The 144,179-nt window shown below is 42.7% G+C and overlaps 3 protein-coding genes across 4 annotated transcripts; 1 reads left to right on the top strand and 2 right to left on the bottom strand.

The window, feature by feature from the left end:
• Window positions 1-49,601: 49,601 nt before the first annotated feature.
• Window positions 49,602-89,318, bottom strand: LOC146989357 (lactadherin-like). Of its 2 annotated transcripts, none has more exons than XM_085804626.1 (10): window positions 89,066-89,318; window positions 80,387-80,512; window positions 78,673-78,804; window positions 67,250-67,363; window positions 66,500-66,681; window positions 64,325-64,480; window positions 63,218-63,362; window positions 62,057-62,241; window positions 61,180-61,335; window positions 49,602-50,556 (listed from the first exon to the last, which is right to left on the bottom strand). In XM_085804626.1, exons 1-10 carry the CDS (start codon window positions 89,163-89,165, stop codon window positions 50,413-50,415), a joined length of 1,440 nt encoding a protein of 479 aa, XP_085660752.1. In that variant the 5' UTR covers window positions 89,166-89,318; the 3' UTR covers window positions 49,602-50,412. The 2 variants fall into 2 exon arrangements, with proteins under 2 accessions (XP_085660752.1, XP_085660747.1); XM_085804621.1 differs by having other exon boundaries at window positions 62,057-62,259; window positions 89,066-89,317.
• A 6,018-nt stretch (window positions 89,319-95,336) lies between these two features.
• Window positions 95,337-125,507, top strand: LOC146989356 (monoacylglycerol lipase ABHD2). Its single transcript, XM_085804610.1, has 12 exons — window positions 95,337-95,526; window positions 97,139-97,197; window positions 98,866-98,906; window positions 99,975-100,190; window positions 112,162-112,337; window positions 115,880-116,047; window positions 116,887-117,070; window positions 118,856-118,948; window positions 119,812-119,913; window positions 121,865-121,934; window positions 122,026-122,110; window positions 125,283-125,507. Exons 4-12 carry the CDS (start codon window positions 99,982-99,984, stop codon window positions 125,486-125,488), a joined length of 1,293 nt encoding a protein of 430 aa, XP_085660736.1. The 5' UTR covers window positions 95,337-95,526; window positions 97,139-97,197; window positions 98,866-98,906; window positions 99,975-99,981; the 3' UTR covers window positions 125,489-125,507.
• A 4,080-nt stretch (window positions 125,508-129,587) lies between these two features.
• LOC146989355 (retinaldehyde-binding protein 1-like) lies at window positions 129,588-143,933 on the bottom strand. The gene is made up of 6 exons (XM_085773050.1): window positions 143,811-143,933; window positions 142,896-143,100; window positions 137,435-137,613; window positions 132,371-132,529; window positions 132,144-132,254; window positions 129,588-129,752 (listed from the first exon to the last, which is right to left on the bottom strand). The coding sequence occupies exons 1-6, from the start codon at window positions 143,922-143,924 to the stop codon at window positions 129,606-129,608; spliced, it is 915 nt and encodes a 304-aa protein (XP_085629176.1). The 5' UTR covers window positions 143,925-143,933; the 3' UTR covers window positions 129,588-129,605.
• Between the last annotated feature and the right edge of the window lie 246 nt (window positions 143,934-144,179).

Raw genomic sequence — 144,179 nt, 5'->3', positions numbered from 1 at the left:
CAGTAGAAATGCTAAAGGGAGAAGAAAACATTGAAATTCTGCATGTTTAAATGTAATGGTTAAATAGTTGAAATCTGTAGCTAACCTGACAGGAAGGACAACTGATGAACCAGCACTAACATAGCTGAAGCAATGGCTGAGAATATATTTAAAAGTAGAAGATGTGAGACTTTGTATGAAATGGCTGGAAATTACTTGAATTGTCAAAGAAGAGTTTGAAAAATTCCTGAATTAGGAAAAAAGTTAATGCCTACTGAAATACATTGTAAACTGACAGCAGAAGAACATTGTTGAAGAATATAGATGGAGCATTAGCTGAGGAGTAGAACATGTAAACAGCAGGTTTAATGGTGTGAAATGGTTGAGAAGAGCCTCAGTAGTTTAGGATACGTGTAAAACAATGTGTTCAACATGACCAAAATGGGGAAATGTGTATTTTCAGTTTAAATAGCTAAAGAACAAAATTAACAGCAACGAGTCCATTAACTACAACAGGAAGATAGAGAGGTACATACAAAACAGTCAGACAACTGTAGGAAAAGTGTGTGTGTGTGTGTGTGTGTGTGTGTGTGTGTGTGTGTGTGTGTGTGTGTGTGTGTGTGTGTGTGTGTGTGTGTGTGTGTGTGTGTGTGTGTGTGTGTGTGTGTGTGTGTGTGTGTGTGTGTGTGAGAGAGAGAGTGAGGAAGATATACAAAAGTGTGTGTGTGTGTGTGTGTGTGTGTGTGTGTGTGTGTGTGTGTGTGTGCGTGTGTGTGTGTGTGTGTGTGTGTGTGTGAGTGAGGAAGATATACAAAAAGTTCTGACCTGACAACTGTATGAAATGTGTGTGTGTTGGACGTGTGTGTCTGTTTGTGTATGGTTAGTGTGTGTCCATTTGTGTGTGTGTTTGTTGTGTGTGCATGTGTGTCTGTTTGTGTGTAATTGTGTAAATTGTGTAGGCTATGTGTTTGGTAAGTGGTTGTATGTTTGTTGGGTGTGTGTGTGTGTGTGTGTTTGTGTTTGTGTGTGTGTGTGTGGTAGTTAGTGTGTGTGTGTGTGTGTGTGTGTGTGTGTGTTGGACGTGTGTGTATGGTGAGTGTGTGTCCATTTGTGTGTGTGTGTGTGTGTGTGTGTGTCCATTTGTGTGTGTGTGTGTGTGTGTGTGTGTGTTGGATGTGTGTGTATGGTGTGTGTGTGTGTGTGTGTGTGTGTGTGTGTGTGTAGTAGTAGTTAGTGTGTGTCCATTTGTGTGTGTGTGTGTGTGTGTTGGATGTGTATGCATGGTGAGTGTGTGTCCATTTGTGTGTGTGTTTGTGTGTGTGTGTTGGATGTGTGTGTATGGTGAGTGTGTGTCCATTTGTGTGTGTGTGTCCATTTGTGTGTGTGTTGGATGTGTGTTTGTGTGTGTGTGTGGTAGTTAGTGTGTGTCCATTTGTGTGTGTGTGTGTGTGTGTGTGTGTGTGTATGACCGACAGACAGTCAAACAGAGAGAATGTGTGTGCGTTGCCATGGTGACGTTGCCATGGTGAGGTTACCATGGTGAGGTTGCCATGTTGAGGTTACCATGTAACTGTTGGCTGGTGGCTTTAAGGTATGGTGGCAGCTTTAACCATAGGCTTTAACTGCTCTGTGACACCCTCAAACAGATCTAATGTACGACAAATCTGTACTTAGTACGAGCAAAAGGTTTACATTTTCCGAACCATAAGGCCTTGCTGAACGCGTCCATGTCACTTTGGTGTTTCTAGAGTAAAAATTGTTGATTGGGTCGCAGGTTGGAAACTTTGGGACTTTTAGAAAATCAGCTCCTACTTTTGAATGGGAGTCAATGAGAGGAGAGAGGGAAATGGCTGCACTCAGAGGCTCCCAGTTTAAATTGTGTTCGTCTCTCTGGTTTTTTGAGCACATGAAGAGATCAAGGATGAGCTTGTCTACAAACATGCCCGAAATTATGTGTGTAGAGTGTAATCTGTGGCCGTGCTGACAGGATAGAGAGAAAAATGTGAGAGGATTTTTAGACCCTCTGTCACTCTACCAACTGCCAACGTCCGAACATTCCGTCCCATTGACTTTCATGTTAAATCTGAATTTTGTCAGAAATTTTAATGATTTTAAAACTATACATATATCTGAAACTGTTGAAGATATCAATAAGCTGAGATATAGCTGAATAGTTGAAAGGTTTGTGAACAGTTTAAAAGTTGAATGAAGTCTGTAGCTGAAAGTATGCTGAAGCTATTAGAGGCTGAATGAAGCAGAAGATTTGAAGAGTTTGAAGACGGTTTCAATGTATTTCCTATGAGAGAAAAATTGCACAAAAAGTTAAATATTTTAAAAAGTATAAATAGTATGAAAGAGAAAAGTCATAGCAATATTGTCCTGAGAAAGCTGCACGTTTTGATATATGAATTGTTGAAATAGCACAAAGTATGAAGGAGCAGAAAACTGCTGAAAAAGGGTGGAAGAAGTAAGAATAATAATAATAATAATAAGTATAAAGATTTGAATAACAATAGTGTGAATGCTTCCAGCATTCACACTAATAATAATAACTAGAAAAAGATAGCATTTCCTGCAGAAAATGCGTGTGAATGCTGAAAGCAGCTGAACGCTGTTGCTGAAGCAATGCTGAATGAGCTGAAGAAATTGTTGAATCAATGCTAAATTAGTTGACGAAACTGCTAAAGCAATATTGAAAAGACTAATGCTAGAGTAGAGTAGAGTAGAGAGTAGAAGAATACTTTATTCATCCCTTGGAGGGAAAAAGCTGAAACATATAACTTGTAGTGTGAGATGAATGCCTTTTTAAAGGTAAAAAGCAGTAGAAATGCTAAAGGTAGAAGAAAACATTGAAATTCTGCATGTTTAAATGTAATGGTTAAATAGTTGAAATCTGTAGCTAACCTGACAGGAAGGACAACTGATGAACCAGCACTAACATAGCTGAAGCAATGGCTGAGAATATATTTAAAAGTAGAAGATGTGAGACTTTGTATGAAATGGCTGGAAATTACTTGAATTGTCAAAGAAGAGTTTGAAAAATTCCTGAATTAGGAAAAAAGTTAATGCCTACTGAAATACATTGTAAACTGACAGCAGAAGAACATTGTTGAAGAATATAGATCGAGCATTAGCTGAGGAGTAGAACATGTAAACAGCGGATTTAATGGTGTGAAATGGTTGAGAAGAGCCTCAGTAGTTTAGGATACGTGTAAAACAATGTGTTCAACATGACCAAAATGGGGAAATGTGTATTTTCAGTTTAAATAGCTAAAGAACAAAATTAACAGCAACGAGTCCATTAACTACAACAGGAAGATAGAGAGGTACATACAAAACAGTCAGACAACTGTAGGAAAAGTGTGTGTGTGTGTGTGTGTGTGTGTGTGTGTGTGTGTGTGTGTGTGTGTGTGTGTGTGTGTGTGTGTGTGTGTGTGTGTGTGTGTGAGAGAGTGAGGAAGATATACAAAAGTGTGTGTGTGTGTGTGTGTGTGTGTGTGTGTGTGTGTGTGTGTGTGTGAGAGAGTGAGGAAGATATACAAAAGTGTGTGTGTGTGTGTGTGTGTGTGTGTGTGTGTGTGTGTGTGTGTGAGAGAGTGAGGAAGATATACAAAAGTGTGTGTGTGTGTGTGTGTGTGTGTGTGTGTGTGTGTGTGTGGGTGTGTGTGTGAGAGAGTGAGGAAGATATACAAAAGTGTGTGTGTGTGTGTGTGTGTGTGTGTGTGTGTGTGTGTGTGTGTGTGTGTGTGTGTGAGAGAGTGAGGAAGATATACAAAAGTGTGTGTGTGTGTGTGTGCGTGTGTGTGTGTGTGTGTGTGAGTGAGTGAGTGAGGAAGATATACAAAAAGTTCTGACCTGACAACTGTATGAAATGTGTGTGTGTTGGACGTGTGTGTCTGTTTGTGTGTGTGTTTGTTGTGTGTGCATGTGTGTCTGTTTGTGTGTAATTGTGTAAATTGTGTGTGTGTTTGGTAAGTGGTTGTATGTTTGTTGTGTGTGTGTGTGTGTGTGTGTGTGTTTGTGTGTGTGTGGTAGTTAGTGTGTGTCCATTTGTGTGTGTGTGTTTGTGTGTATGGTGAGTGTGTGTCCATTTGTGTGTGTGTGTGTGTGTCCATTCGTTGGATGTGTGTGTGTGTGTGTGTGTGTGTGTGTGTGTGTGTGTGTGTGTGTGTGTGTGTGTGTGTGTGGTAGTTAGTGTGTGTCCATTTGTGTGTGTGTGTGTGTGTGTATGACAGACAGACAGTCAGACAGAGAGAATGTGTGTGCGTTGCCATGGTGACGTTGCCATGGTGACGTTGCCATGGTGAGGTTACCATGGTGAGGTTGCCATGTTGAGGTTACCATGTAACTGTTGGCTGGTGGCTTTGTGGCATGGTGGCAGCTTTAACCATAGGCTTTAACTGCTCTGTGACACCCTCAAACAGATCTAATGTACGACAAATCTGTACTTAGTACGAGCAAAAGGTTTACATTTTCCGAACCATAAGACCTTGCTGAACGCGTCCGTGTCACTTTGGTGTTTCTAGAGTAAAAATTGTTGATTGTGTCGCAGGTTGGAAACTTTGGGACGTTTAGAAAATCAGCGCCTACTTTTGAATGGGAGTCAATGAGAGGAGAGAGGGAAATGGCTGCACTCAGAGGCTCCCAGTTTAAATTGTGTAAGTCTCTCTGGTTTTTTGAGCACATGAAGAGATCAAGGATGAGCTTGTCTACAAGCATGCCCGAAATTATGTGTGTAGAGTGTAATCTGTGGCCGTGCTGGCAGGATAGAGAGAAAAATGTGAGAGGATTTTTAGACCCTCTGTCACTCTGCCAACTGCCAACGTTCCGAACATTCCGTCCCATTGACTTTCATGTTAAATCTGAATTTTGTCAGAAATTTTAATGATTTTAAAACTATACATATATCTGAAACTGTTGAAGATATCAATAAGCTGAGATATAGCTGAATAGTTGAAAGGTTTGTGAACAGTTTAAAAGTTGAATGAAGTCTGTAGCTGAAAGTATGCTGAAGCTATTAGAGGCTGAATGAAGCAGAAGATTTGAAGAGTTTGAAGACTGTTTCAATTCATTTCCTATGAGAGAAAAATTGCAGAAAAAGTTAAATATTTTAAAAAGTATAAATAGTTGAAAAGAGAAAAGTCATAGCAACATTGTCCTGAGAAAGCTGCACGTTTTGATATATGAATTGTTGAAATAGCACAAAGTATGAAGGAGCAGAAAACTGCTGAAAAAGGGTGGAAGAAGTAAGAATAATAATAATAATAATAAGTATAAAGATTTGAATAACAATAGTGTGAATGCTTGCAGCATTCACACTAACTAGAAAAAGATAGCATTTCCTGCAGAAAATGCGTGTGAATGCTGAAAGCAGCTGAACGCTGTTGCTGAAGCAATGCTGAATGAGCTGAAGAAATTGTTGAATCAATGCTAAATTAGTTGACGAAACAGCTAAAGCAATGTTGAAAAGACTAATGCTAGAGTAGAGTAGAGTAGAGTAGAGAGTAGAGGAATACTTTATTCATCCCTAGGAGGGAAAAAGCTGAAACATATAACTTGTAGTGTGAGATGAATGCCTTTTTAAAGGTAAAAAGCAGTAGAAATGCTAAAGGGAGAAGAAAACATTGAAATTCTGCATGTTTAAATGTAATGGTTAAATAGTTGAAATCTGCAGCTAACCTGACAGGAAGGACAACTGATGAACCAGCACTAACATAGCTGAAGCAATGGCTGAGAATATATTTAAAAGTAGAAGATGTGAGACTTTGTATGAAATGGCTGGAAATTACTTGAATTGTCAAAGAAGAGTTTGAAAAATTCCTGAATTAGGAAAAAAGTTAATGCCTACTGAAATACATTGTAAACTGACAGCAGAAGAACATTGTTGAAGAATATAGATCGAGCATTAGCTGAGGAGTAGAACATGTAAACAGCGGGTTTAATGGTGTGAAATGGTTGAGAAGAGCCTCAGTAGTTTAGGATACGTGTAAAACAATGTGTTCAACATGACCAAAATGGGGAAATGTGTATTTTCAGTTTAAATAGCTAAAGAACAAAATTAACAGCAACGAGTCCATTAACTACAACAGGAAGATAGAGAGGTACAAAACAGTCAGACAACTGTAGGAAAAGAGTGTGTGTGTGTGTGTGTGTGTGTGTGTGTGTGTGTGTGTGTGTGTGTGTGTGTGTGTGTGTGTGTGTGTGTGTGTGTGTGTGTGTGGTAGTTAGTGTGTGTCCGTGTGTGTGTGGTAGTTAGTGTGTGTCCATTTGTGTGTTGGATTTGTGTGCATGGTGAGTGTGTGTGTCCATTTGTGTGTGTGTGTGTTGGATGTGTCTGTATGGTGAGTGTGTGTCCATTTTTGTGTATGTGTGTGTGTGTGTGTGTGTGTGTGTGTGGTAGTTAGTGTGTGTCCATCGGTGTGTGTGTGTGTGTGTGTGTGTGTGACACTGACAGACTGAGAGAGAATGTGTGTGATAGATATATGAATTGTTGAAATAGCACAAAGTATGAAGGAGGAGTTAGATCCTGAAAAAGAGCGGAAGAAGTAAGAATAATAATTAGATAGATAGATAGATAGATAGATAGATAGATAGATAGATAGATAGATAGATAGATAGATAGATAGATAGATAGATAGATAGATAGATAGATAGATAGATAGATAGATAGATATAGAGAGAAGGAGAGAGGGAGAGAGAGGGAGGGAGAGATGGAGGGAAGGATAGAGAGAGGGAGGAAGGGAGGGAGAGAGGGAAGCAGGGAGACAGAAGAGAGAGAGGGAAGGATAGAGAGAGGGAGGAAGGGAGGGAGAGAGGGAAGGAGGGAGAGAGGGAAGGAGGGAGACAGAAGAGAGAGAGGGAAGGATACAGAGAGGGAGGAAGGGAGGGAGAGAGGGAAGGAGGGAGACAGAAGAGAGAGAGGGAAGGATAGAGAGAGGGAGGAAGGGAGGGAGAGAGGGAAGGATAGAGAGAGGGAGGAAGGGAGGGAGAGAGGGAAGGAGGGAGACAGAAGAGAGAGAGGGAAGGATAGAGAGAGGGAGGAAGGGAGGGAGAGAGGGAAGGATAGAGAGAGGGAGGAAGGGAGGGATTATAATTATTATCATTTAGAAGTATATAGTATGAATAATATCATTTCAGACAGACAGACAGACCCAGAGAGAACAAGAGAGAGAGACAAATAGAGAGGGTGACACAGAGAGAGAGAAAGAGAGAGAGAGAGAGAGAGAGAGAGAGAGATAGATAGATAGATAGATAGATAGATAGATAGATAGATAGATAGATAGATAGATAGACAGACAGACAGACAGACAGACAGACAGACAGACAGACAGACAGACAGACAGACGGACAAAGAGAGAGAGACAGATAGAGAGGGTGACACACACCCACAGATAGATAGATAGATAGATAGATAGATAGATAGATAGATAGATAGATAGATAGATAGATAGATAGATAGATAGATAGATAGATAGATAGATAGATAGATAGATAGATAGATAGATATCTATCTATCTATCTATCTATCTATCTATCTATCTATCTATCTATTTATCTATGGAGAGAGAGAGACAGACAGACAGACAGACAGACCATGCCACAGCATGGTGGCAGCTTTAACCATAGGCTTTAACTGCTCTGTGACACCCTCAAACAGATCTAATGTACGACAAATCTGTACTTAGTACGAGCAAAAGGTTTACATTTTCCGAACCATAAGACCTTGCTGAACGCGTCCGTGTCACTTTGGTGTTTCTAGAGTCAAAATTGTTGATTGTGTCGCAGGTTGGAAACTTTGGGACGTTTAGAAAATCAGCGCCTACTTTTGAATGGGAGTCAATGAGAGGAGAGAGGGAAATGGCCGCACTCAGAGGCTCCCAGTTTAAATTGTGTTCGTCTCTCTGGTTTTTTGAGCACATGAAGAGATCAAGGATGAGCTTGTCTACAAACGTGGCCGAAATTATGTGTGTAGAGTGTAATCTGTGGCCGTGCTGACAGGATAGAGAGAAAAATGTGAGAGGATTTTTAGACCCTCTGTCACTCTACCAACTGCCAACGTCCGAACATTCCGTCCCATTGACTTTCATGTTAAATCTGAATTTTGTCAGAAATTTTAATGATTTTAAAACTATACATATATCTGAAACTGTTGAAGATATCAATAAGCTGAGATATAGCTGAATAGTTGAAAGGTTTGTGAACAGTTTAAAAGTTGAATGAAGTCTGTAGCTGAAAGTATGCTGAAGCTATTAGAGGCTGAATGAAGCAGAAGATTTGAAGAGTTTGAAGACTGTTTCAATGTATTTCCTATGAGAGAAAAATTGCACAAAAAGTTAAATATTTTAAAAAGTATAAATAGTATGAAAGAGAAAAGTCATAGCAATATTGTCCTGAGAAAGCTGCACGTTTTGATATATGAATTGTTGAAATAGCACAAAGTATGAAGGAGCAGAAAACTGCTGAAAAAGGGTGGAAGAAGTAAGAATAATAATAATAATAATAAGTATAAAGATTTGAATAACAATAGTGTGAATGCTTCCAGCATTCACACTAATAAGTATAAAGATTTGAATAACAATAGTGTGAATGCTTGCAGCATTCACACTAATAACTAGAAAAAGATAGCATTTCCTGCAGAAAATGCGTGTGAATGCTGAAAGCAGCTGAACGCTGTTGCTGAAGCAATGCTGAATGAGCTGAAGAAATTGTTGAATCAATGCTAAATTAGTTGACGAAACTGCTAAAGCAATGTTGAAAAGACTAATGCTAGAGTAGAGTAGAGTAGAGTAGAGAGTAGAGGAATACTTTATTCATCCCTAGGAGGGAAAAAGCTGAAACATATAACTTGTAGTGTGAGATGAATGCCTTTTTAAAGGTAAAAAGCCGTAGAAATGCTAAAGGGAGAAGAAAACATTGAAATTCTGCATGTTTAAATGTAATGGTTAAATAGTTGAAATCTGCAGCTAACCTGACAGGAAGGACAACTGATGAACCAGCACTAACATAGCCGAAGCAATGGCTGAGAATATATTTAAAAGTAGAAGATGTGAGACTTTGTATGAAATGGCTGGAAATTACTTGAATTGTCAAAGAAGAGTTTGAAAAATTCCTGAATTAGGAAAAAAGTTAATGCCTACTGAAATACATTGTAAACTGACAGCAGAAGAACATTGTTGAAGAATATAGATCGAGCATTAGCTGAGGAGTAGAACATGTAAACAGCGGGTTTAATGGTGTGAAATGGTTGAGAAGAGCCTCAGTAGTTTAGGATACGTGTAAAACAATGTGTTCAACATGACCAAAATGGGGAAATGTGTATTTTCAGTTTAAATAGCTAAAGAACAAAATTAACAGCAACGAGTCCATTAACTACAACAGGAAGATAGAGAGGTACATACAAAACAGTCAGACAACTGTAGGAAAAGTGTGTGTGTGTGTGTGGTGTGTGTGTGTTGGATGTGTGTGTGTGACACTGACAGACTGAGAGAGAATGTGTGTGAATATATGAATTGTTGAAATAGCACAAAGTATGAAGGAGGAGTTAGATCCTGAAAAAGAGCGGAAGAAGTATAATTAGATAGATAGATAGATAGATAGATAGATAGATAGATAGATAGATAGATAGATAGATAGATAGATAGATAGATAGATAGATAGATAGATAGATGGACAAAGAGAGAGAGAGAGACAGATAGAGAGGGTGACAGAGGGAGAAAGAGAGACAGAGTGAAACACACACACAGGTAGATAGATAGACAGACAGATAGATAAATAGACAAACAGACAGATAGATAGATATAGAGAGAAGGAGAGAGGGAGGGAGGGAGAAGAGAGAGAGAGAAGGAGAGGGAAGGATAGAGAGAGGGAGGGAAGGATAGAGGGAGGGAGACAGAAGAGAGAGAGGGAAGGAAAGAGAGAGGGAAGAAGGGAGGGAGAGAGGGAAGGATAGAGAGAGGGAGGAAGGGAGGGAGAGAGGGAAGGAGGGAGACAGAAGAGAGAGAGGGAAGGATAGAGAGAGGGAGGAAGGGAAGGAGAGAGGGAAGGATAGAGAGAGGGAGGAAGGGAGGGAGAGAGGGAAGGAGGGAGAAAGAAGAGAGAGAGGGAAGGACAGCGAGAGGGAGGAAGGGAGGGAGAGAGGGAAGGATAGAGAGAGGGAGGAAGGGAGGGATTATAATTATTATTATTTAGAAATATATAGTATTGAATAATATCATTTCAGACAGACCCAGAGAGAACAAGAGAGAGAGACAAATAGAGAGGGTGACACAGAGAGAGAGAAAGAGAGAGAGATAGATAGACAGACAGACAGACAGATAGACAGACAGACAGACAGACAGACAGACGGACAAAGAGATAGATAGATAGATAGATAGATAGATAGATAGATAGATAGATAGATAGATAGATAGATAGATAGATAGATAGATAGATAGATAGATAGATAGATAGATAGATAGAGAGAGAGAGAGAGAGAGAGAGAGAGACAGACAGACAGACAGACAGACAGACCATGCCACAGCATGGTGGCAGCTTTAACCATAGGCTTTAACTGCTCTGTGACACCCTCAAACAGATCTAATGTACAACAAATCTGTACTTAGTACGAGCAAAAGGTTTACATTTTCCGAACCATAAGACCTTGCTGAACGCGTCCGTGTCACTTTGGTGTTTCTAGAGTAAAAATTGTTGATTGGGTCGCAGGTTGGAAACTTTGGGACGTTTAGAAAATCAGCGCCTACTTTTGAATGGGAGTCAATGAGAGGAAGAGAGGGAAATGGCTGCACTCGGAGGCTCCCAGTTTAAATTGTGTTCGTCTCTCTGGTTTTTTGAGCACATGAAGAGATCAAGGATGAGCTTGTCTACAACCGTTGCCGAAATTATGTGTGTAGAGTGTAATCTGTGGCCGTGCTGACAGGATAGAGAGAAAAATGTGAGAGGATTTTTAGACCCTCTGTCACTCTACCAACTGCCAACGTCCGAACATTCCGTCCCATTGACTTTCATGTTAAATCTGAATTTTGTCAGAAATTTTAATGATTTTAAAACTATACATATATCTGAAACTGTTGAAGATATCAATAAGCTGAGATATAGCTGAATAGTTGAAAGGTTTGTGAACAGTTTAAAAGTTGAATGAAGTCTGTAGCTGAAAGTATGCTGAAGCTATTAGAGGCTGAATGAAGCAGAAGATTTGAAGAGTTTGAAGACTGTTTCAATGTATTTCCTATGAGAGAAAAATTGCACAAAAAGTTAAATATTTTAAAAAGTATAAATAGTATGAAAGAGAAAAGTCATAGCAATATTGTCCTGAGAAAGCTGCACGTTTTGATATATGAATTGTTGAAATAGCACAAAGTATGAAGGAGCAGAAAACTGCTGAAAAAGGGTGGAAGAAGTAAGAATAATAATAACTAGAAAAAGATAGCATTTCCTGCAGAAAATGCGTGTGAATGCTGAAAGCAGCTGAACGCTGTTGCAGAAGCAATGCTGAATGAGCTGAAGAAATTGTTGAATCAATGCTAAATTAGTTGACGAAACTGCTAAAGCAATGTTGAAAAGACTAATGCTAGAGTAGAGTAGAGTAGAGTAGAGTAGAGAGTAGAGGAATACTTTATTCATCCCTAGGAGGGAAAAAGCTGAAACATATAACTTGTAGTGTGAGATGAATGCTTTTTTAAAGGTAAAAAGCAGTAGAAATGCTAAAGGGAGAAGAAAACATTGAAATTCTGCATGTTTAAATGTAATGGTTAAATAGTTGAAATCTGCAGCTAACCTGACAGGAAGGACAACTGATGAACCAGCACTAACATAGCCGAAGCAATGGCTGAGAATATATTTAAAAGTAGAAGATGTGAGACTTTGTATAAAATGGCTGGAAATTACTTGAATTGTCAAAGAAGAGTTTGAAAAATTCCTGAATTAGGAAAAAAGTTAATGCCTACTGAAATACATTGTAAACTGACAGCAGAAGAACATTGTTGAAGAATATAGATCGAGCATTAGCTGAGGAGTAGAACATGTAAACAGCGGGTTTAATGGTGTGAAATGGTTGAGAAGAGCCTCAGTAGTTTAGGATACGTGTAAAACAATGTGTTCAACATGACCAAAATGGGGAAATGTGTATTTTCAGTTTAAATAGCTAAAGAACAAAATTAACAGCAACAAGTCCATCAACTACAACAGGAAGATAGAGAGGTACATACAAAACAGTCAGACAACTGTAGGAAAAGTGTGTGCGGTTAGTGTGTCCATTTGTGTGTGTGTTTGTTGTGTGTGCATGTGTGTCTGTTTGTGTGTAATTGTGTAAATTGTGTATGTGTTTGGTAAGTGGTTGTATGTTTGTTGGGTGTGTGTGTGTGTGTGTGTGTGTGTGTGTGTGTGTGTGTGCGCGTGTGTGTGTGGTAGTTAGTGTGTGTCCGTGTGTGTGTGTGTGTATGGTGAGTGTGTGTCCATTTGTGTGTGAGTGTGTGTCCATGTGTGTGTGTGTGTGTGTGTGTGTGTGTGTGTGTGTGTGTGTGGTAGTTAGTGTGTGTCCATTTGTGTGTGTGTGTGTGTGTGTGTGTGGTAGTTAGTGTGTGTCCATTTGTGTGTGTGTGTGTGTGTGTGTGTGTGTTGGATGTGTGTGTATGGTGAGTGTGTGTCCATTTGTGTGTGTGTGTGTGTGTGTGTGGTAGTTAGTGTGTGTCCATTTGTGTGTGTGGTGTGTGTGTGTGTGTGTGTGTGTGTGTGTGTGTGTGTGTGTGTGTGTGTGTGTGTGTGTGTGTGTGTGTGTGTGTGACACTGACAGACTGAGAGAGAATGTGTGTGAATATATGAATTGTTGAAATAGCACAAAGTATGAAGGAGGAGTTAGATCCTGAAAAAGAGCGGAAGAAGTAAGAATAATAATTAGATAGATAGATAGATAGATAGATAGATAGATAGATAGATAGATAGATAGATAGATAGATAGATAGATAGATAGATAGATAGACAAAGAGAGAGAGAGAGAGAGAGAGAGAGAGGGTGACAGAGGGAGAAGGAGAGACAGAGAGTGAAACACACACACACACACACACACACACACACACACACACAGGTAGATAGATAGACAGACAGATAGATAAATAGACAGACAGACAGATAGATCTAGAGAGAAGGAGAGAGGGAGAGAGAGGGAGGGAGGGAGAAGGGAGAGAGAGAAGGAGAGGGAAGGATAGAGAGAGGGAGGAAGGGAAGGAGAGAGGGAAGGATAGAGAGAGAGAGGAAGGGAGGGAGAGAGGGAGGGAAGGATAGAGAGAGGGAGGAAGGGAGGGAGAGAGGGAAGGAGGGAGACAGAAGAGAGAGAGGGAAGGATAGAGAGAGGGAGGAAGGGAGGGATTATAATTATTATTATTTAGAAGTATATAGTATTGAATAATATCATTTCAGACAGACAGACCCAGAGAGAACAAAAGAGAGAGACAAATAGAGAGGGTGACACAGAGAGAGAGAAAGAGAGAGATAGACAGACAGACAGACAGACAGACAGACAGACAGACAGACAGACAGACAGACAGACAGACAGACAGACAGACAGACAGACAGACAGACAGACAGACAGACAGACAGACAGATAGATAGATAGATAGATAGATAGATAGATAGATAGATAGATAGATAGATAGATATCTATCTATCTATCTATCTATCTATCTATGGAGAGAGAGAGACAGACAGACAGACAGACAGACAGACAGACCATGCCACAGCATGGTGGCAGCTTTAACCATAGGCTTTAACTGCTCTGTGACACCCTCAAACAGATCTAATGTACGACAAATCTGTACTTAGTACGAGCAAAAGGTTTACATTTTCCGAACCATAAGACCTTGCTGAACGCATCCGTGTCACTTTGGTGTTTCTAGAGTCAAAATTGTTGATTGTGTCGCAGGTTGGAAACTTTGGGACGTTTAGAAAATCAGCGCCTACTTTTGAATGGGAGTCAATGAGAGGAGAGAGGGAAATGGCTGCACTCAGAGGCTCCCAGTTTAAATTGTGTTCGTCTCTCTGGTTTTTTGAGCACATGAAGAGATCAAGGATGAGCTTGTCTACAAACGTGGCCGAAATTATGTGTGTAGAGTGTAATCTGTGGCCGTGCTGACAGGATAGAGAGAAAAATGTGAGAGGATTTTTAGACCCTCTGTCACTCTACCAACTGCCAACGTCCGAACATTCCGTCCCATTGACTTTCATGTTAAATCTGAATTTTGTCAGAAATTTTAATGATTTTAAAACTATACATATATCTGAAACTGTTGAAGATATCAATAAGCTGAGATATAGCTGAATAGTTGAAAGGTTTGTGAACAGTTTAAAAGTTGAATGAAGTCTGTAGCTGAAAGTATGCTGAAGCTATTAGAGGCTGAATGAAGCAGAAGATTTGAAGAGTTTGAAGACTGTTTCAATGTATTTCCTATGAGAGAAAAATTGCACAAAAAGTTAAATATTTTAAAAAGTATAAATAGTATGAAAGAGAAAAGTCATAGCAATATTGTCCTGAGAAAGCTGCACGTTTTGATATATGAATTGTTGAAATAGCACAAAGTATGAAGGAGCAGAAAACTGCTGAAAAAGGGTGGAAGAAGTAAGAATAATAATAATAATAATAAGTATAAAGATTTGAATAACAATAGTGTGAATGCTTCCAGCATTCACACTAATAACTAGAAAAAGATAGCATTTCCTGCAGAAAATGCGTGTGAATGCTGAAAGCAGCTGAACGCTGTTGCTGAAGCAATGCTGAATGAGCTGAAGAAATTGTTGAATCAATGCTAAATTAGTTGACGAAACTGCTAAAGCAATGTTGAAAAGACTAATGCTAGAGTAGAGTAGAGTAGAGTAGAGTAGAGTAGAGTAGAGTAGAGAGTAGATGAATAATTTATTCATCCCTAGGAGGGAAAAAGCTGAAACATGTAACTTGTAGTGTGAGATGAATGCCTTTTTAAAGCTAAAAAGCAGTAGAAATGCTAAAGGGAGAAGAAAACATTGAAATTCTGCATGTTTAAATGTAATGGTTAAATAGTTGAAATCTGCAGCTAACCTGACAGGAAGGACAACTGATGAACCAGCACTAACATAGCTGAAGCAATGGCTGAGAATATATTTAAAAGTAGAAGATGTGAGACTTTGTATGAAATGGCTGGAAATTACTTGAATTGTCAAAGAAGAGTTTGAAAAATTTCTGAATTAGGAAAAAAGTTAATGCCTACTGAAATACATTGTAAACTGACAGCAGAAGAACATTGTTGAAGAATATAGATCATTAGCATTAGCTGAGGAGTAGAACATGTAAACAGCGGGTTTAATGGTGTGAAATGGTTGAGAAGAGCCTCAGTAGTTTAGGATACGTGTAAAACAATGTGTTCAACATGACCAAAATGGGGAAATGTGTATTTTCAGTTTAAATAGCTAAAGAACAAAATTAACAGCAACGAGTCCATTAACTACAACAGGAAGATAGAGAGGTACATACAAAACAGTCAGACAACTGTAGGAAAAGTGTGTGTGTGTGTGTGTGTGTGTGTGTGTGTGTGTGTGTGAGAGAGAGTGAGGAAGATATACAAAAGTGTGTGTGTGTGTGTGTGTGTGTGTGTGTGTGTGTGTGTGTGTGTGTGTGTGTGTGTGTGTGTGTGTGTGTGTGTGTGTGAGTGAGGAAGATATACAAAAAGTTCTGACCTGACAACTGTATGAAATGTGTGTGTGTTGGACGTGTGTGTCTGTTTGTGTATGGTTAGTGTGTGTCCATTTGTGTGTGTGTTTGTTGTGTGTGCATGTGTGTCTGTTTGTGTGTAATTGTGTAAATTGTGTATGTGTTTGGTAAGTGGTTGTATGTTTGTTGGGTGTGTGTGTGTGTGTGTGTGTGTGTGTGTGTGTGTGGTAGTTAGTGTGTGTCCAATTGTGTGTGTGTGTGTGTGTGTTGGATGTGTGTGTCCATTTGTGTGTGTGTGTGTTGGATGTGTGTGTATGGTGAGTGTGTGTCCATTTGTGTGTGTGTGTGTGTGTGTGTGTGTGTAGTAGTAGTTAGTGTGTGTCCATTTGTGTGTGTGTGTTGGATGTGTATGCATGGTGAGTGTGTGTCCATTTGTGTGTGTGTGTGTGTGTGTGTGTGTGTGTGTGTTGGATGTGTGTGTATGGTGAGTGTGTGTCCATTTGTGTGTGTGTGTGTCCATTTGTGTGTGTGTGTGTGTTGGATGTGTGTGTGTGTGTGGTAGTTAGTGTGTGTCCATTTGTGTGTGTGTGTGTGTGTGTGTGTGTGTGTGTGTGTGTGTATGACCGACAGACAGTCAAACAGAGAGAATGTGTGCGTTGCCATGGTGACGTTGCCATGGTGAGGTTACCATGGTGAGGTTGCCATGTTGAGGTTACCATGTAACTGGTGGCTGGTGGCTTTAAGGTATGGTGGCAGCTTTAACCATAGGCTTTAACTGCTCTGTGACACCCTCAAACAGATCTAATGTACGACAAATCTGTACTTAGTACGAGCAAAAGGTTTACATTTTCCGAACCATAAGACCTTGCTGAACGCGTCCATGTCACTTTGGTGTTTCTAGAGTAAAAATTGTTGATTGGGTCGCAGGTTGGAAACTTTGGGACGTTTAGAAAATCAGCGCCAACTTTTGAATGGGAGTCAATGAGAGGAGAGAGGGAAATGGCTGCACTCGGAGGCTCCCAGTTTAAATTGTGTTTGTCTCTCTGGTTTTTTGAGCACATGAAGAGATCGAGGATGAGCTTGTCTACAAGCATGCCCGAAATTATGTGTGTAGAGTGTAATCTGTGGCCGTGCTGACAGGATAGAGAGAAAAATGTGAGAGGATTTTTAGACCCTCTGTCACTCTACCAACTGCCAACGTCCGAACATTCCGTCCCATTGACTTTCATGTTAAATCTGAATTTTGTCAGAAATTTTAATGATTTTAAAACTATACATATATCTGAAACTGTTGAAGATATCAATAAGCTGAGATATAGCTGAATAGTTGAAAGGTTTGTGAACAGTTTAAAAGTTGAATGAAGTCTGTAGCTGAAAGTATGCTGAAGCTATTAGAGGCTGAATGAAGCAGAAGATTTGAAGAGTTTGAAGACTGTTTCAATTCATTTCCTATGAGAGAAAAATTGCACAAAAAGTTAAATATTTTAAAAAGTATAAATAGTATGAAAGAGAAAAATAATAGCATAAATGTCCTGAAAAAGCTGCACGTTTTGATATATGAATTGTTGAAATAGCACAAAGTATGAAGAAGGAGTTAAACGCAGAAAAAGGGAAGAAGAAGTAAGAATAATAATAACTAGAAAAAGAAAGCATTTCCTGCAGAAAATGCGTGTGAATGCTGTAAGCAGCTGAACGCTATTGCTGAAGCAATGCTGAATAAGCTGAAGAAATCATTGAAACAAAGTTGAATTAGCTGAAGAACTGTTGAAAAAGTCTAACGTTGAAGCTGAAATATATAACTTGAAGATTAATGCCTTTTTAAGGACAAAAAGCAGTAGAAATGTAAAAAAAAAAAAAAAAAAGGAGAAGAAAATGTTAAAATCCTGCATGTTGAAGATGTTTAACAGTTGAAGAGTTGAAATCTGCAGCTAGCCACAGCAAGGAAAACTGATGAACCAGCAGTAACATAGCTGAAGCAACAAGTGAGAATAGATTAAAAAGAAGGAACATGTAAGCAGGAAGCTGATTGACATGACGTGATGGAAAAAATCCTGAATTGTTTAGGTTTAAGTGTAATAAATGTGTGTTTAGTCTAAAAGCAGTAGAAATGTTGAAAAGGCAGAGGAATGTGTTGGAAAATCCTGCATTATTAAGTCTAACAGTTGAGGAGTCTGCAGTCAGCTGCAAAAAGCACTGCTACAGAAAACAGATAAACAAGTGCTAACATGGCTAAAGTAATAAGTGAAAATAGATTAACAAATGGAACCTGTAAGAAGGAGGTTTATTTTGTATGAAATGATTGGAAATTATTTAAATTGTTGAAGATTAGCATAAAGAAATTGAAAAGCTGAAGTCTACTCAAATATATTTAAACATGACAGCATGAATACATTGTTGGACTATTACTAATATAGATTAAACAATATCTAGGTGGTTGGAAATTATTTGAATTGTTGAAGATTGTGGTGAAAGAAAAATTAACATTTTAAGTACACTCAAATTACTCTAATAAAAATTATATGTGTGTTGGATATGTGTGTATGGTCAGTGTGTGTCCGTGTGTGTGTGTGTGTGTGTGTGTGTGTGTGTGTGTGTGTGTGTGTGTGTGTGTGTGTGTGTGTGTGTGTGTGTGTGTGTGTGTGTGTGTGTGTGTGTGTGTGTGTGTGTGTGTGTTGGATATGTGTGTATGGTCAGTGTGTGTCCGTGTGTGTGTGTGTGTGTGTGTGTGTGTTGGATATGTGTGTATGGTCAGTGTGTGTCCATTTGTGTGTGTGACCGACAGACAGTCAAATAGAGAGAATGTGTGTGCGTTGCCATGGTGACGTTGCCATGGTGAGGTTACCATGGTGAGGTTGCCATGTTGAGGTTACCATGTAACTGTTGGCTGGTGGCTTTAAGGTATGGTGGCAGCTTTAACCATAGGCTTTAACTGCTCTGTGACACCCTCAAACAGATCTAATGTACGACAAATCTGTACTTAGTACGAGCAAAAGGTTTACATTTTCCGAACCATAAGACCTTGCTGAACGCGTCCGTGTCACTTTGGTGTTTCTAGAGTAAAAATTGTTGATTGGGTCGCAGGTTGGAAACTTTGGGACGTTTAGAAAATCAGCGCCTACTTTTGAATGGGAGTCAATGGGAGGAGAGAGGAAACTGGCTGCACTCGGAGGCTCCCAGTTTAAATTGTGTTCGTCTCTCTGGTTTTTTGAGCACATGAAGAGATCAAGGATGAGCTTGTCTACAAGCATGCCCGAAATTATGTGTGTAGAGTGTAATCTGTGGCCGTGCTGGCAGGATAGAGAGAAAAATGTGAGAGGATTTTTAGACCCTCTGTCACTCTACCAACTGCCAACGTCCGAACATTCCGTCCCATTGACTTTCATGTTAAATCTGAATTTTGTCAGAAATTTTAATGATTTTAAAACTATACATATATCTGAAACTGTTGAAGATATCAATAAGCTGAGATATAGCTGAATAGTTGAAAGGTTTGTGAACAGTTTAAAAGTTGAATGAAGTCTGTAGCTGAAAGTATGCTGAAGCTATTAGAGGCTGAATGAAGCAGAAGATTTGAAGAGTTTGACGACTGTTTCAATGTATTCCTATGGGAAAAAAATTGCAGAAAAAGTTAAATATTTTAAAAAGTATAAATAGTATGAAAGAGAAAAATAATAGCATAAATGTCCTGAAAAAGCTGCACGTTTTGATATATGAATTGTTGAAATAGCACAAAGTATGAAGAAGTAGTTAAACACAGAAAAAGGGAAGAAGACTCAGAATAATAATAATAATAACTAGAAAAAGATAGCATTTCCTGCAGAAAATGCGTGTGAATGCTGAAAGCAGCTGAACGCTGTTGCTGAAGCAATGCTGAATGAGCTGAAGAAATTGTTGAATCAATGCTAAATTAGTTGACGAAACTGCTAAAGCAATGTTGAAAAGACTAATGCTAGAGTAGAGTAGAGTAGAGTAGAGTAGAGTAGAGTAGAGTAGAGTAGAGTAGAGAGTAGAGGAATACTTTATTCATCCCTAGGAGGGAAAAAGCTGAAACATGTAACTTGTAGTGTGAGATGAATGCCTTTTTAAAGGTAAAAAGCAGTAGAAATGCTAAAGGGAGAAGAAAACATTGAAATTCTGCATGTTTAAATGTAATGGTTAAATAGTTGAAATCTGCAGCTAACCTGACAGGAAGGACAACTGATGAACCAGCACTAACATAGCCGAAGCAATGGCTGAGAATATATTTAAAAGTAGAAGATGTGAGACTTTGTATAAAATGGCTGGAAATTACTTGAATTGTCAAAGAAGAGTTTGAAAAATTCCTGAATTAGGAAAAAAGTTAATGCCTACTGAAATACATTGTAAACTGACAGCAGAAGAACATTGTTGAAGAATATAGATGGAGCATTAGCTGAGGAGTAGAACATGTAAACAGCGGGTTTAATGGTGTGAAATGGTTGAGAAGAGCCTCAGTAGTTTAGGATACGTGTAAAACAATGTGTTCAACATGAACAAAATGGGGAAATGTGTATTTTCAGTTTAAATAGCTAAAGAACAAAATTAACAGCAACAAGTCCATCAACTACAACAGGAAGATAGAGAGGTACATACAAAACAGTCAGACAACTGTAGGAAAAGTGTGTGTGTGTGTGTGTGTGTGTGTGTGTGTGTGTGTGTGTGTGTGTGTGTGTGTGTGTGTGTGTGTGTGTGTGTGTGTGAGAGAGAGTGAGGAAGATATACAAAAGTGTGTGTGTGTGTGTGAGTGAGGAAGATATACAAAAAGTTCTGACCTGACAACTGTATGAAATGTGTGTGTGTTGGACGTGTGTGTCTGTTTGTGTATGGTTAGTGTGTGTCCATTTGTGTGTGTTTGTTGTGTGTGCATGTGTCTGTTTGTGTGTAATTGTGTAAATTGTGTATGTGTTTGGTAAGTGGTTGTATGTTTGTTGGGTGTGTGCGTGTGTGTGTGTGTGTGTGTGTGTGGTAGTTAGTGTGTGTCCATTTGTGTGTGTGTGTGTGTGTGTGTTGGATGTGTGTGTATGGTGAGTGTGTGTGTGTGTTTGTGTGTGTGTGTGTGGTAGTTAGTGTGTGTCCATTTGTGTGTGTGTGTGTGTGTGTGTTGGATGTGTGTGTATGGTGAGTGTGTGTCCATTTGTGTGCGTGTGTGTTGGATGTGTGTGTATGGTGTGTGTGTGTGTGTGTGTGTGTGTGTGTGTGTAGTAGTTAGTGTGTGTCCATTTGTGTGTGTGTGTTGGATGTGTATGCATGGTGAGTGTGTGTCCATTTGTGTGTGTGTGTGTGTGTGCGTCTGTGTTGGATGTGTGTGTATGGTGAGTGTGTGTCCATTTGTGTGTGTGTGTGTGTGTCCATTTGTGTGTGTGTGTGTGTGTGTGGTAGTTAGTGTGTGTCCATTTGTGTGTGTGTGTGTGTATGACCGACAGACAGTCAGACAGAGAGAATGTGTGTGCGTTGCCATGGTGACGTTGCCATGGTGAGGTTACCATGGTGAGGTTGCCATGTTGAGGTTACCATGTAACTGTTGGCTGGTGGCTTTAAGGCATGGTGGCAGCTTTAACCATAGGCTTTAACTGCTCTGTGACACCCTCAAACAGATCTAATGTACGACAAATCTGTACTTAGTACGAGCAAAAGGTTTACATTTTCCGAACCATAAGGCCTTGCTGAACGCGTCCGTGTCACTTTGGTGTTTCTAGAGTAAAAATTGTTGATTGTGTCGCAGGTTGGAAACTTTGGGACGTTTAGAAAATCAGCGCCTACTTTTGAATGGGAGTCAATGAGAGGAAGGGAGGGAAGTGGCTGCACTCGGAGGCTCCCAGTTCAAATTGTGTTCGTCTCTCTGGTTTTTTGAGCACATGAAGAGATCAAGGATGAGCTTGTCTACAAGCATGCCCGAAATTATGTGTGTAGAGTGTAATCTGTGGCCGTACTGACAGGATAGAGAGAAAAATGTGAGAGGATTTTTAGACCCTCTGTCACTCTGCCAACTGCCAACGTCCGAACATTCCGTCCCATTGACTTTCATGTTAAATCTGAATTTTGTCAGAAATTTTAATGATTTTAAAACTATACATATATCTGAAACTGTTGAAGATATCAATAAGCTGAGATATAGCTGAATAGTTGAAAGGTTTGTGAACAGTTTAAAAGTTGAATGAAGTCTGTAGCTGAAAGTATGCTGAAGCTATTAGAGGCTGAATGAAGCAGAAGATTTGAAGAGTTTGAAGACTGTTTCAATTCATTTCCTATGGGAGAAAAATTGCACAAAAAGTTAAATATTTTAAAAAGTATAAATAGTATGAAAGAGAAAAGACATAGCATAAATGTCCTGAAAAAGCTGCACGTTTTGATATATGAATTGTTGAAATAGCACAAAGTATGAAGAAGGAGTTAAACGCAGAAAAAGGGAAGAAGAAGTAAGAATAATAATAAGTATAAAGATTTGAATAACAATAGTGTGAATGCTTCCAGCATTCACACTAATAATAATAAGTTTAAAGAAACAAAATGGCCGAACAGAATAACAATACTGTGAATGCTTCCAGCATTCACACTAATAATAAGTATAAAGATTTGAATAACAATAGTGTGAATGCTTCCAGCATTCACACTAATAATAAGTATAAAGATTTGAATAACAATAGTGTGAATGCTTGCAGCATTCACACTAATAATAATAAGTATAAAGATTTGAATAACAATAGTGTGAATGCTTGCAGCATTCACACTAATAAACTCAAATTCAGCAATCAGTTTCTCAACAGTCCTCAGAACTTCTAATCTCCATGATCAGTTCTGGTAACGCTGTGGCAAGCGTGTGGCACGTTGTGAGCGCCTCAAAGTCACTGTAGCTGGGTCAGGTGGTTCAGGGAGCCTGGGCAGCTCAGATGCTGGGGTCTCAGGTACCAGGAGCTCCGTTCCTGAACAAGCCTCTGCCTGCCCAGCCAACTCGACGGCCTCCTCCTCAGGTGCTGACTCCGGAGTGTCTGGAGAGAAGCGAGGTCGAAGCTGATCCCCATGACGTCTGTACATGTGGTCAGTTTTTTCACCTAGCACCTTGTATGAGACAGGGCCAGTCTGCTGCTTTACTACTCCTGGAATCCACCTTGGACTTTCTCCTGCAGTATTGCGCAGATAAACCTGTTCATCCACGTCAAACTGCCTCTCTGCAGCTTTGTTGTCGTGTCGTTCCTTCTGTCGATACTGCTTCCTTCTCACCGTTTCTGTGATGCTTGGTTTCAGGAAGTCCAATCTGGTTCGCACGTGTCTCTTTAAAAACAAGTCAGCTGGTGACTCGCCAGTCGTGCTGTTAGGAGTTGTGCGATACCGAAGCAGGAAGTGTGAGATTTTATCATCAATGCTCAGGTCTTCCTTTGCCAGCTTTTTCATGCCTGCCTTGAAGGTTGCAACACACCTCTCAGCTAGGCCGTTGGTAGCTGGGTGTCTCGGAGCACCAGTAGTGTGGAGGATTCCATTTCTCTTCATGAACTGCTGGAACTCGTCTGATGTGAAGGTTGTTGCATTGTCAGTGACTATTTGTTCCGGAACTCCATATGACGCAAACAGCCTCTTTAGCCTGGTAATGGTCGCTGCAGAAGTTATTTGTGTCATTTTGTAAACTTCCAACCATTTTGAGTATGCGTCGACCACGATCATGAACATGTTACCCATGAACGGGCCCGCAAAGTCAATGTGAAGTCTTTTCCAAACACCCCCAGGGAACTCCCATGGGTGTAGTGGGACCTGGCGTGGCATGTGTTGATCCAGCTGACAAGTCTCACACTCTTTGCAGACTTTTTCGATGTCGATGTCGATTTTAGGCCACCAGACATATTGCCATGCGACTGTCTTCATCTTCACGATGCCTGGGTGACCGGCATGGATCTCTTTTAGCACTGCTGATCTCAGTTTTGCAGGTGCAATCACTCTTGTCCCCCACAGGACGCATCCCTGCTCCACAGACAATTCATCTTTCTTTTTGTGAAACACTTTCAGTTCCTCTGGTATTTCCTTCGGCCATCCTTCCATGATGTACCTGTGCAGCTTTGAAAGCTCCGGGTCGTTTCTTGTTGACTTGGCGATCCGTCTTGCACTCAGTGGTGCCCCCTCTAGGTGCACCAGTGCATCAATGTATGCGGACACTGTCTCTGTTCCTGCATCCTTGGTCTCAGGCAGTGGAACACGTGATAATCCATCTGCGTTGGCATGCTTTTCAGACTGACGGTACAGTATGTGGTAATCATATGCAGATAATATGATGGCCCACCTCTGGATACGTGCTGCCGCCATTGTTGGAAGTCCCTTATGCTCTCCGAACAGTGTTAGCAGAGGTCTGTGGTCTGTAATTAGGTTAAACTGCCGTCCCCACAGGTATTGGTGGAACTTTTTCACACCAAACACCAAGCTCAGAGCCTCCTTCTCGATTTGTGAATATTTCTTCTCTGCTGGGGAGAGAGACCGTGAAGCATAGGCCACCGGATGCTCTTTTCCATCTGGCGTTGTGTGCTGAATTACCGCTCCGATCCCATAAGCAGAAGCATCACATGCGAGAGTTAGCGGCAGGTGAGGATCGTAGTGCATTAACACTTTGTCACTTGTCAAAAGTTGTTTACACTTGTTGAAGGAATCTTGTTCAGCTTTGCTCCATCTCCAGGTGGTTTCATCTTTTAGCAGGCTGTAGAGCGGTGCAAGCACTGTGCTCTGCTGCGGCACAAAACGTCCATAATAGTTTACCAGCCCCAGGAAAGCTCTTAACTCTTTGACGCTTGTGGGTGCTGGTGCATCATGTATGGCTCTCACCTTGTCTTGGGACGGGTACACACCTTTTTCATCCAGCACATGACCCAGATATTCAATCTGAGTCTTGCCGAACTCACACTTGGACTCTTTCACCCTCAACCCGTTCTCCTGGAGACGCTGTAGGACTCTGTCCAAGTTCATGAGGTGCTCTGCTTCGTCTCTGCCCATTATAAGGAGGTCATCCAGATAAACCACCACGTTGAGGTCCTTCATCAGGTTCTCCATAATTCTCTGGAAGATACTGACAGCAGAGTTTACACCAAAGCAGAGGCGGTTGTAAACAAACAGTCCTTTGTGAGTGTTTACAGTTGTATATTTCTTGGAGTCTTCATCAAGTAGTACCTGTTGATATGCTGAAGCCAGGTCTATTTTTGAGAACAACTTCCCACCACTAAGTGTTGCCAGCACCTCCTCAATGCGTGGTAGGGGGTATATCTCGGTGTTTGTAGCCTGGTTCACAGTAACCTTGTAGTCACCGCATAAACGGAGTGTGGTGTCCCGCTTGGTTACCGGGACTACTGGGGCAGCCCACTCACTGTGCTTTACAGGGGAGATGATGCCATCTTTCTCCAGCCTTTCCAATTCTTTTTCCACTTTTTCTTTCATTGCAAAAGGCAGGGGGCGTGCTTTGTGGAATTTTGGGGTTGCCTCAGGCTTGACAGAGATTGTTGCCTTGATGTCCTTTAATGTCCCGAGCTCATCTCTGAAAACTTCACTGTATTTTGCAATCACCTCAGGAATAGACTTGGGCGGCTGTGTATGTCCACTGACAGTTTTAATCATTCTCCAATTGAGTTTTATTTGTTCAAGCCAGTTTCTCCCACACAGTGAAGGACCCTTCCCTTTTACAACTATCAGTGGCAAGTCAGCAGTCTGATCTTCATATGTCACTTTAGCCATGAACTGTCCTCTCACTGGGATGGGCTGACCTGTGTAGGTTTTTAGCTTGACACTCGCGCCCTCTAGCGGTATGTGTGAGAATGATCTTTCGTACACAGTCTCTGAGATAATGCTGACAGCGGCTCCCGTGTCTATTTCCATCAGTACATGAACCGCATTTACTTCAAAGTCAATGCTGAATGGCCACCTGTCTGTGTCACCTGCACAAAGCACTGGGAACATATCCACTTCTGCCCCTTCTGCATGGACATAGCCTGTGGTGACTTTTTGTGTGCGCCTCTTCTGCGCTCCTCTCTTCTCATGCGTGGGACCGCCGGCCCTACACGCTTTTTGGATATGCCCCACTTTATTACACTTATGGCATCTACTGTCCTTAAAGTAGCAGTCACTGGCGCTATGATTTTTGCCTTTGCATCTATAGCACTCTTTTTGTGCTGAAGGTGAGTGTCTCTGTTTCCCGTTTACCTTGTTAACAGAAACGGTAGCGCCGTCTCCCTTCCTCAGCTGCTGCACATCTCGTTGAGCTGTTTCCATGTTCATTGCGAGTTCCAGGGCTTTTGCAAAAGTAAGTCCGTCCTCTGAGAGCAATTTCCGCTGGCACGCTTCATTATTAATCCCGCTGACGAAACCGTCTCGTAGGGATTCATCCAACCGGTCTCCAAAGTCACATTTTGCGGCTAACTGTTGTAGCTCCGCCGCGAACTGAGAAGCCGACTCATTACTTTTCTGGACACACCTACGAAACCTGAAGCGCTCCGCGATGACCAACGGTTTAGGCTCGTAATATCCCCGCAGAACGGCCACAATCTGCTGAAAACTTTTATCCTTTGGCTTTTCTGGCTGGACCAGATTGCGCAAAAGTCCGTAGGCAGAAGCCCCCATTGTGCTCAACAGAGTCGCCACTTGTTTGTCGTCTGCAACATCGTGTGCTTCGAAAAAGAGCTCCATGCGCTCCACGTAGGCAGACCATGGCTCAATTTCAGGCTTGAACTCGTCCGGTCTTGCAAAGGTCGCCATTTACCTCGTCCAGTTTATCTCGTCGCCAATTATGTGGTGTATTCCAATAACGAGGCAGCTGCACACGTTCACTAACTTTACTAGCAGTTCGGGGCAAACAGTACAACACAGGTAGCACATGTGTATTCACAGAACCCTTACTGAGCATGCGCAGACAACTACTCAAAGTACGGCAAGCCTACCAGGTCAATCAGTAACAGCGAATACGGCATTGCTGTAATATATCACACATACTGTACTATACATTTTACTCTGTGTCTAAACCATGAATTAGGATTTATCTTCACTTGCTCCCGTCCAATCACTAGTACCCAGGGGAAAAAATCTCAGTTTTTTGGAAAACAGGGAGCATTGTAAAAGGTTTGACAGCAGAAATGATCTGTAGGAACTTGAAGGATTAAAACCTGGGTGGACAACCTGGTCAACTAGCTGCTGGAAAGCTACAGGGGACAAAACCCCTTTCTGGGGTAGTTTGGCTGGAGAAATTGTTGTGGTATTTTTCATCATAGATGACATGAAAGTTTGTAATAGGTTAATGCTGAAAGACAATATTATGCTACTATTAAAAAAGACATATACTCATTATGTATCTATTAGTTTAAGATTTAATGTTGATCATCTTAAATGATCACAAATGATTATATAATGTTTTGTTCTGTATATCTAATTGAAAGGAGTATGTTTTGTGACTTAAAGATCAGCCAACTGTTTATGTGCAGCCAGAGAGAGAGAGGGGTAGATCAGAGGTCAACTAGCAAGCAGGTTCACATTATTATGCAGGGTCTGTGAAGGCGGTTGCCATCGCCTTTTCCACGTCTCCCATCTGATAGAGTTATGGCAGTGGGGATGGGGACGAGGGGAATTGGGACCCTCAGAGAACAGTCTGGTGAATCGACTTGGGAATAGACCTAGGCCTATATAAGCCTTCAACTTTTGGTAAGGAGTCAGTCACTTAACTACTCCTAGATGTATGTCTTGGGGTGTGCTTTGCATGCAGCCTGATACTTTGTTACTTTTCTTTTCAAACTTTGTATCTGTAAGTGGCTCGGGTTGAACTTTGTTTGCTTTCTGGTTAAAGGAAATAAAAGACAACTCTATGTCGGATCCATCCTTTCCAGCGAGTTATTTTGAGTCCAGAATTTATTTTTGGGGTGAGATGTAAGATTAGTTATTTAGCCCATTTTTCTGATCTTCATCATTTTGGCGAGCTAGAGCCAGGAGTTTGCTGAGAGAAGAAGACAACTGAGAGTTTGATCACGCGTTCTTCAAAGTCATTAAAAAGGTAAGAGCAAAGTTAATTTGATTATAATTGGTAAATAATTAATGCGTGGTCTGCTCTCAGGTGGTTTCAAATCTCACTCTCAAAAGAACCTTAGAATCATTAAGTGAAGCTGTTAAGGCTGGATCCGAATTCTGACTTTTCTAACCTTCACCTTTACTTTTTCTTTCTTTCTCTCTATAAATCTGACATCCTTTCAGATTGTGTAAACAAGTGACGCGTGCAGTTGCAGGAAGCGATTATTGTCGAGGGGACAAGCTTTGCAGCACGCAATCGCAGGAAGCGATGAGTAAGTGAGTGTAAGCGCACAGTCGCAGGTAGCGACCGGTTTAGGAAAAATATAGTCAAATTTAATAAGTGTAGTGCGCGTCGCGTGTGGCGACTTCTTTTGTCGTGTGGACAAAAAAAAAAAAAATCCATTAGAGGTATAATGGTCCGGTGATGCGTGTGACGATACACCTGCTCGAGTGAAGAGCCACTGGTAATATTCCGTCGAGGTAGACGTGTGAGAAAGTGAATGCATGATCATTGTATATACGCAGAGGCCTACGATTAATCGTGTATTATTCCATATTAATCTATCATATAATCTGAATGTGTGCAGTACTGATTAAGTGTTTGTGAACTGTTGTAAATGAAATGTGAATGAAGGAGAGAGGGAGTGAGAAGCTACAGCGGAGCCTGTGTGTGTGTGGAGCTGCAGCAGAGAGTGTGTGTGTGTGGGGCTTTGTGTGGGAGAAGAGATGAAAAGGGAGAGTGAGTGAGTTTGACAGAATCTGTTTGAAAAGGAGAAATATTGGGTTATAATGTGTTACATGTGAATTTGTATGTCAGTTAGGAATTTAGCCGAGTGTGAGGAGTTGTGTTTTAATAAGTAGATAGGAGAGAGGAGGATTTAGTTGAAATTTTTCAAGGATTAAGAGGATCGCTGAGTGTTGAAAGTTGTTAACTTGGCAATAAATCAGTAAAGATAAAAACTTTGGATGATGTTGGTTTGAGAGGGGTGCCTATAAACTAAGTGTGGTTTAGGTGCTGGAGTGAATGTGGTTCATGGGTGAATGAGTGGAAAATAAATCATTGGGTAATAGAGCTGACGAATTTGTGAAGTAAGTGATAAAAATAAAAGTTAAAAAGCAATATATAAACTAATTGAATAGTAAGTGACCAGTATTAACTTCTAATAAAGTGAATGCGAGTAAGGAATACATAAGGTTAACAATAATTGAAACTTGAGAAAATTAGTTGTAAAATTTGAAATGCAAATATGCATAACAATAAAATTGCATTTGAATGAAGATTTGATTTGAATTACTTAATAGCAATTAATAAAAATAGCATCCTCAACGGATGGATGAAACTAATCAAACTGATGAAACCTTGATCACCCTTAACGAAGGTGAAATTGAAACTCAAGGAATCAGGACTCACTTTTGGTTAGAGAACGTGTATAGAAATAAAAAGAGGGCTATATGTTGGCAAAGTGAGCATTTAATAAGCCAGAGGTTGTGGCATTTGACAACGTTTAAAAGCTTGGATCGGGCACAAGAGGATTATCCGTTTATACCGTGGGAAGACACATTAAAAGGTATTTGGAATTCTAAAAACTTGTCCTATATATTAGATCAACTTTGTAGGAGCCCCAGATCTAGAGCTAGTGTGTCTTTAACCCCGTTTCTGGCTATTCCAGAGGGGCTGACTGTTGCAGGGAAGAACAGTGGAACAGCAGATCCACGGCTGACTATATCAATTATCCCTCGACAGGTCAAGTGGGAGACAGGACAGTTTGGGATCCTTAATAAAGAAAACGCTCCTGAAGAACATAATTCAATAAATGAATTAGACTTTGAACTTACTGACAAACAAAGAATAAAATACGGTATCACAGTTGGGCGAATTAATGCTTTAATAAGTATTATAAAAACAGACGAATTAAAAACTAAACAACAGATAGAGACTACAACTAACTTGGACTTAACATCTGAGGCACCAGAAAGCATGGGTAATAAACCGGTGAAGGAAAACAGGATGCAATCACCAGTAGAGATGGTGATAAATCAGCATCCAGATCATGCATCTCAAATACAAAGCTGTATGAAAACGTGGCATAAAAGAATTACTGGGACTTTACAATGGCCGCTTGGGGGAACTTTCAATATTGCTTGTTGCAACGAAGTGGAAGCTAACATTAAACATTATAAATCTTTGGATAAAAGTAAAAAGGGGAAAAATGGAAAGCATGTTTGGAGTTGCAATTAGGAATAGGAAATGAACCTGAACTGCCACTTCACTGTACATTGCTGTATGACAGGGAACAGGAATATTTAGATTATGAAGCATGCTGGAAAGCTTTGATGAATAATAAAGTTTATTATTTCTCCAGCAGGGTTATCTACCAGGGGCCTCAGGGTGTAGCTGCAGTCATAAACCTTCCAACAGAGCTGCATCCCTGGTTTCAGGTTTCATGTTCCTTGCCTCACGCGGCACTGTGGGTGAGAGGGGAGTTTCAGTCATATCAATTAGGAGAAATGGTAAAAGCTGCATCACAAATTACTGATTGGGAGTCAACGGGAAAGGAAAATGTATATATTTCCCCTGACAAAACATATCAGAAAATAATAATAGATGTTAATGACAATGGGATCACACAGAGAGTAATAGTGCATGAGGTTGCATGTAAACAATTAACACTCTCTTTAGAACATGAGCACATGTTGAGTCAAGTTCCACAAACATTATGGTCAAAACACAAGACTGATGTGGGATTAGTAAAGTCAGCTGAACCAGTACGAGTACCACTTAGGAAAAATGTTATGTTGCCATATAAAAGACAATATCCACTCAAGCAACAGGCAATTGAAGGCATCAGGCCCATTATAGCAGGTCTGGTGGAAGCAGGAGTGTTGATTAAAACTAAAAGTCCCTGCAACACGCCGATCTTCCCCATAAAGAAACCACATTCAAACGATTATCGATTAGTACATGATCTTAGAGCTATTAATGCCATAGTGGAGGCTGAGGCGCCTGTCGTTCCTGATCCACACACCCTGCTCTCCAACGTGCCTGCGGACTCCAAGTACTACACAGTCATTGATTTATGTTCTGCTTTTTTCAGTGTGCCTGTGCATCCAGACTCTCAGTATCTTTTTGCCTTTACATTTGAGAATAATCAGTACACATATCAAAGGTTACCACAGGGCTATAAACATAGCCCAACAAAATTTAATTTAGTCTTAAGGGATGATTTGAATCATCTTGATATCACCAGTACTTTGATACAATATGTGGATGACATTCTGATATGCAGCCCAACGAAGGAGCAGTGTGAGAGGGATTCCCTGGCTGTTCTGACTGCGCTTGCAAAACAGGGTCATAAGGTCAGCAAAGAGAAACTCCAGTTCTGCTGTCAGGAGGTGGAGTATCTTAGCAGGAGATTGTGTGGAGATAAGAGGCTCATAGCCCCCTCACAACTCCAAGTGATAATTAAATCACCAAAACCACGGACAGTTTCACAGATGTTAACGTTTTTGGGAATGTGTGGTTACAGCAGACCATGGATCTGTGAATATGCTCTTAAAGCAGCTCCACTGCGTGCAATTATTCATACTGCAGGACAAAAAGACAGTGGTGCTCAATTACAATGGACTGATGAGGCCGAAGCGGCATTTGAAGCTTTAAAGAGAGATTTACAGACTGCTCCAGCACTGGGACATCCAGATTATTCTAAACCTTTTCATTTGTATGTTGCTGAGAGAAATGGATACGCTTGTGCAGTATTGATGCAGGATGCAGGTTCGGTGAAACAACCCTTGGCTTATTATAGCACAAAGATGGATACTGTTGAAGCAGGACTGCCCCCATGTTATCAGGGATTGGCAGCAGCTGCATTTGCTTTTCAAAAAGCTTCAACTTTGACTATGGGACACCCGGTGATATTATATACAACGCATCAGTTGCATGCCCTGCTCACGAGTCCCAGATTTGTCTTAACGCAGGCCAGGAAGACTGGTTATGAAGTTATCTTGTCAGCACCAGAATTAACGATCCAGCGCTGCAAGACAGCCAACCCTGCAGCTCGCATAACTTTACCTGAGGAGGGCTCTCCTCATGATTGTGTAGAGATAACTGACACATTTTTGAAACCTAGGAATGATCTGTATAATGAACCAATTGAGGCTGAACTAACTTTATTTGTGGATGGATCATGTTTCAGAGATGTCAGGGGTAACCACGCAGGTTATGCTGTTGTGGAACTCAAACATGATGGTACGTTCGAAAAACAACAAGCAATTAAAGTACCACAACCCTGTTCAGCACAGTTGGCAGAACTTAAAGCGCTGACTGCTGCGTGTAAGTTCAGTGAAAACAAACGTGTCAACATATATACAGACTCACAATATGCTTATGGAGTGTGTCATGTGCATGGTAGTATTTGGAAGCAAAGAGGTTTTGTCCGAGCAGATGGATCACCTGTTATGCATGCTGAGGCTATTGCTGATCTTCTGATGGCGATGCAGCTCCCTTTAGCGGTTGCTATTATAAAATGTGCTGCCCACCAGAAGGCAAACTCATTGATTGCTAAGGGTAACAACTTAGCAGATGAAATGGCTAAACAAGCAGCAGCTAGTGAAACTATAGGTCCCATGCTGATGGTTGAAGATGATCCACCTCTAGCTGATGTGGCGTCTTTAATACTTGCTCAAGACAGGGCTGGTCCATATGAGCAGTCTGTCTGGAAGAATCGAGGTGCAGTTAAAACCGCCTCTGGTCCTGAAGAGGGACTATGGAGAAGTATTCATGGACATTTTGTAATACCAAGTGCATTGTTAAAGGTAGCTATTCGTGATGCGCATGGCCCTGACCATTGCGCAAGGGGGGAGGTGATAAAAAGAATACAAAATGTCTGGTGGTCACCTTTCTTAGCGAGTACTGTGGAAAGAGTGTTGCATGAATGTGATGTGTGTGCGCGTCATAATATTAGAAAAAGTTTTTCAGCGCCAATTTCACACATGCCACCGCCGGATGGTCCTTTTCGGCATTTAGTAATGGACCATATTGATATGACAGAACGGATAAGAGGATATAGATACATCCTAGTGGTGATAGACAGATTCAGCCGATGGGTAGAAGCTGTCCCCACTAAAGGACCAGATCAAAAATCGACTGCGAAATTTTTATGTCGCGACATCTTCCCGCGGTTCGGCGTGCCAGATTTTCTTTCATCGGATAACGGTCCAGCGTTTGTGGCTAATACCATTAGAACAGCGTGTAAAATGTTGGGAATAAATCAAAAGTTTGGCTGTGTCTATCATCCCCAATCACAGGGAATTGTGGAAAAAGCTAACGGAGTGTTAAAATCTAAGTTAGCAAAGATCATTGCTAACAGCCAGTATAGGTTGAACTGGGTAGATGCTTTACCTTTGGCACTAATGGGAATGCGAATGCAAACTAACCGAATGACACATCTAACACCGCATGAAATGCTTACTGGAAGACCAATGCTGGTCCCCTTCTTCAGGGGCCCGTATAAAGGTCCACCACTTGAACAATGTGAAAGAGAATTGACATGTTATTTACAGCAGCTGACTCAAATATACAAGGTTATATCTCAACAGGTCAAAGGAGCAGTGGAGAACAGAGAAGCTGTCATTCCAGAACCGCTCAAGAGTATTGAACCAGGAGACTGGGTCTACCTGAGGGTGTTTAAACGCAAGTGGAATCAACCAAGAAGGGAAGGCCCTTACAAAGTCATTATAGTAACACCTACTGCTTTGAAAGTAGAAGGTAAGACTCTCTGGTATCATTTGAACCACTGCTGCAAAGCAGAGAGACCACCTGGAGCCACAAGTGATCCACAGGAACCAGAAGGGGACGGCCACGCCTCCCCGCAGGGACAGATCCAATCGCAGGGGAATCTAAGGGACGGCCACGCCTCCCTGCAGGACCAGACGCAGCCCGAAGAAATAGTGAAAGAAAGACGTTCTAAGAGACTGGTGTAGCCGGGACGGGTCTGCAGGGTCCCGACTACGCTGTTCGTGTGTAGTACTCTGCGTTCATTCAGTGACCAGGGGACACGGGGCTGATTCTCACATCAATTTTATTCCTGCATGACGGTGACATGAGACACAATGTGAGTGCAATGGTCATCTCCTCTCCACATAACTCCTCTCCCAGTGAGGGACAGCGCAGACTGGGGAGAAAGGAAGCTACGTACCGTCATGTCCTCAAACTTTCAAAATAAAAGCTCAGATTTGTAAAAATAAAAGAAATACAAAAATAAACCCACAAAAACTTGAATTATATTGCTGATAATCCATATTTAAAGTGAAAATAAACTGAAACACATCATGTGATGGATTTTGGTGAAATTAATAATAATAAAATAAAATAAAAAATACCAAAATATGTTGTTTCCTTTTTCTATCTGTTACATTCACCCCTCCTTAATTTCTCCAAAATCCTGAACATATGGAGAGTATTGTATTCAATAATCGAAAATGATGAAAGGGATACAATGTTCAAAATTCACTCAAACCAAGATGTCCCCTGGAATCTAAGTCCTTAAACCAGCATATAAAGCTACTTATATAATAAGTTCAGAAAGAACAGAAGTTGATCAGGCTACTGCATCTCCTAGTTAATATGATGCCTTGTACATCACATAAAATCTTGGTACACAATCCCACATATGAGAACATTTCCCACATCAAATCAAAAGAATACATTTACTGGAAAATACCACAACAAAAACAGGCTATGCCTCTATTGTTCCACTTTAAAACAAAGTCATCAAAGACTGGGACTTTCTTCTGAACCCATGTATACCCCTTGGTAGTGGTTTCTGCACCATATTCTCTATCAGTCTATTAACTGCTTTAACGACCCTGCCTGTACGTGTTCTGACAACATGTCTCTCAGGCCCTGAATCTTGTGTAGGTGCCTGACTATCATTCACTGTTGTGGGCATGATGTCACAAGGTCTTATCTCACTCATGTCAGGAAGACTGGTTAAAGGGTCATTCTGCTCATTGGTTAAAGGGGACTTGGGAATCACACTGGAACCAGGTGAATCTCTTGGAGGTGAGACTTCCTCTCTTTGTCCTATGCTTCCACTGCCTGCAGGGTCAGCTTCAGAACTTCCAAGTGACATCCGATCAGAGTCTCTGATTGGGGAACACGTTGTCTCATCCTCCTCTTCTGACTCTCTGTCCTCTCCCGATGACTCACAGTCAGCATCAGATGACATGCACACCCATGAGCAAGTCCGGTCCCCTGGATTTTCCTCCGCCAGATCACTCAAGGTATCAAGTGGCTGAGGCCGAAACTCACTGATCTCGTCTGAGGTGCCTGGATCTGGTTCCGCACTGGTTTGTTCAGGGATTGGTAAAAAGCTCACATCCAAAATCAGATTCCGATGTACCACCTTGGTCTTCCCACTCTCATCCTGAACTTTGTAGATGTGGGTTTGGGGATTACGATCTATAACTGAATAGATTGTGGGTTCCCACTTGTCCGCCAACTTCCTTTTTCCTCTCTCTGCTTTGTTGGCGAGCAGAACTCTGTCCCCAACATTCAGACAGGTGCCTCGAATCTTTTTGTTGTAGCCATCGGCTTGATGTTGCTGCTCTTTCCTTGTATGCTGTTGAGCGATATTAGCAGCTTCATGCAGGCTTGCCATCAGTTTGCTGGCGTAGGTGTTGTAGTCAACCACACTGGCATCCTTCAAGACCTGCTTGAAAACCATGTCCACCGGGAGTCTAGGGACTCGACCGAACATCAAGTAGAATGGGGCGTATCCAGTTGTTTCATGCATGGTGGCATTGTAGGCAAAAGTCAGTGTCTGTATCTGTTGTGCCCAGTGTTGCTTAGCTGCCAGGGGTAAGGAGCGTAACATACTGCCAAGCGTCCTATTGAATCTTTCAGTCTGCCCGTTTCCCATTGGATGGTATGCGGTCGTGTGTGACTTTGCTACCCCTGCGAGACTGAGGAGTTCTGAGATGAGTTTGCTTTCGAAATTGGCTCCCTGATCTGAATGTATCCGCTCTGGAAAACCATATATGCAAAATACATTGTCCCACAGCTTCTTCGCAACCTGTTTCGCCGTCTGGTTTACACAGGGGAAAGCATGAGCCAGCTTTGTAAAGTGGTCTGTTATGACCAAGACATCCACTGACCTCTGTTTGTTATCTTCAGCACTCCAAAAATCGATACACACCAACTCCATGGGTGCAGTGGTGCAGATGCTCTCCAGGGGAGCCCGGGCAGCTGGTTCAGGGCTTTTTGCTAGGATACATCGTTGGCAGCATTTCACATAGTCTTTAATGTCTCTTTCCATCTGCGGCCAGAAAAACCGCTGCCTGGCAAGGTGCAGGGTCCTGGCCTGTCCCTGATGTCCTGCGAGGTCATGCACACCAGAGAGAGCCTTGACTTTCAGGGCAGCCGGTAAGACAAACTGGTACCTTGTATGTCTAGTAGAGGGCTCTTTAAATGTTCTATAGAGAACTCCATCTTGAACTTTCAGACGATGCCACTGTTTACAGAGGGCTCGTGCTCTAGAGGCTAATCTGTTTCTCTCCCTCCTAGATGGCAGATTTCCCCGTTCCACCAATAGCAGGACGTCCTGGATGTCTGAGTCTGACTCCTGACTACGCCGAAGCTCCTCAAGAGACAGAGCTGGGAGTGTGTCTTGTTGTGAGGGCGCCATCTGAGGAAGAAACTTGAGAAACTGTACTGCTCGAGACTCCGCAGCCACTTCCCACTCAGTGTGAGCTTCACAGATGGACTTAACATCAGAAGAGCCCTGACCTCCAGCTCGATTACAACCAGGAACACGCGTGGTCACAGAGCCTGACTCATTTATCTGAAGACATTGAACCTTGCACCGAAAAACATCCTGTACTCCTTCCTCCTTTGTCCCCTCAGCCTCCGCCAAAAGATCCTTGTACGGCTCACTCATCAACCTTTGACTCACTGACCTGGTGAAGGGGTCCCTACTCAAGGCGTCCGCCACAATGTTTTTTGTTCCAGGGATATGTTTGATGTCAAATGTGTATGGAGATAGTTTTGCAACCCATCGCTGTTCGCATGCGTCGAGTTTCGGCTTGGTCATTATGTAAGTCAATGGATTATTATCAGTCCATACTGTAAAAGACTGACCCTTTAACCAATGACTAAATTTTTCGCAAACACTCCACTTGAGCGCTAAAAACTCCAAACGATGAGCAGGATACCTCTTTTGTGAGCCAGTGAGAGTCTTGCTTGCAAAGGCGATTGGACGAGCCTTGGCTTCACCCTCTGAGAGCTGAGACAAAACTGCCCCGAGGCCGTCGAGAGAAGCGTCGATGGACAGGATCAGCGGTTTGGAGAAGTCCGGGTGAGTGAGGACCGCGCAGTTCAACAGCTTCTCCTTGAGGCTGAGGAAGGAAGAATCACAGTCAGCAGTCCAGTCTGTAGGTTTGAGTTTTCTGAAGACCCCTGGCTTCTGGTTGGATTTTCCAACCCTCCCTCTCCGCTTTTGACCAGCTGTGAGGGCAAACAAAGGTTTTGCGATTGAGGAGCAGTTCGGTATAAAGTGTTGATAGTAAAATATCATACCAAGGAATGACTTTACTCTCCGAACTGAAGGCGTGCAGCCATCATCTTCCATCAAGTCTTTCTTTGTCATTTTGACAATCACTTCCACTTTTCCTGGGTCAACAGCAACCCCATCACCATCGATAATGTGACCGAGGAACTTCACAGACTGTCGCAGCAGGTGACACTTTTTTGGGCTTAACTTCAGATTATATTCTCTTAGCCTCTGAAAAACAACCTCCAGCCTATTGAGGGCTTCCTGCTCTGATGGGGCAAAGACCAGGAGGTCATCTAAATAGCATAACAGGCTGCTAAAGTTAAGGTCACCAAAAATGCTAAGCATCATTCTCATAAAGGATGCGGGACTATTACAAAGGCCCTGTGGCATTCTGTTATATTCATGTAAGCCCAGTGGTGTTGTGAAGGCGGTATATTTTTTGTCTTCTTCATACATGGGCAGGTTATAAAACCCTGATGTTAAATCCATGGTACTAAAAACAGAGTTCCCACCGAGGGCAGCCAAACAGTCCGCCTGATGAGGCAGAGGGTGAGCGTCTTTAATGGTCCTCGCATTCAGCCATCGGAAGTCTGTGCATATCCTGAGGTCACCATTCTTTTTCCAAACCATCACGAGGGGGGAAGCGAATTCACTCACCGACTTCCGAATGATTCCCTGCTCCTCCATCTCGGTGAGCACCTGGCGCAGTTTTTGATAGTGAGCTGGAGGGACTCTGCGATATGGGAGGCGGAAGGGACGGTCGTCTGTGAGCCGAATCCTATGCACGAAGCCTTTGGCTTCTCCACAGTCAAGGTGGTGTTTTGAGAACACATCCTGATATTTTTCCAGCATTTCTACCAGCTGATTCTTGGTAGAGGGGCTCACCTGGCAACCATCAATGTCGACGTCTCCCAAGCCAAGGTCTTTCAGTCTCTGTTTCAGGTCAGTGTTATGAACAGTGTTTTGTCGGTCATGTGTTTTCTTGTCTGTGTCGCTCTCTTTCTGACAGGAGCCCTGAAGCAGTGTGAAGTCTTCGGCGGCGATGCAGGGAGAGACATCTGCCAGCTTGCAGTTTCTTTTTAGGGTGAGAGGCTTTTCAGTGACATTGGTCACTCTCATCGGAGTCCAGCCATCTCCCCACAAAGGTGTGACCACTCTACCAACCATGATGCCTCGGGGGACACACCTGGACGAAGTGGGCTCCACCACCACCGTGCTTCCAGGTGACATCGGGACATTACTGGGTAACCTGCCCCATAATAGGTACTCCTGCTGGGGTTGTAGTGTCACCGCCTGAGTCAGCTTAACTGTGCCCACCTTGTCTGGTACATCCACCCCTCTCCATCTCGTGAGGCTGGCCATCATCTCCAGAAACTGCTCACACTCCTGAGACTCCTGTGCACTGCATGAGATAAGTTTCCAGTAATTATCATCATTCTTCAACTGATGGACAACATACTTCAACATATTGGTGCCTATGATGATCTCATCTTTCTGACCAGCAACCACCAGGACTGGAACCGTGCACTTTACACCATACAATCCCAGCTCCATCTCATACATGCACTTGGGGCTCACCTGTACTCCTCCACAGCCGACCAGGATAATGCGCTGCGTCTGTTCTTTTTGTTGTGTCAGAATTTTCTCTGATAAGAGTCTCTGTTCTGCTGTCTCATTTATTGTGCAGGCCATGGACCCAGAGTCGAGTAGTCCTTGCAGCTGAGCAGAACCATTGACTGTCACTGGAGCATGAAATAATTCACCAAATGGTTCAACGTTATGGATGTTTTGGATAACTACTGTGCAATCTTCTGGCATTGCTTTGCACACATTTGCATACACCTCTTTTAAATCTTCTCCAGCTTCGAGGGTTGTCTCTTTAATGCTCACACGCCCCCTCTTCAAATGTGAGCCATCTAGTTTAAAGATGCTGCACGTTGTTCTTCTCTAGACTGAGACTGGATGGGATGGGGCGGGGCATTATGTCTCGACCTACGTTGTTGACAGTCTCTCCTCCAGTGACCTGGTCGGAAACAGCTCATGCACAGGTTCTCCTGCCTGCAGTGCATCGTGGTGGAGTGGTCAGTGGCCTGGCAGACTTTACATTTACTCCGTTGGAAAACGTTTGCTTGCTCTCTGTTTGGTGCTGCAGCTACTACTGCCTGAGCTTTCTGCTCCAAAACACGATCTAGCAGGCTGATGAGTGAGTGGATGCAAGCGTTCTCAACCGGAGGAGTGGATGATGGCCCTGTCATGTTCTGTTCACAGGTAAGCTCCCTCACATTGTCAGTAGCTACATCTTCCAGCGTTGAAATCTGAACATGAGCACCAACCTGCCGGTGTTGTGGCGGGCGGCATGTTTTACCTTGATTTTTTGTCTTGGCCTCTCTCTGATGTTCGATGAGGTGCTCCTGTACCTCATGCGATGTCCACTTCTCTGCTGTTCTACATTTCAGGACACTGGAGAGTGCAGGGTCAGGACAATGTTTCACAAACATCATTGTAACTTCATGAGCAGGGGTCTCAATGTACCTTCCTTGCCTCTTTAAACACTCATCAGCCACATCCACTGCTTTATTCAGGCGGATCCAATAGTCCATTGGATTCTCTCCAGCCAGAGGTAAGGTGTTGTAAAAATCTGCTAAGGGCATCGAAGAATATGTTACCTCACTGAAATGTTGTTTAAGAATGTCAAAAACAAGCTTGGGGTCCTCAGCAGGCTTTAAGGATGGGATGCTGCGTAGAGTGACCTTGACAATATCCCTAGCTTTTCCCATCAGTCTTGACATTATTTCCTGGGAATGTTCCTGGGGCGGAATACCCCTTTTCTTCAGGTAAACATCCATTACTTCTTCCCATTCATGTACTGTGTGTTTGTCGGTTCCATCACCTCTGAAGTGTGGAGGCTCTTTAACATCTGCCTGCATCACAAACTTCACCCCTGTCATATTTAACTCAGAATGACCCTCTCCTCTGTTTGCACTAGGTGTGGGAATACTTTTGTCATTGTGACTGTCTGTAGTCTTTTGTATCTGGTTTGCAATGCTCTCACCAATTTCGTGAGCTAACTGAGTTATGAGGCTCCCAATGTCTGGAGAACTAATGCCTTCATCAGACCTGTGTTGCATGGGGGAAAATGTACTCGTGTGCATATGAGTGGAGGATGATGTACGGGGGCGTACTGCACTAGCCCCTCTCCCTATGCCTGAAGAACTAGTGGCTGGGTTGAGCACATGTTTTGGAGTAATGCTATCATGATACACTTGAGTGGAAGATAAAGCTGGGTGACCTACTGTACCCTTAGTTGGAGTTGAATCTCCCAGAAACATGCCCCTCCCAAAACTCATTGCAACAGCACCCTCATCAAAGCTAAGTACCTTCTTTATATTCCCACCATCAGCCATATTAGCCAAATGTATTCGACTTTCATTCACTGATATCAAAAACAGGTAAGTAACACTTAGCATGTACACAAACAAAACAAACAAAAAAAATTCACAAAGTCAAGTTATGGAGATGAAAATATCATTAACCCTCAGTATCTCAAAAGAGGAAAAAAAAAATTCCCACTTTTTTTCTTTCTATTTTTTTTTTTTTTAAGTGTCAAAACCCCTGGAATGTCCCTTTACTTGTTACAACAACCACCGGTGATCACTCTGGCGATGATCCGTGGAGAAGATATCCGGGTCACGGCACCAATGTAGCCGGGACGGGTCTGCAGGGTCCCGACTACGCTGTTCGTGTGTAGTACTCTGCGTTCATTCAGTGACCGGGGACACGGGGCTGGTTCTCACATTCAACTTTATTCCTGCATGACGGTGACATGAGACACAATGTGAGTGCAATGGTCATCTCCTCTCCACATAACTCCTCTCCCAGTGAGGGACAGCGCAGACTGGGGAGAAAGGAAGCTACGTACCGTCATGTCCTCAAACTTTCAAAATAAAAGCTCAGATTTGTAAAAATAAAAGAAATACAAAAATAAACCCACAAAAACTTGAATTATATTGCTGATAATCCATATTTAAAGTGAAAATAAACTGAAACACATCATGTGATGGATTTTGGTGAAATTAATAATAATAAAATAAAATAAAAAATACCAAAATATGTTGTTTCCTTTTTCTATCTGTTACACTGGCACTGAAGCAAAATGCAGGAGGAACAAAGACCCTCTGACAATAATGTTAAACTAGAACAAATTAAAGCAGAAAGCCGAGAAAGACCAAAACAGGCTACTATAACTACATTAAAACAGACACAAAGCGTGATTATATGGAGGAAAAGAACAGCTGGAAGAAAGCCAAAACATAAATACATTTTATGTAGAGGAGGTGCAGTAGTAGCACTTCTCATATTGATTTACTATATAATAATCTCTAGTCATGTTGAAATTAAAACTGGACAACTAACAGCTGATTGTGCACTGGCAGCAGGATTGTTGGCTATTAAACATGAACAAATACCAGCAAATGAAGAAGTTAACCTTACCTATGTGAGAAGCTGTATGTATAATTTAACAGTGGTAAGGATATTTGGACGCTCGATTGTTGAAACCCTGCCAGTTGCAAAAAGATGCCAAATTGACGCAGTAATAAACATGAGGATGAGCTGTGACAATGATCAATGCACTGATCAATTAATGCAAAAATCAATAATGAAACAAGAAACAGCCAAATTAATGACGCTTAAATATGGCCTACGTGAACGACGCGAGACACCAAAAGTAACCTGGACAAAATTAGGAGGGGGAACAAACATGTTCTACCAGTGGATGAAATTTTCAGCTCAGCAAGTAAGTAGTAAAGACTGTATTGCATGTTATAATGCAAATAGGCCATCAAAAATTCTGCCGCTTCCAGGAGCTGATTCAACATTCTGTCAGGAAAAGATGACGTGCTTTGGTTATTGTACAATGAAATTAGCAAGCGGAACTCAGAAAGGGTGGTCTAATGACACTTATATCTGCCCTAGGATATTACCCCATGATTTGGAAATATTAATTCCTCCAAATGCCCTAATAGCTAATACCATGGTCCATCCATTTTGTATTGCGAGAGGAAAACCACTGGTCAGAGCGCTGAGAGGAACTGTTATTAAAGATCAAAGAGTTCAGTGCTCCGATGTACGCTTTAACAGTACAAGGACGAAATATAAACAATCCACACTTATTCATTATTGTAACACAACAGAGAAATCAAGTATGCAATGTAAACAAATACAAGAGGACGGTGGCATATGGTATTTGATTCAAAATAATACTCATGTGAATTCTATGGATCTGCCTTCACTGGCAAATGGTACAACACCTTTGGCTGATATCTTTTGGATATGTGAAGGTAGTGACAAGTTAACTATTACATTATCGCCTGATTGGACTGGTATATGTGCCCCAGTCATGGTGACAAGCCAATTAACAGTGTTGAAACCATCTGTTAATTCAGCTGAAAGAAGTAAAAGAAGTCAGTTTGAAAAGTGGACTAAAGATGAAAAAGTTTACATATCATGGAAACAAGAACCTGAGGGAATGCCTGAAAATGAAGCGGCTATTAGTACAGCATGGATTCGATCTGGTAAGGGAATAGGATGGATACCGATGGTGGGAACAATAGTGAATTCACAGTATATAGCCAGAAACAGTAAGTGGGTAAATTATTTATGGTACAACCAGCAGAGATTTATCAATTGGTCCATAGCCACTGCAGAAGTAACACAGAAACAGTTACATGCTACTTCATTAATGGCCATACAAAATAGATTTGTCATAGATACAATTACAGCGCCCGACCAAGGTGTTTGCAGCTATATTGGGGAAGACTGCTGCACCACAATACCTTTACACACAGGAGAGAATGGTAATTTAACCCGCATGTTGAACATAATGAAAAGCTTCAGAAATGAACATGTTGCAAATTCAAACTGGAATACAAAACCTGACATCTTAGAAAAGATTTGGGGAGCGTTGGACAAATTGTCCTGGAAAAAGATTCTGCATGTAGTGGGAATGGTAATTGGCACACTGATATTAATGATTATTATCGTACTTTGTTGTGTATTCCCCATGATTAAAATATTGATAAAAAGAGCTACTGGAGTTATAGCTGGACAATATTCATTGAGAATTGATGAAGAAATTGACCTTGATGTTGTGGAAACTATGCAAATGATTGACGGAGATCAAAATAGTGAAGAAATAGGCTTACAACTACTAGACGAATAAAATGGGACGGAAAAGGGGAAGAAACAAATCAAAATTAGAGAAAGTATACCACGAATGTTTGCAACCTATCTTGAACCAATTGCCCCTAGGAACAATTTTAGCGAAAGAATCAAAGACCTTTATACAATATAGCCGTCAGTCAGTACACTCCGCAACATTTCCATTTATACCAAAACCTTACGAAGTTTGTTTGGAAAAACTAAAATATGAAAATTGGAGAAGAGTTACTTATCAGTTAAATCGAGATCTTACTGTACGTGTTGATGGGCTCGCTTTAACATACAGATATGATGTGATTAATCTGGAGAAGAAATATTGTATGCCATTGTTCACTAAAGGTAGAATAGAAATTGTGTCAGTGCATTATCAGAACTCACTGTTATTCAGCACTCATGAAATCGTGTCAAGATATGGAACAGAAGCTTTTGAGATGTTAATAAAGCCATATAAGATTAGATCTACACTTTATGAGGGATCTTTTATAGTAGCAATAGGAATGAAGGCATTAGAAGAACAGAAGAACTATCAGAATGATTCTGAAAGCTGGAAAGATGAACTAATCAATCTTTATTTGTTGTCCATATAGATTAACATGGCTGACCAAAGTGGAAGTGCCAGGCAGGGAAGTAACGAGGGTGGACAGAACCAGCCCTCCCTGCCTAGCCACTGGCCAAATACTTCACCTTATTTCAATCCAAACCAGAGAATTCAGAGCCAACCAACTAACCAACCAGGTGGCCAAGATCGACACCTCCCACCAAATGCGATGATCACGAGTCCATTCCCGGTGCCAGGATATGCAGAGAATTGGAGTCAACTAGGATACCCGTTTTACAACATCAATGGAGGAGGACCTACGCTGATGCAACGAGAGATGGGGTTTGCCCAATCTCAGATGTCACAACACCCATCCGTAGTCAGTGAAGAGCAAGGAGTGCCCTCTACTGGCCGCAGTTATGGGTTGCTTGGATTTCCACAAGTGCCTGGATGGATGTTTGGGGATCCATCAAGAATGAGTCAATTGATGACACAAGAAACCCAAAAACGAGATGCGGCAACACAGTGTCCGGAGTATTGGGGTTTTGACCTTCGACCAACTACATCACGTGGGGAAATGGCGACACGGTCGGTGTTTACAGGGATGTTGATACCTTCTCCTGTCACCACTTCCAGTGTTGGATTAAACCCTGCTTCCAGGCAGGGAAGTCTGAATGAGCTGATGTCATCCAACCTTCAAGGCCTTGTCGCACCCGTTTCCAGCAGTGGAGGAACGGGTCAGGCATGGGCTTCACAGTCAACACCACATAATACGAGCAGGCGCTTTGAGGGTGGAGAAGGGGTGACTGACGTACTGGCCCCGTATTCGCCCAATACGACATCACTACTGGGTGACATTGCATCAGTGATGGAGTCATCTGATTGGGATAAAGGGGGTGAAGGTACATCACATGGCATCGACGTCCAAGGAAGGGTCTCTCAGAGTAAAGGAACCCCTCGTATGGGAGTAACCATACCAGCTAGGGCTGAGCCTTCCATCCTGCTTGTACAAAGAGTAGGAAGGGGTCAGGATCCTCAGCCTCCTAGTAATCAAGGATGTGTAAAGGAGGCTTATCTGAAGAAGGCACCTTGGGCCAGAGCTCGCCTTGAAGAAGAAACAGATGAGCAAAGATTCGAGAGAATGGAGTGTGCTGATTTTAGGGAAGCAGTCAAGACCCTTTCACCTGTGTGCAGAGCGTACATACGTGCAGAGAGGGAGAGGATTATGAAGTTTAAATACAGAGAGAGAGTGAAATGGGGTTTAGGGAAAGAAGAGGTTGAGGGTAGACATCGTGTCGACAAGATTCTTGAATGCTACTACTGTGGCATACTTCATTTTGTCTGAATCATGTAGACAGTTCAAGGTTTGAAGGATGAATAAGTGAAGGAAACATTGCATGCTTTTATATATCTATCTTTTACACGAGAGCACAATTTCATTTTCTTGTCACTTGAGCACTCTTTTTATTATATTTTGTGTTAAAGGGATTATAATCTTGTAACTAAGTTTTGAGAGCCTTGAGGAGAAACATGTAATTGTCATCATTTATCATGTTTTGAAGATTCTCGTATTGTGTGTATTTTATTTTTGGTTTGGTTTTGATGTCTGATGTATTACTTTTATGGACTCTGTCATTATTTTGATTTATGTTGGACTTCCTTCTGTCCCGATTTAGTTAAGGGTGGAATCCATGACTACATGTAGGTTGACATGTTGAATTCATCAATTGGGATTGTTTGTGACTTGGCCAGTCACACAGGGGGGAATGTTGTGGTATTTTTCATCATAGATGACATGAAAGTTTGTAATAGGTTAATGCTGAAAGACAATATTATGCTACTATTAAAAAAGACATATACTCATTATGTATCTATTAGTTTAAGATTTAATGTTGATCATCTTAAATGATCACAAATGATTATATAATGTTTTGTTCTGTATATCTAATTGAAAGGAGTATGTTTTGTGACTTAAAGATCAGCCAACTGTTTATGTGCAGCCAGAGAGAGAGAGGGGTAGATCAGAGGTCAACTAGCAAGCAGGTTCACATTATTATGCAGGGTCTGTGAAGGCGGTTGCCATCGCCTTTTCCACGTCTCCCATCTGATAGAGTTATGGCAGTGGGGATGGGGACGAGGGGAATTGGGACCCTCAGAGAACAGTCTGGTGAATCGACTTGAGAATAGACCTAGGCCTATATAAGCCTTCAACTTTTGGTAAGGAGTCAGTCACTTAACTACTCCTAGATGTATGTCTTGGGGTGTGCTTTGCATGCAGCCTGATACTTTGTTACTTTTCTTTTCAAACTTTGTATCTGTAAGTGGCTCGGGTTGAACTTTGTTTGCTTTCTGGTTAAAGGAAATAAAAGACAACTCTATGTCGGATCCATCCTTTCCAGCGAGTTATTTTGAGTCCAGAATTTATTTTTGGGGTGAGATGTAAGATTAGTTATTTAGCCCATTTTTCTGATCTTCATCAAAATGATGTAAATACAAATATTTAGGTATGGATGTTTAGAACGCTATGTAAATTGATAATTCTTACCTTTCTATTGTTTTTACTTACCTGCCCAGGGACTATGGATGGAAAGTAGCTAGTGAGATAAATCCGGTACAAGGCATCTCTTCTCATCTCGAGACTAATGTTATTTTGTACATTGTCCCTGATACAAATAAACTTATTAAACTAAAACTAAACTAGGTACTACAATGGCATAAATAGTCATACAACTAGCATAACATTTGGCAGAGAGTATCTTGACACATAGGGGGAGGCAGGAAAAAAAGATTCTGGGGTTTGTTGCAACTGGATTTTAAGATATCACCCTCAACATCCCAAAAAAGACCAAAAAAAAGTACTGTTCGCCTGACAAATTCTCATGAAAATTATTATTTTTCAGCACTTTATGTAGAATATCTATGCTTAACATGTATATAGAAAACTTCCTTAAGAAGCTTAACGTAACTTTTTCTTAGGGAGCTATGAGGGTTAATTCATAAGCTTCCATTTGAGTCCAAGATAGTCTTTCTATCTCCAAAGCCCCACTTGCTGTGGCCAACGGTCTTCTCTATCTATCTGTTCACTTTGGGGAGACCAGAAATAGAATGGTTTCTGATCATGCCAGTTAACATGGAGTTTTTCACAGTAGGTGTTGCATTGTTTGGAGACAGCCTGTAGCTTTCCAGTAGCTAGTAGAAAGGCTATCTTGGACTCAAATGGCATTACTAGGCAGATTTCAAAAAATGTCAAAATATCCAAAATTCTGTTATCAAGACTAAACTCTGATAATCCACAAATTACATCGTGACAGCGAGTAAATGTTGGTGATTTGTTTTTAACAGTGTTTTGCTTCAGAAGAGAAAATATGATGTTTACAAATGCCACTCTTCAAACTTCAACTTTATACTTTACTTATCTACTTCAACTTTTACCACTCTTACATTGACTCCAGTTGATCACATGAGAGCAGAACTTAAAATGTTTTCAGAAATTCAGTTTTTGAAATAAAATTCTGATATTTGCCAAACTTCATCAACCATGAATCCAGAATTCTGTCAATTTCTTTGGAGGAAGATTGAAAATGTATTTATCAAGAATTGGATTTTACATGTTTACAGTTAAACGTTTTCATGGACTGTCGGCTAAATTTTTCAAATATCAATAATCCGAGTGGTAACTTAGTGGAGGACGGTCTGAAGATGCAGTTGCAGCAAGTTTGGTGTCAACTGAGCAAAAATTGTGGGAGAAGAAAAGTTTGTGTGAGTGATGGACTGTCACTTCATAATTTGTAATGAGTTTAAATGTAGAAAAGTTTCTAAAGTATTGGGGCGACATCTTGGTTTGCAAAGTTGCAAAAATGTAGCTCGTATGGTTGGTCTGGTAGGAATCTTAAAAGTTCACAGCTTTCTAACAGCTTTCTAACAGCTTTCTAACAGAACTTTCTAACAGCTTTCTAACAGAACTTTCTAACAGCTTTCTAACAGAACTTTCTAACAGCTTTCTAACAGCTTTCTAACAGAACTTTCTAACAGCTTTCTAACAGAACTTTCTAACAGAACTTTCTAACAGCTTTCTAACAGAACTTTCTAACAGAACTTTCTAACAGCTTTCTAACAGAACTTTCTAACAGCTTTCTAACAGAACTTTCTAACAGCTTTCTAACAGAACTTTCTAACAGCTTTCTAACAGCTTTCTAACAGAACTTTCTAACAGCTTTCTAACAGAACTTTCTAACAGCTTTCTAACAGAACTTTCTAACAGCTTTCTAACAGAACTTTCTAACAGCTTTCTAACAGCTTTCTAACAGCTTTCGAACAGAACTTTGTAACAGCTTTCTAACAGAACTTTCTAACAGAACTTTCTAACAGCTTTCTAACAGAGCTTTCTAACAGCTTTCTAACAGAACTTTCTAACAGCTTTCTAACAGAACTTTGTAATAGCTTTCTAACAGAACTTTGTAACAGCTTTCTAACAGAACTTTCTAACAGCTTTCTAACAGCTTTCTAACAGAACTTTCTAACAGCTTTCTAACAGCTTTCTAACAGAACTTTCTAACAGAGCTTTCTAACAGAACTTTCTAACAGCTTTCTAACAGAACTTTCTAACAGCTTTCTAACAGAACTTTCTAACAGTTTTCTAACAGAACTTTCTAACAGAACTTTCTAACAGTTTTCTAACAGAGCTTTCTAACAGAACTTTCTAACAGAACTTTCTAACAGCTTTCTAACAGTTTTCTAACAGTTTTCTAACAGAACTTTCTAACAGCTTTCTAACAGCTTTCTAACAGTTTTCTAACAGAACTTTCTAACAGAACTTTCTAACAGCTTTCTAACAGTTTTCTAACAGAACTTTCTAACAGCTTTCTAACAGTTTTCTAACAGAACTTTCTAACAGCTTTCTAACAGCTTTCTAACAGTTTTCTAACAGAACTTTCTAACAGCTTTCTAACAGTTTTCTAACAGAACTTTCTAACAGCTTTCTAACAGCTTTCTAACAGTTTTCTAACAGAACTTTCTAACAGCTTTCTAACAGCTTTCTAACAGAACTTTCTAACAGCTTTCTAACAGAACTTTCTAACAGCTTTCTAACAGAACTTTCTAACAGTTTTCTAACAGAACTTTCTAACAGCTTTCTAACAGTTTTCTAACAGAACTTTCTAACAGCTTTCTAACAGAACTTTCTAACAGTTTTCTAACAGAACTAACAGAACTTTCTAACAGCTTTCTAACAGAACTTTCTAACAGCTTTCTAACAGTTTTCTAACAGAACTTTCTAACAGCTTTCTAACAGTTTTCTAACAGAACTTTCTAACAGCTTTCTAACAGAACTTTCTAACAGTTTTCTAACAGAACTAACAGAACTTTCTAACAGCTTTCTAACAGTTTTCTAACAGAACTTTCTAACAGCTTTCTAACAGTTTTCTAACAGAACTTTCTAACAGCTTTCTAACAGCTTTCTAACAGAACTTTCTAACAGCTTTCTAACAGAACTTTCTAACAGCTTTCTAACAGAACTTTCTAACAGAACTTTCTAACAGCTTTCTAACAGAACTTTCTAACAGGCGTCTTCCTTTCTGGACGTTGCCCGACCTCCCAGTGACAATAAACACACAGATTTCTTTCCACATTTAATACATGATCTCAGTACAAGAACAACAATGATTAAAAAATGTAAAACAATGTTTATTTTCTACACATTTCACACGTGTTGTAAAAAGAATTAAATTATATGTAAGAATGAAGCAGAAAAACCTGTTAAATGGGTAAAAAACAGACATCACATGAAAAAAAAAAGCCCCACGGTTTGTTTTTCTCTCACTTGATCGACACCATTTGTTCAGATGTGAAAATCTTAATTTTCCTCTCTTGTACATATCCTCTCTTCCGGTATATTGCACGATTTATTGCACTGGTCCTGCGTCACTAGACTTGTTTGTGCTTGAGTAACAAAACAGCAGCTGAATAGAGATGTAGTGAGTTGTGTCCTCTGTTTAAACTATAAAGACGAGCACAGTTCTTCCCTAATGTGGTGCTGCAGACGTAGAAAGCAGAGGAACAAGACCATCAACCAATCAATCAACCAACCAACCAACCAACCAACCAACCAACCAACCAACCAACCAACCAACCAATCAATCAATCAATCAACCAACCAACCAATCAATCAATCAACCAATTTAGATCAGAAAGAACAAACAATACAGGCCAAGAACGAACTTGTGCAAATTCTGTCTAGACTAAAACTAAAAGCATGGATATCTAACAGAGGACTCTCCATCAGCTCTGACATGTCCAACAACGGTATTAACATCAAAACGTCTCTAGTCCCAAAGTGCTACGAGTGTTAAGTCCAAACTATTCAGCAACACGACCTCCAGATGAACCAGACTGTCTGAAGCTCTGTCCTCGGAGGAGAAGCAGAGTTTCTAGTCGTCGCAGCCGAGCAGCTCCATGCGCAGCGCCACGCGCTCATGCCACTCCCACGGGACGACGCGGACGAAGCGGGCGTAGAACGGCGGCTCAAACAGATTCTTCTTGTGGGTGTTGTTGTCCACGTTTCCCTGGAAAAGCTGAGCACAAGAGTTGTAGTTGTGGTTAATTGGTCAGAATAACATGCAGTGGTTTTATTGATACCAACTGATTCAATCCAGTGCTTCAGTTTTATATCGTTACTTTATATAAATAAACTTAAAATATAAAAAGAACAATGCGTCAAAATGTATTTCTGTAATTTCCACTACTCCTTTATTTAACTTTTAAAGGGACAGTTCAACATTTAGTCAGGTTCTCCTCTCACCATAACCCCTATAGTCACAGCAGTAGGTTCACCACCTTTAATTATCGGTGCATGTTGTTTTGAGATGGGCGGGGCAGAGACGTGAGCTGCTCAGTGAACACAATGGAGGTGAACGGTGCAAAAACTCATCAAATACACAATCCAACAACTCCACAACGCTCTGGTGGACAAGTTGTGAGCTGCACATTCACCACGCCATGAGATAATAACACAACGTTACCACACAGAGTTGTTTTAGAGGGAAATGCAGCCGGAACTACATTCCAGACACGGCTGCTGCTGGGCGGAGGGATTTCAGAAGAGAAAGTAGTTCAGAGTATTTGCTTCATGTGTCGTAATCAGTGGCGTGCACAGACTTTTTGAAGGGCAGGGGCGAAAAGGAAAAAAAAGGGCACATAATAGCGCGTCCTCGCCACTGAAGAGGGCACTTTAGCACGCGTCTTGGCTTCCCTGAGGGCACTTTAACACGTGTTTTAGCTCCCAAGAGGCCACTTTAGCACATGTTTTGGCTCCTAGATGTGGCTCCTAGAGGGCACTTTCAGGGCTGCCAAGTTTCAGAAAATGACAAGAGTGAGACTGTAGCGACATGGTGCGTTTGGGCGGCGACCACAGGTCGGCGGCGAAAAAATTTTGGCCTTTTTTAACATCAATTTGGCCTGTTTTAATATCGATACCTTAAGACTAAAAAAACGTCGATGTGGCCTGTTTTAACACGTGTTTTGGCTCCCAAGAGGGCACTTTAACATGTGTTTTGGCTCCTAGAGGGCACTTTAGTACACGTTTTGGCTACCATGAGGGCACTTTAGCACACGTTTTGGCTCCTAGAGGGCACTTAAGCATGCGTTTTGGCTCCCAAGAGGGCACTTAAGCACGCGTTTCAGCTCCTAGAGGGCACTTTAGCACACGTTTTGGCCCCCATGAGGACACTTTAGCACGTGTTTTGGCTTCCAAGAGGGCACTTTAACGCGCGTTTTGGCTCCCAGGGGGTACTTTAGCACGCGTTTTTCAACAATTGGGCCACGAGGGGGGGCGACCGCCCCCCCTGCCCCCCCCCCTGTGCACGCCACTGGTCGTAATGTTACATAATGTTACATAATGTTACGTTATTATCTCATAGCGTGGTTCAGAGCCTCAGGCAGCGTCATTATGTGGAGCAGCTGCCGCTTTTACAGGTTGTTTCTGGTTTGGTTCCGGCTGCTGCAGCTGAAGGACGAAGTCTGGAAGTCTGGATGTCTGGAAGTCTGGATGTCTGGAAGTCTGGATGTCTAGAAGTCTGGATGTCTGGAAGTCTAGAAGTCTGGATGTTTGGAAGTCTGGATGTCTAGAAGTCTGGATGTCTGGAAGTCTGGATGTCTAGAAGTCTGGATGTCTGGAAGTCTAGAAGTCTGGATGTTTGGAAGTCTGGATGTCTAGAAGTCTGGATGTCTGGAAGTCTGGGTGTCTGGATGTTTGGAAGTCTGGATGTCTGGATGTCTGGAAGTCTGGATGTCTGGAAGTCTGGATGTCTAGAAGTCTGGATGTCTAGAAGTCTGGAAGTCTAGAAGTCTGGAAGTCTGGAAGTCTGGATGTCTGGATGTCTGGATGTCTGGATGTCTAGAAGTCTGGAAGTCTAGAAGTCTGGATGTCTAGAAGTCTGGATGTCTGGAAGTCTGGGTGTCTGGATGTTTGGAAGTCTGGATGTCTGGATGTCTGGAAGACTGGATGTCTGGAAGTCTGGATGTCTAGAAGTCTGGATGTCTGGAAGTCTAGAAGTCTGGATGTCTAGAAGTCTGGATGTCTGGAAGTCTGGGTGTCTGGATGTTTGGAAGTCTGGATGTCTAGAAGTCTGGATGTCTGGAAGTCTGGATGTCTAGAAGTCTGGATGTCTGGAAGTCTGGGTGTCTGGATGTTTGGATGTCTAGAAGTCTGGATGTCTAGAAGTCTGGAAGTCTAGAAGTCTGGAAGTCTGGAAGTCTGGATGTCTGGATGTCTGGATGTCTGGATGTCTAGAAGTCTGGAAGTCTAGATGTCTGGATGTCTGGATGTCTAGAAGTCTGGAAGTCTAGAAGTCTGGATGTCTAGAAGTCTGGATGTCTGGAAGTCTAGAAGTCTGGATGTTTGGAAGTCTGGATGTCTAGAAGTCTGGATGTCTGGAAGTCTGGGTGTCTGGATGTTTGGAAGTCTGGATGTCTGGATGTCTGGATGTCTGGATGTCTGGAAGTCTGGGTGTCTGGATGTTTGGAAGTCTAGAAGTCTGGATGTTTGGAAGTCTGGATGTCTAGAAGTCTGGATGTCTGAATGTCTGGATGTCTGGATGTCTAGAAGTCTGGATGTCTGGAAGTCTAGAAGTCTGGATGTCTGGATGTCTGGATGTCTGGATGTCTGGATGTCTAGATGTCTGGAAGTCTGGATGTCTGGATGTCTGGATGTCTGGATGTCTGGATGTCTGGATGTCTGGATGTCTAGATGTCTGGAAGTCTGGATGTCTGGATGTCTAGATGTCTGGATGTCTGGATGTCTGGATGTCTGGATGTCTGGATGTCTAGAAGTCTGGATGTCTGGAAGTCTAGAAGTCTGGATGTCTGGATGTCTGGATGTCTGGATGTCTGGATGTCTAGATGTCTGGATGTCTGGATGTCTGGATGTCTGGATGTCTGGATGTCTGGATGTCTAGATGTCTGGAAGTCTGGATGTCTGGAAGTCTGGATGTCTAGATGTCTGGAAGTCTGGATGTCTGAATGTCTGGATGTCTGGATGTCTGGAAGTCTAGAAGTCTGGATGTCTGGAAGTCTAGATGTCTGGATGTCTGGATGTCTGGATGTCTGGATGTCTGGATGTCTAGATGTCTGGAAGTCTGGATGTCTGGAAGTCTGGATGTCTAGATGTCTGGAAGTCTGGATGTCTGAATGTCTGGATGTCTGGATGTCTGGAAGTCTAGAAGTCTGGATGTCTGGAAGTCTAGATGTCTGGATGTCTGGATGTCTGGATGTCTGGATGTCTGGATGTCTGGAAGTCTGGATGTCTAGAAGTCTGGATGTCTGGAAGTCTAGAAGTCTGGATGTTTGGAAGTCTGGATGTCTGGATGTCTAGAAGTCTGGATGTCTGGATGTCTGGATGTCTGGATGTCTGGATGTCTAGAAGTCTGGATGTCTGGAAGTCTAGAAGTCTGGATGTTTGGAAGTCTGGATGTCTAGAAGTCTGGATGTCTGGATGTCTGGATGTCTGGATGTCTAGAAGTCTGGATGTCTGGATGTCTGGGTGTCTGGATGTCTGGATGTCTGGAAGTCTAGAAGTCTGGATGTCTGGAAGTCTAGATGTCTGGATGTCTGGGTGTCTGGATGTCTGGAAGTCTAGAAGTCTGGATGTCTGGATGTCTGGATGTCTGGATGTCTGGATGTCTGGAAGTCTGGATGTCTAGAAGTCTAGAAGTCTGGATGTCTGGATGTCTGGATGTCTGGATGTCTGGATGTCTGGATGTCTGGAAGTCTGGATGTCTGGAAGTCTGGATGTCTGGAAGTCTAGAAGTCTGGATGTCTGGATGTCTGGATGTCTGGATGTCTGGAAGTCTGGATGTCTGGATGTCTGAATGTCTGGATGTCTAGAAGTCTGGATGTTTGGAAGTCTGGATGTCTAGAAGTCTGGATGTCTGGAAGTCTGGGTGTCTGGATGTTTGGAAGTCTGGATGTCTGGATGTCTGGATGTCTGGAAGTCTGGGTGTCTGGATGTTTGGAAGTCTAGAAGTCTGGATGTTTGGAAGTCTGGATGTCTAGAAGTCTGGATGTCTGAATGTCTGGATGTCTGGATGTCTAGAAGTCTGGATGTCTGGAAGTCTAGAAGTCTGGATGTCTGGATGTCTGGATGTCTGGATGTCTGGATGTCTGGATGTCTGGATGTCTAGATGTCTGGATGTCTGGATGTCTGGATGTCTGGATGTCTGGATGTCTGGATGTCTAGATGTCTGGAAGTCTGGATGTCTGGAAGTCTGGATGTCTAGATGTCTGGAAGTCTGGATGTCTGAATGTCTGGATGTCTGGATGTCTGGAAGTCTAGAAGTCTGGATGTCTGGAAGTCTAGATGTCTGGATGTCTGGATGTCTGGATGTCTGGATGTCTGGATGTCTAGATGTCTGGAAGTCTGGATGTCTGGAAGTCTGGATGTCTAGATGTCTGGAAGTCTGGATGTCTGAATGTCTGGATGTCTGGATGTCTGGAAGTCTAGAAGTCTGGATGTCTGGAAGTCTAGATGTCTGGATGTCTGGATGTCTGGATGTCTGGATGTCTGGATGTCTGGAAGTCTGGATGTCTAGAAGTCTGGATGTCTGGAAGTCTAGAAGTCTGGATGTTTGGAAGTCTGGATGTCTGGATGTCTAGAAGTCTGGATGTCTGGATGTCTGGATGTCTGGATGTCTGGATGTCTAGAAGTCTGGATGTCTGGAAGTCTAGAAGTCTGGATGTTTGGAAGTCTGGATGTCTAGAAGTCTGGATGTCTGGATGTCTGGATGTCTGGATGTCTAGAAGTCTGGATGTCTGGATGTCTGGGTGTCTGGATGTCTGGATGTCTGGAAGTCTAGAAGTCTGGATGTCTGGAAGTCTAGATGTCTGGATGTCTGGGTGTCTGGATGTCTGGAAGTCTAGAAGTCTGGATGTCTGGATGTCTGGATGTCTGGATGTCTGGATGTCTGGAAGTCTGGATGTCTAGAAGTCTAGAAGTCTGGATGTCTGGATGTCTGGATGTCTGGATGTCTGGAAGTCTGGATGTCTGGATGTCTGAATGTCTGGATGTCTGGATGTCTGAATGTCTGGATGTCTGGATGTCTGGATGTCTGGAAGTCTAGAAGTCTGGATGTCTGGAAGTCTAGAAGTCTGGATGTTTGGAAGTCTGGATGTCTAGAAGTCTGGATGTTTGGAAGTCTGGATGTCTAGAAGTCTGGATGTCTGGATGTCTGGATGTCTAGAAGTCTGGATGTCTGGATGTCTGGATGTCTGGATGTCTGGAAGTCTGGAAGTCTGGATGTCTGGATGTCTGAATGTCTAGAAGTCTGGATGTCTGGATGTCTAGAAGTCTGGATGTCTGGATGTCTGGATGTCTGGATGTCTGGATGTCTGGAAGTCTAGAAGTCTGGATGTCTGGATGTCTGGATGTCTGGATGTCTGGATGTCTGGAAGTCTGGATGTCTGGATGTCTGAATGTCTGGATGTCTGGATGTCTGGATGTCTGGATGTCTGGAAGTCTAGAAGTCTGGATGTCTGGATGTCTGGATGTCTGGATGTCTGGAAGTCTAGAAGTCTGGATGTCTGGATGTCTGGATGTCTGGATGTCTGGATGTCTGGATGTCTGGAAGTCTGGATGTCTGGATGTCTGGATGTCTGGATGTCTGGATGTCTGGATGTCTGGATGTCTGGATGTCTGGAAGTCTGGATGTCTGGATGTCTGGATGTCTGGATGTCTGGAAGTCTAGAAGTCTGGATGTCTGGATGTCTGGATGTCTGGATGTCTGGATGTCTGGATGTCTGGGTGTCTAGAAGTCTGGATGTCTGGATGTCTGGATGTCTGGATGTCTGGATGTCTGGATGTCTGGATGTCTGGATGTCTGGAAGTCTGGATGTCTGGATGTCTGGATGTCTGGATGTCTGGAAGTCTGGATGTCTGGATGTCTGGATGTCTGGAAGTCTGGATGTCTGGATGTCTGGATGTCTGGAAGTCTAGAAGTCTGGATGTCTAGATGTCTGGATGTCTAGAAGTCTGGATGTCTAGATGTCTGGAAGTCTAGAAGTCTGGATGTCTGGAAGTCTGGATGTCTGGATGTCTGAGTGTCTGGATGTCTGGATGTCTGGATGTCTGGATGTCTGAATGTCTGAGTGTCTGGATGTCTGGATGTCTGGATGTCTGGATGTCTGGAAGTCTGGATGTCTGGATGTCTGGATGTCTGGATGTCTGGATGTCTGGATGTCTGGAAGTCTGGATGTCTGGATGTCTGGATGTCTGGATGTCTGGATGTCTGGATGTCTGGATGTCTGGAAGTCTAGAAGTCTGGATGTCTGGATGTCTGGATGTCTGGATGTCTGGATGTCTGGATGTCTGAATGTCTGAGTGTCTGGATGTCTGGATGTCTGGATGTCTGGATGTCTGGATGTCTGGATGTCTGGATGTCTGGAAGTCTAGAAGTCTGGATGTCTGGATGTCTGGATGTCTGGATGTCTGGATGTCTGGATGTTTGGAAGTCTGGATGTCTAGAAGTCTGGATGTCTGGATGTCTGGATGTCTGGATGTCTAGAAGTCTGGGTGTCTAGAAGTCTGGATGTCTGGGTGTCTGGATGTCTGGATGTCTAGAAGTCTGGATGTCTGGATGTCTGGATGTCTAGAAGTCTGGATGTCTGGATGTCTGGATGTCTGGATGTCTGGATGTCTGGATGTCTGGATGTCTGGAAGTCTAGAAGTCTGGATGTCTGGATGTCTGGATGTCTGGATGTCTGGATGTCTGGATGTTTGGAAGTCTGGATGTCTAGAAGTCTGGATGTCTGGATGTCTGGATGTCTGGATGTCTGGATGTCTGGATGTCTGGGTGTCTAGAAGTCTGGATGTCTGGATGTCTGGATGTCTGGATGTCTGGAAGTCTGGATGTCTGGATGTCTGGGTGTCTGGGTGTCTGGGTGTCTAGAAGTCTGGATGTCTGGATGTCTGGATGTCTAGAAGTCTGGGTGTCTAGAAGTCTGGATGTCTGGATGTCTGGATGTCTGGATGTCTAGAAGTCTGGATGTCTGGATGTCTGGATGTCTAGAAGTCTGGATGTCTGGATGTCTGGATGTCTAGAAGTCTGGGTGTCTAGAAGTCTGGATGTCTGGATGTCTGGATGTCTGGATGTCTGGATGTCTGGAAGTCTGGATGTCTGGATGTCTGGGTGTCTGGGTGTCTGGGTGTCTAGAAGTCTGGATGTCTGGATGTCTGGATGTCTGGATGTCTGGAAGTCTAGAAGTCTGGATGTCTGGATGTCTGGATGTCTGGGTGTCTGGGTGTCTGGATGTCTGGATGTCTGGGTGTCTGGATGTCTGGGTGTCTGGATGTCTGGAAGTCTAGAAGTCTGGATGTCTGGATGTCTGGATGTCTAGAAGTCTGGATGTCTGGATGTCTGGATGTCTAGAAGTCTGGATGTCTGGATGTCTAGAAGTCTGGATGTCTGAATGTCTGGATGTCTGGATGTCTGGATGTCTGGATGTCTGGATGTCTGGAAGTCTAGAAGTCTGGATGTCTGGATGTCTAGAAGTCTGGATGTCTGGATGTCTGAATGTCTGGATGTCTGGATGTCTGGATGTCTGGAAGTCTAGAAGTCTGGATGTTTGGAAGTCTGGATGTCTAGAAGTCTGGATGTCTGGATGTCTAGAAGTCTGGATGTCTGGATGTCTGGATGTCTGGGTGTCTGGATGTCTGGATGTCTGGAAGTCTGGATGTCTAGAAGTCTGGATGTCTGGATGTCTGGGTGTCTGGATGTCTGGAAGTCTAGAAGTCTGGATGTCTGGATGTCTGGATGTCTAGAAGTCTGGATGTCTGGATGTCTGGATGTCTAGAAGTCTGGATGTCTGGATGTCTAGAAGTCTGGATGTCTGAATGTCTGGATGTCTGGATGTCTGGATGTCTGGATGTCTGGATGTCTGGAAGTCTAGAAGTCTGGATGTCTGGATGTCTAGAAGTCTGGATGTCTGAATGTCTGGATGTCTGGATGTCTGAATGTCTGGATGTCTGGATGTCTGGATGTCTGGATGTCTGGATGTCTGGAAGTCTGGAAGTCTGGATGTCTGGATGTCTGGATGTCTGGATGTCTGGATGTCTGAATGTCTGGATGTCTGGATGTCTGGATGTCTGGATGTCTGGATGTCTGGATGTCTGGATGTCTGAATGTCTGAATGTCTGGATGTCTGGATGTCTGGATGTCTGGATGTCTGGATGTCTGGATGTCTGGATGTCTGGATGTCTGGATGTCTGGAAGTCTGGAAGTCTGGATGTCTGGATGTCTGGAAGTCTGGATGTCTGAATGTCTGGATGTCTGGATGTCTGGATGTCTGGATGTCTGGATGTCTGGATGTCTGAATGTCTGAATGTCTGGATGTCTGGAAGTCTGGATGTCTGGATGTCTGGATGTCTGGATGTCTGGATGTCTAGAAGTCTGGATGTCTGAATGTCTGGATGTCTGGATGTCTGGATGTCTGGATGTCTGGATGTCTGGATGTCTGGATGTCTAGAAGTCTGGATGTCTGGATGTCTGGATGTCTAGAAGTCTGAATGTCTGATTGTCTGAATGTCTGGATGTCTAGAAGTCTGGATGTCTGGATGTCTGGATGTCTAGAAGTCTGAATGTCTGAATGTCTGAATGTCTGGATGTCTAGAAGTCTGGATGTCTGGATGTCTGGATGTCTAGAAGTCTGGATGTCTGGATGTCTGGATGTCTGGATGTCTGGATGTCTGGATGTCTGGATGTCTGGAAGTCTAGAAGTCTGGATGTCTGGATGTCTGGATGTCTAGAAGTCTGGATGTCTGGATGTCTAGAAGTCTGGATGTCTAGAAGTCTGGATGTCTAGAAGTCTGGATGTCTGGATGTCTGGATGTCTGGATGTCTGGATGTCTGGGTGTCTGGATGTCTGGGTGTCTGGATGTCTGGATGTCTGGATGTCTGGATGTCTGGAAGTCTAGAAGTCTGGATGTCTGGATGTCTGGATGTCTAGAAGTCTGGATGTCTGGATGTCTGGATGTCTGGATGTCTAGAAGTCTGGATGTCTGGATGTCTGGATGTCTGGATGTCTAGAAGTCTGGATGTCTGGATGTCTAGAAGTCTGGATGTCTGGATGTCTGGGTGTCTGGATGTCTGGATGTCTGGATGTCTGGATGTCTGGGTGTCTGGATGTCTGGATGTCTGGATGTCTGGATGTCTGGATGTCTGGAAGTCTAGAAGTCTGGATGTCTGGATGTCTGGATGTCTAGAAGTCTAGAAGTCTGGATGTCTGGATGTCTGGAAGTCTGGATGTCTGGATGTCTGGATGTCTAGAAGTCTGGATGTCTGAATGTCTGGATGTCTGGATGTCTGAATGTCTGGGTGTCTGGATGTCTAGAAGTCTGGATGTCTGGATGTCTGGAAGTCTAGAAGTCTGGAAGTCTGGATGTCTGGATGTCTGGATGTCTGGATGTCTGGATGTCTAGAAGTCTGGATGTCTGAATGTCTGGATGTCTGGATGTCTGAATGTCTGGGTGTCTGGATGTCTAGAAGTCTGGATGTCTGGATGTCTGGAAGTCTAGAAGTCTGGATGTCTGGATGTCTGGATGTCTGGAAGTCTAGAAGTCTGGATGTCTGAATGTCTGGATGTCTGGAAGTCTGGATGTCTGGATGTCTGGAAGTCTAGAAGTCTGGATGTCTGGATGTCTGGAAGTCTAGAAGTCTGGAAGTCTGGATGTCTGGATGTCTGGATGTCTAGAAGTCTGGATGTCTGAATGTCTGGATGTCTGGATGTCTGAATGTCTGGGTGTCTGGATGTCTAGATGTCTGGATGTCTGGATGTTTGGAAGTCTAGAAGTCTGGATGTCTGGGTGTCTGGATGTCTGGATGTCTGGATGTCTGGATGTCTGGATGTCTGGATGTCTGAGTGTCTGGATGTCTAGATGTCTAGATGTCTGGATGTCTGGAAGTCTGGGTGTCTGGATGTTTGGAAGTCTGGATGTCTAGAAGTCTAGATGTCTGGAAGTCTGGATGTCTGGATGTCTGGAAGTCTGGATGTCTAGAAGTCTAGATTTCTGGATGTCTAGAAGTCTGGATGTCTAGAAGTCTAGATGTCTGGAAGTCTAGAAGTCTGGATGTTTGGAAGTCTGGGTGTCTGGATGTTTGGAAGTCTGGATGTCTAGAAGTCTAGATGTCTGGAAGTCTAGATGTCTGGATGTCTGGAAGTCTGGATGTCTAGAAGTCTAGATGTCTGGATGTCTAGAAGTCTGGATGTCTAGAAGTCTAGATGTCTGGAAGTCTAGATGTCTGGATGTTTGGAAGTCTGGGTGTCTGGATGTTTGGAAGTCTGGATGTCTAGAAGTCTAGATGTCTGGAAGTCTAGAAGTCTGGATGTCTAGAAGTCTAGATGTCTGGATGTCTAGAAGTCTGGATGTCTAGAAGTCTAGATGTCTGGAAGTCTAGAAGTCTGGATGTTTGGAAGTCTGGGTGTCTGGATGTCTGGAAGTCTGGATGTCTGGATGTCTGGATGTCTGAATCTGGAAGTCTAGATGTCTGGATGTCTAGAAGTCTGGATGTCTAGAAGTCTAGATGTCTGGAAGTCTAGAAGTCTGGATGTCTGGATGTCTGGATGTCTGGATGTCTGGATGTCTGGATGTCTGAATGTCTGAATGTCTGGATGTCTGGATGTCTGGATGTCTGGATGTCTGAATGTCTGACCTTATCGTTGCCGCTGTCCTCGTCCTTCACCGCGCTCCACGACTCTTCATCGTTACTGTAGAAGACTTTAAACACCGACACAAACTGCACCACCCCGAAGTCCTTCGCCCCCTGAGTGACGATGCCCGTGAGGCGTTTTGTCTTCTCCAGGTCGACCTGGACAAGGAGCAGAGTTCATATGTGATACTCAGGTTTACTCACTGAAAATGCATAAATACTTCAGTACAGCCAGTACAACAAAACTATCTAACTAAAGTAAATGTCAATGGTTCTCAAAGTGGGAGTGTTGACAGGGTTCAAGGGGGTCCACTACTTTTTCTGGATATTTTACCACTTTTTACTAGAATTTTTAAATCTTTTTTTTTTTTTAGAAATTTTACACCGTTTTGCATTATTGTTTTCCCCTTTTTGAGAGAGAAATTGTACCACATTTTTCTACAATTTTTTGTGAAATCTTACCACTTTTCCGCTTTTTCTAGAATTATTTTGAGAAATTTTACCAGTTTTTTCTCAACTTTTTAAAAAACTTTTTACTTTTTCTTTTTTTTTTTTTTTAACACTTTTTTCTAAAAAATCTGAAACTTTTTTTTTTGACTTTTTGTTTGTGTATTTCTGGTGTTTTGTCCAATGGGGGTCCGTGGTCTAATTTGTGTCAGTTTTGGGTCCTTGATATAAAACAGTTAGAGAAGCAGCGTCTATGTGATACAAGTATGAACAGTTTACCACCTAGAAAGCAGAATAACATTAGACTACACCACTGGTTGCTAGGTAACAGTAGTTTACCCACTACAAAGCATTAGACTACACCACTGAGCTGCAGTGCAGATCGTCTGCAGCCGTCAGGACGTTTCTCCGGTGTGGATGAAGTCCGGCTCACCTGGATCCACTCGGAGCGGTTGTTGTGGGCCGGCGACCAGGCGTTGGTCTTGCCCTGCTTGTCCAGTCGGGCGAACTGCGGATGCCACGTGAACGTGTCGATGCCCCATGTGCGGAAGGAGCTGGAGGCCGAGAGCTGTCCGTCGGAGACGAGGCGAGACTTCATCCCCAGAGGCTCCGAGCAACCTGCCGTGTTCGAATAAACTGTGATTGGAAGCAGATGGAAAGACCGAGGGAGGAAGGAAGGAAGGGAAAGCAGCAGAAGTGGAAAGAGCCAGAAAGAAAAGAGGAAAGTAACAAAATGAGAATACGCCCAAAGAAAAGACAAGAGTCAACCTCACCCTTCATTTTAACCCGATTAGGAGGATTCCCACAGCGTCAACGGTTAACGCAGATTTCAGTTGCAAGAATACACGGTGCCAAACAGATGAATGTAGCGGTGTTAGAAAAGGGAAGAGAAATGATCAAAACACTTTTGGTTCCACAGTCAAGATAATATTATCATGGAGAATTGAGGATATGTAGCCTACATGTACACGATTACCCTTCTTACCTCTACATGTACACGATTACCCTTCTTACCTCTACATGTACACGATTACCCTTCTTACCTCTACATGTACACGATTACCCTTCTTACCTCTACATGTACACGATTACCCTTCTTACCTCTACATGTACACGATTACCCTTCTTACCTCTACAGGTAAGAAGGGTAATCATGTACATGTAGAGTCTACATGTACATGATTACCCTTCTTACCTCTACATGTACATGATTACCCTTCTTACCTCTACATGTACATGATTACCCTTCTTACCTCTATGACCTCGACCCTCAAAGCTTTCCCTTGCTGCTCTCTGTTTGTTGGTTTTTATCTTTATTATTTTGTGTCCCTGTCGTGTTCTGTATGAGTGGTTGTTGGCTGTTGTTTTGCTGTGTGTATGTTTATAATAATGATTTGTATGCACTGTTTGGTGGCTTTTGCACCAAAGCAAATGAAGTAATAAATGAAGAAATAAAAAGTTGATCACAAAAAAAAACAAAAAAACAGTTAAAACCGTTTAAAACCGTTTCACCGCCAGCGGAGACCAGGTGGAAGAAACAGAGAAGCTGAGAAGAACGAGCAGAGCAGCTGTTGTTGTGTTTCCATGTGTTTACCGTTGAGTTCACATCCCACCAGCTCCATGCGCAGCGTGCACGCTCTGCGACAAACCACTGGCACGATGCGGACGAACTGCGCCACGATGGGGGGGTCGAACAGGTTGGTCTTGGTGCCGTCGTTGTCCACGTTGCCGACAAAAACCTACAAGATAAACCGGAGCTGAGTGAAGTCCAGTTTCCTTCCTGTTCCTGAGTCTCAGATGGAGGTTTTAAAGGGTAGTTTCCGTTTTTTACAATCTGGACCTTATTTCTATCCTAAACTCCGATCATTTCCTCCCCCAGATAACTTTGGTGTCATTCCAAGTGGTTGTGATGAAATGAGCTCCAGCCGAGAGGCGCGTATATCCGTATAATGGAGTCTACAGGGTCTAAATAACACATTATCTGCAGAGAAACTCCTTCATTTCACCAATATTTAGTTGTGATAGGCTAGTGCTATTCCCCTCTGAGTCCGGGGTTAGCTGTTATCAACATCCGGGGTCTGTAGGTTGACCTACTGACCTCTGACCTGGATGATGTCATCTCTGTAGGTTGACCTACTGACCTCTGACCTGGATGATGTCATCTCTGTAGGTTGACCTACTGACCTCTCACCTGGATGATGTCATCACTAAAGCTCCGGCTAGTTGAGATAAAAATAAAGCCGAATGCCGAAGCAGAATGATTATTATCAGAATGAGCCGGGCAGCGCTCAGAGATGACACACTGCAAAACTCTTTCCACGAATATTTGTCCTTTTTCTTGTAAAAATTTCATCCCCCCAAAATGAACTTGTTTTTAGATCATTTTCACTTGTTTCAAACAAATTTTCACTTGAAATAAGTAGAAAAATCTGCCAGTGAAAGCAAGTTTTTTGTGTTTGTAATAAGGAAGAAAAACTTGCTCCATTATCAGATTTGTTTACTTATTTCAAGCGAAAATCTGCTTCAAGAAGTAAAAAGTGTCTAAGTGTCTAGAAATGACATTTTGACTAGAAATAAGACAAATATTCATTCATTCATTCATTCATATTGGTAAGATATTTGAGTTTTTGCAGTGCATCATAGAAATAAGGTCCAGGTTGTAAAAAAAAACGGTAATGATCCTTTAAGTGTCTTGTCTCACCTTGTCCCGTCGCTGGCCGTCCAGCCGGTACGTCGTGTACGTGTTTCCATCGAAGCTGCTCGCCACCTTGAAGGCCTTGATGAACTCGGCGGCGCCCAGTCGACTGGCGCCCTGAGTGATGATGCCCGTCAGACGCATCTTCTTCTGCATGTTGATCTGGAGTCAGATCAGAGACATCATTTATGATTTAAATTCATGAATTTTTTGTACCTTATCTCTATTGTCTCTATTTGTTACTGAATCACTTTGCACTTTATCTCTTTTTTCTATGTTTATTTGTTAGCCATAGAAATGTGTCTTGTTGTAATGTGTTATAGGGGTGGAACTTATGTACGAGCCAACCGGCTTCGTTAAATGTGTGCTAAATAAATGAACTCTAAAAACTCATAATTATTATTATTAAAACCACCTCAAGGTTTTTATTTATTTATTTATTTCAGACATGTTAGTTGAATCAGACTTCATCAGTTCTACAATACCACATTACCGTTCAGAATACATTCATTTCATCACAGTTTCTCTTTCTTAGCTTAGTGATACAACAGCAGAGCAGCCAGTCCAGAATAACCTTAAACCTCTTTCTCTGGGTTTATAATTGTCTAGAATAGAGTTTCCTATTTCTTTTTTAAAAGCCCACAACAAGTTTCTTGATGTTTTAACCTCCTCATCTAGTTTGTTCCTCTGTTTGACACCAGAGATAGAAAAGGGTTTTAACGTAGTTCTCACTCTCCTCTGTCTAAAGAACATGTTTCCTCTCAGGTTGTCTCACTTCTCTGTCTATGAACAAACCTTGAAAGTTATGCAGAAGGTCCCTTTACATAATCTGCAGAGTTTTGTAGTTGGTTAAAGCCCAGAGAGCTTAGAGCTTTTAACTGGATAGGATAAAGTCTGTGGTTTCTGCTGATGTTTCTCTGTTCCCTACAACAGCAGATGAGCTCATCAGTGTGAAGATGTTTCTAATAAGTCGTCTAACTCTAGACCTGTGGAAGGCACGGTCGGGTCGGACCACTGACCAAACCACACCAATAGAGACATTACGCTGATAAGAAAAAAGAAAAGAAGCAAGTCCCGTCTTCTTTCCAACGTTTCCAAAACAAATCTACTCAGACGTCTTCATTCCACCGCTTTCGTCCACAGGGGGGCGCCAGAATCAACACTAAATTAAACGTCTGTACAGGGGTTTTAAGTTGTGTAGTTTGAGGATTTTTGCGTTGATGAACTGGTGTGTGTGTCTGTACTGGTGCGTGACACGTCTGCACAGTGTTTTCAGCTTTCCATAGTACAGACGGACTCACTCTGGTTCTGCAACTGTTTTATGTCTCCAACTGAACACAACGTCGATAATTACTCCTCAGACGTTGTTCTCTCTAACTCTTTAAAGGGATAGTTCACCCAAAATTCAAATTCCCTAACTCATTATCTACTACTCCCCCTCATGTGGACTAAGGGCTGGGAGAAGTTTCAGAGTCCTCCGTGGCTTCTCTGAGTTACAGGGGGTCTCGGCGTAGCAGTGCATGTCCATATGACGGTTGCAAATGGATACCAACTGTCTTCGTAACAAAAAGACACACCAAAAAACATCCAGATACCTCCATGCTGCTCGTATGTAATGTCCCTCTGGTATTGAAGCCCCGACATGAGAAATTGTTCCGCCGGTCACAGGAAGAGCAGTGAACTGAGACACTGGAAGCTTCCGCTACAAACAAGCTTGAAATATAGACTTATTACATTTTTTTCGGGACAGTTTCTCATTTCGGGGCTTCAATACCAGAGGGACATTACATACGAGCAGCATGGAGGTATCTGGATGTTTTTTGGTGTGTCTTTTTGTTACAAAGACAGTTGGTATCCATTAGCAACCGTCATATGGACATGCACTGCTACGCCGAGACCCCCTGTAACTCAGAGAAGCCACGGAGGACTCTGAAACTTCTCCCAGCCCTTAGTCCACATGAGGGGGGGAGATAATGAGGGAACTATCCCTTTAAACCATCTGTTGTGTGTTTGACCTGTATCCAGGGGTTCTTGTCGTGTTGTCGTGTTGTGTGTCTGTTGTGTACCTGTATCCAGGGGTTCTTGTCGTGTTGTGTGTCTGTTGTTGTGTGTCTGACCTGTATCCAGGGGTTCTTGTCGTGTTGTGTTGTCGTGTTGTTGTGTTGTGTGTCTGTTGTGTACCTGTATCCAGGGGTTCTTGTCGTGTTGTGCGGCCGTCCAGGCGTTGACGATGCCCTGGTTGTTGAGTCGAGCCAGCTCGGGGCCCCAGCGCTGCAGACCCAGAACGCCGTAGTGAACCGACGAGGCCGAGACCTGGGACTCCACGATGGCCCCGCCCTCCATGCCCAGCAGAGAGGTGCATCCTGGGAGGGCGTTACCATGGAGATTAACATCATTAACTACACCAACTACCCAGCAGAGAGGTGCATCCTGGGAGATAAACCTCATGTAAAAAGCAGCTTGTTTTCAGACACTTTTTACTTCTTTCAAGCAGATTTTCACTTGAAATAAGTAGAAAAATCTGATAGTGGAGCAAGTTTTTCTTCCTCATTACAAGGACAAAAACTTGCTTTCACTGGCAGATTTTTCTACTTATTTCAAGTGAAAATTAGTTTGAAACAAGTGAAAATGATCTAAAAACAAGTTCATTTTTAGGTGATGAGTCTTATTCTAAGTGAAAAGAGATTAGTTTCTACTAGAAATGAGACATTTTGACAAGAAATAAGACAAATATTCTTGGAAAGATGTAGAGTTTTTGCAGTGCAGTGTGAATGTGTGTTCTCTGATTGTCTCTAGAAGGAGAACGGATGCTGAGCAGATGCTAACGGGGATGTTACAGTAATAGATGAAGAGGGTTGTGAGAACAGCAGACAGCTCCACATGCATTAAAATAAAAGTAAAGTGAATAGAGAGTGAGTGGAGTGAACGTACGTAGCTGACACTGCTTCCCCACGTACGGCGAGCTGCACTCACAGCTGTAGTCTCCGTCCAGGTCTCTGCAGGCCGCTCCGTTCCTGCACGGCTGGCTGGCGCAGTCGTTCACATCTGGAAAACAAACGGCCTGGTTTTATTCACAGTAAGAGCTTCTGGTGGGACAGATGAGCTGCACATCTGGTGGGACAGATGTGCAGCTCATCTGGTGGGACAGATGTGCAGCTCATCTGCTCTCTAGCCCCAACAGAGAGAACAGCTGCAGCTCAGACAGGATGAAGACCAACCAGCCGGTGACAAGTCTCTTCTCTGAAATCTCTCTGAGCAAACGGCTTAAAGACCGTTTCATTCTGTGATTAGGGTGAATGGATTAATGCTGCTGTCACCAGGTTATTATGGTTCACTAAGAGTAAGACTACAACTACAACTACAACTACAACTACAACTACAACTAAAACTAAAACAGTGGAAAATAAGTGTAAAAACAGACCGAGGCCCATTTCTCACTGTGTTTCAGTCAATAAATGTTTGGGTGTTAGTTGTTTTTTGTCTTAGATAGATAGATAGATAGATAGATAGATAGATAGATAGATAGATAGATAGATAGATAGATAGATAGATAGATAGATAGATAGATAGATAGATAGATAGATAGATAGATAGATACTCGTATAAAAACACTAAGAAACAAACAGACTCTGTCTTTGTAACAAAGCTGGTGTAACTCTCTCTGTCTCCACCTGGTGGCGCCGTCACACAGCCTGTTGATGCAGCAGAGAGACGAGAAACAACTCAGCAGCATCTTAAGCCTTGGTTATACTTTCGCCTGGCTCCGTTGGCAGTTGGCGCGCGCACCTCGGCAGAGCGCACAGGCGTTTATACTTGCCGCATTCACCGTTGCAATATTCGTAGCAAAGACAGGGGGCGGTAGATAAAAAAATACAATAGGAAGTAGCAGAAGCAACTAAAAACAGAGAAGAAGTAAGCAGGATTTCTCCTATAGCTCTACTATTTACCTTAATTAAAAAGCTCCGGTGTAATTGTGATAGTTAACTACATGATTTGAAAACCAACCGTCCTTGCAACATCAGTGTAGTAGTTATATAACGTTATCGATCGCTCCATGTATTGATTTTTCGCCGGCTTGTTGTAAACAGATGCACATGGAGGAGAGGAGGGACCGGATTTGCATAGTTCCTCGAGTTCTGGGTCATTTGATGGTGTTTATAACTTAATTACGAGTTGTACAAATGCTAGAGCGTACCAGCTCAGCCAGTCTTCCCTCAAATTCATCCATTTTGAACCGAGCGACACTCGCGCGGCGCGCGCCAAGTTTCAAAATCCTGGAGGTGCGCGACAGCGCGACGCGCCAGCGCGCGACGCCGTCGCGAGGTGCGCGTTTACGTCATTTGTGGCGCGCGAGCCTCGCGCACTCGCGACTGCGTCGAGCATAAACCAGGCTTAACTCTCTCACTCCCCTCAGACAGATGTTTATTCTCTCACTCCCCTCAGACAGATGTTTATTCTCTCTCTCCCCTCAGACAGATGTTTATTCTCTCTCTCCCCTCAGACAGATGTCTCAGTGTTTTCACAGAGAGAAGAATTCAAACTGAAACAACCAAACAACTCACAGTCCAAACTCGTTCCTATTGGCTGTTGCTCCAACGCTCCAGCTGACCAATCAACAGCAACTCAATCTAGAAGACTAAAATCTTTGTAACTGTTCATTATTACAGTAAATATTAAAGGGATAGTTCAACATTTTTGTAAATTCTCCTCTCACCATAATCCCTATAGTATAGTCATAGCAGTAGGTTCATCACCTTTAATCATCACAATCCAACAACTCCACAACGCTCTGGTGGACAAGTTGTGAGCTGCACATTCACCAGGCTATGAGATAATAACACAACGTTACCACACAGAGTTGTTGTAGAGGGAAATACAGAGACTGTTGATGAAAAACTGTCCCTGAAGGCAACGTGCATCAGTGGTTTAGCATGAATTTCCCTCTACAACAACTCTGTGTGGTAACGTTGTGTTATTATCTCATAGCGTGGTGAATGTGCAGCTCACAACTTGTCCACCAGAGCGTTGTGGAGTTGTTGGATTGTGTATTTGATGAGTTTTTGTACCGTTCACCTCCATTGTGTTCACTGAGCAGCTCACGTCTCTGCCCCGCCCATCTCACAACAACATGCACCGATAATTAAAGGAGATGAACCTACTGCTGTGACTATAGGGGTTATGGTGAGAGGAGAACCTGACTAAATGTTGGACTTTAAAAGTTAAATAAATGGAGTAGTGGAAATTACAGAAATACATTTTGAGGCATTGTTCTAATTATATTGTAAGATTATTTATATAAAGTAACGATATAAAACTGAAGCACTGGACTGAATCAGTTGGTATCAATAAAACTAATACATGTGATGAATGAGAAGTAGTTTTTTATTTAGTCCAGTTCCAGTCTCTCTCAGCGTCAGAAACAGACTTTGTTGACGTAACGCCACGTGGCCACATGGCTCAGTTTAACTCAGTTTAACTCAGTTTAATTCAGTTTAATTCAGTTTAACTCAGTTTAATTCAGTTTAATTCAGTTTAACTCAGTTTAATTCAGTTTAATTCAGTTTAACTCAGTTTAATTCAGTTTAACTCAGTTTAATTCAGTTTAACTCAGTTTAATTCAGTTTAACTCAGTTTAACTCAGTTTAACTCTTATTCCCGTTAACACTAAGAGGATTTCTGCTGTGATCCAACCACATGTAGCTCTGTTGACACATGAACCAGCGTCTGGTGCTCTGGTCCTGTTGCCCTCTTCAAACACCATCAGGGCTAAATACTGTATGTCTAATATATATGATATATATCTATGTGTCTAATATATATGATTTATAAAACGGAAAGGTGAAATCCAGCAATCTGATTGAATTGACATGTTGAAGGTGAACTTTGACCTCCAGAGGGTTAACAATGGTAGAGGGGACTGAGCAGTGACAGAGCTACTTGGAGCTAACGTCTGGACAGCTGGGAACAGCTTTTTATTCTGGTTGAAGAAAACTACATGTCCTCTTTCATATTGTCATTATTGGTAACCGTTTTATAAAAGCAATATATCACTCCAGTCTGTGGTCTCTGCTCATTCTACCACTCTAAGGGGGAACAACTACAACTAGCATTAGCCTTTAGCCCCTTAGAGTGGTAGAATGAGACTAGACCACTGTTAGCTTAGCATTAGCCTTTAGCCCCTTAGAGTGGTAGAATGAGACTAGACCACTGTTAGCTTAGCATTAGCCTTTAGCCCCTTAGAGTGGTAGAATGAGACTAGACCACTGTTAGCTTAGCATTAGCCTTTAGCCCCTTAGAGTGGTAGAATGAGACTAGACCACTGTTAGCTTAGCATTAGCCTTTAGCCCCTTAGAGTGGTAGAATGAGACTAGACCACTGTTAGCTTAGCATTAGCCTTTAGCCCCTTAGAGTGGTAGAATGAGACTAGACCACTGTTAGCTTAGCATTAGCCTTTAGCCCCTTAGAGTGGTAGAATGAGCAGAGACCACTGTTAGCTTAGCATTAGCCTTTAGCCCCTTAGAGTGGTAGAATGAGACTAGACCACTGTTAGCTTAGCATTAGCCTTTAGCCCCTTAGAGTGGTAGAATGAGACTAGACCACTGTTAGCTTAGCATTAGCCTTTAGCCCCTTAGAGTGGTAGAATGAGCAGAGACCACTGTTAGCTTAGCATTAGCCTTTAGCCCCTTAGAGTGGTAGAATGAGCAGAGACCACTGTTAGCTTAGCATTAGCCTTTAGCCCCTTAGAGTGGTAGAATGAGACTAGACCACTGTTAGCTTAGCATTAGCCTTTAGCCCTTAGAGTGGTAGAATGAGCAGAGACCACTGTTAGCTTAGCATTAGCCTTTAGCCCCTTAGAGTGGTAGAATGAGACTAGACCACTGTTAGCTTAGCATTAGCCTTTAGCCCCTTAGAGTGGTAGAATGAGACTAGACCACTGTTAGCTTAGCATTAGCCTTTAGCCCCTTAGAGTGGTAGAATGAGACTAGACCACTGTTAGCTTAGCATTAGCCTTTAGCCCCTTAGAGTGGTAGAATGAGACTAGACCACTGTTAGCTTAGCATTAGCCTTTAGCCCCTTAGAGTGGTAGAATGAGACTAGACCACTGTTAGCTTAGCATTAGCCTTTAGCCCCTTAGAGTGGTAGAATGAGCAGAGACCACTGTTAGCTTAGCATTAGCCTTTAGCCCCTTAGAGTGGTAGAATGAGACTAGACCACTGTTAGCTTAGCATTAGCCTTTAGCCCCTTAGAGTGGTAGAATGAGACTAGACCACTGTTAGCTTAGCATTAGCCTTTAGCCCCTTAGAGTGGTAGAATGAGCAGAGACCACTGTTAGCTTAGCATTAGCCTTTAGCCCCTTAGAGTGGTAGAATGAGCAGAGACCACTGTTAGCTTAGCATTAGCCTTTAGCCCCTTAGAGTGGTAGAATGAGACTAGACCACTGTTAGCTTAGCATTAGCCTTTAGCCCCTTAGAGTGGTAGAATGAGACTAGACCACTGTTAGCTTAGCATTAGCCTTTAGCCCCTTAGAGTGGTAGAATGAGACTAGACCACTGTTAGCTTAGCATTAGCCTTTAGCCCCTTAGAGTGGTAGAATGAGACTAGACCACTGTTAGCTTAGCATTAGCCTTTAGCCCCTTAGAGTGGTAGAATGAGACTAGACCACTGTTAGCTTAGCATTAGCCTTTAGCCCCTTAGAGTGGTAGAATGAGACTAGACCACTGTTAGCTTAGCATTAGCCTTTAGCCCCTTAGAGTGGTAGAATGAGACTAGACCACTGTTAGCTTAGCATTAGCCTTTAGGCCCTTAGAGTGGTAGAATGAGACTAGACCACTGTTAGCTTAGCATTAGCCTTTAGCCCCTTAGAGTGGTAGAATGAGACTAGACCACTGTTAGCTTAGCATTAGCCTTTAGCCCCTTAGAGTGGTAGAATGAGCAGAGACCACTGTTAGCTTAGCATTAGCCTTTAGCCCCTTAGAGTGGTAGAATGAGCAGAGACCACTGTTAGCTTAGCATTAGCCTTTAGCCCCTTAGAGTGGTAGAATGAGCAGAGACCACTGTTAGCTTAGCATTAGCCTTTAGCCCCTTAGAGTGGTAGAATGAGCAGAGACCACTGTTAGCTTAGCATTAGCCTTTAGCCCCTTAGAGTGGTAGAATGAGCAGAGACCACTGTTAGCTTAGCATTAGCCTTTAGCCCCTTAGAGTGGTAGAATGAGCAGAGACCACTGTTAGCTTAGCATTAGCCTTTAGCCCCTTAGAGTGGTAGAATGAGACTAGACCACTGTTAGCTTAGCATTAGCCTTTAGCCCCTTAGAGTGGTAGAATGAGACTAGACCACTGTTAGCTTAGCATTAGCCTTTAGCCCCTTAGAGTGGTAGAATGAGCAGAGACCACTGTTAGCTTAGCATTAGCCTTTAGCCCCTTAGAGTGGTAGAATGAGACTAGACCACTGTTAGCTTAGCATTAGCCTTTAGCCCCTTAGAGTGGTAGAATGAGACTAGACCACTGTTAGCTTAGCATTAGCCTTTAGCCCCTTAGAGTGGTAGAATGAGACTAGACCACTGTTAGCTTAGCATTAGCCTTTAGCCCCTTAGAGTGGTAGAATGAGACTAGACCACTGTTAGCTTAGCATTAGCCTTTAGCCCCTTAGAGTGGTAGAATGAGCAGAGACCACTGTTAGCTTAGCATTAGCCTTTAGCCCCTTAGAGTGGTAGAATGAGCAGAGACCACTGTTAGCTTAGCATTAGCCTTTAGCCCCTTAGAGTGGTAGAATGAGCAGAGACCACTGTTAGCTTAGCATTAGCCTTTAGCCCCTTAGAGTGGTAGAATGAGCAGAGACCACTGTTAGCTTAGCATTAGCCTTTAGCCCCTTAGAGTGGTAGAATGAGCAGAGACCACTGTTAGCTTAGCATTAGCCTTTAGCCCCTTAGAGTGGTAGAATGAGCAGAGACCACTGTTAGCTTAGCATTAGCCTTTAGCCCCTTAGAGTGGTAGAATGAGACTAGACCACTGTTAGCTTAGCATTAGCCTTTAGCCCCTTAGAGTGGTAGAATGAGCAGAGACCACTGTTAGCTTAGCATTAGCCTTTAGCCCCTTAGAGTGGTAGAATGAGCAGAGACCACTGTTAGCTTAGCATTAGCCTTTAGCCCCTTAGAGTGGTAGAATGAGCATAGACCACTGTTAGCTTAGCATTAGCCTTTAGCCCCTTAGAGTGGTAGAATGAGACTAGACCACTGTTAGCTTAGCATTAGCCTTTAGCCCCTTAGAGTGGTAGAATGAGCAGAGACCACTGTTAGCTTAGCATTAGCCTTTAGCCCCTTAGAGTGGTAGAATGAGCATGGACCACTGTTAGCTTAGCATTAGCCTTTAGCCCCTTAGAGTGGTAGAATGAGCAGGGACCACTGTTAGCTTAGCATTAGGGATGAGCGAGTACAGCATTATCTGTTTCTGTATCTGTATCTGTTAACCATATGAATTATCTGTATCTGTATCTGTACTCGGAGTGGGCGGGGCCTAAACCGGAAGTGGGCGGGGTTTAACCCAGAAGTGGGTCGGGTTGTCTTGAAATGGGCGAGGCTTTAACCGGTATGTTATTTTAAGCATGCAATTGATATGGGTTGATCAGAAATTGTTATATTTATTACTGATTAGAAAACTGTTTACAGGACAGCATCAGCATTGAGCTTCAGATCAATGGTTTTGATCATGATAGCAAACAAACTATTCATTTACACAACAAGTTTTGCAACAATGAATACAACACATGTGGTTGCAATTATTAAGTAAAATGTAATGAACAAGAGTTTTCATACTCAACATAACTTTCTTTTTTTTACTTTAATTTTTTTTTTAATGATCAGTGTGATTTTTAACTTTATTTTATTTCCACACCAGGTGTGTGTGTGTGTGTGTGAGTAAGAGAGAGACAGAGACAGCTGAATGTCAGCTACTCTGTGTATCACTCATTATTCTGTATCACTGATCATGAGAGAGAGAGGAGGGGGGAGAGAGAGAGGGAGAGGAGAGAAAGAGAGAGAGTGTGTGTGTGTGTGTGTGTGTGTGTGTAGCTTAATTTGTAATAGGCCTATTATTTATACCACTACTATTTTTTTTAAGAAATAGGCTACAGCAAGAAAGTGTCAGACACTCAGTGCGTGAACTGGTTAGAGCCAGCTGACGGTTTAAAAAAAAAAAAAAACTCCGACGAACGGCGGAGGGAGGGAGAGCATGTGTGGAAAAAAAAAAAAAAATCTCCGACAGGCAGAGACGCAACGCGAGTCGGCACCACGTCCGAACGAACCCACGTTTACCAGAACTCTACTGGTTCATAAGTAAGTGACTGAGGCCTAATAACAAAGCTAAAGCTGAACGTTAAGGGTAAAGACCGGCGAACCTGAGTAATTGAGGGAGAGACAGAGAGAGACAGAGCTGTCAGCTGTTCTGTGTGTGAGTGATCAGAGCGGGACACAGCAACACACCTGCATGTGTGTAGGGGAGGGGCTGTAGCCTATCACAGAACGCAGACACAGTCAGCTACCCAATGAGGATTTTCATTCAATCTTTTTTTTTTTTTCCGAGCACAGATATTGACTCGTATTACTCGTATAATACTCGTACTCGGCAAAAGTGCTTTATCCGTACCGGATACTCGTTTTAGCCGAGTATCCGGCTCAACTCTACTTAGCATTAGCCTTTAGCCCCTTAGAGTGGTAGAATGAGCAGAGACCACTGTTAGCTTAGCATTAGCCTTTAGCCCCTTAGAGTGGTAGAATGAGACTAGACCACTGTTAGCTTAGCATTAGCCTTTAGCCCCTTAGAGTGGTAGAATGAGCATAGACCACTGTTAGCTTAGCATTAGCCTTTAGCCCCTTAGAGTGGTAGAATGAGACTAGACCACTGTTAGCTTAGCATTAGCCTTTAGCCCCTTAGAGTGGTAGAATGAGCAGGGACCACTGTTAGCTTAGCATTAGCCTTTAGCCCCTTAGAGTGGTAGAATGAGCATAGACCACTGTTAGCTTAGCATTAGCCTTTAGCCCCTTAGAGTGGTAGAATGAGCATAGACCACGGCCTGTTGTTGTGATATATTGCTTAAACATATCTATGTGTCTAATATAGATGAGGCTGCAGCTCCACACCAGACCATGTGACATGAGTGGGAGTGGACGACGTCTTAACTAACTCTTCAGACTGCAGCTGCTGATTCACACAAGATGAAGAATTGTTATAATTTAAAACTTTAACTCTATAACTCCGTCTTCCTCGTCAGTGTGTTTTCCTGTCACACACACACCACAGCTCAGTCTCACACCAGAGGAGTTCAATGACGACATGATTATTATACTACATAACGCTCTATTCACTCACTTCTCATTAACTTTATATACTTCTACTCACAACTAGGACTGAAACTGACGACTATTTTCATTATTTATTGATTATAAACAAATAATCCATTAGTTGTTTGGTCAATAAAATGTCTAAAAACATCGTTCAGTGTTTCTCAAACCACCAGACGACATCGTCCTCAAATGTCTTGTTTTGTCCACAAACCAAAGAGAGACTCAGTTTATTGTCATAAAGGAACAAAGAAACCAGAAATATTCACATTGAAGAAGCTGCAATCAGAGAATCTGGACTCAAACTGATTATTAGATTATCAGAATAGTTGAAATAGTTCACACAAGCTTCTGTAGGCTATTTGTGTAGTCTGGTGGTGTAGTTGTGTAGTCTGGTGGTGTAGTTCAGCCTGAAGACAAACAGACTGAGAGTTGGATGTGTGAAGGCGTCTGAATGCTAAAGAGCCTCGGCCATAAAGAGCATAAAGAGTCTTTAGAGGTCAGAGCCAATCAGAAGCCAGAGAGGTAACGTGTCTTTAGAGCTGAATGAGCCTTTAGAGGTCAGAGCCAATCAGAAGCCAGAGAGGTAACGTGTCTTAGAGCTGAATGAGCCTTTAGAGGTCAGAGCCAATCAGAAGCCAGAGAGGTAACGTGTCTTAGAGCTGAATGAGTCTTTAGAGGTAAGAGCCAATCAGAAGCCAGAGAGGTAACGTGTCTTTAGAGCTGAATGAGCCTTTAGAGGTAAGAGCCAATCAGAAGCCAGAGAGGTAACGTGTCTTTAGAGCTGAATGAGCCTTTAGAGGTAAGAGCCAATCAGAAGCCAGAGAGGTAACGTGTCTTAGAGCTGAATGAGCCTTTAGAGGTAAGAGCCAATCAGAAGCCAGAGAGGTAACGTGTCTTAGAGCTGAATGAGTCTTTAGAGGTAAGAGCCAATCAGAAGCCAGAGAGGTAACGTGTCTTAGAGCTGAATGAGTCTTTAGAGGTAAGAGCCAATCAGAAGCCAGAGAGGTAACGTGTCTTAGAGCTGAATGAGTCTTTAGAGGTCAGAGCCAATCAGAAGCCAGAGAGGTAACGTGTCTTAGAGCTGAATGAGTCTTTAGAGGTAAGAGCCAATCAGAAGCCAGAGAGGTAACGTGTCTTAGAGCTGAATGGGCCTTTAGAGGTAAGAGCCAATCAGAAGGCAGAGAGGTAACGTGTCTTTAGAGCTGAATGAGTCTTTAGAGGTAAGAGCCAATCAGAAGGCAGAGAGGTAACGTGTCTTTAGAGCTGAATGAGCCTTTAGAGGTCAGAGCCAATCAGAAGCCAGAGAGGTAACGTGTCTTAGAGCTGAATGGGCCTTTAGAGGTAAGAGCCAATCAGAAGGCAGAGAGGTAACGTGTCTTTAGAGCTGAATGAGTCTTTAGAGGTAAGAGCCAATCAGAAGGCAGAGAGGTAACGTGTCTTTAGAGCTGAATGAGCCTTTAGAGGTCAGAGCCAATCAGAAGCCAGAGAGGTAACGTGTCTTAGAGCTGAATGAGTCTTTAGAGGTAAGAGCCAATCAGAAGCCAGAGAGGTAACGTGTCTTAGAGCTGAATGAGTCTTTAGAGGTAAGAGCCAATCAGAAGCCAGAGAGGTAACGTGTCTTAGAGCTGAATGAGTCTTTAGAGGTAAGAGCCAATCAGAAGCCAGAGAGGTAACGTGTCTTAGAGCTGAATGAGTCTTCTCTCTGAGCTGCTGAGCTGCTCCACAGGCTCAGAGTCTTTGTGTTACTTTACTGTTACTCTGAGTTGTTGTGTGTTTTAATGATGATCAATGTTTCATATCAACACTAATAATAATATACATGTGACCCGATCCATCAAAATGAGTCACAGTGACCCAAATTTCAAAGTTGAGATGTTGGTATCAATGGAAAGATTAGAAAATAAGCTTTAAAATGATACTAGTCAGAGTCATAGCTACATTTGATGGTTTTCTAGATGTGGCCATTTGAATTACGATCTCCTACTCTCTCTCTCCGTTCTAAAACCTGAGAAAACTGCAGTTAAAGTTTTTGCCAGTGACTCTGACGTCTGTTCCTGTACCACGTGATTACACACAACCTATCAGAAGGCAGAGCTAAGGGCCAATCAGAAGCCAGAGCTAAGGGCCAATCAGAAGGCAGTAACCTACTGATGCTGCAGTGCGGTAGGGCCAATCAGCAGCCAGAGCTAAGGGCCAATCAGAAGCCAGTAACCTACTGATGCTGCAGTGCGGTAGAGCCAATCAGAAGGCAGAGCTAAGAGCCAATCAGAAGGCAGTAACCTACTGATGCTGCAGTGCGGTAGAGCCAATCAGAAGGCAGAGCTAAGGGCCAATCAGAAGCCAGAGCTAAGGGCCAATCAGAAGGCAGTAACCTACTGATGCTGCAGTGCGGTAGGGCCAATCAGAAGGCAGAGCTAAGGGCCAATCAGAAGGCAGTAACCTACTGATGCTGCAGTGCGGTAGGGCCAATCAGAAGGCAGAGCTAAGGGCCAATCAGAAGCCAGTAACCTACTGATGCTGCAGTGCGGTAGAGCCAATCAGAAGGCAGTAACCTACTGATGCTGCAGTGCGGTAGAGCCAATCAGAAGGCAGAGCTAAGAGCCAATCAGAAGGCAGAGCTAAGGGCCAATCAGCAGCCAGAGCTAAGGGCCAATCAGAAGGCAGTAACCTACTGATGCTGCAGTGCGGTAGAGCCAATCAGAAGGCAGAGCTAAGGGCCAATCAGAAGGCAGTAACCTACTGATGCTGCAGTGCAGTAGAGCCAATCAGAAGGCAGAGAGCTAAGAGCCAATCAGAAGGCAGTAACCTACTGATGCTGCAGTGCGGTAGAGCCAATCAGAAGGCAGTAACCTACTGATGCTGCAGTGCAGTAGAGCCAATCAGCAGCCAGAGAGCTAAGGGCCAATCAGAAGGCAGTAACCTACTGATGCTGCAGTGCGGTAGAGCCAATCAGAAGGCAGAGCTAAGGGCCAATCAGCAGCCAGAGAGCTAAGAGCCAATCAGAAGCCAGTAACCTACTGATGCTGCAGTGCGGTCCCTCGTAGCTCGGCTGACATCGGCAGACGAACTCGCTGAACACGTCTCCTCTTCTGGTCTGAGTGATGACATCACACTCGCCGTCGTTCTGACACGGGTTGGGGCTGCACGGACCTGGACACACACACACACACACACACACACACACACACACACACACACACACGTTTCATTAAAGGGATACGCCAACATTTTTTATCTTTCCGTGCCTCCACCTAAAGTCGCTAATTAGCTTAGCTCAAACACTGGAAGTGTATGGGTAGTGTTAGCCTGCCACCAGCTAAAGTCGCTAATTAGCTTAGCTCAAACACTGGAAGTGTATGGGTAGTGTTAGCCTGCCACCAGCTAAAGTTGCTAATTAGCTTAGCTCAAACACTGGAAGTGTATGGGTAGTGTTAGCCTGCCACCAGCTAAAGTCGCTAATTAGCTTAGCTCAAACACTGGAAGTGTATGGGTAGTGTTAGCCTGCCACCAGCTAAAGTCGCTAATTAGCTTAGCTCAAACACTGGAAGTGTATGGGTAGTGTTAGCCTGCCACCAGCTAAAGTCGCTAATTAGCTTAGCTCAAACACTGGAAGTGTATAGGTAGTGTTAGCCTGCCTCCTACCTAAAGTCGCTAATTAGCTTAGCTCAAACACTGGAAGTGTATAGGTAGTGTTAGCCTGCCTCCAACCTAAAGTCGCTAATTAGCTTAGCTCAAACACTGGAAGTGTATGGGTAGTGTTAGCCTGCCACCAGCTAAAGTCGCTAATTAGCTTAGCTCAAACACTGGAAGTGTATGGGTAGTGTTAGCCTGCCACCAGCTAAAGTCGCTAATTAGCTTAGCTCAAACACTGGAAGTGTATAGGTAGCGTTAGCCTGCCTCCTACCTAAAGTTGCTAATTAGCTTAGCTCAAACACTGGAAGTGTATAGGTAGTGTTAGCCTGCCTCCAACCTAAAGTCGCTAATTAGCTTAGCTCAAACACTGGAAGTGTATTGTTAGCCTGCCTCCAGCTAAAGTCGCTAATTAGCTTAGCTCAAACACTGGAAGTGTATGGGTAGTGTTAGCCTGCCACCAGCTAAAGTCGCTAATTAGCTTAGCTCAAACACTGGAAGTGTATAGGTAGCGTTAGCCTGCCTCCTACCTAAAGTCGCTAATTAGCTTAGCTCAAACACTGGAAGTGTATAGGTAGCGTTAGCCTGCCTCCAACCTAAAGTCGCTAATTAGCTTAGCTCAAACACTGGAAGTGTATAGGTAGCGTTAGCCTGCCTCCACCTAAAGTTGCTAATTAGCTTAGCTCAAACGCTGGAAGTGAATAGGTAGCGTTAGCCTGCCTCCACCTAAAGTCGCTAATTAGCTTAGCTCAAACACTGGAAGTGTATGGGTAGTGTTAGCCTGCCTCCACCTAAAGTCGCTAATTAGCTTAGCTCAAACGCTGGAAGTGTATGGGTAGTGTTAGCCTGCCTCCACCTAAAGTCGCTAATTAGCTTAGCTCAAACGCTGGAAGTGTATGGGTAGTGTTAGCGGCTCTATCTCCCTTGTTACTGCACGCACAGTGGAAAGGATGGTGTCTATCTGCTGGTCATGGACTCGGGAGTGAGGCAAGACACGAAACAAAACCACACATGAGCTCAGACTGTGTGTTTAAAGGGTTAGGGTTAGGTTTGTACCTGAGTCAGTGAGGTTACAAGTGTGTGTGTGTGTGTGTGTGTGTACCTGAGTCAGTGAGGTTACAGGTGTCTCCAGCGAAGCCGTCCACACAGATGCAGATGAAGGGATCGTCTCCAACTCCGGTCACACACGTTCCTCCGTTGTGGCAGAGATTCACTTCACAGTAGTCGCCTAGGAAACCAGAGGAAACAGATTCACTTCACAGTAGTCGCCTAGGAAACCAGAGGAAACAGATTCACTTCACAGTAGTCGCCTAGGAAACCAGAGGAAACAGATTCACTTCACAGTAGTCGCCTAGGAAACCAGAGGAAATAAATGAATAAATAAAAAGAAATAGGAAACCAGAGAAGACCAGAGTCACTCCATGTTTCTGGAATAAAGAAACTCCAACTTTCTCCAGAAGCTTCAAATAAACTGAGAATCCTTCCTGGGTCAGTGAATCAGTCTAGAGCTGCAACTAACGATTATCTCCATTATCCATTAATCTGTTGATTATTTAAACCATTAATCTATTAGTTGTTTGGTCAATAAAATGTCTAAAAACATCATTCAGTGTTTCTCAAACCACCAGACGACATCGTCCTCAAATGTCTTGTTTTGTCCACAAACCAAAGAGAGACTCAGTTTATTGTCATAAAGGAACAAAGAAACCAGAAAGATTCACATTGAAGAAGCTGAAATCAGAGAATTTGGACTTTTTTTCTTTATAAAAACGACTCAAACTGATTATTAGATTATCAGAATAGTTGAGGATTAATGGATTAATCGATTAAATGTTGCAGCTCTAAATCATTTTGAACATGAGTGAAAGAAGAAAAACAGTCTTTCCCTTTCACTCCGACTCATAAACTTGATAAAACAAACTTTGAAGAGCTGGAGATGAGTTCAGTTCAGTTCAGTTCAGTAGATTAGAAAACCGCCGTAAACTCACGTTAATGTTTCTGAGTGTAAGTTTGTTAAATAATTACAGGAGGTGAAGGGGTCGACTGCACCGTCATTAAAACACAGAGAGATTAGTCTTCGGTCTGAGGGAGCTGACTCACTGACGGGGGCGGGACTAGATCAGCTGCAGCTTCTCCCTCTTTCCCTTTCAGCCATGTGTGTTGTATTAGCTACTTGAACTAAGATGAAGTGTGATGATGATGATGATGATGATTTAAATTGACATGCCTGAAATAAACAAATTGATTGATTGATCCCGGGTCAGAGTCTGGAAAACCAGGAATGGTAAATGGTAAATGGACTTGCACTTATAAAGCGCTTTTCTAGTCAGTCGGACCACTCAAAGCTTTACGCTTTACAATGTAATGGTCGCATTCACCCTTTCACACACATTCATACAGCACTGCTCACAAACAGGCTTTGGAAGTGTATAGGTAGTGTTAGCCTGCCTCCAACCTAAAGTCGCTAATTAGCTTAGCTCAAACACTGGAAGTGTATAGGTAGTGTTAGCCTGCCTCAGACAGCGTTTGAGCTAAGCTAATTAGCGACTTCAGGTGGAGGCAGGCTAACACTACCTATACACTTGCACTTATAAAGCGCTTTTCTAGTCACTCGGACCACTCAAAGCGCTTTACACTGTAATGGTCACATTCACCCTTTCACACACATTCATACAGCAGTGCTCGCTGACTAATCATTCACACACATTCACACAGGGTGTCAGGGTGTGGGTTCAGTGTCTTGCCCAAGGACACTTCGACATGCAGACAGACAGGGGGAGCCGGGAATCGAACCGCTGACCTTCCGGTTAGTGAACGACCCGCTCTGCCGCCCACAGGAAGACCAACCAGGAAGACCAACCAGGAAGACCAACCAGGAAGACCAACCAGGAAGACCAACCAGGAAGACCAACCAGACCAACCAGGAAGCCCAACCAGGAAGCCCAACCAGGAAGACCAACCAGGAAGACCAACCAGACCAACCAGGAAGCCCAACCAGGAAGCCCAACCAGGAAGACCAACCAGGAAGCCCAACCAGACCAACCAGGAAGACCAACCAGGAAGACCAACCAGGAAGACCAACCAGGAAGCCCAACCAGGAAGCCCAACCAGGAAGACCAACCAGGAAGACCAACCAGGAAGACCAACCAGACCAACCAGGAAGACCAACCAGGAAGCCCAACCAGGAAGCCCAACCAGGAAGACCAACCAGGAAGCCCAACCAGGAAGACCAACCAGGAAGACCAACCAGGAAGACCAACCAGACCAACCAGGAAGCCCAACCAGGAAGCCCAACCAGGAAGACCAACCAGGAAGCCCAACCAGACCAACCAGGAAGACCAACCAGGAAGACCAACCAGACCAACCAGGAAGCCCAACCAGGAAGACCAACCAGGAAGCCCAACCAGGAAGACCAACCAGGAAGACCAACCAGACCAACCAGGAAGCCCAACCAGGAAGCCCAACCAGGAAGACCAACCAGACCAACCAGGAAGACCAACCAGACCAACCAGGAAGCCCAACCAGGAAGACCAACCAGGAAGACCAACCAGGAAGACCAACCAGACCAACCAGACCAACCAGGAAGACCAACCAGGAAGCCCAACCAGGAAGCCCAACCAGGAAGCCCAACCAGGAAGACCAACCAGGAAGACCAACCAGACCAACCAGGAAGACCAACCAGACCAACCAGGAAGCCCAACCAGGAAGACCAACCAGGAAGACCAACCAGGAAGCCCAACCAGGAAGACCAACCAGACCAACCAGACCAACCAGGAAGACCAACCAGGAAGCCCAACCAGGAAGACCAACCAGACCAACCAGGAAGACCAACCAGACCAACCAGGAAGCCCAACCAGGAAGCCCAACCAGGAAGACCAACCAGGAAGACCAACCAGGAAGACCAACCAGGAAGCCCAACCAGGAAGACCAACCAGGAAGCCCAACCAGACCAACCAGGAAGACCAACCAGGAAGACCAACCAGGAAGACCAACCAGACCAACCAGGAAGACCAACCAGGAAGACCAACCAGGAAGCCCAACCAGACCAACCAGGAAGACCAACCAGGAAGACCAACCAGGAAGACCAACCAGGAAGACCAACCAGGAAGACCAACCAGGAAGACCAACCAGACCAACCAGGAAGCCCAACCAGGAAGACCAACCAGGAAGCCCAACCAGGAAGACCAACCAGGAAGACCAACCAGGAAGCCCAACCAGGAAGACCAACCAGGAAGACCAACCAGGAAGCCCAACCAGGAAGACCAACCAGGAAGACCAACCAGGAAGACCAACCAGACCAACCAGGAAGCCCAACCAGGAAGACCAACCAGGAAGACCAACCAGGAAGACCAACCAGGAAGACCAACCAGACCAACCAGGAAGCCCAACCAGGAAGACCAACCAGGAAGACCAACCAGACCAACCAGGAAGCCCAACCAGGAAGACCAACCAGGAAGACCAACCAGACCAACCAGGAAGCCCAACCAGGAAGACCAACCAGGAAGACCAACCAGGAAGACCAACCAGGAAGACCAACCAGGAAGCCCAACCAGGAAGACCAACCAGGAAGCCCAACCAGGAAGACCAACCAGGAAGACCAACCAGGAAGACCAACCAGGAAGCCCAACCAGGAAGACCAACCAGGAAGCCCAACCAGGAAGCCCAACCAGGAAGCCCAACCAGGAAGACCAACCAGGAAGACCAACCAGGAAGACCAACCAGGAAGACCAACCAGACCAACCAGGAAGCCCAACCAGGAAGACCAACCAGGAAGACCAACCAGGAAGACCAACCAGGAAGACCAACCAGGAAGCCCAACCAGGAAGACCAACCAGGAAGCCCAACCAGGAAGACCAACCAGGAAGCCCAACCAGGAAGACCAACCAGGAAGCCCAACCAGGAAGCCCAACCAGGAAGCCCAACCAGGAAGCCCAACCAGGAAGCCCAACCAGGAAGACCAACCAGGAAGACCAACCAGGAAGACCAACCAGGAAGACCAACCAGACCAACCAGGAAGCCCAACCAGGAAGACCAACCAGGAAGACCAACCAGGAAGCCCAACCAGGAAGCCCAACCAGGAAGCCCAACCAGGAAGACCAACCAGGAAGACCAACCAGGAAGACCAACCAGGAAGCCCAACCAGGAAGACCAACCAGGAAGACCAACCAGGAAGACCAACCAGGAAGACCAACCAGGAAGACCAACCAGGAAGCCCAACCAGGAAGACCAACCAGGAAGCCCAACCAGGAAGACCAACCAGACCAACCAGGAAGCCCAACCAGGAAGACCAACCAGGAAGACCAACCAGGAAGCCCAACCAGGAAGACCAACCAGGAAGACCAACCAGGAAGACCAACCAGGAAGACCAACCAGGAAGCCCAGGATGAAGCCTCAGGTTCAACAGTCACAGCCATAAAACCTGTCACTCCTCTGTTCTTCTCACCAGCCTCAACATGACTCACCATGACTCATCGGTCGCTATGGCAACATAATAATGCAAGTACAAACTCGACTGAAGGAGATTTCTCCTACTACTACTACTGCTACTACTACTACTACTACTACAACTACTACTACTGCTGCTGTAGTGGGAATCTAGCTACAAAAAGCCACTTGAGGGAATCTGAAGGTGTTTCCAACTCATGATGGTGTGTCAAACAGTAGGTCCTCCATTGGATATGAATTTAACACTTTTATTAACTTGCAAAGCTTTAAAAACATTTATAAAAGGCCGGGTGCTGGTGACTTGATGTTGACTCAAAATCCATTCAGCGGTTTCACACACACACACACACACAAACACGGTTGGAAAAACTGTGTGGCTTCCCTGATCCTCCTCTCTGAGTCTGTCACATTAGGCTACACTGCAAAAACTCTACATCTAACCAAGAATATTTGTCTCATTTCTAGTCAAAACTAATCTCATTCTACTTAAAATAAGACTCATCACATTATAAAGCAGCTTGTTTTTAGACACTTTTTACTTCTTTCAAGCAGATTTTCACTTGAAATAAGTAGAAAAATCTGATAGTGGAGCAAGTTTTTCTTTCTTATTACAAATACAAAAGACTTGCTGCTTTCACTGGCAGATTTTTCTACTTATTTCAAGTGAAAATTAGTTTGAAACAAGTGAAAATGATCTAAAAACAAGTTCATTTTTAGGTGACGAGTCTTATTTTAAGTGGAAAGAGATTCGTTTTGACTAGAAATGAGACATTTTGACAAGAAATAAGACAAATATTCTTGGAAAGATGTTGAGTTTTTGCAGTGCAGCTACTCAGAGTGATTTCGTCTGACAGTTAGAGAGTAAAGACAAAGTCCTCCTAGGCGATAGAGAACGTATATGGTAAAGACTGTGGACCGGTCGGTGGACCAGTCGGTCCGGCTCGGCTGGTAGAAGTGACATGTTTCATGGAGAAGAACCAGTTCAGGTTGTAAATAACTTGTTTTGTTCTTTAAATCAAAGTTCAAAGTTCAAATCTTTATTGTCCCAGTTGGGAAACTGATTTGCAGCCAGGATCCAAAACACATAAAAACATACAATACCAATCACCTCATCTGAATCCAGATTCACCAGCACAGACCGGTTAGAGCTTAGACCTTTCAGACCTGTTGGTCTCTGACTCTATGATGTCATCTCAGTAAATCAGGGCTGATTTTAAAGGAATAGTTCACCACGCTATGAGATAATAACACAACGTTACCACACAGAGTTGTTTTAGAGGTAAATTCATGCAAAACCGCTGATGCGCGTTGCCTTCAGGGACAGTTTTTCATCAACAGTCTCTGTATTTCCCTCTAAAACAACTCTGTGTGGTAACGTTGTGTTATTATCTCATAGCGTGGTGAATGTGCAGCTCACAACTTGTCCACCAGAGCGTTGTGGAGTTGTTGGATTGTGTATTTGATGAGTTTGATGAGGGAAACCAAGAAATCCCATAATGAGCCTCCGTAGCGTAGCTCTGAGCAGCTCACGGCTCTGCTCCGCCGTTCTACAAACAGCTTGCACCGACAATTAAAGGTAACGAACCTACTGCTATGACTATAGGGATTATGGCAATGGGCCAGTTTGCTAAAATGTTGAACTATCCCTTTAATATTCCCCACTAAGACTTCTATAATGATCTCCAAATTCGTCCCTTTCCAGAGTTTCTCTTGAGGACAGACGGGACGAGACAGAGACCCTCAGAGCTGGAAAACACTTCACAAATCTCCCAAAGAACCGAATCTCCAAAACTTCACTACTGTTCTGATTCTTCAGACTGTGAAACTGATCTGGGATCTGGAGGATGTGGAACATCTGGAGGTTTAATCCTGGAGACTGGGACCAGTTCTGCAGCGAGGTTTTCTCTAAATGTGCTTCAGTCTCTACACATGAACAGAACTTCAAACCAACCGTTGTTATAGATGTAAAATACACAGAGGAACATGTATCCACCACTTTCCAGAGAACGACGCTGGGTGTCGCCATGACACTCCATTCATTACATTTTAGATTAACGTTAGCTGGGCTAACCGTTAGCTGTTAGCCGTTAGCAGTGTCAATAAACAATAACTCAATAAACGGCCCATGAAATACATTTTTCTCCAGCGGATATCTGAGTTCCAACATGACTGAGCTAACTGGAGTAGTTTCATGTCGTGTCCCACAACGGGAGGGTTTTAACAGCTGACGTCCTGATGTTAGCTTAGCTGCTGCTGTTAGCTGTCAGCAGCAGCTAAGCTAACAACTACGATAACCATGACTATTGGTGCGTTCCAGGCTTTTTAACCCGTAAGTCACAACTTCAAGTCACCAGTTACGAGTTTGTAGCGTTCCAGGCAAGTTACGAGTTACGAACTGGGAACTGGGAGCAGATCGATCTAGTACGAGTTCACAGGTGGGAAGTTACGAGTTTGACTGTACGTTCTAACGGGTAACCATAGGAACAGGTCGGAAAAACACGAGTTACGGGTTGCCTGGAACGCACCATAATTACAAAAACGTGCACACAGAAATAGTAATGTTTGTTCAATAATTAGTTTTATTGACTTAACAAACATCAGATTTAGCCCGGAGCCCCCACATTTGGTGCCTACACCGGTGGCTAGTTACTGTTATCTAATAAAGGCATGAAAAGCCAAAAAATATACTTAAAAAAAAAAGAGAATTAAAAAAAACATTTGTTGGTGTCAGGTGTAAACAAACTCCTGTTTCCATGGTGACGGCTGACGGCTGGACGTCTATGTGCTGGATTAAGAGCTGCAGGATTAGTCTGAGCCGTTACACAACATGACTCAGGACACGCGACACACATCACCTGACGACAGGTGTGAAACCACCACACACACACACATCATTAACACACACACACACATCAACATCAACATCACGGCCACATGTCACATGACTCTGACTGCAGCTGCTGCACCGCGGCTGCAGACGACAACACACATGGTGTCGTTGTCTTCTCCATCTGCACAGCATCACAGGTGTCATCAACACACAACAACACAACAACAACACAACCTGACAGGACCGTTTAAACCGACTCTCTGCTGAACGTCTCATGTCCTCAACACAACAGTTTCTAACCTCGAGGTGACAACAGTTACCACTTTAACCTCTGGTCAAACTCTGAGTTCAACTAAAACACAAGATGGAAGAGAAACGATAGAAACGATGAAGTGATAGAAACAGTAGAACTGGTCCAGATGAAGCTCAGGAGGATTGAAGCAGACTAGACCTTTAGACCTTTAGGACACACACACACACACACACACACACACACACACACACACACACACACACACACACACAGAGGCATCAACAGACTCACACAGTAACACAACACAACTCTAACTAACAGTAACTCTGAATTTAACCCTAACTAACATTAACACTAAGTCTAATAGCCTAATAACACAACATTAACTAACACTAACACTAACTTCTAACTCTAACATTTAGCATAGGTAGCAGTAATACAGTCTAATACAGTAAGTAACCCTAATAATAACATTAACATTAACCAACACTAACACTAACTTGTAACTCTGAGCCTTGTCATTGTGCGGACTAGCCTAACTAACATGACTGTAACAGTTATTCTAACAGCCTAATAACACTTATAACATTAACTAACAGTAGCCTAACTCTCAACATTTAGCCTAATAACACAACATTAACTAACATTAACTAATATTAACCAACACTAACAGTAGTCTAACTTGTAGGCTATCTCTGAGCCTTGTCATCGCGGTGTCTGAGCTCTGTGTCTGCGGATTAAACTGTGGTTAAAACCAACTCACCTCTAACATTAACTAACATTAATATTAACTAATATTAACTAATATAGCCTACTAACCAACACTAACAGTAACTTGTATCTCTGAGCCTTGTCATCGCGGTGTCTGAGCTCTGTGTCTGCGGATTAAACTGTGGTTAAAACCAACTCACCTCTGACTCAACACGGCTCCAGCAGCAGCAGAGTCCTCACATTAACTAATATTAACTAACATTAACATTAACTAATATTAACTAACATTAACATTAACTAATATTAACTAATATACTAACCAACACTAACAGTAACTTGTGTCTGTGCGGATTAAACCAGCTGAGCTCTGACTCAACACGGCTCCACCAGCAGCAGCAGCAGCAGTTTACTAACCTCCACGGTGGTAGAAACTACTCAACTCATCATTTATAACACACATATAACCTATATAAACATGATTTAAAGCTGATTTAAAGCTGATTTAGAGATGATTTAAAGATGATGTAAAGCTGTGAACTGACCTGTGACTGAACACCGCCCTACAACCAGCAGCAGCAGCAGCAGCAGCAGCAGACTCCTCGGTGTTAGAAACCGCCTCACTAACCCTCCGCTGAGGCTCATCTTGTTCAGGTGTCTGTTTGTTTTCTTCTGCTCTGTTGTCGCCTCAGTTTGTCACTTTGTCAGTTTGTTGGTTTGTTAGTTTGTTGGTTTGTCGCTTTGTTGTCGGTCTGTTTGTTTGCTCGGAGCGGCGCTGCCTTCAAGTGCCGTGGGAAACCTGAGACCTCTCAGCCTCTCGGCTTCTCTCTGGGATGAGGGCTGGATTAGTGACGTCATCAGAGGGGCGGGGCTAGGGACGTTCAAGAGAAACGTCACAGTTTATTAACCAATAGATCAGTTCTACTCTTTTTTATTTCTTTCCTTCTTTCTTTCTATATTTAAAGTTTCCTACAGATCTGTATTTAGGGTTAACCTCATTGAAAATACTTTCCACTGCAGACATCTAAACAACAACAACAACAACAACAACAACCAGACAGAGGTTTACTGCGATCCTATTGGCTCTGAGTGATCTGATCGATCCTATTGGCTCTGAGTCTGATCGATCCTATTGGCTCTGAGTCTGATCGATCCTATTGGCTCTGAGTCTGATCGATCCTATTGGCTCTGAGTCATCTGATCGATCCTATTGGCTCTGAGTCTGATCGATCCTATTGGCTCTGAGTCTGATCGATCCTATTGGCTCTGAGTCTGATCGATCCTATTGGCTCTGAGTCTGATCGATCCTATTGGCTCTGAGTCTGATCGATCCTATTGGCTCTGAGTCTGATCGATCCTATTGGCTCTGAGTCTGATCAATAATGTAACTAGTTCTGGTGCTGAAGCACTGATCAGTTAAGTGATTGATCAGTTATCAATATGTTAATAGACGTATTGATTAGATCTACAGCTACAGGTCAGTTTCTGTCTGAGGATCAAACTGCTTCATGCTACTGTAGAGCTGGAGGTACTGGTAAAGTAATAGATTACTGTGGTGTAGAGCTGGAGGTACTGGTAAAGTAATAGATTACTGCGGTGTAGAGCTGGAGGTACTGGTAAAGTAATAGATTACTGTAGTGTAGAGCTGGAGGTATTGGTAAAGTAATAGATTACTGTGGTGTAGAGCTGGAGGTATTGGTAAAGTAATAGATTACTGTGGTGTAGAGCTGGAGGTATTGGTAAAGTAATAGATTACTGTGGTGTAGAGCTGGAGGTACTGGTAAAGTAATAGATTACTGTGGTGTAGAGCTGGAGGTATTGGTAAAGTAATAGATTACTGTGGTGTAGAGCTGGAGGTACTGGTAAAGTAACAGATTACTGTGGTGTAGAGCTGGAGGTACTGGTAAAGTAATAGATTACTGTGGTGTAGAGCTGGAGGTACTGGTAAAGTAATAGATTACTGTGGTGTAGAGCTGGAGGTACTGGTAAAGTAATAGATTACTGTGGTGTAGAGCTGGAGGTATTGATAAAGTAATAGATTACTGCGGTATAGAGCTGGAGGTACTGGTAAAGTAATAGATTACTGCGGTGTAGAGCTGGAGGTACTGGTAAAGTAATAGATTACTGTGGTGTAGAGCTGGAGGTACTGGTAAAGTAATAGATTACTGTGGTGTAGAGCTGGAGGTACTGGTAAAGTAATAGATTACTGCGGTGTAGAGCTGGAGGTACTGGTAAAGTAATAGATTACTGTGGTGTAGAGCTGGAGGTATTGATAAAGTAATAGATTACTGCGGTATAGAGCTGGAGGTACTGGTAAAGTAATAGATTACTGTGGTGTAGAGCTGGAGGTACTGGTAAAGTAATAGATTACTGTGGTGTAGAGCTGGAGGTATTGATAAAGTAATAGATTACTGCGGTATAGAGCTGGAGGTACTGGTAAAGTAATAGATTACTGCGGTGTAGAGCTGGAGGTACTGGTAAAGTAATAGATTACTGTGGTGTAGAGCTGGAGGTACTGGTAAAGTAATAGATTACTGTGGTGTAGAGCTGGAGGTACTGGTAAAGTAATAGATTACTGCGGTGTAGAGCTGGAGGTACTGGTAAAGTAATAGATTACTGTGGTGTAGAGCTGGAGGTACTGGTAAAGTAATAGATTACTGTGGTGTAGAGCTGGAGGTATTGATAAAGTAATAGATTACTGCGGTATAGAGCTGGAGGTACTGGTAAAGTAATAGATTACTGCGGTGTAGAGCTGGAGGTACTGGTAAAGTAATAGATTACTGTGGTGTAGAGCTGGAGGTACTGGTAAAGTAATAGATTACTGTGGTGTAGAGCTGGAGGTATTGATAAAGTAATAGATTACTGCGGTATAGAGCTGGAGGTACTGGTAAAGTAATAGATTACTGCGGTGTAGAGCTGGAGGTACTGGTAAAGTAATAGATTACTGTGGTGTAGAGCTGGAGGTATTGGTAAAGTAATAGATTACTGTGGTGTAGAGCTGGAGGTATTGGTAAAGTAATAGATTACTGTGGTGTAGAGCTGGAGGTATTGGTAAAGTAATAGATTACTATGGTGTAGAGCTGGAGGTATTGGTAAAGTAATAGATTACTGCGGTGTACAGCTGGAGGTATTGATAAAGTAATAGATTACTGTGGTGTACAGCTGGAGGTATTGATAAAGTAATAGATTACTGTGGTGTAGAGCTGGAGGTACTGGTAAAGTAATAGATTACTGCGGTGTAGAGCTGGAGGTACTGGTAAAGTAATAGATTACTGCGGTGTAGAGCTGGAGGTATTGATTAGCTCTACAGCTACAGGTCAGTTTCTGTCTGAGGATCAAACTGCTTCTGTAATTATCAATAAAACAACTTCATTTTCATTTCCTTTACAGTTTATTATAAACATTCTGTTTTATTATGAGCACATGAACGCACCGCTGGTCTGGGGACCTTCATTCATTCATTCATTCATTCATTCATTCATTCGTTCATTCATTCATTCGTTCGTTCATTCATTAATTCATTCGTTCATTCATTCGTTCATTCATTCATTCATTCATTCATTCATTCGTTCATTCATTCAATCGTTCATTCGTTCAATCGTTCATTCATTCGTTCGTTCAATCGTTCATTCATTCGTTCGTTCATTCATTCATTCATTCGTTCATTCATTCATTCGTTCATTCATTCATTCGTTCATTCATTCATTCATTCATTCGTTCGTTCATTCATTCATTCAATGTTCACACTGAATCTAATATAGAATTGGATGTTTTTATAATGAGCAGAAACCAACTGCTACTGTAGAGCTGGATTATTGGTAAAGTAATCCAGCTCTACTACTCTATTATAATAATATAATAATATATGATCACTTCCATTGGCTCCCCTCAGGGATGTGTTCTGTCCCCTCTTTTATTTATTTTATATACTAATTCATGTTCTAGCATCTTTCAAAATAGATTTTTTATGAAGTATGCAGATGATACTGCCTTGGTCAGTCTTTTATATGATGAGGAAAAGGAGCATGGCCCAGTACTTGAATACTTTGTTAACTGGTGCGAAAAGTCAAACCTCCTCCTCAATCCATCTAAAACCAAGGAAATGTGTGTTGATTTTAGAAAAGAGGAAGCCCCCAACACAGTAACCTTAATTAATGGAAAGCCAATACAACAAGTCTGTGAGTTTAAATACTTAGGGATTGTGCTTGACAGCAAGCTTAAGTGGGACAAGTGGACAGATCAAATCTGCACCAAGTCTCAACAAAGAATGTTCCACTTAAAGAAACTCCTGTCCTTTAATGTTGAAAGGAGAATGCTTCTATTGAAAGAATATGGCAAAAAAGGGCTCTTACTCCACACCACACCATCAAATAATAAGTACACTGGACTTTGCTCTCTGTCGATTGGACCATTCCATTCTATGACTTTGTGACAAGCCAAGCTACAAGATGAGACTGTTGTTCACTCATGACGGACAAATATGGACGCATGTGCAAACACACACGTAATCTGTATGTACTGTCTAGAGCTAAACTTCAGCTCTGTATACTGCCTGCTGCCAACATGTCATGTCAAATGTCATAAGTAAAAGTATGTTATATCAAAATGTAAAAAAAAAAAAAAAAAAAAAAAAAATTATGTTATGATCTGTATACTATCTACTACCGTAACATGTTATGTCAAAATGTCATAAGTAAAAGAATGTTACATCAAAATGTAGTGTGTGTGTATGTATGTATATATATATATATATGTATGTATGTATGTATATATATATATATATAATAATAAGAAAAGAAGAAAAAAGCAAAAAGATATGTATGTATGACAAATATTCTTATTCTGTGGGTAATGGGGGCGGGACTAGATAAGCTTTTGCTTCTCCCGCTTTTCCCTTTCGGCCATGTATTGTATTATTTGATGATGAAGTGTGATGATTATGATTTAAATTGACATGCCCGAAATAAACAAATTGATTGATTGATTGATTGATTGTATGGAAGGCATTTACAGAGATAGGATAGAGAAAAAGGCAAGGAATATTATAGGTGACCAAAGGCACCGGCCCCTTGCCCACTCATTTAACCCTCTTCCATCCGGGCGACGATATCGCCCCCCTCTGTTTATTAAAAACAGAGCTAAATTTTCTTTTGTGCCCCAGGCCATTAAATCCCTTAATAATAATCGATAGTCACTGTTAGTGTTGGTCAGCCCATAGCCTGCTCAGCTGGTCTGACCAGGTTAAGGCTGAGATGAACATAAAAACTGACTCACTGATGATGAGTGTTAATGATGAGTGTTAATCTGTGTGAAAGTTGTACTGTGCTGTTTTTATCTGTGTTGTTGTTGTTTTTTAGATGAAATGTCAAGTGATCTGCTGCAGCTCAATTTCCCTACGGGGACAAATAAATTACTACTACTACTACTACTACTAGATTACTGTAGTGTATCTGGAGTTATTAATCAATCAGCAGTAAAAATCTCAAAGTGAATTAGATCGATCAGACAAAACAAACATAATAATTTAATAATTTGAATGTTTTAAACCACTTCTCTCTGGTTCTGTCTCAGTCATTCGACCTCGGTGTCGACAGAGAAACATTCATGGTCGGTTTTACACCTCAGTGATAATCTGACAAATATGTGAAGTTTGATTAAAGTCGTTAATCTGCTGGTTGGTTGTTAATCTGCTGCTGTGATTTAATCTCTGTGGGAAACACACACACACACACACACACACACACACACACACACACACACACACACACACACACACACACACACACACACACACTTCCTCTGCTACATATAGCTAATAATAACAATAATAATAATAATAATAATAATATAATAATAATATTAATATATGACCATATATCATATGGTCAATCAGATGATTACACTGTAAAGAAGTTTTACTGTGATCATATGAAAGACCTTTAGACCTTTAATGGACAAAAACACAATAAAAAGCTTCTTTCTGACCCAAACCCTCTATTTTAATTGTAAATGTATATTGAGTTTGTTCAGTAGTTAAAGTGGTAACACACAGAGTTAGACTTTGTGGCCCTCAGCTGGACGTTAGACTGTAACTGCACTAATAACACTCAGTAATAATGACACAAAATACAATTTATTGTGATTATAGATATAAATACTTTTCATGTCTTTTCATTATAATAAAACAAACGGACCAGAAAACCCATTCACTCCCAAAACCCATTCACTCCAATGTATGTGTGTTGCCCACTTGCTGGTAAATTGATGAAAACGGCCGTGTTTTTGTTTTTAAAAGTCTTGGTCATATCAGATTAGAATTTGTTTATTATAAAATGTAGATTGAAACATTCATGTAGACAACTGTTTTGTTTCTTTTACTCTCCTATGTGTTAATGTTTATCTGTAAAGGATCCTCAATGATGCTATTAACGTCTATAAATGTCCTTAAATTATTGAAAACACCACACTGCTCATTCACCAACAATGCAGAGATGTCAGTTCTGTCCACCAGGAGGCGCTGCCATTGGACCGATGCTGTCACTACTCTCTGTATGGTCGTTACACACTGCTCTAGTCTCGAGGCCACCAGAGCTTTAGGGGCGTGGAAAGTGACGCGTAGAAATGGAATGTTGCGTCATCGGCGGTTGGACCAATGGAAAGGCCGGTATGTAAATACTGCGCTCTGGTAGGAAGTGAAGTCGTGGGGTGCGGAGCTAACTGCATAGATATGAGCTAACTGGAGCTAACTGCATAGATATGAGCTAAGAGGAGCTAACTGAAGCTACAAGAGGAGCTAACTGAAGATAACTGAAGCTACGAGAGGAGCTAACTGAAGCTAAGAGCATAGATATATAACGTTAGGAGCTAACTGGAGCTAAACTGGGCTCTGGACCGGAGGACAACAGCTACATAAACGAGCAGCAAACCGATGACATGTCACGGATGTAACGTTAACTCGTCGTGTGGAGCAGCAGCGAGCTGTTTGTGTTTAAGTCTCCCAGCTGAGGTGAGTTAACTTACTGTTGTGTTAACTAGCTAACAGCTACGATGCTGCTGCTGTCCATAAGTTACAGTAGCTAACTTATATACTGATGCTGCCTCGTTACATCGGTCAGTAACGGGTCAAAACGGACCGTTACATCTTCTGTGTCTCAGGATAAACATTAAAAACCTGCAGTTAAACAGGAAACAGTCGCTACAGGCCAGTTAGCGCTAGTGCTAATGTTGGTGTTCACTGTTAACTGGTAGTGTAGTAGTGTCAGTGCTAATGTGAATGTTACTGTCACTGTTAGTGTTAGTCTTTATGTAGTGTTACTGTTGATAGTGTCAGTGTTAATGTTAATGATGGTGTTAATAATAGTGTTAGCGTTAGCATTAATGTTAATGATGATAGTGTTAGTGTTAACATTAACAGCTGGACAGTTCATTCAGTCGTTAAAGGAGCAGAAAATATATAAAAACACATTCTAATTTAATGTTTTTAAAGGTATAGTACGTAGGAGTTCCCCCATCTAGCGGTGCGGTTGCATATCTGAAGGTATTCTTGATGTTGCATTCAGGTGAAATGGGGCAGACGTCAGACAGACAACAGACGCTGCAACAGGATAAACAAGCCTCTATGTAAACAAGTGGTCCGTGACAACATGTTGTCATGGTGATGTGGTATTGTTTTAGTAAAATGACATCCGGTTGGTTTGCCGACGGCCGTCTGCCTGACTGCACCTGAATGCAACACCAGTGCCTCCGTCCTTCCTCACACTACACAGTGGTGACGGTTTTAACAGGCCGTTTCCGTGGTTACCTACGGTCACATATTTGATTTTTGATAAGAAAAAGCCAAATAAGTTACACACTGGAGCTTTTAATGATAGTGTCAGTTTTTATGTAAATGTGTGTGAAGCCTGTTCCTCTCCAGCTCTCAGTAACTGACCAGAGAACAGTTTGTGTCTCTGATTGTTGTGACAAACAAGTAGGAAAAGCTCATTAAAGCTCTTTTAGCATCGTTCAGTAGTGAAGTGACACAAACACTCGTTCACCTGGACTGAGCTCTGCAGATACACTCACATACAGTCAGGTATAGATATATAGTGTATAGATATAGTGTAGGTGTAGTCAGATACAGTCAGGTATAGCTAGGGCCTAAATAGTGTATAGATATAGTGTAGGTGTAGTCAGATACAGTCAGGTATAGATAAATAGTGTATAGATATAGTGTAGGTGTAGTCAGATACAGTCAGGTATAGATAAATAGTGTATAGATATAGTGTAGGTGTAGTCAGATACAGTCAGGTATAGATAAATAGTGTATAGATATAGTGTAGGTGTAGTCAGATACAGTCAGGTATAGATAAATAGTGTATAGATATAGTGTAGGTGTAGTCAGATACAGTCAGGTATAGATAGGGCCTAAATAGTGTATAGATAAAGTGTAGCCAGTGTAGGTGTGTAAACCGAGATGTGAGAAATCAGATTATTCAGCAGTTTGATGGATAAAGAAAGTAAAAGCTGAGTAAAGGAGTCTGATGATGTGATGTGGTCTGAGGCTTTCACACTTTTACACATTTCTTCTGTCAATAAGAGTGACTGGATGTTTGTGTGTTTGATGTTCTGCTCTTCAGGTTCGACCGCTTCACTGTGACTCGCTGTCAGACTTCTGAAACAGACTCGTACAGACCACGTAAGTAAAGGCTCTTTTAGGGTTAACCTGGTTTATCATTGCAAAACACTGTCTATTGTCCGTTGTCTCGTCAACACAACATCCTGTTTTGTATCAGCAGCAGACACTCTGGACTTTCTGTTCTTCCTCTTTTTTATTCGGTACTTTTAGATGTTTCATGTTAGAAACGTGGTCAACTTTCCACCGGATGTTTTGATGTGTATCTGTATCTCTGTATCTGTGACTTGTGCTGCCATGTCACTGACTGTTGAACCACAGCAGCTCTGCTGAGTGTAACGACCTATTGAAATAATCAGATAACCGTAGCGAGGCCTCTCATAGGCCCATGTAAGATGTAATGTGATAAAGATAAGTGTGTTAACCCTTGGATGCATGAGCTACCAATACCTACACTCTTCCATGAGTGGGGTCAAAAATGACCCCAATTAGAATCAATGCGTTTTTGCAATATTTTGGTTAAAGATGATGATTTTCATTATATTTTGGTCAACAAAAGAGTGATTTCATTTTTGACTTGTCCATTTATCACTTTTTATTCACATTTGATCACAAAACATTCAATCAAGTATCAAAAATGTCAAAATCCATTGTTTGTGTGTCCGTCTGTCTGTTTGACTATGGAGGACAAAAAGAGAACATTCAGTAGATCTGGGGACCATAACACTGTCCATACATATGTAAACACACAAACATCTTCTCTCTTCTCAGTGTGCGGCAGGATCACTTGTCAGGCAAGGTCCTCGGGAATCCTAGCTGGCCTCCTGTAGCAGCCATGATACTTTAGATGAGAAAACATAAAAAGGACAATGTTTGAATGGCACATAAAACTACTGTATAAATGAATACGTAGCTATGTAAGTCAATTTCTGGGCATTTATATGTAAGTAAATACACAGACATGCATACACACACACACACACACACACACACAGACACACCATATACATCACATCAACACACCATACATACATCACATCAACACACCATACATACATCACATCAATAATCATATAACGGGTTAGCTTTTATTATAGGGAAGTTATAGGTATATTAAGAGTCTCACTCTCTACACAACAAATGCAGTTATGTTAGCTACCTTACTATACTAACATCAAAGTACTAACATTACTTTGCAATTAGCTAAATTGTGCCTACTTTGTAACAACAAAGTAGGCTAATTTGGTGACAATAATACTAACGTTATACTCTATCACAGAAAACTCATGGATGTGGAAAATAAGTTCATAAATGAAGATAATACTTACATGTATGTTGCTGTGTAAAAATGACCTCCTGGGTGGTGAGACTGCTGACATTAGATGTTTAAGTGGGACAGTAACAGTATACTGACAGTCAGTGTTGATGAGAATCAAAGGTTCCTTGGAAATTCCATAGGAAATGCTTGGGGTCATTTTTGACCCCGCTTATGGAAGAGTGGGGTAGTGATACAAAAACTGCAATTTCTTAAAAGTAATGAAATATTTTTTAAAAATACAAATGGCCTCATGTCACAAACATGTTTTATGAGGAATACCTGGAATATGAAATTATAATTACTTTTAATTTCAAAGATTTTGAAGAATAACAACGCATGGGGTCATTTTTGACCCCACTTATGCATCTAAGGGTTAAATAACCGGACATTGTTCCCACCTTCTCTCCTCCCAGATCTGTTCCTGGAAGCCTCTGGCACGGAGAAGAAGATTTAGGTCAGTCTTCACTACTTCACTGGACATTTCACTTAATCACATTTAACCAAGAACTCAAGACTAGAATTGTGTTAATTATTTCACTGGCATGTAAATACTCCTAAATATACACAAATTCGGCGAAATAACTGCGGTGACAGCTCCCAGTCAGGCAGCGATGGGTTCTGTGAGCGAAGCGGGCATTTGAATGCAAGCGCCAAGAAGTGGACCTTTTCTCTTCTGTAATGTCTAGGAAGGCTGGGAGGACATGTGCCGTCCTCGACTGCTCTAATATCAGCAGAACACAGCCCCTTACTTCAGGAGGAGTGTCCGTGTTCAGACCGTAACGTTACGTACAGCGTGTCAGCAGCAGCAGCAGCAGCAGCAGCAGCAGCAGCAGCAGCAGCAGTCACAGCTGACCTGTACAACCTGGCTACCCTCCCTTCTCACCGTTACCTTCACATCGTGTGGACAGTGGACGGTCTGTGAATGTCTGACTGATCCCTTCAATATGATGTGATCATGGTCGTCTAAAAGCCGGTGTAAAATATGTCCGACCCATCCGCAGCTCAGGTCATTTTGACCATAAATCAGAGACCTGTAATTGACGTTTTTTCTGATCATCGGAGGCCAGCTGATCAGTAAAATATTCTTGAATATCTAAAACAAAGCACAAGTTGTTGTTGTTTTAATCCACATGATTAAATATCCCGCTGCTGGCTTGCTATCGTCAGCACGCATAACGTACCGGTACGTTATATTGTTTATGATACAGTCTCTTATCTCTCTGTTACTCTAATCTTTCCTGCTAATCGCTCAAACAAATGATTAATTCCTAAATTAATATTGGTATTCATGTAAGATACCTTAATCAGTTACTGGGGGGCACTAAACATCACCAATGCAGCCTATTGATGATGCTGTCATAGAGAATCAGGTTACTATGACTGACACATGTCACCGCAGCAATGGCGCCGCAGCAAGATGGCGGCATGGCGGCACACACAAATCACTCTCCGAATTCGTGTGTACGTGTTTCTGAAATGCATGTGTCTGAACGAGGTGACCTCCTTTGTTTTTCCTCCTCAGAGTAACCATGAACAGCCACGAGGCCGACGTGAACACGCTCTCTCCCGAGCTGCCGGCCATGTTTGACGGCATGAAGCTGGCCGCCGTGGCGACGGTGCTCTACGTCATCGTCCGCTGCCTGAACCTCAAGAGCCCCACGGCCGCCCCCGACCTCACCTACCAAGACACGGCGCTCAACCGCTTCCTGCTCAAGTCCTGTCCCCAGCTCACCAAAGAGTAAGTTCCTCTAGTCCCCAGCTAGTTCCTCTAGTCCCCAGCTCACCAAAGAGTAAGTTCCTCTAGTCCTCAGCTAGTTCCTCTAGTCCTCAGCTAGTTCCTCTAGTCCTCAGCTCACCAGAGAGTAAGTTCCTCTAGTCCCCAGCTCACCAGAGAGTAAGTTCCTCTAGTCCCCAGCTCACCAAAGAGTAAGTTCCTCTAGTCCTCAGCTAGTTCCTCTAGTCCTCAGCTAGTTCCTCTAGTCCCCAGCTCACCAAAGAGTAAGTTCCTCTAGTCCTCAGCTAGTTCCTCTAGTCCCCAGCTCACCAAAGAGTAAGTTCCTCTAGTCCTCAGCTAGTTCCTCTAGTCCTCAGCTCACCAAAGAGTAAGTTCCTCTAGTCCTCAGCTAGTTCCTCTAGTCCTCAGCTAGTTCCTCTAGTCCTCAGCTAGTTCCTCTAGTCCCCAGCTCACCAAAGAGTAAGTTCCTCTAGTCCTCAGCTAGTTCCTCTAGTCCCCAGCTCACCAAAGAGTAAGTTCCTCTAGTCCTCAGCTAGTTCCTCTAGTCCTCAGCTAGTTCCTCTAGTCCTCAGCTAGTTCCTCTAGTCCCCAGCTCACCAAAGAGTAAGTTCCTCTAGTCCTCAGCTAGTTCCTCTAGTCCTCAGCTAGTTCCTCTAGTCCTCAGCTAGTTCCTCTAGTCCCCAGCTCACCAAAGAGTAAGTTCCTCTAGTCCTCAGCTAGTTCCTCTAGTCCTCAGCTCACCAAAGAGTAAGTTCCTCTAGTCCTCAGCTAGTTCCTCTAGTCCTCAGCTCACCAGAGAGTAAGTTCCTCTAGTCCTCAGCTAGTTCCTCTAGTCCTCAGCTAGTTCCTCTAGTCCTCAGCTAAAGAGTAAGTTCCTCTAGTCCTCAGCTAAAGAGTAAGTTCCTCTAGTCCTCAGCTCACCAAAGAGTAAGTTCCTCTAGTCCTCAGCTAAAGAGTTAGTTCCTCTAGTCCTCAGCTCACCAGACAGTAAGTTCCTCTAGTCCTCAGCTCACCAAAGAGTAAGTTCCTCTAGTCCTCAGCTAGAGAGTAAGTTCCTCTAGTCCTCAGCTAAAGAGTAAGTTCCTCTAGTCCTCAGCTAGAGAGTAAGTTCCTCTAGTCCTCAGCTAAAGAGTAAGTTCCTCTAGTCCTCAGCTAGAGAGTAAGTTCCTCTAGTCCTCAGCTAAAGAGTAAGTTCCTCTAGTCCTCAGCTAGTTCCTCTAGTCCTCAGCTAGAGAGTAAGTTCCTCTAGTCCTCAGCTAAAGAGTAAGTTCCTCTAGTCCCCAGCTCACCAAAGAGTAAGTTCCTCTAGTCCTCAGCTAGTTCCTCTAGTCCTCAGCTCACCAAAGAGTAAGTTCCTCTAGTCCTCAGCTAGTTCCTCTAGTCCCCAGCTCACCAAAGAGTAAGTTCCTCTAGTCCTCAGCTAAAGAGTAAGTTCCTCTAGTCCTTAGCTCACCAAAGAGTAAGTTCCTCTAGTCCTCAGCTAGTTCCTCTAGTCCTCAGCTAAAGAGTAAGTTCCTCTAGTCCTCAGCTCACCAAAGAGTAAGTTCCTCTAGTCCTCAGTTAAAGAGTAAGTTCCTCTAGTCCTCAGTTAAAGAGTAAGTTCCTCTAGTCCTCAGTTAAAGAGTAAGTTCCTCTAGTCCTCAGCTCACCAAAGAGTAAGTTCCTCTAGTCCTCAGCTCACCAGAGAGTAAGTTCCTCTAGTCCTCAGCTCACCAAAGAGTAAGTTCCTCTAGTCCTCAGCTACAGAGTAAGTTCCTCTAGTCCTCAGCTAAAGAGTAAGTTCCTCTAGTCCTCAGTTAAAGAGTAAGTTCCTCTAGTCCTCAGCTCACCAGAGAGTAAGTTCCTCTAGTCCTCAGCTCACCAGAGAGTAATGCCCAATTCCAATTCTATTTTTCATCCCTAGCCCTAGCCCTAGCCCTTAACCCTCGCCCTTGAAACGGAGCTACAAGGAGTAGGGTTGAAGGTCAACCCCTACGAATTGGGACACCACTTCAACAATCACATACGTCATCAGTCGTCTCTGCTGGCTTTCACATAAGCAGACGTGACAAGCTTTTGCCACAAATCCTCTATTCAGAACTACGTTAACTTAATAAAATAAAATAAAATTTAATGAAGACTGATTGGTTCATTGTAAAACATTTATTTATTGATGTAAATGTGGTGATTTCTGTCCGTAGGCTACAGAGCCCCCAGGCAGTGCTGCTCCTGTGTCCAAAACACATGAAGCTTCACTTTTAATTCAAACAAATTAATGCGACAATTGTTACATTTCATCAATGAGACCAACATTTATCTCCTAAAAAGAATGTAACTACGCGGTGGTAAACCTTTAAAACCCTGCGGGTAAGTTAATTAGCGATGGTTTTCTCCCCCGGGATGACGACGGAGGTTGGCCGGCCGACCAGCTCTCTGGACGGGTGGTGTCTCCGTGACGAGCCGTTGATCTGCTCCACAGGTGGAGCTTCACTTCTCCCAAAAACATGGGAGCAAACGTCTAAACAGCCTCATGTGGATAAACCCACCGCACATTGGGATCTAAACAGTTACTTTCTCTCATGAAAACATATTAAAACTTAACAAAATTACGTAATAACAACAGAGCTACAGCCAGAAATAAAACAGCTGCCGGTTGCTGTGAGATGCATTCTGGGAAACTTGCCATAGCCCTCGGTCCGTAGTGTGCCCCTGAAAAATCTCCGTTTCGAGGGCGAGATAGCCTGACCACTTCCCCCTAACACTAACTAATTAAACTAATTAATTGGGGGCGTTTTAATACCGTAATTAACAAGTAATTGTGACATGGCTAATTGGGGGTGATCCCACAGATAGACTGGGATCGTCACACATCCAATATAAACTCAGATTTGCATCATGATGTTGCTTCCCCCTCGAGGACGACTGTGTCTGCTAAGATTTTAATATTCAGTCTAAACCAGGGGTCTCAAACTCAAATGAGCTGGGGGCCACTGCTGGCACTGTCATCTCAGTGGAGGGCCACTTAAGTTTTCAAGACGAATATAAAAAAAAATCACAAATATTTCTGAAAACGGGGTCTATTTTCAAATATTGTACTATAATTAGGGCTGTCAAACGATTAAAATTTGTAATCCTTTAATTTCCTGAGTTAATCACATAGTATTTTTCTTTTTTGCTTGAAATACCAGCAAGATGAATGGAAAGCATAAGAAACATCCAGATCTGGACGTTTCTTATGCTTTCCATGCTATATTATCAGCTGTCAGAGAGAGAGAGCAGCCTCGTTTGGTGACAAGAAGAACAAGTTCTCTAGTGTAGGAACATGAGGAGAAAAAACATATGCAAGTTTTCTGCATCATAAGCACCCCCCCCCCCCTCCCCCTCCCACACGCACACACACACCACCCCCCTCCACCCCTCCCTCCCTCACCAGGCTGAATGAACGGGAGTTTGGGGGAAAAAAAAAACAACAACTCGCTAGTCGAAGCGGCCGCTCTACGTCGCGCACAACCACAACAACGGCAACAACAGCAACAGCAACATGTTGCAGTGGATTATCACTTATGTTTGTGTATGAGACACCGAGACCACGGAGCAGAGCGACTCCTCACAGTACAAATGCACGATGGTCGGTGTGACGTGCAGAGCAGCAGGACGACTCCTCAGTCCATGAGCTTCATGTCTCAGGCCGGATCATGTGAATCCAGCTGCAGAAATATCCGGAGGACGGGGGCGTCGCGGTAACCGTAGTAACTCACACACACAGACATGCACACACTGCCTACCTGTGGTCACGTCTGGAGAAGCAGCTTCTCTGTTTCCCCAAACTACGAGCGGCCCGAGGTTAGCGCATTAATTGCGCATAAAAAAAAATAGGGCCGTTAAAAGCATTTTGCATTAAGGCATTAACTTTGAGCCTTTCCTACTTTTCACGTCAAGACGCGGGCCAGATGTAGGGGGGCCGCGGGCCGGATGTGGCCCCCGGGCCGGGAGTTTGAGACCCCTGGTCTAAACTGATGCAAACCACTGGTCGCTGCTCGCGTGCTGCGGTCTGTTGACAAAGTAAAGTTAAACACAAATGCATCAGACAAGATTCAACAGTTTTTATTTTGCAGCAGCAGCCGACACAGTTAAATAGAGTCAAAATAGACATGTATTGATTTCTCTATTTAATCACTGAAGGTTTCAGCAGAAACCATGTAGTCTGTATTTACTGTTAGCCAGTGTAATATTATCTTTCTCTGGACTTTGATCTCAGCTGCATCACAGTAAACCAGTGTTTCTGACCATTTTTACGTCCACATGTTTTTATTCACATTAAGCAATGTCAAATTAAAAATGCCTAATGGAAACAGTACTGTCATGAATATCGATAAGAAGTTAATACGGTCGATTAATCTGATTTAATCTTGATCGGTACAAAGTTTAGGGGACAAATGCCGATGGAAACAGTTCTTTGGAGGATAAATGCGAGTTGTGATCGTGTTTTTTGTCGATTCCTCTACGTGTTCCCAGGTCCCAAGGTCTTTGATGGAAACGCACTTGAACCGGCATTATTCGCATTAATATTTTTATCGATCTTTCTTGAGATAATTCGATCGACAAAGTGGATGGAAACATGGTTTCTGTTTCCTGTCTTGGGTTTAATAGCTGTGAAGCACTCGTGCACACTGTATCAGAAGGTCACGGGGGTTTGATGGGAAGCTGCTCTTTGGCTGTAAAGGAATGTAAAAAGGAATGTTTCCATCAATATCGGCTGTGAAAGAGACCCGGTGTTTTCAGCTATCAGTCACCAGTCAACGCCCTCAGTTACAACATCTGAGGTGGGGAACAGAGACAAGGTGTGTTTACAAGTGTTACCTCATGGCCACGTGCTTATCTCCTGTCCACGTTACAACAATGAGGTCATCCTCCTCTTAGTCATCAGGTCGTAAACCTGGAGAGCAGTTTCTAGAAACGAGTGGTTAATCTGCAGGTGGAGGGTTTAGTTTAGTTTTATTATGGATCCCCATTAGTCCTCACCTTGGTAAGGAACTATTCTTCCTGGGGTCCAGACACTCATATGTGACAATCAAAACATAATACAATAACTTACAGAATTAGATAAATGACAAACAACAAAATAAAACGAAATAATAAGAATAAAAAATATTTTACAAATACAAACCAACTTTGACTTTTCAAAACCTTAAAAAAATGTAAGTTCTTTACTAATAATGGCCTCTTTTATTAGGGTCCGGGCAGCTAAGCTGCCGGGAACCTATTGTATTCCTAGGAATTCTTTCTTCTTCTTCTTCTTCCAAGGAAGTCATACTTCCCATGGGCGAAAACTCACCAAACTTTGCACAAAGGTTCAGTCCCATGCCAGATTCACTCAACTCCAAGGACATGTGCCCCCCCCTCCTAGGGGGGGCACAATAAGCGTTTAAATTTAAAAACTTTAAAAATTCCTACCAAACCACCGGTAGATGCTACAGTGTTGAAACTTCACCACAATGTCGCCTCAATACTGCTGAAACTTTTGTCAACTTAAACTTATTACAAATTATGAAGTCCATCACTCTGTTTTTTTCAATAACTGTAAAACTTTTAAAATGTATCTCCTCCCACAATTTTTGCTCAATTGTCACCAAACTTGCTACAGAGCATCTCCAGACCGTCCTCCACAAAACTTGTTTCTCGGATTTTTGATTAAGCAAAAATTGAGCCTACAGTGCATGAAAACGTTTGACTGTAAACACTACTGTAAACATATACCATCAAATTCTTGCTAAATACATTTTCAATCTTCCTGAAAAAAATGAGAATATTCTGGAGTCATGGTTGATGAAGTTTAGCAAATATCAGAATTTTATCTCAAAAACTGAATTTTTGAGAACATTTTGAATTCTGCTCTCATGGGAACAACTGCAGTCAATGTGAGAGTGGAATTTGTAAACATCAGATTTTCTCTTATGAAGCAAAACACTTATCATTAAAAACAAATCACCAACATTTCCATGCTGTCTAGATGCAATTTATGTATTATCAGATTTTTGTTTAGATGACTGAATTTCTGACTTTTTGACCATTTTCGAACTCTGCCTTGACAACAGCTGCCCGGGCACTGGCTCACCTGAGTGGATAAATGAAGCTACACAGCAGGTCTCACTACCAGCTAATTAGCTCAGCGAGTTAGGAGCTGGTTCTTGGTGTCAGAGGTTGTGGGTTGGAGACCCAGCAAGGGTGATGATGACGATGACAGATCAAAATGTCAGATGTCCTCAACACGAAACACAAGACAATTGTCCTAATGGTGGCATCACAGCAAGCCTCTAAATTTAAAAATCCAAATAGTTTGGACTGGACCATGTGCAAAGGCTCCTAACATCTTAGAGTCATAGTAGATGTTTAACAAATACTTATCAGAGTTTTACCTCAAAAACTGATTTTTCTTTTTACTGTGGTTTCAAATCTGCCTACACGACAGTGAATGGCTTACTCAATTTGTGAAGCCACTGTTGAACTGCCACTTGCCATTTAGCTCAGTGCGATAGACAATGGTCTTTGGTTCCCGAGGTTGTGGGTTCAATCCTCAACTGATGCTAATTGAACATTATAAGGTCAGCTGTCCTGTCTTCCCATTCTCCTGTGTGTTGCTCAGAATTTGCCTAAATTTGCCAAAATTAGCCCGGACCCAACCCTTTGCTGCACAGCAGCTATAATTTTCTTTTTGAATCTCCATTTATTTTCAATGTTGGCACTCAATGCATGCCTTGTTGCATAGCCATGCCTTTCGTTAGTAGTTTGTAGCTGCAACACCAAATTATTAGGTTTTCCCACATGATAAATATTAAACAGAAATGTGACCAAACTATAAGCAAATCTTGTGGTGGAGAGCAGCTTCTAGAAACGAGTGGTTAATCTGCAGATGGAGGTGAAGAGCATCTTCTAGAAACGAGTGGTTAATCTGCAGATGGAGGTGGAGAGCAGCTTCTAGAAACGAGTGGTTAATCTGCAGGTGGAGGTGAAGAGCGGTTTCTAGAAACGAGTGGTTAATCTGCAGGTGGAGGTGAAGAGCAGCTTCTAGAAACGAGTGGTTAATCTGCAGATGGAGGTGAAGAGCGGTTTCTAGAAACGAGTGGTTAATCTGCAGGTGGAGGTGAAGAGCAGCTTCTAGAAACGAGTGGTTAATCTGCAGATGGAGGTGGAGAGCAGCTTCTAGAAACGAGTGGTTAATCTGCAGATGGAGGTGGAGAGCAGCTTCTAGAAACGAGTGGTTAATCTGCAGGTGGAGGTGGAGAGCAGCTTCTAGAAACGAGTGGTTAATCTGCAGGTGGAGGTGGAGAGCAGCTTCTAGAAACGAGTGGTTAATCTGCAGATGGAGGTGGAGAGCAGCTTCTAGAAACGAGTGGTTAATCTGCAGGTGGAGGAGATTACATCATCACTAGACGGTCTGTGATGTAACAGCCTGTTGTTCTGGTGCAGTAATTGTTGGGACGACAGAAACACAAGGTTGTGTAACTGTTGCTGTAACTGAACCCTCTGGTCTCTGTTTTGTGTACATTGTACTGTATACTCTACTAGTGTTTTGTGTACATTGTACTGTATACTCTACTAGTGTTTTGTGTTAGTCTACAGTGGTGCTGCTCGTCTTGTGTATCCACAGCACACTTTACTTCATCACAACAAAAATATCAAGATATAGCCTACTGTTTTACTGTTTTAATAACTGAGACAGTGACAGTCTGGTGTTTGCTGATGAGTGTGTTTCCTAACAGATGGGTCAAGGTTTAGTTTAGTTTAGTTCATTGAAAAAAGAAAGTAAAACAATTAAAAAAACTAAACAATAATGTAGCTCCTGAATGAAAGGGGGCAGAAAGAAGCAAACTTATATCGTCTGCCCCTTTCTTCAAGAAATCCTTTAACAAATTATATATGTTTGTTCTGTAGGACGATGGGTCCAGGGTCCTTGGTATCGTTCAAGGTGTTCCTTTTACTTTTTCTTGAAATTTAACGACTTTTTCTAGAATCTTTTTTTTTTTTTTTGAGAAATGTTACCACTTTCTTCTAGAATTCTAGAAAATTTTAGAGAAGTTTTATGTAATGTTTATGGAGAAATTGTACCTTTTTTTCCCCCCTAGAAATTTCTCTACAATATTTCCAAAAATTCACCCCACTGGCCCTTATTTGAACATACATTGACTAAAAAAGTAACGTTCTTCAGTCTCGGAACAAATATTTGTGTATTTCTGGTGTTTGCTTTAAAATGTTGTGCATGGGGGGTCCGTGCTCTAATTTGTGTCATTTTAGGGTCCTTAATGTAAAAACATTTGAGAACTGCTGTAGGAGCTTGTGTTTGTGGAGAGTCTGGTTTGTCTTTAACTGAGCCTGGAGCTGAAAGACTCTGAAAGAATGTCCTTTATGTCCCTACAGCTCTGAACATTAGCCATGAGTCTATTATTGCACTGACATGACATATGATGGGATGGGCAGCTGTAGAGACAGAGTCAGATGATCCGCAGGCTTTGGCCTCGGTGTAATAAGGAACATTACCTAAAGGGCTAATACGCAATCCAACACTGGACTCCCACAGAAAAGTCGCTGGTGTTCAAGTGTTTTCATGCACAGAAAAACCAGTCAAACACAGCAACACGAGCAACACTGATGTCTGTTCAGAGCCCGGAGCAACCTGCGCTCTTTATGTTATGTTATATTTAAGCAATATATTACGACAGGCTGTGTTATATGCTCATTCTACCACTCTAATACCCCTTTCCCACTGGCCAAAAAACCCGTTTAAACCCGCTAACAATCGGCTTTTGGTGGCAGTGGGAAAGGCGCACCGAGCCGCGTCGACCCGCGTCGACGCGGGTCAAACGACTCAGCAAGCGACGCGGGTTAAAATCGCCTTTAATCGGCTCGGCTCTGCTCGGCTTGCAGTGGGAACGCCAGACCCGCTAATTTACGTGATGACACTGAACGTTACGTGACGCTACGTCATCGCGCCGGTCGTGTCTCACGTACCAAAACAAAGCTCTGCTCCGCTCTGCTCTCATCCGAGACTGGGATCAAAAGATCAGAGAACACTGACCAAAAACGATAGAAGAAAAGAAAAGAAGCGACAGTCTGTTTTTTTTTTTTTCCAAATCTTTTTATTGAGGTTTTCAAACAAGATGACATTAAGTGATATTGTACAATATGGGAAAAAGACATTCATAACAATATGTCAACAAAACCCCTAAACCCAGTCCCACCCACCCACAAGCCCACCCACTTCAGGTCTGAACCACACTGGGACAAACAACACATACACACACACACACACACACAGGAGAAGGAAGATAAGAGGAAGAGAGAGAAAAAAAAAATAATAATAATAATAATAGTAATGAAATAAAATCGTAAATAAATAAATAAGTGAATAAGTAATAAGAAAATACATAAAAAATAAAAAGGGGGGGGGGGGGTTCTGAGATTAGAGAGACCTGAGCTTAGTCCTCCCCTGCATCCAAAGATAGGCCAGGAGAGCCAACAAACTCCAAGAAGGGGTCCCAGATGTCATGAAATCTTTTGATGGAGCCATTGAGTGAAAACCTTTTTCAAGTTTTTCAAGTTTCAAGTTATAGAGAACTTCTTTAACCCAGCGATTATATGATGGGGGGCGAGTGAGCTTCCAATCAAGAAGAATCAGCCGGCGAGCCAGCAATGTTGTGAAAGTCAGGGCCCGTCTCACCGCAGCAGAGAGGTTATTGTCAGGGGGGCAGCCAAAAATAGCGGATATTGGGTTAGGGGGAATAATCTGACCATAAGCGCTACCTATAGTATCAAAAATCCTTTGCCAAAAAGTCATCAATTTAGAGCACGACCAAAACATGTGACAATGAGTAGCAGGGGATTGATTACACCGATTACAGGCATCACTAACCGTGGGATAGATTCTGGCCAATTTTGCATTCGTGTAATGGATTCTATGGAGAACTTTACATTGAATCAGGCCATGACGGGCGCAGATGGAAGAGGTGTGGACTAAGTTAAGAGCAGAGGTCCATTGCTGATCTGCCAACACCATTGCCAGGTCATTTTCCCATGCGGTCCTGGTTAGATTGAGAGAGTCAAAGGCAGTCGACCAAAGAAAGTTATACAACACTGAAATACATTTCTTTTGTTTGGGGTCCACGGCCAGTAAGGTGTCTGTCAGGGTTTCAGGGGGGCGATTAGGGAAATGGGGAAAGTTCTTTTTGACAAAATCTCTGATTTGAAAGAAACGAAAGAGGTGGGAGCCCGGCAAGTTAAATTTTGACGAGAGTTCTGTATAAGACGAAAAAATGCCATCTGTGTACAGATCCTTGAAGCGACAGTCTGTTTAACTGACGTGTTGTGCCGCAGACGTCCGTCATCCGGCCGCAGCAGACTCTCTGTCCTCCGCGGTCCTGGTGCTCCAGGCCAGCCAGAGAGTCTGCCTCGGCGGACGGACACTCCGCGGCGGGCGGCTGTGGCATGACTGTGTGTGTCTCTTGCACAGCGGATGAGAGCGGGGCAACATGGTTGCTCTGTCTGATCCCCCCGCGGGGGGTCAGACTCGGCTTATTTTGGTCAGTGGGAAAGGGGCCAAATGCCGATTGTTAGCGGGTCGACCCGCGTTTAAAAAACCCGCGTCGACCCGCTAATTTTAGTGGGAAAACGGCTTAAGGGGCGTTGTTCCCCCTTAGAGTGGTAGAATGAGCATAGACCACGGACTGGAGTGATATATTGCTTTTATAAAACGGTTACCAATAATTACAATATGAAAGAGGGATACGCAATTAATTTCATAGTTTTATTCAACCAGAAATACATATTATCCAATAAAACCTGTTCCCAGCTGTCCAGACGTTAGCTCCAAGTAGCTCTGTCACTGCTCAGTCCCCTCTACCATTGTTAACCCTCTGGAGGTCAAAGTTCACCTTCAACATGTCAATTACACTACTTTAGTCCAGTTTTTAACATCGTAAAAACATCGACTGTCTTTGGCTACCGACTGCAACAGTCCGTTGTCATGGATACATGACAACAACTTCCATTCATACCAGTCATACGTGCCTGAGGCAGAGTGATAGCCTACGCTGTGATAAGGCTTTAGAATAGTAGCCGTGGTATATGCTCATTATACCACGGTTAACAACCAATCAGATCGCAGGATTTCACCTTTACGTTTTATAAGTAAGGGATAATGTATAGTTCGGAGGTTGTTATGGAGAAATAAACCCCGACAGGTTGTATGGAACCCCGACGCGAAGCGGAGGGGTTTCATCCAACATGAAGGGGTTTATTTCTCCATAACAACCGACCAACTATACATTATCCCGCTTAGAACACGGCCTACAACTAAATCATTCAATAATGTATTACATAATGTACAAAATAATGATTAAAATATATTTTATTCGTGTAAAATTATGCCGTTGCTAGGGACGCCGCTCTGATCAGCGCAGCACAGAAAAGAGAAACAATGCAGGATATTTACTTTATGTTTCATTTTTACCGTCATTAAACAGCTTCAGACTAATTGTGATGTTAGATAAACGACTTGTAACCTGTTACAAGGAGAGTGGAGGCTCCTTATTTCCACATCGTGGCTGAAAAGCAAACTTGCATCAAAGCCTCTGACCCGTGTCACAGCTCCTCTCCTCTCCTCTCCTCTGCGACACAAACGCACCCCGCGCCCCGTAATCTCTTGTTTATGACAGATAGGACTACACAAAATACACGTAACGTGTATGGTAATCCATCGATCCACTGATTGATTATCAAAGGCTTCAAATGCACGAACGGGAGGAGGCTCAGCAAAACAGCGGCCGTGACCGGACATGCAGAGTCGGCCGTTGCTATGGAGTCCCTAGCAACGGTCCGCTCAGCGGTGGTCTATCGAGAAATAAACACCGCAGAATATTGGTGATTGACCAATCAGAATCGAGTATTCAAGAGAGCCGTGTTCTAATTATGAATATGTAATAAGTGTGACTGTGTGTTGCAGATACATCCCTCCCCTACTGTGGGGGAAGAGCGGCCACCTCCAGACGGCGCTGTACGGTAAACTGGGTCGTGTGAGTTCGCCTCACCCCAACGGGATCAGAAAGTATTTGCCGATGCAGGACGGCGCCACGGCGACCTTTGACCTCTTCGAGCCGCTGGGCGACCATCGGACAGGAGGTGATCATCATCCATCTGACCTTTAGACCTTTAGATGTTTAGATGTTTAGACCTTTAGACCTTTAGATGTTTAGACCTTTAGACCTTTTAGATGTTTAGACCTTTTAGATGTTTAGACCTTTAGACCTTTTAGATGTTTAGACATTTAGACCTTTTAGATGTTTAGACCTTTAGATGTTTAGACTTTTAGACCTTTAGACCTTTAGATGTTTAGACCTTTAGACCTTTAGATGTTTAGACCTTTTAGATGTTTAGACTTTTAGACTTTTAGACCTTTAGACCTTTAGATCTTTAGACCTTTAGATCTTTAGACCTTTAGACCTTTAGACCTTTAGACCTTTAGACCTTTAGACCTTTTAGATGTTTAGACTTTTAGACTTTTAGACCTTTAGACCTTTAGATCTTTAGACCTTTAGATCTTTAGACCTTTAGATCTTTAGACCTTTAGACCTTTAGACCTTTAGACCTTTAGACCTTTAGACCTTTAGACCTTTTAGATGTTTAGACTTTTAGACTTTTAGACCTTTAGACCTTTAGATCTTTAGACCTTTAGATCTTTAGACCTTTAGACCTTTAGACCTTTAGACCTTAAGACCTTTAGACCTTTAGACCTTTAGACCTTTTAGATGTTTAGACTTTTAGACTTTTAGACCTTTAGACCTTTAGATCTTTAGACCTTTAGATCTTTAGACCTTTAGATCTTTAGATCTTTAGACCTTTAGACCTTTAGACCTTTAGACCTTTAGACCTTTAGACCTTTTAGATGTTTAGACTTTTAGACTTTTAGACCTTTAGACCTTTAGATCTTTAGACCTTTAGATCTTTAGACCTTTAGACCTTTAGACCTTTAGACCTTTAGACCTTTAGACCTTTAGACCTTTTAGATGTTTAGACTTTTAGACCTTTAGACCTTTAGATCTTTAGACCTTTAGATCTTTAGACCTTTAGATCTTTAGACCTTTAGATCTTTAGACCTTTAGACCTTTAGACCTTTAGACCTTTAGACCTTTAGATCTTTAGACCTTTAGATCTTTAGACCTTTAGATCTTTAGACCTTTAGACCTTTAGACCTTTTAGATGTTTAGACTTTTAGACCTTTAGACCTTTAGATCTTTAGACCTTTAGACCTTTTAGATGTTTAGACTTTTAGACCTTTAGACCTTTAGATCTTTAGACCTTTAGATCTTTAGACCTTTAGATCTTTAGACCTTTAGACCTTTAGACCTTTAGACCTTTTAGATGTTTAGACTTTTAGACCTTTAGATCTTTAGACCTTTAGACCTTTAGACCTTTAGACCTTTAGACCTTTTAGATGTTTAGACTTTTAGACTTTTAGACCTTTAGACCTTTAGATCTTTAGACCTTTAGATCTTTAGACCTTTAGATCTTTAGACCTTTAGACCTTTAGACCTTTAGACCTTTAGACCTTTAGACCTTTTAGATGTTTAGACTTTTAGACTTTTAGACCTTTAGACCTTTAGATCTTTAGACCTTTAGATCTTTAGACCTTTAGACCTTTAGACCTTTAGACCTTTTAGATGTTTAGACTTTTAGACCTTTAGACCTTTAGATCTTTAGACCTTTAGATCTTTAGACCTTTAGATCTTTAGACCTTTAGATCTTTAGACCTTTAGACCTTTAGACCTTTAGACCTTTAGACCTTTAGATCTTTAGACCTTTAGATCTTTAGACCTTTAGATCTTTAGACCTTTAGATCTTTAGACCTTTAGACCTTTAGACCTTTTAGATGTTTAGACTTTTAGACCTTTAGACCTTTAGATCTTTAGACCTTTAGATCTTTAGACCTTTAGACCTTTTAGATGTTTAGACTTTTAGACCTTTAGACCTTTAGATCTTTAGACCTTTAGATCTTTAGACCTTTAGATCTTTAGACCTTTAGACCTTTAGACCTTTAGACCTTTAGACCTTTTAGATGTTTAGACTTTTAGACCTTTAGACCTTTAGATCTTTAGACCTTTAGATCTTTAGACCTTTAGATGTTTAGACCTTTAGATCTTTAGACCTTTAGACCGGTGGCTGCTGCTTCATGGATGGAGCCTCATACTCTACTTCTCATACAGGACATCAGGGCTACACCATGTGTTCTATATCACAGGGTGTCCGATGTTTTTTATAACATGTATGTTGCTTCAGAAAACATCTGTGAACCAGCTCCGCTTTGAGTTCTCAACAGCTGTAATCCTGATTTAGAACTTCTATAAACGTATATAATGTATATAATGGAGGAAAAACAACATTTTGTCATTTTCCTAAAGTTGGATTTTATTCTGAAAGACATCCGCCTTCATGTGATCAGTCACTGATCCGTGGTGGTGAACGCTGGTGTTTTAAGAATCAGCTGACTGAAGATGGCGAGGGAGAGAGAGCAGCGCTGTTTGGTCGACTCGTCTGTATTAGACGTTAAAGGTCCTTTCATTACAATAGCCGTGTTTCCACTGCAGGAGTTCCTGGTAAAGGGAGGGGGTAGGAACTTCTACAGGAACCGTCCTCTCACTCGGCCCTCTCACTGGCCGTGTTTCCACTGCAGAGTCGGACCCCGCAGCGACGTCATGAGTTTCGATCAGTTTGGACCGTGACGTCACCCAGGCAGGTCACAAGCACGTGCACAAAAATCATAACAACAACGGAGAAGGATGGAAGGAGCTGAGGCGGTAGCCGCGTTTCTGGTTTGTGTGTTTGTGCGCATGGCGGCTGATTGTAATCCTGCTTGAGTTTTTTTTTTACTTTTCACGGCATTGTTTTGCAGCGTGATGGATCCCCAGTGTGTCGAGGTGCGCTGATATTTTCATTTGGCCGCGATGACTCAAACCCCCTCTGAATCTCCTCGGTGCTGTAGACTGCAATCAATGTCTGCACCTCACCGTCGGTCCATTTGTGTACATCTTCCTGCTGTTTTCTTGTTGTTTACAGCGGTGTCTGCTAGGCTAATGCTCCCCTTCTGCTCCCCCTTTTAAAAATGCCGGTTGTTTTGGTGCTTTCTGGTAGCGTCAGAGCTGCTCTAGCTTTAGCCAATCAGTGCCGAGTTAACCTCGAGCCCCACCCAGGAGCTTTTCAGGGCCCAACGGAGTACCTACCCTGGAGTAGGTACTCCGTTGGCCCCCGTAAAAGTTCCTGTAAATGGCCCTGTGGGGGAGGTTCCTGCAGTGGAAACATGCACCAACGGGGCCCCGTAAAGTTACCCCGAAGTTCCTGCAGTGGAAACGCGCCTAATGTTCATCAGGCCAAATAATGGATTCTTTTAGGGGAAACACTGTATTGTTTAATATCGCAATATATTTTGCAGAAAAAAAATGTTGCAATGTTAGTTTTTTCCAATATCTTGCAGTCCTACAGTACATCTGTTTCTTTACATCGTCGTTGTAGTTGTGTGTAGTTGTGTGTTAGTGAATCATGTGTTGTGTGTCCGTCTGACCTGGAAGAAGATGTTTGTGACTCCTAGAGTTTGTCTGTTTGTCTCTTATCTAACAACTACACATACACACTCAGCTCGTCTGTGCTCATCTCTCTGCCCGTTTCCCTAGGCGACATCACCATGGTGATATGCCCCGGCATCGGTAACCATAGCGAGAAGCATTACATCCGAACCTTCGTGGATTACGCGCAGAAGGACGGATACCGCTGTGCCGTGCTGAACCACCTGGGAGCGCTTCCCAACATCGAGCTCACGTCGCCAAGGATGTTCACTTACGGTGAGACGTCGCCACGGCAACTCTCGTCTGGCGTCTGGCCCACGTCCACTCATCCAGTTGGTTTCAGGCTCTAGAAATCCTTTAGTTCTCTGGTAGCGCCTGAAGTTCATTTAGAAAACATCTGGTTAATAACGTAATTAGCAGTACAGCTTTATTTCCTGGTGAGTTTGGGAATGACCCAGAAGCTTCCAGAGTTGGAGGTTTTAGAATTTAGAATTGAACACGTTCCTAAAGGGGGGTACACACATAAAGATTTTCTACATCTTAACCGATTTTTTATCTGTGAGAGACCCCACACATGAAGATAAAAAAGTCTTTGATTGAACAGTTCTGATCGTATTGTGTGTGGTGTGCTGCGATATTCCAAACACAGCACACGCGAGCAGCATGCAGAGTTTATTAGTTTTTAGTTTTTATTATGGATCCCCATTAGTCCTCACCTTGGTAAGGACTATTCTTCCTGGGGTCCAGACACTCATAGAGCTCGACAAGCAGGCGCTTCTCAGCACAGCACCGGCTTTCCCCACACAAAATGACTTTTGATTGACGGCCACGGTTGTCGGGGCTGACAATCGTAAATATTGAACATGTTTAATACTTACGATTATCATCAGATCATCAGAGGCGATTGTCGGGAGAATTTTGACTCTTAACACACCACACACTACAAGAGAATCTCATAAGATAATCTCAAGAGGTTGAGATAATCGGGCGGTGTCTGTCCGTGGTCGGAAGGGGGAAAACCAGGGCAAAATCAGCCCGATTTTCTTTATGTGTGTGGCAGGTTTTACCCTAACCCCCCGGCATCGATGGGTAACTCTGCTCTGTCTCTCCCTCAGGCTGCACGTGGGAGTTTGCGGCCATGGTGGGCTACATCAAGCGGACGTATCCTCAGACGCAGCTGATCGCCGTCGGCTTCAGTCTGGGAGGAAACATCGTCTGCAAGTTCCTGGGCGAGAACAGAACCAACCAGGAGCGCGTGCTGTGCTGCGTCAGCGTGTGTCAGGGCTACAGCGCCCTCAGGTCCGTTAAAGCCTCGTTAGAGACACTTACGGCTTTAAAGACACGTTATCACTCTATTAAAGACACGTTATCACTCTGCTGCTCGATCAACACAGAGTTATTAACTAATTAAACTCAACATTAGGTCACATAGTCAGCGTGTGTCAGGGCTACAGCGCCCTCAGGTCCGTTCCCAAAGCCACGTTAAACACACTTATGGCCTTAAAGACACGGTATCATTCTATTAAAGACACGGTATCACTCTGCTGCTCGACTGACACAGAGTTATTAACTAATTAAACTCAACATTAGGTCACATAGTCAGCGTGTGTCAGGGCTACAGCGCCCTCAGGTCCGTTCCCAAAGCCTCGTTAGAGACACTTACGCCTTTAAAGACACGGTATCACTCTGCTGCTCGATCAACACAGAGTTATTAACTAATTAAACTCAACATTAGGTCACATAGTCAGCGTGTGTCAGGGCTACAGCGCCCTCAGGTCCGTTCCTCTCCTCGTTGAACAGACTTATGGCCTTAAAGACACGGTATCATTCTATTAAAGCCACGGTATCACTCTGCTGCTTGACTGACAGAGTTCTTGTTTGTTTGTTTTGTTTGTTTTATTGTTTACACTTTAAAATATTACAAACAAGGAGTATATCACATGGAAGAAGGAAAATATACAATAGACAATATATGATAAACTACAATGAATCAGTGCTGAGAGGTTAGAAACCCTAGGAGGGCTTATCCAGAACCTCACCATTAAATAAATAGGTAAAATTAAATGTATCTTATCAAAATAAAATAACTAATGAATTAATGAGAGAAAAAAAATCAAAATTAAGCTCAACATCAGGTCACATAGTGGTAAGAGCTTGCATAGATTCAAAGATTCAAGGAGTCTTCATTGTCATTACCACAGCATACATGAGGGGAAACAAAACGCTGTTTTCTCTCCACACCCACACAACAAACACGTAAGACATTAAAAAAAATCAACAATATTAAAGGGATAGCTCAACATTTAGTCAAACTGGCCCATTGCCATAATGGTTCGTTACCTTTAATTGTCGGTGCAAGCTGTTTTTAGAGCGGCGGAGCAGAGCCGTGAGCTGCTCAGAGCTACGCTACGGAGGCTCATTATGGGATTTCTTGGTTTCCATCATCATCAAACTCATCAAATACACAATCCAACAACTCCACAACGCTCTGGTGGACAAGTTGTGAGCTGCACATTCACCACGCTATGAGATAATAACACAACGTTACCACACAGAGTTGTTTTAGAGGGAAATTCATGTAAAACCTCTGATGCGTGTTGCCTTCAGGGACAGTTTTTCATCATCAGTCTCTGTATTTCCCTCTAAAACAACTCTGTGTGGTAACGTTGTGTTATTATCTCATAGCGTGGTGAATGTTGTGGAAGATAACGTCGGTCATAAAGACAGAGCAGAGCATCAGGGTGTTTTCCTCCTGAGGTCGTTGAGTCCTTCAGCTGTTTCACTGCTCTGATTTAAATGTGATCATTGTTCACATTTTAAAGAATCTGGTCAAACAGAAGCAACGAGACCGACGGGTTGTAAAACCCTCAGAGCGTCGACTTCTGCTTCTTTGTCCTCAACTGAACCGTGTGTGTGTGTGTGTTGACTTCCTGTGTGTGTGTGTTGTGTTGACTTCCTGTGTGTGTGTGTGTGTGTTGACTTCCTGTGTGTGTGTGTGTGTTGTGTTGACTTCCTGTGTGTGTGTGTGTTGTGTTGTCCCGTGTGTGTGTGTTGACTTCCTGTGTGTGTGTGTGTTTCCCTCAGGGCTCAGGAAACGTTCCTCCAGTGGGATCAGTTCAGACGCTTCTACAACTTCCTCATGGCCGACAACATGAAGAAGATCATCCTCTCACACAGGTTCGTCCCGTAACCGTGGAGACGGACCGACTCAGAGGGTGACTTCAGCTGTGTGTGTGTGTGTGTGTGTGCGTGTGTGTGTGTGTGTGTGTGTGTGTGTGTGTGTGTGTGTGTGTGCGTGTGTGCGTGCGTGCGTGCGTGCGTGCGTGCGTGCGTGCGTGCGTGCGTGCGTGCGTGCGTGCGTGCGTGCGTGCGTGCGTGCGTGCGTGCGTGCGTGCGTGTGTGTGTGTGTGTGTGTGTGTACATTGCAGTGTGTAAACCATGTTGAGGGAAAGAACAGCTCCTTTCATAGAACAGTTCAGATTATTTCCAGTCTGCACAGGGAGGCAGAAGCTTCAATGTGTTCTTGCTTGATTGATTATTATGGGAGTTTCTTGTAGCCTCGTAAACCAGCCTCTCTAAGTGCATTTCATTTCATTCCGAGGGAGAGTCTGGCCTCATCCCCATTCTGAGCGTTTGGACTGAAACCCTCAGAAGGCCTTAGAGCCAATCAGCGTCGCCCGCTGTGATTGACACAGCACGTTGGCCAATCAGGGACCGACTGGTGCAAAGCCCCGTCACTACACCAGCTTGCTGATTGGCTGAATGGGGTTGTCTGTCAACGCTACTACCAAAGATATTAAACCGTCTTTGCTACTACTCCCGCCCAGCTCCCGCCCCCAGACGGTTAGAGCGGGGATGAGGCCAGACTCTCTGAGAAATGAAATGAAATGCATTTCCGCGAGAGGCTGGTTTACGAGGCTACGTTTCTTGACCCTGTTTGCAGTAAAAGATAACTCAGTGTCTTGACTAATTCATATGCACACTTTAACAAACGTCTGCTGAGCTAAGTTGTTCTGTGATGGCTACTTGTGTATCTGCAGGCAGAGTCTGTTTGGAGGAAGCTCAGTGAAGATGATCGACACAGATCTGAGTCGGTTGTACACGGCCACTTCCCTCATGCAGATCGACGACAACGTGATGAGGTACGAGTCGTTTCCCCGGCGACGAGCTCAGAGCTGCAGCTCGACTGGTTCTGTGATCTGTGTTTGACTCGTTGGCTGCAGCGAGTTCATCTGTGTGTCTCTGACGTGTTTCCATGTTTCCATCCACATGTTGATTGAATCATCTGCAGTTTGATAGAAACATTAACATGAATGTAACGCCGGTTCAAGTGCGTTTCCACCTCAGAGCTTTAATTAAGCAATATATCACGACAGGCCGTGGTATATGCTCATTATACCACGGCTAAGGGGCGTTGTTCGGCCCGACGCGAAGCGGAGGGACGGGCCGAACAACGCCCCTTAGCCGTGGTATAATGAGCATATACCACGGCCTGTCGTGATATATTGCTTTTATAAAACGGTTACCAATAAAGGCAATATGAAAGAGGGATACGCAATCAATTTCATGTAGTTTTATTCAACCAGAAATACATATTATCCAATAAAATAGCCTCACTGTGAAAAAAATAGTCCCACCTCTCCAGACGTTAGCTCCAAGTAGCTCTGCATCTCGTCTTTTCCTCCGCTTTTTTTCAGATGAAAGTCACTGCTCAGTCCCCTCTACCGTTGTTAACCCTCTCCGGAGGTGAAAGTTCACCTTAAACATGTGGATTCAACTACTTTAGTCCGTTTTTTAACATCGTAAAAACATCAACTGTCTTGGGCTACGGACTGCAACAGTCCGTTGTCATGGATACATGACAACAACTTCCATTCATACCAGTCATACGTGCCTGACGCGGAGTGATAGCCTACGCTGTGATAAGGCTTTAGAATAGTAGCCGTGGTATATGCTCAATATACCACGGTTAACAACCAATCAGATCGCCGGATTTCACCTTTACGTTTTATAAACTGAATTAAACGTCGTGCGTCATGACGTCATGGTCCGTTTTGTGATCATGTTGCAGTTTAAGGTGTTTCCATTCATTCTTGTACTGAAACCTTAAATAGAAGGACGTTCATCCTTCCTCTGTAACCGACTGTCCGAGGTCGGGTTTGAACTCAGGCCCAGAGCTGCTGGGGTCGATGCCTGGAAACCGCTGAGCCAAACGTACGCCGGCCGGGTTCAAACAGGCTGTGGCACCAGTTCTGTGCTGCAGGCCGGTGGTTATACTGCAACACGCCTGTCATCAGGTGACGGCGGCGTTTAAACAGCGTTATGATGCAGATGCAGCGACTGTTAAAGGGATAGTATCATTTTTTTAAACTGTGGTTGTATGATCTCCAAATAGCCCCTAAGTACTTTAATTGCAGTTGTAGACTCTCTGCACTCCTCCCGTTAGCAACGCCAGCCCATAATAGCCCTGCCCAGAGATTTACAACATACAGTGTTGTGAATCTCTGGGCAGGGCTATTATGGGCTGGCGTTGCTAACGGGAGGAGTGCAGAGAGTCTTCTACTGCAATTAAAGTACTTAGGGGCTATTTGGAGATCATACAACCACACTTTAAAAAAAATGATACTATCCCTTTAACTCCTCCAGACAGCGGAGGAACATGTCACCTGGTGGTTAGTGATTGTCAGCTCTTCAGACTGTTTCTGTCAGACAGAGACTCTCCACATGAATCTGTCTGTGTTTACTCCACCGCGTCTCTAACAGCTGGAACACGCAGCAGAAATAACATAAAACACGATCACAACTCACATTTATCCTCCAAACAACTGTTTCCATCAGAGTTTGTCGCATTAACTTTGTATCGATCAAGATAAAATCAGATGAGATCGACCGTATTAAGTTAATTAGTACGTTTTTATTGATATTCATGACATTTAATTTAATTTGACTGTTTCCATAAGACATTTTTAATTTGGTTTTGCTTAGTGTGAATAAAAACGTGTGGATGGAGACATGGTTAGTGAGGAGAATCTGAAACTTCATCTCAAGAAAATGTTTCAAAGGATTTTTCTTTTTCTTTGTGTGTTTGAACAGAAAATTCCACGGCCACAGCTCTCTGAAAGAATACTACGAGAAGGAGAGCTGTGTTCATTACATTCACAACGTAAGAACTGCTCATATTCTCTTTCTCTTTGATCCGTTTGTGTCTTGATGCGTGGATAATTATGGATTTTTAATGGATTTCTTGTGTTCAGGTGAACGTGCCACTGCTGCTAGTGAACTCTGCAGACGATCCTCTGGTTCATGACTCGCTGCTCACCATCCCTCGCACACTAGCAGGTATTTCAACTAAACAACTTTATTATTAGCTCTGAAGTTTGTTTCACAGTGATCAAAGGGTGAAACGTGTTCTAGTTTGAAGCTGTAACTGTAGACTGGTGTGTGTTTAGACCCTGTTGACTGAATACAATATTATTTAAGCAATAATAATAATAAAATGAGCATAGACCACCTGGAGGACTGGAGTGATATGTTGCTTTTATAAAACGGTTACCAATAAAGACAGTAGCTGTGTCCCAATTCAGGGGCTGCAGCCTTCGGAGGACCCAGCCTACGCGGTCTCCGGAGGCAACGGCTTCGGAGGCTCCTCCGGGGGCCGCATCAACGGTCGGTAAATGGGACGGTCTAGCCTTCTGAGCATTTCCTGATCCGAACGTAAACAACGGCCTAACGTAAACAACGGCCGGACGTTAAACATTTAAAAGTGGCGCTTGCAACAGCTCTACCGCTCCTCCGCCCCTCACTTTTTTTTTTTTTTTTTTTTTTTAAAGAAGTAGAATCAATACAAGGGCAGTTATCATTAATATACTAATAAACAAACCATTGAACAGCAGCCAGGGGGGTAGGCTATTGAATAGAGAATAAAGAGAGCACAAGTAATGTGTTTTCATAGCTTTCTTATTAAAAGTTGTCACACACAAGATGCTTTGCCTCCGCTCCTCACCTGTGCAGCCAGAGCAGAGCAGAGCTCAGCAGCGGGCAGCCACACCTCCGAGCCGGCCGCAGAGCCGGGTTACCATGGCTACAGCACAGAGCTGCTCCGTTCGATAGCTAACGGCTAGGTTGCTAATAACAACAACGGTGCAGCAAAGCATCTTGGGATACGGGAGGCCGCGAAGGATGGTAGCGATGCATCCTCCGAATGCAGGGGAAAGGAGGACGCATTTGGAGGCTGCATTTGGAGGAGCCTTCGAATTTAGACGAATTGGGACAGCCTTCGCGCAGCGCTGTGACGTAATCGGCCTTCAAATCCACCCTCCGAAGGCTGCAGCCCCTGAATTGGGACACAGCTAATATGAAAGAGGACATGTAGTTTTCTTCCAGCAGAATAAAAAGCTGTTCCCAGCTGTCCAGACGTTAGCTCCAAGTAGCTCTGTCACTGCTCAGTCCCCTCTACCATTGTTAACCCTCTGGAGGTCAAAGTTCACCTTCAACATGTCAATTACACTACTTTACTACATTTTTAACATCGTAAAAACATCGACTGTCTGTTGCTACGGACTGCAACAGTCCGTTGTCATGGATACATGACAACAACTTCCATTCATACCAGTCATACGTGCCTGAGGCAGAGTGATAGCCTACGCTGTGATAAGGCTTTAGAATAGTAGCCGTGGTAACTGCTCATTGTACCACGGTTAACAACCAATCAGATCGCAGGATTTCACCTTTACGTTTTATAAATATAATAATATGATGTTCCCAGTGTGTAATGTGAGGTTGAGGGTGAGGCGCGCTGCAGCTGACGCCTCGTCTTGTTAATCATGATGGTGATGTGTCTGCAGGGTGCAGCACAGAGGTGAAGTCTGAGTGAAACTACCGTGAAGTTTTTATCAGTTTAAACTGAATTAACTTCCTCAGCAGCTGTGACAGGAAACGTTTAGATCCCAGTGAAACTGCAGAAAGTTGTTCCACAAACATAAAGAGGCGTGTGTTTAAGTGTCTGTCCAGCAGCGTCCGCGGCTCAGCTGGTTTTAACTTCTCTTCGTCTTCTGGAGGAGCAGTGACTAAACTCTCTCACCGACTGGAAACAGCAGCTGCTGCTTCGCTGTGAAACGTCTCAGTGACTCTGACTGAGAACAGACTCACCCTGTTGGACTGTGATTACTGATCAGATACGATTGATTAGAAGAGTTCACAGCTGAGTCCTAGGTGAAGGTTCAGGTGTGAAGTCTCTCTGGACGTCGGGTTGGAGGCCACAGCTGTTGTTACCAGCTCTGGTCTTTAGAGAGTTGGTTGTAACCAACCTGAGTTGAACAGCTGTTCTGCCTGAAGAGAACGATCCGTCAGTCATAAGTACGATGTCACCGTGTGTTGCTCCCCACACACGGGACAGACTGGTGGAGGTGGAGGTAAAGGTTGAGGCAAGGCAATTTTATCTGTATAGCCCGTTTTTACCACCAGTCTGTCTCAAAGGGCTTTACATCCCATCATAACAACTTCCTCTGTCCTTAGACCCTCACATCCACTGAGGAGAAACTCCATGGAAAACCCTTTTAACAGGGAAAACCAGGAGAAAGCTCAGGGTGAGCAACAGAGGAGGGATCATCACCCAGGACAGAGATGTTGTTACAGACAAGAAAACAGTTTACAGTTTGTCACAGAATGTCAGAAATATGGAAATGTTAGCAGGAGTTGATGAAGGCAGTCTCTGGTGAGGGGGCCTCATCTGGGTCTTTATTCTGACCCAGATGAGATGAGAGCTGGAGAATAAAGAGCTTCGTCTGCAGAGTAGAAATGAGCTAGTTGGAGTTTCATCGTTTCCTTATTGTGAGTGAAATAACATCAGTATGAATGGAGACCTGTTGCTGCATTTATATAAAACATTTATATACGAGGACAAACTGAAGCGCAGCGTTGGTGTCATGACTATGTTCCACTCAGCTAAACAGTCCCAAGAACTCCAGGACACAGCTTTGTTCCTTCCATGAAGTTTACTTGAGATATTAGTGAAACTGCAACAGAATACAGTAAAATACTTACTAAACCAACCTGATACAGAATATCAGTGTAGTTAGCACACTTGGCTAATAACAGCACAACATGTGATAAATACAATAGAGCTAACAAAGCTAACTGGGCCTTGCTAATGCTAATCAACATCTGAGGTGACACAATGAGAAACGTCTCAATGTTGCCTACTGAAGAATACTGACACACGTTGCTTTAGCCAAGAACAGAGAGAAAGAAAGACGGAGAAGGAGAAGCTGACAACTGAGAGGTCACACCTGTAGCTGATCTACTTTCCCAGAATGCACCAGCTCTAGGTTGCCATGGTTACAGATATAAACACATGGGACTAGGCTGCTGACTAACTAACAAAATACTTTCAAGCAACAAGACAGTTGGTCCTGGCCTCATTCTGAGCTCAGCCGCTGCTCAGATACCGGCGAGTGTTGCCTGGTTACCGCGTCTCCCTTGGTTACGGTGTGTGTGTGGTGTCTCCCTGCAGCCAAGAAGCAGAACGTGGTCTTCGCGCTCACGCTGCACGGCGGTCACCTGGGCTTCTTCGAGGGCGCCGTCCTCTTCCCGCAGCCGCTCACCTGGATGGACAAGGTGATCGTCGGCTACGCCAACGCCATCGCCATGTGGGAGAAGACCAAGCCGCCGTGCCACCGCGGGCTGAGGCCGCCCTGCAGCGAGGAGCGGGCCGCCTAGACCGGCTCAGACCGGCTCGGACCGGCTCGGACCGGTCTGGTCTGGTCTGATCCAGCAGCACCGAGGAGACCTGAACTGAACCTAAACTGCTGTTTGTCTCTCTGCCTCCTCCTCTGGTGCTGCTCTCCTCCACTCCTCCTCCTCTACTCCTCTTTCTCCTCCTCCTCCTCCTCCTCCTCTACTCCTCTTTCTCCTCCTCCTCCTCCTCCTCTCCTCCTCTACTCCTCTACTCCTCTTCCTCCTCCTCCTCCTCCTCCTCTTCCTCATCATCACCGTCACCTTACAGGATGTGAAGGAACAAAAACAACAAACTGCCTTTGTGCTCTTTTTCCCTCGCGAGAACTTTGATTCAGACCAAGAACACTTTGTTTCTTTACGTTTACCACGACGACCACGATCACCACGACGACCAAGATCACCACGACGACGACCACGACGACTCTGAGCTCACGGAGCCGTCGACCAGACCTGGCGTTGAGCCGACGTTTTAGATCCAGAGATAAAACCAGAGCACGAGAACGAGAAGCTGTAACGAAGCAGAGCTGCAGCTGCACCGAGCGGCTCGTCGTCCCCGCGGCCACGTCGCCACGGCCACGTCGTCGCCACGTCGTCGCCACGGCCACGTCGTCGCTACGTCGTCGCCGCGGCCACGTCGTCTCCGTCTCGACCAACAGCGTCTCACTAGTGTGTGTCGGTCACAGACGTAGTTTGTGTGTCTGTGTAGACGGAGCCTCTGTTGTTTGTCCTTCGCCCGTCACAACGTTGCTCTGTCGTTCCGTAGAAAAGCGATGACGGTGGAATATTCCCAGTATTCCCAGTATTCCCAGTATTCCCAGTATTCCCAGTATTCCCAGTATTCCCAGTATTCCCAGTATTCCCGGCCGGTGACATCATCCTGGCACTTGAAATTGAAAGTGTTTTGTGCTGAACAGACGTGACCAAGGACCAACACACACACATTCCCTTGGTTTCATTCTCTCACTTTGATCCAATGCACTTTAACCCTTTATTTCCTCAGCTCCGGTTCGTTACCTGGCGCGTCGGCACGGCAACCGGAAAACCGGACGGAGCGACGATGACGACCAGAAGTTAGTTGACTCGGATGTTCTCGTCTGGTTGGCGTCGGTGTCTCTGTCCTCTAACGCAGCACGGACGCTAATGCAGCACAGAGGCTAACCTGGAGTAAAATCTTGGTTTTCACAACTTGCGCTCACCTCGACGCTCTCACCTCGCCGTGCTCGCGCCTCGCCGTGCTCGCGCCTCGCCGTGCTCTCGCCTCGCCGTGCTCTCGCCTCGCCGTGCTCGCACCTCGCCGTGCTCGCACCTCGCCGTGCTCTCACCTCGCCGTGCTCGCACCTCGCCGTGCTCGCACCTCGCCGTGCTCGCACCTCGCCGTGCTCTCACCTCGCCGTGCTCGCACCTCGCCCACCTCGCCGTGCGCTCAGAGATGTAACGACCAATCAAAGAAACTCTAAGACAAACACTAACATCTAATGGGACTGAGTGTAAACTGGAACTTGTAGTTTGGCTCAGAGTCGTCGAGGCCGAGTGGGACTCGGTAGATTTCTGTCATCCTGCTTCATCTAAACCACAGATCGTTGCTGCCACATCTGTTGCCAGGGAAACCAAACTACAACTCACTTCACCACCTGGTTTCAGTTGATTCTAAAAAGCAGATGATTGATGACACCAGCACAAACACACTTTCTGCTGTTAGAGCTCTTTCTATTCTTTTTAAGACTTGCCCCCCCCTCCTCTCCCCAACTTTGCACAAAATGCAGGTTTAGATGTTTTATTATTTTGATGTATGTTTCTTTTCTGGTCAATTGTTGTTGTTGTTATTAATATTATTATTATTTTTGTATTTTGTATTGTTATGTTGTTATAAACCTCTTGTGTTTAATGTGCAAATGCATCGGAGTGTTGATGCCACTTCTGATCAACTGAAACCAAAACTACTTCACTTTAACGACATGGGGAAAAAGTCAAATAACTCTATAAAGATAGTGAATATTGAAATATTGGAGGGACCAGGGATAAAATAAAGGCAATAACCAATCAGGACGGATTCTGTGTGACAGGACACGATGTGGGATCGACATGTGTATTACTGTGCTGATATGAAAATGAGCTCTTCTGTATTTATCTTAACCCCAGTGCTTCAAACATTGTTTTCTTTTTAAACTCGTGGGCTCAGATTTAATTTGTTTAGAAACTGAGGAAGTTGAATATCGACCTCAAGTTACTGAAAATCGGTGAATCCAGAAACGTGTGTTGGGTTTGGGGGGTGAGTTCTTCTTAAAACGATGTTTCAGTTGAAATCGTAGCGACCTAATGAAGCTGAGATGAGTCCACGCATCGTTAACTACAGTAACATTATACAGAAGAACAAGTGGTGAGCGCACACAGTCACACAACAAGATACTAGTACTGGACACTGGTTGTTTCTGTTGGAGAAAAGCACTGGTGTGTGTGTGTGGTCCAATTATGTGAGGAAATATGGTTATTGTGTTCCAAAATAAATTATTTTCTCAAGAGAAAACCAGTTTCCTTTTTATGTTTGGATGTTTCTTTGAACCTCTTAAGCATAAATGTAACTGAATCTGTTCTGTGTTTGTAATAACGTGGCTAAATACCAGTCTATAGGATTGTTGGTTAACTCCGCCCCCTAGTGGCGACTGCATTTAGTTTCAGTTTGGTGACAGTGAAGATACAGAGACACGAGAATCCTCAGATCATGGTTTTCTTCTTGGTTTCTGTCGTTATCATCCTGCACTACAGGTGAATAGGGTAAAAAATCTAACAGGTTTCACCATGAAACTTCACAAGTTCATCACTCACATTAACATTTTTTGTATTACAAGTTTTGTCAAATGTTATGTTTAAATATGTAAATGAGGCAATATCTAATTAAATATGCGCCAATTTGCATATATTTGCAGAACAGAAATCTGAACAATGGATAAAACTACTTTGTTTTATTTTGTTGACATAAATTAGAGTCTTTAGTTTTTACAGAGGAGGATTGTGGATATCTCTTTTTATCACTCTGTAAATGAGAAAATACTGTCACCAGCCCTTTAAAACATCTAATGTCTCCATGTTTTTAGTAATAAAATGTTGTATAAATGAGGCTGTGAATGATATATCAACAATCCCCTCTGTAAAAACCTTCAGAATATAGAAAGGGATCAAAGTGGAAGGTTTGGTGTCTGGAAGCTGCTGAAGTGGAGATTTCTAGAGAGGAGTCTGAGTCTGAAAAACTCTTTCTGAGGAAACGCCCTTTAAAGACTTGATCTGTAAAACTACACAGGTTGTTATTGTCAATCCTACTTTTAGGAATTGTTGCTATGATACAAAGGAAATGACATCATTGTTCAGGAGAGAGAGAGCTTCACAATGACACCTGACATGACATGGCTCAGACTAACTCCTGGTGAGTTTATTAGGAGAAATCTACTGATGAAAGAGACAAAATGAAGTAAAATAAAAACCTTAATGTAATAAAGAAGACATGTTATAGAAGCAAAAATAGCCCAAAATCTCAGAACTGATCATCATGTTTTTGCCTCTAGTGTCTCGTTGGTGTAAAGCTGAAAAAGCAGGAAGACACGTGAACATAACAATTACTACGACAGACACACAAAAAACTATTTTATTGAACATTTTCGGGTCCGATGTAGATCGGGTCTCTGCGGTCGTTTACATCAGGCATCTGAGTGGAGGAACATAAACAAGGCTGTTTCCATGGCAACACATCGGCAGGCGTGAAGGCGAAGGCACCAGAACTTTCTATATATTAAGACAAATCATTTTCAAGGCATCGAACCTTTAAACCAAACTCTGACATCATCACACGACCGACACTCTCGTCTTGGATAGTAACAATCAGAAGACGAAGAGCAACACAACTTAAACTAAAAACACAATCATGAACCTTCAGTTATTCTCTCTAGAATCTCTAAACTTCCTTTTCTCATGTTACTCGTCATCTGCCAACGCTCCACTGCTCCTAACACTACGTACGTCTGTTGGCTCATAGGAACTGCCTGAACAATAATAATAATAACAATACAGATGTCGACCTAGCATCAAGAGTAAAGGACACCACGACTCTTCAGAGAGCCGTGTCCTCCGAGCCGAAGATGCGGGTGCCGATGGCCTGGCAGTCGGAGACCGGAGCTTTCCCGTCGAAGTCCGCCGGCAGGATGTCGGCGTCGAACTCCTTCAGGTAGTTGTCCAGCTCGTCGCCGTGAACGAAGACCTGAGGAGAGACGCAACTCGTTCAGATGAGACAGAGAGACACCCAGAAAACAGACAGGGGGCGTTGTAAAAGGCTTGACAGCAGAAATGATCTGTAGGACCTTGAAGGATTAAAACCTGGGTGGACAACCCGGTCAACTAGCTGCTGGAAAGCTACAGGGGACAAAACCTCTTTCTGGGGTCGTTCTGCTGGAGAAATGATGTAAATGCAAATATTTAGGTACTACAATGGCATAAATAGTCATACAACTATAACATTTGGCAGAGAGTATCTTGACACATAGGGGGAGGCAGGAAAAAAAGATTCTGGGGTTTGTTGCAACTCGATTTTAAGATATCACCCTCAACATCCCAAAAAAGACAAGAAAAAAAAGTACTGTTCGCCTGACAAATTCTCATGAAAATTATGATTTTTCAGCACTTTATGGAGAATATCTATGCTTAACATGTATATAGAAAACTTCCTTAATTCATAAGCTTCCATTTGAGTCCCAGATAGCCTTTCTATCTCCAAAGCCCCACTTGCTGTGGCCAACGGTCTTCTCTATCTGTCTGTTCACTTAGAGGAGACCAGAAATAAAATGTTTTCTGATCAGGCCAGTTAACATGGAGTTTTTCACAATAGGTGTTGCATTGTTTGGAGACAGCCTGTAGCTTTCCAGTAGCTAGTAGAAAGGCTATCTTGGACTCAAATGGAAGCTTAAGGAAGTTTTCTATATGCATGTTAGGCATAGATATTCTCCATAAAGTGCTGAAAAATCATAATTTTCATGAGAAAACAGTACTCTTTTGGGTCTTTTTTGGGATGTTGAGGGTGATATCTTAACCTGAAATTTGCCTTTTGTTGAATTATTGTGTTTGTTTTTAGATATCTATTGAGGTGTTGTATGTATGTTTTTATGTTTTTAACACCTAGACTGCAACCAAATTGCCCAAGTTGGGACAAATAAACTACTTGACTACCCAGGGGGGAAAGCAAAACAACAGACAGGGAGCGTTGTAAAAGGTTTGACAGCAGAAATGATATGTAGGGACTTGAAGGATTAAAACCTGGGTGGACAACCTGGTCAACTAGCTGCTGGAAAGCTACAGGGGGACAAAACCCCTTTCTGGGGTCATTCTGCTGGCGAAATGATGTAAATGCAAATATTTAGGTACTACAATGGCATAAATAGTCATACAACTATAACATTTGGCAGAGAGTATCTTGACACATAGGGGGAGGCATGAAAAAAAGATTCTGGGGTTTGTTGCAACTCAATTTTAAGATATCACCCTCAACATCCCAAAAAAGACAAAAAAATGTACTGTTCTCATGAAAATTTTCTCATGAAAATTATGATTTTTCAGCACTTTATGGAAAATATTTATGCTTAACATGTATATAGAAAACTTCCTTAATTAAGGGTTAGGAGTCCCAGATAGCCTTTCTATCTCCAAAGCCACTTGCTGTGGCCAACAGTCTTCTCTATCTATCTGTTCACTTAGAGGAGACCAGAAATACAATGTTTTCTGATCATGCCAGTTAACATGTAGTTTTTCACAAAGACAGCCTGTAGCTTTCCAGTAGCTAGTAGAAAGGCTATCTGGGACTCAAATGGAAGCTTATGAATTAAGGAAGTTTTCTATATATATGTTAGGCATAGATATTCTCCATAAAGTGCTGAAAAATAATCATTTTCATGAGAAAACAGTACTCTTTTGGGTCTTTTTGGGATGTTGAGGGTGATATCTTAAAATCGAGTTGCAACAAACCCCAGAATGTTTTTTTCCTGCCTCCCCCTATGTGTCAAGATACTCTCTGCCAAATGTTATAGTTGTATGACTATTTATGCCATTGTAGTACCTAAATATTTGCATTTACATCATTTCACCAGCAGAATGACCCCAGAAAGGGGTTTTGGCCCCTGTAGCTTTCCAGCAGCTAGTTGACCAGGTTGTCCACCCAGGTTTTAATCCTTCAAGGTCCTAGAGATCATTTCTGCTGTCAAACCTTTTACAACGCTCCCTGTCTGTTGAGAAAACAAAAGAAAAGAAAAATTCCAAGGCACTCTCTTAACTATAAAATGACTCTTGACTCCCTGATGAAGGCTAGACGCCAAAACGCGTCAGAGTTTTTAATTGTCATTTTGACCATGCCATAATTTAATAAAGGCTAAAATGCCTTTATTCAATTATGGCATGGTCAAAATAGTTAAGAGAGTGCCTTGGAATTTTTCTTTTCTTTTCTCACATCATTGATCCCTTTCCAAAGAGCACCTCTTTTTTAACAACGAGTCCACGAAGCGCTCCTTTGTTTGACCTTTTTTTGCTCCCTGTCTGTTGTTTTGCTTTGCCCCCGTGGGTAAGAGAAAAGAAGAAAAGAAGATATAATAGTGTATAGTGTTTGTACCCTCTCCAGCAGTTTGCTCTTCATGAAGGGCTTGACCACGTTGTAGGTGGTGGTGAAGTACCACGGCTGGTGGGTCACGTGCACGGCCTTGAACCGCGCCGGGAACGAGTCCTGCAGAGAGAAGACAGAGAGAGAGAAGACGGGATGAAGCCGAGTGTCGATCCTCCACATCGTCACCGTCTCTCCGGTCTTCTCCTCCCTCCCTCCGTCCGACTCGTCGCTCTGACCTGCAGCATGTCCACCATCTTCTTCAGCTCGGCCGGTTTGATTCCCGCCGCGTGCTGCATGGTGAAGCCGCTGAAGTTCTCAACCAGCACGAAGCCGTTGATCTGAGTCTCTTCGTTCTCCAGAAGCTTCTCCAGGATCACACAGTAGGCTCTCAGGATCTACACACACACACACACACACACACACACACACACACACACACACACACACACACACACACACACACACACGTCTGTTTGTTTTGTTTCTATTTTTCTTTTAAATTAGCTCAATTAGCTCATTTACATTTGGGTCCGGACTATTTCCTGGGGGAAGCAGCTGCTCTCTTCAGTTACACACCGTTCACCGTATGTCTTCCTTCATCTTGCTTTTTATTGGCGGCATTAATGCCCATGACCTTTCAACAGTAAAGGGATAGTTCAACATTTTGTCAAATTGGCCCATTGCCATAATCCCTATAGTCATAGCAGTAGGTTCGTTACCTTTAATTGTAATAATAATCAATGAATCAACTAATAATCAACTCTGTTATACATAATAAATTCTCACAATAAACATCAATATTAGAGCTCTGTACAATAACCAACTCAGTGTGTAACAGAATAACCACAACAAGCTTTACTCAAGTGGTGAAACTGAGAACAATAACAATCTTACACCATTTTCTTTATTTACTAGTCAGAACTATGGGATGTTTGCTGCACAGAGTTGATTCACTTGTTGCTTCAGGTGCGTTCACACTGGGCCTTTTATCTGTGTGGCTGTCGCTCGTAATCACCCATTTGTTGTTGCTCAGCTGCAGTCGCTCGTCAGTCAGTTAGGGTTAGGGGTCAGTTCTCTCTGATGACATCATCATGTCTCTCTGATGACATCATCACGCCCGCAGCCAATCAGCGCTGAGCGGCGAGGAGCCACTGACGACCAGAGAAATGACGTCGACTCTTTTCACCTGAGTAAATATTCACTCAACCGCCCGTTTGCATCGATATGAAAACTCGTCGCCAGAGAAACGAGGTCCGGTGTGAATGCACCTTTAAGTTAGTGTTTGTAGCTCTGTACAGTGAACATAAAAACCAGCCTATTTTTTAGGCCTTTTCTCGAAAATCGTGGTGGTGGTTTGTGTTAGCCGCGGTTGTAACGCCCCGATGTTTGTATCCGGCTCGTTCAGATGAGCGGTGGCCGATGTGTTTTGCATAATGTACAGTCGTATTGACCCCTTGCAGCTACGTCACAATTAGAACGTGACGCGAGAGGCGACGCCATGACGGACGGCAGAAAGCACTCAGTGATAATGTACTGTGTATGGGTGCCATCCAACAATGTGGCTCGATCACTTCACACTACAACCTCACAGCATGATCACTTATTTTAAAAAGAATATCTACTCATCCGTTGCAATATTCTGTTTGTTTTTTTGTTATTCGCCGTAGAATATCTCAGTTTTCTGTGCTTTTTCCACTGCTAAGGTGCTAACATCAGTCAGTGCTACACTCCCCATACAGCAGCTGCTCCTGTCTTTGCTGCTGCTAACTACAGTTAACAGACCTGGAAATTAAAACCTGGTCCGACCCGTGGGTGTTGAAGACCTGACCCGACGTCTGTATAATTAGTGATTATTCTCTGATTAAACCCGGCTGACAAATAAAAGAAAACAGGAAGCTGTCTTCGTTCGCCACGATCCGACAGCGGCGACTACGTTGTGACGGTGCTATGTTTAATAGCTCCAGGGTGAAACTGCCTTCAGCCGTCGACTTCCAGGCTGCGCAGCCTGGGAGGCTGCACTCTGGGCTGCACAAATGCCGCCGTCTACCGCAAGCGGCAAAGCGGAGTGATTCAACCGAGCGGCAACGTAAACAAACTGCTAAGCAACACTGCAAACTGCTTTAGCTAGATATTTAAGCTGTTTGATTCGACAAATACAAACAAGAGCTAGATTTTCTGAGTATTTTTGTAAATAAACTGGTTAGTTGAGCTGCTCGATTTTTTAAATTGCAAGTGCTAACGTGAGCTTAGCTAACTTTGTTTGTTTGTTGATACAAAAGGCATCAGCATGAAAGGCTGATAGCAGAGATTCCTTGCAGGCTGGCCATAATGCTCTGATAATTTATCATTATTCAGTCATCTGCCTTCAAGGCTGATTATAGAAACTATAGTGCCTTGCAGGCTGATTATTAAGTTAATGCAGATTTCACATTGCATATATTTTCATTATTGCCTTAGCTGCCTTCAAGGCTGATTGTAGAAGCTAGTGCCTTGCAGGCTGATTATTATGCTAATGCAGATTTCACATTTCATTATTGCCTTTGCTGCCTTCAAGGCTGATCGTAGAAACCAGTGCCTTGCAGGCTGATTATTATGCTAATGCAGATTTCACATTGCATGTATTTTCCTTATTGCATTTGCTGCCTTCAAGGCTGATTATAGAAACTATAGTGCCTTGCAGGCTGATTATTAAGTTAATGCAGATTTCACATTGCATATATTTTCATTATTGCCTTAGCTGCCTTCAAGGCTGATTGTAGAAACTATAGTGCCTTGCAGGCTGATTATTATGCTAATGAAGCTTTCATATTGCATATATTTTCATTATTCAGTCAGCAGCCTTCAAGGCTGATTGTAGAAACTAGTGCCTTGAAGGCTGATTATTAGGCTAATGCAGATTTCACATGGCATATATTTTCATTGCCTTAGCTGCCTTCAAGGCTGATTGTAGAAACTGGTGCCTTGCAGGCTGATTATTAGGCTAAGGATAATTTCATATTGTATAATTGTCATTATTCAGTCAGCATCCTTCAAGGCTTCAAGGATACAATATAGCCAAATAATCAGCCTGCGAGGCACTAGTTTCTAAAATCAGCCTTGAAGGCAGCAATGGCAATAATGAAATGTGAAATCTGCATTAACTTAATAATCAGCCTGCAAGGCACTATAGTTTCTATAATCAGCCTTGAAGGCAGATGACTGAATAATGATAAATTATCAGAGCATTATGGCCAGCCTGCAAGGAATCTCTGCTATCAGCCTTTCATGCTGATGCCTTTTGTATCAACAAACAAACAAAGTTAGCTAAGCTCACGTTAGCACTTGCAATTAAGCTCAACTAACCAGTTTATTTACAAAAATACTCTGTATAGGCTCGGTTAGCTATAATAATTTGTAGTGAAAATCTAGCTCTTGCTTGTATTTGTCGGATCAAACAGCTTAAATATCTAGCTAAAGCAGTTTGCAGTGTTGCTTAGCAGTTTGTTTACGTTGCCGCTCGGTTGAATCACTCCGCTCTGCCGCTTGCGGTAGAGGGTGGCGCTTGTGCAGCCCAGAGTGCAGCCTCCCAGGCTGCGCAGCCTGGAAGTCGACGGCTGAAGGCAGTTTCACCCTGGAGCTGTTTAATAGGAGCGTTAGCTGTTGTTAGCCACAGCATGTAGCTCAGCTAGTTAGCTTCAACTGTGTTTACATCGACTATACACTGTAGATAAACTAACTTATAATGGCATCAATAACGTGTCTGTATATCTCCACACTGGTCCTGTTGCTCATGTAACCCCGCTGCCAGTGGCCAGCCCCCGGTTCTTAGCTGTAGACCAGCAAGGAGTTGGTGCTTCAGACCAGTTTTAAGAACCAATAACCGGTTCTTAAGCGGTGGAAAAGCAAAGAACCAGTGCTAGTCAGGCTCTGGCTCCGAACCAGCACTGGAACCAGCTCAGTGGAAAAGGAGGGAAACCCTACAACCCCGGTATGTCACAAAACTATAACGCGCCCATTGAATCAAATTGACGTTCACTGTTCTTTTGCCGTCCATCATGGCGTCCGTAGCTACCGCGAGTGGAACGTGACGTCACGTGCAAGGGGTCAATACGAGCCAGAAATGTGGCGACTGGGTCCACACAGAGCTGCTTCATGAAGTTTGATGTCTAGTTGTTTGTTTGAGTAGTGTTTGGGCTGTGTTTGGGTCATATAAACATGGTTTTTACACGTTGTAGCCCAGCTTCTGCTGTTTAATTTGACATATAATATGACTATATTCTTTCATAATTGTGCAGTGGGGGCTCTGTGATCTTAGACAAGTGTCTTAAAGGATTTTAACAGGTTTTAAGAGCTTTTCACAGTGGTTGACCCGCACAGTGAACTGATAAGAAAATGCATGAATAGGCTACGACAGCGATCACCAACTGTATTTGTTGAAGGGCCAGAATCTTTCTCAACAGACACCTTGGGGGTCGAGATTGAAATCAAATTCACCTTTTTGCCTAATAATGTATTTGTTTATATTCTATTTTACCTGTAAGCTCATAATAACAGTATTGTTCTGTACATAAATGTTAATAAAGTTTTTTTTTTTAAAAGGTCAGTTTCCTTATCCCAGTGCAGTGACTCACAGGCGCACACAGAGACCGAGAAATATTATATAATAGCTACTAATATAATAGCTACTATATATAATATAACAGCTACTATATATAATATAACAGCTACTATATATAATATAATAGCTACTATATAATATACTATAATAGCTATAATAGCTACTATATATAATATAATAGCTACTATAATAGCTATAATAGCTACTATATATAATATAATAGCTACTATATATAATATAATAGCTACTATAATAGCTATAACAGCTACTTGTAAACTATTAGAACTCAGTCAGTTGATGATCACTGGGCTGTGACCTCAGATTTCCAGTGGTGTTGAGGCTGAACAGCTGTGAGGACATGAAGTCATGAAGACATGAAGTCATGCAGTCATGAATCTGTTCATAGTGGAGAAACCTAAACCTACGTTGCATCTTTATCAGTAGCAGCTCCTTTGAGTTTTAAATCTGTTTTCACTGCCTGAACCAGTAGAACAAGTCATTAGCTTCCAGCTCGTTCCTCCGTCTGTGTCTGGTGTTAGGGGGTTAGGGGGTTAGAGTTAGGGGGTTAGAGTTAGGGGGTTAGGGAGTTAGAGTTAGGGGGTTAGGGGGTTAGAGTTAGGGGGTTAGAGTTAGGGGGTTAGAGTTAGGGGGTTAGGGGGTTAGAGTTAGGGGGTTAGGGGGTTAGGGGGTTGTCTGCATCTACCTCGTCAAAGGTGATCTCCTCCAGGTCCCAGTTCTGGATGTTGAAGAGCAGGACGACGCGGCCGAACTTGTCTCTGCTGGGCAGCACGACGGGGTAGCCGGCCTCCACGGTGCTGCGGACCGCCTCGGCCGTCAGGTTCTCAAACAGCTCGGGGTACTCCTTCCTGAACCGCACGTAACCTACAGACACACAGAAGAGTTATTAACTAACTAACTAACTAACTAACTAACTAACTAACTAACCGTCCTTCCTGAACCGCACGTAACCTAAAGACAGAAGGAGAAGAGTTATTAACTAACTAACCCTAACCCTAGAGACAGAAGGTTCAACTAGTGTGATGGTGTAGAGAAGAGTTATTAACTAACTAACTAACCCTCCTTCCTGAAGCGCACGTAGCCTAGAGACACACAGAAAAAGACTTATTAACTAACTAACCCTAACCTACAGACACACAGAAGAAGGTTCAACTAGTGTGTTGGTGTAGAGAAGAGTTATTAACTAACTAACCCTAACCCTCCTTCCTGAAGCGCACGTAGCCTACAGACAGAAGGTTCAACTAGAGTTATTCTAGTACTAAGACTAAAAATAAAAAAAAAGTAAATAAAACCTCCAGGTTTGATGCTAAACTGCAGTAAAGTAGAGTAGAGTCAGGTAGGGATGGGAACCGAAATTCGGTACTTTTTTGGTACCGACCGCATTCCCACCAAAGTACCGAGTATCGATTCACATAAAGTCAATCGGTGCCACATTTCGGTACCTGAACGCACCTTCGTTGTGCGTCAGCGAGAGAGAGTGCAGCCTGCATGAGCACCGCACACTCGCGCCCGACCCCCCTTCTCTCTCTCTCTCTCTCTCTCTGAAATGAGAGGTGGAGAAGCGGTAGCTCCAGCCCGTCGTTTTAAATCACTACCTGAAGAACAGCCGTCCGTCATTTAACAATGAAGAACGGACTGTTGTGACGATCCGTACCGAAGCGGTCCGGTCACGACTCCCGAGTCCCGCTTCTCATCACAGCGGCGCCATTCAAGTCCTCGTCACGTAATGAGAGCATCTAAACATCTAAACATGTAAACATCTAGACATCTAAACATCTAAACATCTAAACATCTGAACATCTGAACATCTAAACATCTAAACATGTAAACATCTAGACATCTAAACATCTAAACATCTGAACATCTAAACATCTAAACATCTAAACATCTAGACATCTAAACATCTAGACATCTAAACATCTAAACATCTAGACATCTAGACATCTAAACATCTAAACATCTAGACATCTAAACATCTAGACATCTAAACATCTAAACATCTAAACATCTAGACATCTAAACATCTAAACATCTAAACATCTAGACATCTAAACATCTGAACATCTGAACATCTAAACATCTAAACATCTAAACATCTAAACATCTGAACATCTAAACATCTAGACATCTAAACATCTAAACATCTAAACATCTAGACATCTAAACATCTAGACATCTAGACATCTAAACATCTAAACATCTAAACATCTAGACATCTAAACATCTAGACATCTAGACATCTAGACATCTAGACATCTAAACATCTAGACATCTAAACATCTAGACATCTAAACATCTAGACATCTAAACATCTAGACATCTAAACATCTAAACATCTAAACATCTAGACATCTAAACATCTAAACATCTAAACATCTAGACATCTAAACATCTAAACATCTAAACATCTAAACATCTAGACATCTAGACATCTAAACATCTAAACATCTAAACATCTAAACATCTAAACATCTAAACATCTAGACATCTAGACATCTAAACATCTAAACATCTAAACATCTAGACATCTAGACATCTAAACATCTAAACATCTAAACATCTAAACATCTAGACATCTAAACATCTAGACATCTAAACATCTAGACATCTAAACATCTAGACATCTAAACATCTAAACATCTAAACATCTAGACATCTAAACATCTAAACATCTAAACATCTAGACATCTAAACATCTAGACATCTAAACATCTAAACATCTAAACATCTAGACATCTAGACATCTAAACATCTAAACATCTAAACATCTAAACATCTAAACATCTAGACATCTAAACATCTAGACATCTAAACATCTAGACATCTAAACATCTAGACATCTAGACATCTAGACATCTAAACATCTAAACATCTAGACATCTAAACATCTAGACATCTAAACATCTAAACATCTAAACATCTAAACATCTAAACATCTAAACATCTAGACATCTAGACATCTAAACATCTAGACATCTAAACATCTAGACATCTAAACATCTAGACATCTAAACATCTAAACATCTAAACATCTAGACATCTAAACATCTAAACATCTAAACATCTAGACATCTAAACATCTAGACATCTAAACATCTAAACATCTAAACATCTAGACATCTAAACATCTAAACATCTAAACATCTAGACATCTAAACATCTAGACATCTAAACATCTAGACATCTAAACATCTAGACATCTAAACATCTAAACATCTAAACGAGGATGAAGTCTCCCCCTCTCCTCTCGTCCACATGTTGCAGAGTTTGCAGCAGTTTCAGTTGTTTTTTTATTTGACAAAGTTTCACACAGAGCTTTCTGAGGCTGTAGGAGTCTCTCCATGTTTCTCCTTTTCCCACAGTAAAAACTGACATTTTTTCAGACAAGACGACAGTCTCATAAACTTTTTTTTTTTTTCTTCATTGAATAACTATTCCATTATATGAAAATCATTGCCCATCCCTAAAACATAAAATACTCTTAAAGGCTGAGGTGTTGTGATGTTGTTAAGAGGTAAATATTAAAATTTTAGACATTTTGATTTTTTAAAATTACCACACACACAAAAAGTACCGAAAACAGGTACCGATTGGTACCTGTATCGGCTCCCAGGTACCGAGTATCGATACCGTATCGATTCAAATGCGAAAGGTACCCATCCCTAGTCAGGTAACATCAGCTTAGTTGTAGTTTTCTTAGAGATGTCCATGGAGTTTTCCCTCAGTGGATGTGAGGGTCTAAGGACAGAGGATGTTGTTATTATGGGATGTGAAGCCCTTTGAGACAAACTGGTGGTAAAAACGGGCTATACAAATAAAACTGCCTTGTCTTGCCTAAAGCTGCAGGAAGAAAACGCCACAGCTCAATATGGGACGACTTGGAGTACGACCCACAGCTAGATCAGAGTGAATGGAACATTATGGGATGGATGCAACTAAAGGGAACAAATTCATCTTCAGAGGTCTGACAGAGGCTTTCTCCTAAAACCTGAACAACTACAACTAAGACTAAATAAAAACTACAACTAAGATGGCAGCTGTGTCGGTGACGTGGTTGGATATCAACGCTGATTGGATGTCGCTTGAAAAGTTCAAATTTTTCAACTTCAAGCGATACAGCGATGACGCGATGGACACTTCATCGCTTCATCGCTTCGCTCGTATCGCCCGAAACGCGTCGCCGACGGGCCACCGCGTGTCACCGCGTGTCATCGCGTGTCATCGCGTCATCGACTTTGACTTTGACTTTGAATGGAAACTTGAGGCGTTCATCGTGTCCATCGCGTTTGGTGTAAACGCACAAATAAAAACTACAACTAAGAATAAGATAATAAATCAATAAAAACTAGTCAATTCCTCTAAAATAAAAAACTAAACTAAAACTGATTCATCACTAAAACTAAACTTAATTAAAACATCACACTGAAAAACTAAATAAAAACAAAAACTAATGAAGATTTTACAACTATAATCGCTGCCCCCTCCCTCTGGAACTCACTGCACACACACACACACACACACACACACACACACACACACACACACACACACACACACACCTGTAAACACCACTATGCTCTCTCTTAATGGTTGTTGATGTCGCAAACACAATGACCCACTGTCTTACGGTGCTGATCCTCTTCATACCGAGGCACCAATTACCCACAGTGTGTGTGTGTGTGTGTGTGTGTGTGTGTGTGTGTGTGTGTGTGTGTGTGTGGGTGTGTGTGTGTGTGTGTGTGTGTGCTGAGTAAGCAGCAATTAACCTACAGAACAAGTTCACATTCTTCTCACACTAATAAGTCGTAACTGTCACTATTACAGATTTTCTTTGTACGATTATTGTCAGAGAAATAATCACAGTGTTACAATTATCACGATTATGCTGCATTAATTAATTTCACAACACTATGAATGTGTAAAATGAATCAAATATAGTCCAAATAAAACTACATTACTCATTACTCAATATTTAATGTATCTATTAACATACGACCAGTTATTAACCCCCTAGGGGAAATGTTTGAAATAAATTGTCATCTGTACCAAATGTTAACCCTAACCGTAACCCTTTTTTGTTTTATTTTGTTGTTTTTTTAAATAGAAATGACACACTAACATTTAAATTCCTCCCAGTTCAATGTTACGTTAGTTAAATGGACCAGTAGTATCTGAGCATTTACCTTCACTTTGGTTCACATCTGCCGACAAGGTTCATACACAATCTTTTTTGGGAAGTAATGGTATTTAGGAATCTTTACGATTAATTAATTGTGGCGTTAAATACCACGATTAATTGTGAAAAGGGTTAGTAAGTAATCATGACATCCCTAGTAACGCTGTGGAGTTTTTGGGGTTTTTTTTTTGCATCGATGTGACGACAAAATATTCAAGTAGCTGGGTGAGGAAAATAATTTAAATGGATTTTGTTCATTTTTCTGGCTGTGATCATCATTATAAAACTGTGTGTACATGCGGTGAACAACACACATGACAACAGTGAGCAGCAACACAACCGGGTCAGAGCGGCTGCAACACAAACTCGCCGTCCCATTTCAACACAAAGGACATCTTTGTCAGGGGAAACTCAAAAGCATCGCAAAGCCCCAATTAATGAACACAGAGATCAGTCTCAGTGATGAGCAGGACTCGTGCTAACGAGGAGCATCAAAGAGTCTCACGCTCCGTTGCCACGGCGACTGGGAAAAAATAAAGCTGCAATCACAAATCCATCAAAATCTCACCAAGAATATTTGTTTTATTTCTAGTCTAAACTAATCTCATTCTACTTAAAATCAGACTCATCACATTAAAAGCAGCTTGTTTTTAGACACTTTTTACTTCTTTCAAGCAGATTTTCACTTGAAATAAGTAGAAAAATCTGATAGTGGAGCAAGTTTTTCTTCCTTATTACAAACACAAAAAACTTACTTTCACTGGCAGATTTTCCTACTTATTACAAGTGAAAATGAGTTTGAGACAAGTGAAAATGATCTAAAAACAAGTTCATTTTTAGGTGATGAGTCTTATTTTAAGAGGAAAGAGATTAGTTTTGACTAGAAATGAGACATTTTGACAAGAAATAAGACAGATATTCGTGGACAGACGTAGAGTTTTTGCGGTGCGTGGACGAGGAAGTCGCTCACCCTTCAGGAGCTCGTGGGCTCGGACCACGTCAAACTTCCGCGCTCTGAGGAAGCGCAGCATCAGAGCGTCGGGCTCGTCCCCGAAGCGCTCCAGCACCAGCTTGGCGAGGTCGTCGCCGTCGGCCGCTCGCTCCGTCATCACGGCCCGCAGCTCCTTCAGCGCCGCCGCGCGCCTCTCCTCCGTCTCGTTCAGCTCGTCCTTCGCCTGCGTGGAACAACGACGAACCGTTACGCTCCGTCTCAACATGAGGCCAGTAGAGTTTAGAGTTTATCTATTATTATTATTTATTTGTTATTATCGTACAGAAGTTCCACCCCTATAACACATTACAACAAGACAAATTTCAATGGCTAACAAATAAACATAGAAAGGGTTAGAAAAAAAAAGAGACAAAGTGCATAGATAATCAATGTTATATGAGCAAAATGAACAGAAATGAGAAGAAATAAAGAGATAAAGTGCAAAGTGATTCGGTTACAAATAAGAAAGTAGTAAATCAATAAATAGAAATAATAATAATCAGATGCTGTCATCCAGTTATTTGTTCTTTTAAACCTTTTGCACGGTGTGTAATAGAGTTTAGAGTTTAGAGTTTATTTATTTAGCACACATTTAAATTCAATGGTGCACGGAGGGAACGAAGCCGGTTGGCTCGTACAGAAGTTCCACCGCTATAACAAGTTACAGCAAGACACATTTCTATGGCTAACAAATAAACATAGAAAAAAAAAGAGATAAAGTGCGTAGATAATCAATGTTAAATGAGCAAAATGAACAGAAATGAGAAGAAATGAAGAGATAAAGTGCAAAGTGATTCGGTAACAAATAAGAAAGTAGTAAATCAGTAAATAGAAATAATAATAATAATAATTAGATGCTGTCATCCAGTTATTAATTAAAATGAACTTTTGAACCTTTTGCACGGTGTGGCCGGGCAGCTTGTGGCACGGCCCGAACACCGGCCCGTGGTCCTTCACCGTCAGATGCTCCAGCTTGGACCTCATGGCCTGCTCCTCCTCCGACACCATACGGAACGATCCAGTCTGCACAGCCACGGTTATTATCATTATTATTATTATTATTATTATTATTATCTTTATTATTATGGTCTATCACCCCACACACTGAGCCGTCTGAAGCTCAGCAGAGCCAGACGGTCGATGCTGCTGCTGCTGCTTAATCTGCTTCACATGATCACTGAGACTTCTAAAGCCACTTCTCCACAACAGCTTAGGCGTCCATCCCATAGTCCAACATCTAGCGGCACAACAACAGTATTAAGC

Source organism: Trachurus japonicus, chromosome 3, assembly GCF_045865225.1.
Source record: "Trachurus japonicus isolate A0001 chromosome 3, Traja_1.0".
NCBI classification, from domain to species: domain Eukaryota; kingdom Metazoa; phylum Chordata; class Actinopteri; order Carangiformes; family Carangidae; genus Trachurus; species Trachurus japonicus.
The sequence above is the reverse complement of the archived record's forward strand: the minus strand, read 5'-3'. Positions and strand labels throughout refer to the sequence as shown.

Coding starts and splice junctions, on each gene's coding strand:
- LOC146989355 (XM_085773050.1), bottom strand. CDS start 143,924: ATGGTGTCGGAGGAGGAGCAGGCCATGAGGTCCAAGCTGGAGCATCTG. Junction 143,101..143,810: donor CCGGCCACACCGTGCAAAAG/GTTCAAAAGTTC, acceptor TGTTCCACGCAG/GCGAAGGACGAGCTGAACGA. Junction 129,753..132,143: donor AGAGCAAACTGCTGGAGAGG/GTACAAACACTA, acceptor GTCTCTCCTCAG/GTCTTCGTTCACGGCGACGA.
- LOC146989357 (XM_085804621.1), bottom strand. CDS start 89,165: ATGAGCCTCAGCGGAGGGTTAGTGAGGCGGTTTCTAACACCGAGGAGT. Junction 66,682..67,249: donor GGGGAAGCAGTGTCAGCTAC/GTACGTTCACTC, acceptor ACGCCCTCCCAG/GATGCACCTCTCTGCTGGGC. Junction 64,481..66,499: donor ACAAGAACCCCTGGATACAG/GTACACAACAGA, acceptor ATCTGACTCCAG/ATCAACATGCAGAAGAAGAT.
- LOC146989356 (XM_085804610.1), top strand. CDS start 99,982: ATGAACAGCCACGAGGCCGACGTGAACACGCTCTCTCCCGAGCTGCCG. Junction 116,048..116,886: donor GCCAAGGATGTTCACTTACG/GTGAGACGTCGC, acceptor TCTCTCCCTCAG/GCTGCACGTGGGAGTTTGCG. Junction 122,111..125,282: donor CATCCCTCGCACACTAGCAG/GTATTTCAACTA, acceptor GTCTCCCTGCAG/CCAAGAAGCAGAACGTGGTC.